Here is a 144,179-nt window from a genome sequence, read left to right on the forward strand (position 1 = left end):
TGCACCATTAACACTGTTTATAGTGGAGATGGGGTGCTGCTGACCTCAACTCGGGACGTTGTGGATCGGTAGGGAGAGTACTTCGAAGACCTCCTCAATTCCACCGACACGCCTTCCGCTGAGGAAGCAGAGCCTGGAGACTCTGAGGTGGGCTCTCCTATCTCTGGGGTTGAAGTCACCGAGGTAGTCAAAAAGCTCCTCGGTGGCAAAGCCCCGGGGGTGGATGAGATCCGCCCGGAGTTCATAAAGGCTCTGGATGTTGAGGGGCTGTCATGGTTGACACGTCTCTTCAGCATCGCGTGGACATCGGGGACAGTGCCTCTGGATTGGCAGACCGGGGTGGTGGTCCCCCTTTTTAAGAAGGGGGACCGGAGGGTGTGCTCCAATTACAGAGGGATCACACTCCTCAGCCTCCCCGGCAAGGTCTATTCAGGGGTGCTGGAGAGGAGGGTCCGTCGGAAGGTCGAATCCCGGATTCAGGAGGAGCAATGTGGTTTTCGTCCTGGCCGTGGAACAGTGGACCAGCTCTACACCCTCGGCAGGGTCCTCGAGGGTGCATGGGAGTTTGCCCAACCGGTCTACATGTGTTTTGTGGACTTGGAGAAGGCGTTCGACCGTGTCCCTCGGGGAGTTCTGTGGGGGGTGCTTCGGGAGTACGGGGTACCGAGCCCCCTGATAAGGGCTGTCCGGTCCCTGTACCACCGATGCCAGAGTCTGGTCCGAATTGCCGGCAGTAAGTCGGATTCGTTTCCTGTGGGGGTTGGACTCCGCCAAGGCTGCCCTTTGTCACCGATTCTGTTCATAACCTTTATGGACAGAATTTCTAGGCGCAGCCGAGGTGTCGAGGGGGTCCGGTTTGGTGGCCTCAGTATTGCATCTCTGCTTTTTGCAGATGATGTGGTACTGTTGGCTTCTTCAAGCCGCGATCTCCAACTCTCGCTGGAGCGGTTCGCAGCCGAGTGTGAAACGGTCGGAATGAAGATCAGCACCTCCAAATCTGAGACCATGGTCCTCAGTCGGAAAAGGGTGGCGTGCCCTCTCCGGGTCGGGGATGAGATTCTGCCCCAAGTGGAGGAGTTCAAGTATCTTGGGGTCTTGTTCACGAGTGAGGGTAAGATGGAACGGGAGATCGACAGGCGGATCGGTGCAGCGTCTGCTGTGATGCGGACCCTGTATCGGTCTGTCGTGGTGAAGAAGGAGCTTAGCCGAAAGGCGAAGCTCTCAATTTACCGGTCGATTTACGTTCCTACTCTCACCTATGGTCATGAGCTGTGGGTCATGACCGAAAGAACAAGATCTCGGATACAAGCGGCCGAAATGGGTTTCCTTCGCAGGGTGTCCGGGCTCTCCCTTAGAGATAGGGTGAGAAGTTCGGCCATCCGGGAGGGACTCAGAGTCGAGCCGCTGCTCCTCCGCATCGAGAGGAGCCAGTTGAGGTGGCTCGGGCATCTGATTAGGATGCCTCCTGGACGCCTCCCTGGTGAGGTGTTCCGGGCATGTCCCACCGGCAGGAGACCCCGAGGACGACCCAGAACACGCTGGAGAGACTATGTCTACCGGCTTGCCTGGGAACGCCTTGGGATCCTTCCGGAAGAGCTGGAGGATGTTGCTGGGGAGAGGGAAGTCTGGGCTTCCCTGCTGAAGCTGCTGCCTCCGCGACCCGACATCGGATAAGCGGGAGATAATGGATGGATGATGGATGGAGTTTGGAATTGGTTCCTCACGTGACTCCGGCCAAGGACAAGGATAGAACGGTAGGGGGCGCGGCCATTGTGCTCATTATCAAGGGGCGTTATTCCTGGAGTTACTTATTTCTTAATTCCTCCAAAATGAATGAATAAAATAGAAAATGGCAACTCTTTTCATTTTCCTGATAAAAAAATATATAAAATGAACGTGTTAGTGAAAACATGGTCATCGTCCCTTTAAGCTTGTGGCAATTTTGACGCTAAACACATTGACAGCATGCAGCAGGAAGTCCTCATTTATTGCAAACAACTCACTACCTGTTTCATAGCTTTGCAGTCATCACTCAGCCACCAATATTGAAGAAGCCATGCAGCCATTTGTCTCTTGAACTATGAACTACATTAGTCCTTTTGACAGAGTGATTCATATGGATTTTTCTCGCTGTTCAGAAATTAAAAAAGTTCACAAATGATTACTTTTCCTACTTCATGGTTTCCAATTTCCAAATTGATACATTTGGAGTAAGTGGATTTCAGAGTGAACAAGCTTGTACTGATCCGAGCAATCTCAACTGTGGGTCAGCTAAAAAGGACACTTTCTTTAGGTGAAGCATTGTAAAACTAGGCACAACAAAACAATATTAATGACATAATAGTGACATCTCTGGTACTCTGGTCTGTCAATACTACAAACACTCCACAAGAAGATGTGACAAAGGGACTAATACGGGTTTAAGATTCCTCTTAGTCCTTTTTTTATTACACAAAATTAACAGCAAATGCATCACTTTCATTTGTGATGAGGTCAAATACTTTGTCCTGATATGTTAACGTTCATTAGTACAAGTAGCAAAAAGGCTTTGTCCTTGTTCAGTAAATATCACTAGAGTAAATGATGCACAATATAAGTAACATCAGATACAATGCAACTTAAGCAATGAGATGAACGCAATAATGCCATTTGAAACATCAAATTTCAAACGGAAGTCAGAAAATGCTAATAACAAAACCAGCCTTTGGTGCAAAGTTATAAAAGGGAACTCATTTTATGAATACCAAAGAAATATATATTCAAGATATAATGCTTCAATATGTATTCAAGTCAGTGCTGAATTTAAAACAAAATTGTAGGTCACAGGCAAGGTACAGCACATGTAAGCAATATTATCCAAAACAGAAGTGACAATTTTATGCTGCCGATACACTATATCTGAATCGAACATGATTGTGCCATTGCATCTCTCTTTATGCCAAAACGCATCAAGATAAAACAAAACGGCATACAGTTCCATTTGATTATGAGCTTGCATCACCTTCAGTTGTAAATACAGTTTGTAGGATGAAGGTAAATAGTGACGTGTGGTTAGTAGATCTACAAGGCTTCTACAGGCAAGGCTAGAATATAGACCTGAGTGAAGTAAATCACAATGTTTTCAACACCCTCAGAAGCATATGAAATGCTTGGCAGGTGAGCATGTTGCAGCACAACTGAAATTATCTCGATACATCTTCTAATTAGTCAGGTTGGCTCCAGTAGGTTCATTTGGAAGCAGACTCACACCTAAATGTGTGCCAGAGGAGATCAGAGTTACTATGTACAACAGTGATGAAGATAAAAGCTCAGATTTAGAGTTAATCGCAAAAGGACTGCTGTTGCTCAGACAACGAGGTGAAGATCAAAAGTAGAGAGCCACCATGTGAAAGGTGTGCCAATCGGTAAAGTAGAAAAAGGTGTGTGTGTGTGTGTGTGTGGGGGGGGGTTCTTCAAACAGTGGTGGTACAAGGAGATGTAATAGCGGGAGAGGAGGAAGTGGGGGAGCGACTGGCCCATCGGGAAGGAGGACGTCGATTGGCTTGACGTGAAGGTTTCGAGAAGACATTCTGGGTGGAGGAATTGTGCGGCTCCACTTCATCCTGCGGGGAAACACATGAATTAACATTAAAGATGGGAACACCATTCTATCAACTATCAAATCAAGCTCTCAAGATACTTTACATGATGTCATGTTTTCCATCTGTTGTCTTCTTGGACCTGGGGAAAACAAGTAGTTTCAAACAGCATTAATACTTTCAGTTTTGTCCTGTGAAAACAATATGACAAAACAAAACAAGCAATGCCCATTTTAGGGAAATGCCAGTAAAATAAACCCTGGCTACGGAAGCTGGCTTTAGGGACATGGAATGTCACCTGTTGCTTGGGAAGGAGCCCGAGCAGCTGATCTGTGTTGAGAAGTTCCGATGAGATATACACGAGTGCGGTTCACCTCGATACACCTTCGGCTCTTGTATCAGTCCTCTCGAGACGGTTGGACTCCATTACAATCTGGAGTTGTCCTCAGGGAGAGGCGCCGAGCAGCTGTGGGCATACCAATTGCACCAATTGCTCTGTCTGTATATTTGGGTTTCCCCCGGCGGACGAGAGTGAAGCCTCCCTCCATCTTCGGAAGGGGTGCCTATGCAGCAAACTGCTGTTCAGAGTACCCACACTTTTTGGAGTCCTTGGAGGGGTGCTGGGGACTCCATCGTTCTACTGGAGGACTTCAGTGCTCACCTGGGCAATGACAGTGAAACCTGGAGGGGCATGATTGGCAGGAACGTCCCCCACAATCAGAAGCCGAGTGATATTCTGTTATCGACTTCTTTGCTCGTCATGGATTGTCCAGAACAAACAGCATGTTCAGATATGAGGGTGTCCACATGTGCACTTGGCACCAGGGCACCATAGGACACAGTTCGTTAATCGACTTTGTGGTTGTGTCATCGGACCTGCGGCCACATCTTGGACACTTGGGTGAAGAGAGCGGCAGAGCTGTCAATCGATCACCACCTGGTGGTGTGTTTTCTCCGATGGTGGGGAAGATGCCGGTCCAAATGAATTATGAAGTTCTGTTGGAACATCTGTCAGAATGAGTGACGAGTCAGAAGCAGTTTCAATTCCTCAACACCTTAAGTCCGAGTGGACCATGTTCTGCACCTCCATTGTTGAGGCGGCTAACCATAGCTGTAGCCGTAAATTGGTCAGTGCTAGCAGTGGGGGCAATCCCCGAACCAATTGGTGGACACCAGCGGTAAGGGATGCCGTCCAGCTGAAGGAGTCTATTGGACCATTCTTGCCTGCGGGACTCGCCTGTCCGATTAGAGCTGGACGATATGACGATATATATCGAGAAGAGTTTCTATTCTACCACTTGGAGGCTTGATTTGATGAGCACTTTTCCTTCTTGTGCTACACAGCTGCCACCAGGTTGCAGACTAATACATAGTCATCATACATTACAAAGTTAATACAATAATACAATACCATTTTATTCGGAAAGAGGCAGAAAATTTCAGGTCTGATCAAAAGCCAGAGAATAGAAATGTGTCTTCAACCGGGTTTTAAAAATAGACAGAGATGGGGCTTGCCTAACATCCAATGGGAAGGTCCTTTTATGCTTTGTCCTTTATGTCATATAGGCCTGATGTCTTACAGTATATAAGATCAAATAACTCAGTGACACAGTGGTCAGTATGTCAATATAATTACTTCGAATTGTCATAGATGCAAAGACTTTTACTTTTAAACTTCAATGTCATGTCTGCTTCTGGGTCCAAATTCCGCTCCTCACGTGACAAATAACTATTTACCAAAAAAAAAAGAACCTCAAGGCATGCTGGGTAGTGGCACTCCAAACTACACTAGGATCGCATAGAAGTTTTCGTTTAGAATCTGATCAAAACAGAAAAGAATAACAAAACTGAAAATCATAGATTTTTAAGTTTTTCCAATAATTGAACGGCGGAGACCGTCCCAAAAACCTTAACTGGACTGCTTATGTCAGGTAGTCGGCAGGTCGAAGCATGACTGTGGCCTTACGCCTCAGCATCTAGCTGACAACAAGATTTGGCTACTACTGCCTGCTAAACACGTTTTCACTCCAAAATCCGTAATCACACCCTCTGTTGGCGGAGAATAAGCTAACATCTTACACGTATTGTCCTCATGAAGGGATTGATTACAAGGAGTAATCAACAGAGGGGAAGACAGAGAAGCCATGCTAATTGCTAAGTTAACCTAATATTATTGTGAAAGACCGGAAGTGCTTTGGTGACTGGGTAGACTTCAGAGGTCTCGCTGGAGCCGTGTTAAAGCAGACTGAAGCCAACTCAGCGAAATAGCAGGCACTTTATACAATACAATACAATTCAATTTTATTTATATAGCGCATTTCACAACAGCTACAGCTGTATAACAAAGCACTTTACATACAACAACAAAATAGTCATAATACAACAATTGAAAGCAATAAATTAACACAAAACACGATAAACAATAAACATCCTCCCTTTTTACGATATATTCTGGTGTTCCGGAGAGGAGGATCCACCAGGAAGTTGAATCTCAGATACAGAGAGCAGTGTGGCTTTTGTTCTGGCCGTGGAACAGTGGACCAGCTATACACCCTCAGCAGGGCCCTCCAGGGTGCGTGGGAGTTAATCCAACTAGTCTACATGTGTTATATGGATTAAGAGAAGGTTTTTGTCCCACAAAAGGTTCTGTTGGGGGTGCTTCAGGAGTATGGAGTGCCTGATCCCCTGATATGGGCTGTTTGGTCCCAGCTGTTTGGCCGGTGTCAGAGTTTGGTCCACATTTCTGGCAGTAACAGCAGCAGTTTGTTTCTAGTGAGGTTTGGACTCAACCAAGGCTGCCCTTTGCCACCACTTTTGTTCATAATCCCCACACAGAATTTGTAGGTGCAGTCAAGACATTGAGGGGTTCCCATTTGGTGACCATAGCATTTCGTCTCTGCTTTCTGCAGAAGATGTGGTTCTTTTTTTCTTGACCAACCTGCAATCTCCAACTCTCATTGGAGCTGTTTACAACAGAGGTTGAAGCAGTTGGCATGAGAATCTGAGACTATGGTACTCAGTCTGAAAGAGTAGAGTTCCCTCTCCAGGTCAGAATTGAGATCATGCCCCAAGTAGAGGAGTTAAAGCATCTTGGGGTCTTGTTCACAAGTGAGGGAAGAACGGAGCGGGAGATTGACAAAGGAATCGGTGCACCATCTGGAAGTGTTGTCGGCTCTCTATTTGTCTGACGGGTGAAGAAGGAGTTCAGCCAAAAGGCAAAGGTCTTGATTTGCCAGTTGACCTATATTCCTACCCTTACCTATGGTCACAAGCTGTGCGTCAGAATTGAAAGAAGAACACAGATACAAGCGGCTAAAATGTGCTTCCTCTGCAGGGTGTCCGTGCTGTCCCCTAGAGATAGAGTGAGAGACTCAGAGTCGAGCCGCTGCTCCTCCGCATCGAGGAGACAGATGAGGTGGCTCGAGCATCTTAAATTCAGGGCACGTCCCACTAGCAGGAGGCCCAGGGGACGACCCAGGACATGCTGGAGAGACTATGTCTCCTGGTTTGCCTGGGAATGCCTCGGAATCCCCCTGGAAGAATTGGACAAACTGGCTGGGATGAGTAAAGTCTGGGCTTCACTGCTTAAGCTGCTGCCCCTGCAATTTGAACCCAGATAAGCAGAAGAGAATGGATGGATGAATGGATGCATAGATAGAAACAGAATTTCATGTGTGTTCAACGCATTCAGAAAAAACGCTTATTTTAACAAAAGGAATAGGTGCAGTAACAGTCAGACAGCTTCTCTCAGGTAAATCTCTTTCGCCACAAAAACACTTCCTTTGTGAGGCTAGGTGGAAGGACTTTACTCATGTGACAAATTATTAAAGGTGAATGTGTGACAGGGATTTTGTGAATAACATATTTACTGTATATGCTAAACCATGAGTGCTATTTGCAGGAAGCCTTTAAGAAAGGAAATGCCCCATATTATTATGGATACTTTGGCCTGTTTCTGTTCATGTAGCACATACTGTACCAGAAACAAACAACATTCCCTCCAGAGCCTACTGACTCCCTGAGTAATCATTTACGACACAGAACTTCATGCAATCATTTTTGTCAAAATGTTTTTGTCAAAACGAAATGTAGACTATTTTATCCTAAGCGAGTTTCTAAGTGTTAAAATATTAATTATCGGAGCTGGGCACTTGACCCTTTTTTGCCTGTCTGGCCGCGACTCTCCGCCCTTATTCATAAAACTTATAGCCCTCCAGCCCCGTTCCACCCCCGCCGCCCAAAAAAAAAAAATTTTAAAAAGCGTTCGTGCATGACGCCTCCGCGGGAAAGATGCTAACGGCATAGGTTTATTAAATGATCATTAGCTGGCTGATTTACTATCCAAACCCGCTGTGGATATGCTTCAAACACGCTTCGAACACGCCACTAGTAGTTACCCAACTGGGTGTACTTACGTCCATTGCGACCCCCGGCAGCAACAGATTCTTGTCAAGACAATTTTGGAGTGGACTTGGTCTTTTTGAAAAAGCCACGTAACATGAAAATTGAAGTGGCATCAAATAATTGCTTTCAAACTATTCTCCATGTGTTCACTGTATGCACTATACACACAGTCTTCACGCAGGGGAGTGGCGGCCACTTGATTGCGAAGTAGAAACCTTTTTGTTTTGACGGCTTGTCATTTATTAAGCAAAAGCTCCCCCACACCGATGTGCGCGAATGCAGCAGCATTCTGGTTTCAAATTTCCCGTGGTCAAACGCCAGCGCACCTTATTCTTTGTCTCATTCTTCTACCCCTCTGTGCGCTCGGATTCAGCTACTTACTTATTTATTTTCCACACTTCCTCTCTACTTATATTCCCGGCCTTCAAAATAAAGGCATAACAGCAAACCATTATACAGCAGGTTTGCAACGGCGTATTTCCGAAGCGAAGAAGAAAGAGAGAGAGATGTGAATTAGAGCGAGGTTCAACTTGAAATGAAATTTGGCCGCCTCGTGACAAGTCACATGCATGAGGGACGATTAGTAGGCCGGACTAAAATCCACTTCCGCCCTTGCTTAGTCGAGTCCTTTTTTTCAAACGTGTCACCCCCCGCCCTCGGCCCCAAAAATGGACATCCGGCTCTGCCGGAGGGTCTGACCGGTCCGGCCCCGGGAGGACTGCCCAGCTTTGTTAATTATGTTAATATCTGTATTAGCCTTGCCTGCAAGCTGAATTCTCGCTGTATTTCTAAGTTCACAAAACCCTGAGAATCCATCTTGTCCCCAGCTGGATCACTGTTGGTGAGGACCAATCACAAAGCAATAGTGTGTTTGCGGGCGGGATATGCTACTGTGCCAAAACATTTTTCAGTGGACAATCAGCTTGATTCAAAAATCATGTTATTTAAAACACCCTTTATCCGCATATTTACATTGCAAAAACGACAACTACCACTGTCATAATGTCATCTGTCCCAGTTATCGAGATAACATTACTGAGCTGGTCAAAACAAGGTGCATGCTGGTGACGACGTTTTCAGCCGTTGCCGGGATTGGTCAAAACAAAAGTTTGGTAGATGTGCACAAGTTGCAGCATTGTCCAATCGGCACAAATTATTGTACTTAATGTCCCGTCTTTCCCGAGCAGATCACATCGGAGCAGTCCCAGATTGATACTGTGGAGAACTCCTTTGAGTGATTCAAGTATCAATCTGGCTCTTCCCAGGTTATGTGTGCATATCGGAAAATTAAACTTGACCCACCTGCACTGGCTGCTGCATCTGTGCAACTCCAATGTCACTGTGGGTTCTGAGAGTGGTGCTTGACTCTATGAGTGATGGCTGTCGCAAAGGAGGACCTACGGGATGAGGATGCATGTCTTGCACGTTCAATCCGGTGCCATTATCTTGTTGAAGGCTGACGTTAGGACCCAAAGCTGTCTCATCATGTGGTTGTGACTGAGCTGCATTCTCATAGTGCTTGAGAATTCTTTCCAATGCTCCATAGTTGGACCGTGAACCTTCGGGGCGTGGATATGCAGCAAGAGTGTGGGGCTTCCAGGGATGGTCTTTCAGCTTTCGAAGTGCAGGTCTGGAGCAGTCCATCTGGCAGGGAGGCATAGATCCAAGTTTTGGAAGTGTAATTTGCCTCTGTTTACTCTGAGCTGAAGGCTCCAGGAGTGAAATGTCAACTCTAGCTGACTCTATCCTAGCTCCTGAGGGAGTGTTCCTCTTATCCACTACATCTTTCACATCTGGACTTGAATAGGTATTTGCAAACAATATAGGCTCAGAAAGGGGAGCGTCTGTGGGTGATCTGTTTTGCGTTTTTGTGGAAGGGATGCTTGCTGTTTGAACTTTTTGTTCTACCTCAGAAAGGTGTGCAGGACTCTGAGAAGTTAGTGTGTTGGCCTCCCAGGCATTGGATTGTTCAGATACATTAGCGGAAGATGTGCAATTCTTCATTTTAGCCTCTTGAACTTCATAACTACTTTGGTTCAGTTTGACTTCTGTGTTTTGAATGGGAAGATGTGAAGTGGGAGTGGATAATGCTACCTCAATATTTACGTCCATGACACCAGTGGTGTCATCAGGGCAATGCCTGGGAAGTAAAAGCTCATCCGGCACACAGTCTGCTCTCGGGGCTGGTTGGCAACCCACAGAATGGCCATGTGCTTCTGAAACACATTCTTCCTCCATTACCCCACGGCCCATCTCAGCTTGAAACAAAGTTCTGTTGAACTCTGCCGTTTTTTTTTCCAACATAATGTTTCTCCTGGAGCCCTGCAGGTTCGGACTGGTTGGTGATATTTCCAGGGAGGACAGTAGCAAATCTACAGGTAATTCCTGAACAACTGGAGGCATTTGTATTTGGTGGGTGTGCAAATTCCCAATGCCTGGGTTGTAAGGTGAGAGGTCTTTTCTTGAAGTCAATATGTTGGCTTCAGAGAAACTCTTCTGGACAGTTCCACATCTGGACAACTTACTGCTAGTGAACTTGGTTGCATCACAAGACCAACGGTTGTGGCAGCAGCCGATGTTACAGTTTGAATTTTTAGGAATGGAACATGATGCTACTGCACCGTCTATAAAAACCTTTCCTTCATTTTGCTGCAACATTGCTTCAAACTTTCTAACAATGGATGGACTGCCATACCTTTGGTCTATTGCAACACATGGGCTGTGGCACTTTGTCATTGTTGTTTTGGGGCACTCAGGGATGTGGAGTTCTATGTCTGTTTGGGAGGGGGAGCTCAGATTTCGGGAGAAACTGCGGGGAGGAACAGGGGGGGCTGCTGTATCCATATCAAAGAGTGGTACAGGGCTTGTCTGTACGTCTTTGCAGCTGTTAATAGAATTCTTTTCCCAGGAATCTTCTGACCCTCTTTTAGCCTGCCAGGCGTAATCTGGTGACAAAGTGATCCAGTTTTCCTTTTCCAATTCCTTAAGTTGATTGTAGATTTGGCTGAGATCATATGTTGGCTCATTCGACTTCAGTCCAGTGTTATCCATATTCTCTTCTGAGAGGTACAACGATTCGGATTGATTTCTGAAACAAAGTCAGCCATGTAACTGCTCTATTACTTTTGTATTGTATTATTTGTACATTTCTGATTAATATGTAAGAGAGATATGTTGAGATATGATTTACTAATGCCTCACTGTTCAACTGAGATTTGGTCACAGTTGATACAACACAACTACAATGCTTTACTACCTTTTATCCTCACTCTTTCCTTTTATCTCATCCTGGTAGCTACAGAGTTCCTCACTGACGCGAGTGATCTCCTTCAGAGCCTAAGAAAAAGAGAAAGATGTCTGAATATTTTACACTAATACTTTCAGCGTAGCATTTTGTATTCAGAGAAACCAAAGGATGTATAACATGCGAAGACAAGAGACCAAAAAATACATATATACAGGGTGACCCAACATAAACGGGCCCTGAAAGAATATTTGGAAATTTGAAATGAATTTCTGAAGAAGAAAAGGCCAATGAGTTTAATATTTTAATGTGATGTTCTAAACACAATAAACTACCGGTAGTTATACCTCAAGTTGCATTTGATTCCGTACATATTTAAGAAATTATGTCTATTGAAAGTTGGGGCCTGTGTTTTTGGGTCACCCTACCCTGGAATATAATATTAATAATAGTACTCAATTTATGGACAAAAATATCGAGCTCCTTTCAACTTTCCGAATTGCTTGCTTTTTAATTAGAAATATTTATTTTACCAAGACATTTGAAAATTTCTCCAAGCTTTATGGGAACTTTTTGGGGAAGGCCCTTTTCATTTTAAGCATGAATATGCCTCAGTGCAAAAGGCAAAATCCACAAAGGTATGGATGAGAATGGTGTGAAAGAGCCAGACCACCCCCGTCAGTAACCAGGACTTGTCAGTAACTTATGACCACATGTGTTTTTCTTGACGAAGGGACTCTGAAATTGACTTAAAGGACTTTACAGATGATTGCAAGCTGGTATTGCTGGAAAAGGGAAACCAACTTTAAATTATTTTCATTTTTCATTTGGTGTAAATGTAACTGCAAGCTTTCCCAACACCATTGCACATTTGGTATAAAATAATTTCAAGATGATTCAAGAAAAGTAACTTCTGATAACTCACAGCATTGAGAGCAGTTGTGCTTTTCTTCTTCTCACTGGCATTACTCAGCTCTACCAACAGTGGACTTTCATGAGTGCCACGATGAACTTGTTTTTCATTCCCTAGAGAGACATGTTTTGGTGTCTGTCCAACTCCAGTAGATTTATGGAAAATTGCTTCAGGCTCAGAAGTGTTCACATCTTTCTTATCAAGTATGGAGTCTCTAGTCCTTAATCCATGATGTGCACGTTCATTCTGAGTAAACTGACCACCTGCAATTAGTTCACCGAGTCTGTCTGGTTGACAATAGGTGGTTGAATGACTCGCACTCCTCCCGCCACTGATGATGTAGCGGTCAAAGGCAGGTAAGGGCTCAGGCTGACTGCAGCTGCTTTGTGTCTGTGACAAATCACTGAGCACACTGGAACCAGAGCTAAGTGAACGCACACTTAGCCGATGCATTTCTTCTTCATTCTGATGACCACAAGCTCCTTCTCGCTTGGCCCTCACCTCACAGTACAACTAGAAATGGTAAGAAGAAAATGTAAATACATGCTTTGTGATCATGTACATATTATATACATTGAAACAGTCCAAATTGAAGACAGGTAATCACAAAGCCAAGAAACAGCATTTGAATAAATCAGAAAATTAGATCAACAATAAAGTGGGAAAAAAACAACGTAAACGAATACATCTGGCCTGCTACCAAAGAATCCCAAAATAGCAAGTACTTCATGCTAACTTAGATGACCTTGCCTGCCCATCAAGCAATGTCTAGATGGTACAGCAGCCATTAATTTTTTATGTAGATGTAGGTTGGTGTGTATACACATGTGTATATACACATGTTACTGCGTATATCTACATAGGTTTGATTCTAAATGTTTGCCGTCAATGTTATACATTAATGGCCACATTATGCCGCCGCCCCTGTGTGACCTATATCTTTGCTACTGTAACAACGAAAATTTCCCCACTGTGGGATCAATAAAGGCATTCTTATCTTATCTTATCTTATCTTAAGCCTACATTGTTCCTGAGCTATTTTCTACTCTCATTTTCCAGTGACGGAAGGACAAAAGAGACCCATAATGCTTTTTGTTTGCTTCAAATCTGAGCACTCCCCCAGACCTTAAACAATTTTGTCTTTAACTGGATGCTTGGATCGGGATGGCCATGTTTTCAATAACAAGTTCATTTTATATATTTTTTGATCAGGAAAATGAAAAAAGTTGTCATTTTCTATTTTATCAATTCATTTTGGAGAAATTAGGAAATAAGTGACTTCATGAATAACACCTTTTAATGAGGAAAATGGACGCGCCACCTTCCGTTCTATCCATGTTCAGTCGGAGTCACTGGAGGGGCCGATTACAAACTCTCCATTGGAAATCATTGTACTTTCATTGCTTATAACATCCAAAAACGGTGATCAATTGGCACCAAAATTCATGTGGACATCACTACTAATGCCCACTTCAAATTACCAAAAGTATTAAGATTAACCTCTCCGTGTCTGATTTATTTGAGAGCTACATAGATTTATGCTGGGACGAGCGCACGCTGCTTCTTTGCTAAAACCCCCCCAAAAAAAACACTGCTTCTTTGCTGATCAAGGTTAGGGTTGGGCGAGGCATTAAACACCAGTCAGGATATTTACAGAGACTAAAGTGGGAATAAGTAGACGTGCGTCATTTTAGTACTGAGGTCATTTTTACATGAAAACCTATTATTCAAGTGCAAGTGTTAAGGTCATCCAAGTGTCCCTTTAAATATGAATGACAGTTTCTGGGGAACTACAGCTGCTGGAAAAGCTTCACGTTGTTTGCAGAGGGTGAAACGTGCACATTTTTGGAAAATTATTTGTTGTTGAAATCTTTTTTTTTCCTCAAAAAATAAAAATGACTCACTTCAGTTCAATCAAAACCATTGATTCCAAACTGCACATTAGTATGCTGTGGGACATTTCACATAACTGATCCAACCATAATATCTGCACTGCTTATCCTCATTAGTCACGTACAGCAGGGCCAGCCCTAGCAAATGGGGCGCCCTCGGCGAGATTTTATATGGCTTTATGGTTTTACATATGCTTACAAAATTATTGAATTTTTTTGCATTGCCTTTATTTTATAAGATAACGTTACACAATTTTAAAACATGAAATGGAACATTTTCTTAATTTCATGACTGTCAAACAAATAATGTGAGTGGCTACACCTAGTTGGACAAACCAAAAGGAGCAAACATTTGCCCTCTCATTCTCACATTTTCCCTCCTCATTTTTTTCTTTCCTCCTTTTTTTCATCCCTGTGCTCTGCATAATTTGGGTCATAAATTTGCCACTCCCCAGATAGAGTGAGCAATATACCAATCAGCCAGAGGTGGGAGTATTGTACTCGTGTTAATTGGGCATTGCTTTAAATTTCAATCTGTTAGCTGTTCCATGTTCAGGGTTAATTGTCAAGTTATTGTAAATATGAACAGCTTCCCCACAAGAAAAGTATATCTTTGATTTTATTCAAATGATCAAGCAATGTTTTTGCCTCTTTTTATTTTAATATTCAGTAGATTGACAGTTCATCAAGAAGTTGCAATCCTTACCTTAGTCACTGGCAATGAGGTGCATTAAGTGCATTGGCATTTGCATGTGAATTAGATTTAGGACTGTGAGAAAAATCTGCAAAAATAACATGAGAAAGTATCTATCCATCCAAACAAGAAAATCTAAATCTATCCGTTTTCCCAAAAGCTTATCCTCACAAGGATCGCGGGCGTGCTGGAGCCCATCCCAGCTGTCTTCAGGCAGTGGGCGGGATACACCCTAAATTGGTTACCAGCCAATCACAGGGCACATATAGACAAATCAGCTAACATTCACACCTATGGATGGATTTTGAAATGTGGGAGGAAAACGGAGTACCCAGAGAAAACCTACGTAGGCACGGGGAGAACATGCAAACTGCACAAAGGATGGCCGGAGCCCACAACCTCTGCCTTGTGAGGCAGATGTGCTAACCAGGCGCCCACCGTGCCGCCACAAGATGATATGTTATTTTGAATAAATTAAAGTAGTAATAGAAACATAATGGGCGGCACGGCGGTCAACTGGTTAGCACGTCCACCTCACAGTTCGGAGGTGGGTTCGATCCCGGGGTGGCCGGGGGCGAGTGGTAGTTTGTGCCCTAATCTCTACCCTGTTTCTTAGAAATGTTTTATTTATTTATAACTCTGAAATTCAATTTTTAATCAAAAGAGATTTTCTCACACAAGCATCCCTGTTACAGCTGCACACGTCACAAACAACATACTGAGTGAAAGAGTGGAATTATAGTGCCTTTCCTTCTCTGCTACATCCTTTCCTCACACTTTGCATCTGCACTGATCAGGAATATTGTTTTGACAGTGCCAGGCTAGGGAATAGAAGTGGTAATCATTATTACACTTGGAATAGAGTAAGTAAGTCATTGATTACACACAAACTTAGAAAAAAAAAACGCTGAGCTCCAATAAAACTAAATCACAGATCTTCTTGTACCCAAAGATGTATAACATCCTTCTAGTTCTAATGCTAATTTAGCAAATGTTTAACATACCTCTTCTATTTTCCTTTGCATATCTTTCAGTTGGCTCTCCCATTCAGTCCTTTCGACGTCAAATCTCTCTAGTAACTCGGCTTTCTCCTTCAACCAATTCTTCTCGTTATGCTCAAGGCGACATCGCAGCTCCATGGTGGTTGAGTGCGTGTCTGCCAGAAGTCTCCGCTGTTCCTCCTTGTCCTGACAGAGCGTTGACGTCTCGCTGTGCTTTTCACAACTAACTTGTCGAGCCACTGAGGAAGAACCTGAAGCACACTGGACACCTCCACTCGCTGATCCGTAACCACCTTTGGTTTCCAGCTGAAGAGAACCAAACACAGGCAGAGAAAGGAATGCAAAGGGACAGAGAAGGAAAGACAGTGGTAAGAGAGTGGTGAAAACAATCAGTTGTTTGGAATGGATTAAAGGAAAAGAAGGAAGAGAGCCAGATGGGAGACAGGAATTGTTAAAAAAAAAAAAGGAATGATGAGAATGAAGGAGTGGCAGGAAGGGAAAGTGGAAGAAGTGGGGAAGTAATGCACCATGGGATGAATGTTAGTGGGTTCAGAGAGGGGAAGAGTGAAAGACAGACATGTGAAAATATCCTGTGAGAACTCACACACACAGGGTTAGTGGGTTCAGAGGCCATGCGCCTCTTGTCTATAGTACTTCGCCAACACAGGATACAGTTCAGAACCACATGATCACAGTCAGAAAGCAAGTTTGACTTCAGAATCATATCAGCATGTCCTCTGCTAATTTGATAGTTGTTTTGATATTTCTTCAAAAATGTAATTCAGTCCAATTAGATTGATTTAATTAGACTACAGTATTACTAACTGTTGTACTGATTAAATGGTGCACCCCTCGTGATTTTTTTCTCAATGAAGGTCAAAGACATTATTGATGCTGAGTAGGCTGCCATCATTCATTTTGGTCTCTCTGGAGGCAGAAAATGTCATTATGTCAAAGTTCAAACTATGGCAGATCTGATCTGCACAATGACATAAAATAAATAAATAATATACTATGAAAGCTAACCTCAAATGTCTTATGTAAAACAGATATTAATGTAAGGCAATCCTCTTTCTAAAAAGTTAAGAAATACGACTATGCTGCAGAACATTCTGTAGTAAATTTGCAAATTATATTGTGCCAAGGCTGGAATACACCCACAAAAATATGTATGTACTCATAGGCGGTTTTACAGAGTGGCAGCTGCCACCCTTACCAAATGCCTTGCTTGACCCACAGTTGTCATCCCTGGCTGTTTGCAATTACTCTATTTGGGCTGGGCGATATAAGTGATTCGTATTGGTCGATATCGATACATATTGATTTGTTTTCTTGTTTTAACCATTGAAAATTATGACCTGGAGAAAAATGAATTTAGGTTATTTTATTTTAACATAATACTTAACCTTTAATAAGAGGTCAACGTAACTATGAAAAAGTGAAATAAACTGGTGACGATAAATATTAAATAAACTCTGTTTTAAACAATGTGCTTAGTAGGGCTGGGCAATATGTCTGAAAAACTGTCACAATCGAAGTATTTCATATCAGTGAGTAGTGATAGTACCGTATTTTCCGGACTATAAGTCGCTCCGGAGTACAAGTCGCACCAGCCATAAAATGCATAATAAAGAGGGAAAAAACATATATAAGTCGCACTGGAGTATAAGTCGCATTTTGGGAGGAAATTGTGCACTTAGTACACATCATTTCCACCGAGCTACGATGCTACATGTAGCATACAAGAAAGTTATAGTAAGATAACTTTAAACTCACCAAAACGGTTGTAGATCGATTAAATAAGTATTTTCTTTATCCTCGACCATGTAGAATGTTTCCAAGTCTCCAAAAGTATTTATGTATTCGGTCGTAATTATGTTTTCGTTTCCTTTGTGCTGAGTGTGCTCCTCCTTTCGTGTGTGGCTGCATGATGCAATACCCCAGTGAGAAGCAGGCATCTGCCGGTTTGTGGTTTATTCTTGTTCAACCATCGCCTGTAAGTAACTTAGACAATTGTGTGTAATGAGCATGCAACATTTATATAGGAGTTGAATTGTGGATGATTGTACTGTGTTGTTGACTGAACATACTAATCGCTATCGCTAATGCTAATCGAGGTTGCTAATCGATAGCATGTCAGCCTGTTTGTGGTTCATTCTTGTTTAATCGTCGTCTGAAACTAACTTATACAATTGTGTGTATTTATATACGAGCTGAATTGTGGATGATTGTAGGTTGTTGACTGAACATACTAATAAGTATCGCTAATGCTAATCGCTAAATGTTAGCATAGGCTCATCTTGTTCATGAGTTTCAAGTTTCTTTTGTTTCGACAATGACAATGATCTTCCTATTTTTTTGTGAAGAGAAAACTCTCTTACCGTGCTGACAGTTTCGGCTGTCACTTGCAGCCTTCCTCGGAGCCTGTCACTGCTTCCTAGTGATGGGTCATTCGCGAACGATACGTTCAAAAAGAACACATTTTTTCAGGGAACGTGAGTGAATGGATCACTTCCTGAAGTGATTCGTTCTTTTCTCAGTTCATTTGAGCTCAGCCACGCGCATGTTGTCAATCTTCGCGATCGACCAATCAGCAGCCAACGTCAGATGCAAGCGGGATTTACTGAACATACTGCCACGCTATTGGCCTTCACGAAGGAATCAGTGATGTAATTTCCCGTTCACCAACGATTCGGTGAGTAAACGGGTCACTGCGGGAATCAGTGATGTCATTTCCCGTTCACCAACGATTCACTGAGTGAACGTATCACTGCGGGAATCAGTGATGTCATTTCCCGTTCACCAACGATTCGGTGAGTGAACGTGTCGCTGTGGGCATCAGTGATGTCATTTCCCGTTCACAACTTAAAAGCCCCTCGCCAGATCATGATGAGGCGCCCCGGTCTGCAGCAGCTGGGAGATGACGTTGTTGTGGACATGGGACAACTTTATTTGAAAACATTTATTATAATTCACATATGTGCACTTAAATATTATTATCCTCTCTGTCTACTGCAACTATAATGTGGTGCGATCATTATAATGTTGGTTTGCCATTAAATTGTACTTTTATTTCAAATCTTGTTTGGTGCTCGAGTGTTTTATCAATTCTTGTTTTTATTTCAGCGCAACAGAACATTTAACCAGACATGTAGCCAGCCACTTCATTTGACAAGTCTGCACTTCGTAACACGTGAAAACAAAAATACACCGGGTGTGTGATGGCCATGTGTTATGTCCTCCAAAATAACAAATGTTTATATATGTAGGCATAGTGTCTACTGCGATTATTGTTGTTGTTAGTATTTATCACCGTTATTATAACCACAATTATAATGGTTATGGTAATGGTTTTAAATATTTGAGTGTTTTTTTTTTGTGGATTCCTTTGTGTTTTATTTATTTTTTATTTTTTTGAAAGTCCGGTGCATTACCACCAAACACGAATACGACTATTGCCTGATGTGATTACAGTACATCAATGCAAACGCATAGGTTTTTTGCAACGATAATCCAAACGCACCAATTATAATAAGTAGAACATTCGGTGTGGACAATTTTATATATATATATATAATTATTTATATATTTTTTTCTTTTTCGGGGGGGAAATCCACCCTGTCCGTGCCGGGGGTGGTGGGATGCGGGGCTGAATGATTCGGTGAACGATTCTTTTGAACGATTCTTTTGTACGATTCTTTTGAACGATTCTTTTGAACGATTCTTTTTGATGAACTGATTCTAATGATTCAGTTCACTTAAAAGAACTGTTATGCCCATCACTACTGCTTCCACATGACGTGTCTACAAACAGCTGACCGGGTCGGGGGAATCTTCAAAATAAGGCTCCCCGATCAAGGCTGCGCTCCAACCCCCCGCAAATGCGCTACATAAATAAAATTGTATTGTATTGTATTATTTTGCCCCGGACACGTCAAGTGGAAGCAATGACAGGCTCTGAGGAAGGCTGCAAGTGACAGTCGAAACTGTCAGCACGGTAAGAGAGTTTCTCTTCACAAAAAATAGCAAAATCATTGTCATTGTCGAAACAAAAGAAACTTGAAACTCATGAACAAGATGAGCCTCATTTAACGAATAAGAAGACAGGATGAACATTATAGGATCATCTTGTTCATGTCTATGAAAATACATGTGTATGTAATGCATAGATTGATAGTATTTTCTGTTTCTTGTGCAGTTTTACAATATAAACAGGCAACTTCGCTGCACACCTAGAGTCTGTGGAGTTTGTTTGTGAATGTTTAGCTGTTTGGATAAGCTGGCTTCCTCAACTAGCAAGGCCTTAACAGTCAAATTGTCTTTTGATCATACGGTACTATTTTAATTACTTTTAACAAAACATTAGACTTTAACCGTTTGAATTATTCATGCATTCTAATAGCTTTTAGGATGTATCTTATGTTTCTTTATGTGGGTTATGTGAAATGATATAGAAGTAATTGTCATGGCTTGTTAGTGCTGACTTGTATTTATGATGTTTTGCCTCCCTCTGCAGGCACTTTACCTGCAGAGGGAGACAAAACATCATAAATACAAGTCAGCACTAACAAGCCATGACAGTAATGTGTTCATAATTTCACATATAAATCGGAGTATAAGTCGCACCCCCGACTATGAAAAAAGCGACTTATAGTCCGGAAAATAATAATAATAATTGATTTTGTTTTAAACCTTTTGAAAAAAAAACAACAGTTCACTGTTTTTGTGTACAAAGTTATGCAGCGTAATGTCCAGTTTCTCCTCCATCAGTGCATTGTAAATGCTTATTTGCATTAGGTGCTACCCCAAAGCAGTATTTTTGATACACATAAATTAGCCTTCATTTAATTATCCATACAATGTAAGTGAACTAATACTCTCTTGCGGTGCATATATTATCGGTGACCAACCGTCTTAGGACTACTTATCTTTTTAGTGGACTCACTATTGCCATAGTCCATTTATATTTTACTTGCTTGATTTTAACTTGAGTACGATGCCGAAGATTGGATAAGGCTAACTGGCGCTAGCATGTCAGACACGCAACTCCTTTAGTTGTACACCACGTCTCAATCCGGAGGTGTTTAATAGGGTTATCACGCATTATATTTGAGAGAGTTGACTGGTCATTTATTCGAACAAAGTTACGCTTTTTTATATTATTTTTTTCTATTGAACATTTTATCGAAGCCATTTTCTATTGAGATCGATCACATAGCAATCACGATACATATTGATATTGAATTATCGGTGCAGCCCTAGAATCCACCAATACTAAATTCAGAACTTTATAATAACTGTTCCTTATATTGTCTCCACAGTGTGTAAAAAAAAATTACATGAATTTATCAATCAATCAATCACATTTTATTTATATAGCACTTTTCATACATAAGAATGCAACTCAAAGTGCTTTAAAACATTCAAAGCAAAACATAGAATTATCTTCAATCAAAAGAAAAGATATTACTTCCACTTCGACCCCTACCTAAGTAGTTGAATGTTATGCTTTTTTAATTTCTGACTTTTCAGAGATTATGACAGGTGGTCAAATAAATGTGTTTAGCACTGTTTAACTATTTGACTCATAATTCTTAAAAAAAAAAACACTGATCTAGTAAGGCATTCAGTTGCGATTTTAGTTTTTTATCAAATACAAAATAAATATTGATGTTTGGCGGGATTTTCGATTGATACAGGAATAAGCATAAAATTATGCATCTTCATTAAAATGCTGTGAACTAAAGTGGGCCGATCTGAGCCATGAAATTCCAGGGCTGAAATGGAGTCCCACTATGATTATGTTGCAGTACATTCTGTGTGTGTGTGTGTGTGAGTGTGTGTGTGTGTGTGCGTGCGCATTTGTGGGCGAGTTATAACCTCTGCCCTCGTCACTCTAGGTAAAACTGTCTAGAACCACCAGTGAATGTACTGCATGTACCTTTCTGTATGAAATGGAAAGCAGGAGGGAATGCTTGCTACTGAGCCTTAGTGTGTTATTTCTGTATTGAGTCGCAAAACTCTCTTACAAGCCTCAGTCACGATGCTATTTCTGCCTGTGGCCCGGGGTCAGGAAATTATAGTCTTGCAAAACAAGTCCTTTTCTTTCAGCTCTAGGCTGTTTGTAAAGTTACTGAATCTTGAAGTATAGACAGATGATGATGGGTACTGCCAACACTAGGGGTTACTTAAACATCCAAAGGTAAAGAATTAGTGTAAATATAAAAACAAAACGGTTAATTGTCCAAATAAAATGTCTCAGGCCGATATATTGCAAAGCAGCAGTGAAAGCAAACGTTCCTCAGAAAGGAAATCCTGAAGGAGCTGTGCAAGCAAACAAACGTGATTCAGCCAGATTTCAACTAGTTAAAAGAAAACAGAGTCATGAATGCACAAGCACCTTGATTTAGTGTTAAACTGCACTCTTTGACCATCATGCCGGTACGGCAGAGAATACATAACACTAACTGTCGCTACAGTGACACACTATAAATAGTCGACACTGTCACATTCCAAGGGGTGGTGGGGAGACTAGGTAAAGGCGGGGGTTGGGGTGTCTGGCTGCTAAGACACAGTGAGATGTCATCTAGCTGCCAGCAGTCTTCATAAATCAGCAGCACACAGTAAAATTTGCCTGGAAATATCTGGCCTAGGACCTCAGAATTGGAAACTTGTCCTTAATTTGGGCATTGAAACAGAATGCGGAATGCATAGCTCACTTATGACAATTGTGGAAGGAGTAAGCCAATTCACATCAGCCAAAATTAAGGCAGCATCTTGCCAAATGAGCTCTGTATTATTTGAAATTTAATTTATCAAGCAGAGATTACAGAAAACAGTTAATGCCAGGGAAAACATAAATGTTACCCGTATACAGGGCCATAATAGCCTCAGGCTCTTTTAAGTCATCCTCACTCTGCTGCTGCAACAGTTTAATGTTGCAAGCATATTTTAAACATGGCAAACAGGCAAGCGTGTGGAAGGATGTTACATTGGAACAACAGAGATAACCTCACCCAGTAGAGTTTCATGCCAAGTCATATTTCCTTTGGTGTTTGTGCAATCAATATGGGAAACAGTCTGAGAAGCTGTGCACTATCCGTTACAAATGACAAAAAATAGTTTAGTAAGATGCTAATATAATAACCACTTGTGCATCTCCTCGTCTATATAAAATTGTTGTGGTGTGTGTGTGTTTGTGTGTGTGTGTGTGTGGGGGGGGGGAGTGCATGCATTTGTTTCTGTATTACTTCAGTAAATTAAGTTGTTTAAAGAGAAAGTCAACCCAAATAAATTCTTTACAATAGTATGTTATATGCAACACCACTCGTCCAAACACAGCATTCTGATTGATATTGTGTTTGTGAAGTAGTAAAATTAACCCATTTCTGTCCATCTCAGGGGGGCGGCCGTTTTGTTACTTGCTGTCAACTGAAAATGACATCACAGTGCCTAAGGGCTCAGGTAACAACCAATCATGGCTTAGGCCCTGACTACACGTAGCCGGGGTTTTTAAAATGCCGGATATAAGCCTGCGGTTAGCCCTATCATCCACACATCCCCGGAGTTTTTTCAGTGAAAACGCAAAATTCCAGCCGCAGTGGAGATTTGCGGATATCTCCGGATCGCGTTTTGCTGTGGACGGTTACACCCGAAGATTTACGTCGTCACCGTGCGACAACAATGCTTTGACATCATTGCGCGACTTGTATTTTCATGCGAGTCAACATGGATTCTCGATGCTCTTTTTGCTTACTTATTTGTAAGTACCACTGCTTCTCATTGAAAGGTTTAAAAGCAATTCTGAACTCTTGTCGGTTCTCCCGAACAAGTTTGGCGCCGTGTTTTTGTAACCACGTAGAAGTGACGTCAAAGGACAAAAGTTCCTTCTGAATGGACAGTATTTGGCTAACTACTGCCACCCAGAGGCTTGGCATGCGTTTGAAAACGCACATCCGCGGTTTCATGTGGATGCGCTTTTTTTTAATGTGTATTCCAACGCAGGCGGGGGTACAGGGGGCGGGGATATGCGGTTGTTAAAAAACCCTGGCTACGTGTAGACAAGGCCTCAGCTTCAGAAAGCAGATGAGCCATGATTGGTTGTTACCTGAGCCCTGAGCAACTCTGATGGCAATTTCAGTCAACAGCAAGTGACAAAATGGTTGCCCCCTGAGCAGGCTAAAAACGGCTGGATTTTGCTGCTTAACTCATATTCCACAAACACAATATCAATCAGAATGCCGTGTTTTGACTAGTGGAGGCGCATATAACATATTATTGTAAAGTACATTTTTGGGTTGACTTCCTGTTTAAGGTTTTTGAGACACGAGTAAGGTGAGCTGATTGAATTAATCTATTAAGTCCGTACTTTTACTGACAAGGCTTTGCAAAACAAAGCAACAAATTAATGACAAACACATGTGTGAGCTGTGATCTCTTAAGACCATGTTACTGTGTTGTGTTCACATGTCATTGCTGGTGGCCAACCTATCTATCTCTGACTGTGTCTCTCTCATAGTGCTATCCTTGAAAAGACAGCGCATCGCCACATTCAGATGACTTCAGAGGATTGTATGTATGAGACCAAATGGAACTTGTTGAGTTTCGTAATTATTCCATCACATATATAAATAAAACAGATTGACACCAGCAACTATGCATGGACCTTCAAATTTACAGTTCAATTTCACACATGGAAATTGAACTGTAAAGTATTTTGCAGCCTAACAGTAGCTGTCACTAATAAAGGAGAACACTTTATCTGCTTCATCATGTAAGCAAGTTGGTTTTGGCAGGCACAGATGAAATAGCTTTGTTTGTCACTATCTGAGGGCAAGAATTGGATGAGCTCTCTGGTAATGTGTAACTTGTAACCATGAGTGGCAAATGACCAGACCAAATTTCAACATAACAAGATATGCCCAAACATAAGCGTATCAAGCAACATTGTAAGTTTGTTAGGTAATTGCACACGTATTCGCGCCGCCCGTCACCTGTGCAATGCGGCACTTGAGCTCCGCCCTCTCCAGCGACCAGGCACATCTGTCTCTAGTGTACTGCAGCTGCAGATCACTCCTCTTCTCCTCCTCTCGCTTCACCTCCACCTGCACTTCATCCAACACTGTCTTCAGGTCCAGCAAAATTCTCCGGTTCTCCCCTCCCTGCACACATACATCAACAAAACTTTCAGCCACATAATTTGCAAGATGAATGATATACACAAAATATTTAGCACTGTATCGATTCAGGCCCTATCAAGTATCGTAATTATTCATTAATTCATTTTACTACTTATGCTCACTGAGGTCACGGTGGAGTTGGAGCGACTTGAACCTGGAGCCTATCTGGGGAGAGGCGCAGTACACCCTGAACTGGTCCTCAGCCAATCGCAAGGCACAAACAAACAAATAACCATCCACACCCACATCTATATGGACAATTTAATTTCGAGTTTTAAATTAATTACACTAAAACGCTGCAAATACTTATAAAAGACTAAGGTGAGAGACAATATTGAGGCATAGAATTAGTGAACTACAAATGTTTTATGGGCTACGAGAATGTAGCCCACGGTTCTGTAGTTACTTGTAAGTCAGCCACTTCTCTCAGCAGCGACTCCTTGTCCCGCATCCATTCCTCTTTATCCTGCACATGCCGTTTTTTCAGATCCTCAAATTTCTTTTTTAGCCGCGTATGTTGCTGTTGCTGGGCTTCTGGTTCAAGCGGCATTTGTCCCTTGAGGAATTCGAGTTTTGTCCCTGCGCCACCTTCGCCTCCTTCCGGCAAGGCGTCGCGATGGAGTTCGTGCATGTGACTGAAAACGGTGGGCGGAGAGGAAATCCTCCTTAGTGGGCTGCGGTTTTTGCCTTTGCCTCTTTCAGTCCCATCGATTCTGGTGCACGGCACAAACTCCCATCCTTGAGACGGGACGTAGCCCCCGGCTGCACCGCCCCCACCGTGCAGCCCTGAACCATTAAGAAGCGCACTCCACATGGTGCCGCCACACCCGAATCAAACTTCGCTTCTCAAAAAACAACAACAAACTATTAAAAGTGCATAATCATGCTGAAAAAGACAATGTTCAAAAGCGTCTATTAACATTTACAACCAATGTGTTTTAGCGTAATCTAAATCGTCCAATTATCCAAACCCGGCCAAATCCCCTGAGGGCCAGGCAGCAGCTCGTCCAGCAATCCTCGTGCAGGATGTCATCGTCGCCTTCATGTCTTAACAGACACAAGTTTTAGTCCTCATCGTGGCTCTTGTGTGTTGCAATGGCGACACTGTGCGCGCCTTTTGCTTTGTAGTTTGCTTGAAATGAAGGCACGGGCGAGGACACGCGCCCAGTAACCGCTCCACTACTCCAATAGGAGAAGGTGCCAAAAATATCATGGAGCCCACTCATATAAGTATGGCAGAGCGGGAGTATTTTTACCCCTTGTAACTATGAGTTTACGTTCCAAACGCCAGACAGGTTTTTAGAGGAGACATCCACCATCAGTCAACGCCAAGGTACTCTTCCAAGCACCACCTGACGCTGTCTCCATTGCAACGAATCAATTTACACACGCGCTCTATTGATGGCTGATCGCTAAATTAGCTACATGCTAACAACATAGCAACAGTAAGCGGTCATAACGAAACGCAACACAAACACAAGCATACTATAACGCACCAGTGTTAACAAAGCATTTTCACCCAACAACTTGTAATTTGTCTCGTAACATGTTCCTCTGTTGTCAAACAATAGACCTCGAAAAGCATCAGAAATGCAACCAAACAGACTCTTACCTCGTCTCTAATGCAGTCTACATTTCAGGCACAGAAGTTAAAAGAATGTCGAATCTTGGTTAAAAACAACTGCAGAGGGACTTCCCACAGCTGGAATCATGTTGTCATTGACAGGAATAAACTCTCTCTCTCTCTCTCCCTCCACCTCGCTCTCTCTCTCTTTCTCTCTATCTCTCTCTTGATAATTTACAGCACTTTAGTAATGTACTGGTAGGCTACTTTCATCATCAGAAAGTAAACAAGCTGAAGGTGTAGGTTAAAGGTCCCCCTTTCTGTCTCTCCTCATTTTAGAAGCCTTTCTATCAGGTTTGAGTAAATTGAGTTCACATATTCATCCATCCGTCCATTTCTTGAACCACTTATCCTCACTTGGGTTGCGGGCATGCAGGAGCCTATCCCTATTGTCTTGGGGCAGTAGGCGGGGTACACCCTGAACTGGTCGCCAGACAATCGCAGGGCACACACTGACGAACAACCATTTACACTCATACATATACTGTTCCATGTTTGTTTTTGGAATTTGGGAGGAAACTGGAGTACCGGAGAAAACCCACACAGGCACGGGGAGAACATGCAAACTCCACGCAGGAAGGCGGAGGCCCAGATTCAAACGCATGACCTTAGCACTGTGAGGTGTATGTGCTAACCAGTTGGCCTCCATGCTGTCTGAGTCCTCATATGATAAAATTCTATTTAATCAACAATAATTTGATGCTTTCGGGGAAACTGATGTTTCTGTTTATAGACAGCACATGATTTAGTGGCTCACACATGTGCCTCACAGTCGAGAGGAAGTCTGTGTGGAGTTTGCATGTCCTCCGCTGGCTGACAGATTTTCTGTGAGTACTACAGCTTTCTCCCACATTCCAAAAATATACATGTCAGGTTAATTGAAGACTCTAAATCAGGGGTATCAAATGCATTTTGGTCACAGGCCACAGTGTAGCCTACTTATTGCTTCACTAGGGATATGATAACATTGATCGTTTCATTTTTTTCATATTCATTCACTGATTCAGACCATTCCATTTTCAACACACTCCAAAAATTCATGCTATTCAGTGCTACTATTTTTCTCATTCCAAAAATTCACATTTTTCAACCAAATTCAACATTTTTCAACCAAAAATTCACCATTTATTCCCACTGGTACATTCAACATTGCACTTTTACATACATTTGAAATTCAAAACATTCAGCTCAGTTTATTCGCCTTGGGAACAATTTTCAAAATCACAAAAATTACAAGAATTATTTGCCAATAATTCAATGTTTTCACAAAATATCCACCAAAAAAATCCCCTATTAATTCCCAATGTCACATTCTATTTAACAGGTTGAAATTGTTCCTATTTGAAAATTTAAATCATTCATCTCATTCATTTCACCTCGGGAATGATTTTCAACATGGCAAAAACTCCCACTTTTTTTCTCCTCCACGGGTGGATTTTGCTGCTTATCTCTTATTCCACAAACGCAATAATAATCAGAATGCCGTGTTTCAAATAGTGGGCCTTCATAGAACACATTCTTGAAAAAAATATGTTTGGGTTGACTTCCTTTATAAGCATGAACAGGAGAATATACCCCCATAAAGAGGCAAAGCAGGATGCATGGATGGATTTTGTGTAATTGAAGGTTTCATTGTTTTAAAGGGAAGTCAACCCAAATGTTTTTTTCAATGTACATATGTTATATGCAAACCCACTAGTTGAAACAAGGCATTCTGATACATTTTGCGTTTATGGAATAAGAGTTAATCCACCCGTTTTTAGCCACCTCTGGCGGCAGCTATTTTGTCACTTCTGTCGACAAAATGACATCACAACTGCTCAGGGCTCAGGAAACGACCAATCGCGGTTGACCTGTTTTCTGAAGCTGAGTCGTGATTGGTCGTTACCTGAGACCTGAGTAGTTGTTATGTAATTTCAGTCGACAGAAATGACAAAATGGTTGCCCGCTGAGATGGTTTAAAAGGGGTGGATTTTGCTTCTTAACTCATATTCCACAAACACAATATTAATCAGAATGCCGTGTTTCAACTAGTGGGCCTGCTTGGGAATATAATCCTTGAAAAAAATATGTTTGGGTTGATTTCCTCTAAAGCGTATTCCACAAATCATTAGTCCTCAAGTCTTTTGTTTAAACATTCACATTACTCTATACAGTACTTTTTGGATTAATCTCCAGATTTATGACATTTGATTTTAAATGAAGTGGCCACCGCATATACAGGACCTTTCATTGCTGATGCCTGTCAGAACCCAATAAATACTGTGCACAATTGAGTCATGAGTCATCAGAATTAAAGGCAGCACAACTTATAGTGGTACATTAGCAGTTCATTTCTTTCGTTAGGAGCCAATCTGCATCTTTGTTCCGCATACAAACATTATTATTTGATTCCAAAAACAGTACTGTAAATGTCTGTTCTTTTTCCAGTGAAAATAAGGTGTGTTCCCAAGATGTGAAGATAAAAAAGTTACACAGTACATTTGAGGGTATCACCCCATGCAGTACATGCCTACACCACCCAGAAAAGATCTCTAATTATTAGGGCTGTCAAACGATTAAAAATTTCGATAAAACCGATAAAATCGAGTTAATCACACCTTAAAAAAATAATTGATCGTAATTAATCGCAATTGGAACTATCTCCAAAATATGTCATATTTTTTCTGAAAATGGTTGCTGGAATGGAAAGATAAAAGACAAGACGGATATATACATTCTACATACTAATCATATGTAATTTTTTTTATTACAACAACAAATCCTCATGAGATGAAAATTAAAATGTTTAAATTCAAATTAATAACATTCTTTCTGTAGTAGACAATGGGCCGCAAAAGGGACTCAGAACAGTGACAGAAATATTTCAAATGTATGCAAACAAAGTGTGTGTGGGGGTGTGCGCGCGTGTGTGCATTGTAGATACACACTTATATGTGTAATATTCTTAGAGGTTATGATTTCCGAGTGGTCCCTGAAGTGTACACAAATTTGATTGGCTCATATAACGGGTGAGTTTTATGCTGTGCTGTGCTGTAGTTGGTATGAGCACGTCGTGTGTTCCTACTTTAAACTGACTTTATTACACAAAACAAGACAGCCCTCTTTCTCTACTCATCCTCAGTCGCTGAGGCAAACCAATTTATTCACATTTCTGATACAGTATTGCAAGCTGCTTCTCCCCGTGCCTGCATGGGTTTTCTCCGGGTACTCCGGTTTCCTCCCACATTCCAAAAAACATGCATGGTAAGTTGATTGGACACTCTAAATTGCCCCTAGGTGTGATTGTGTGTGTGGATGTTTGCCTCTGTGTGCCCTGTGATTGGATGGCAACCAATTCAGGGTGTCCCCCGCCTACTGCCCGAAGACAGCTGGGATAGGCTCCAGCACGCCCGCGACCCTTGTGAGGATAAGCGGTATTGATAATGGATGGATATTTCAAGCTGCCCTCTTCTTTCGAAATGCTTCTTTATACTCCCGCGGGCGACATACGTCCTCTCTGCTGCTCACTTCTGAGTGGGATTATGCATGGGCGGTCAGTCTGCGCATGCATTAAATGCGTCAAATATTTTGGCGCAATCAAATACAATATTTAAATACCGCCCGATAACGCGGTAAGTTTGACAGCACTACTAATTATACATCTTATACATTTCAATCATTTTCCATTTGGTGAAAATGTGTTGCATACTCACCTAGTTCTCCCCAAGGTGTTTAGTCTCCTATAGAAGTTGAAAGCATCTGAAGTGATAAATGGCTTGGGCCGTGCTTGTAAGGTGATAATGTCTTGTACCTTGAGTGACCTTGTATGCAATGTAACAGAATTAAAATAAAGCACTACATGAAAAAAAATTGACAAAGATGTAGCCTACAACATTCAATTGTGAGGCCTACAAAACAAAGAAAAGGGTAAAAAGAAACACAAGTTTAAAAATGGTGGCATAAGAGAGTGATGAAAACAGAACAAGAATGAGGATCAGCAAAATAATGGGCTGAAACATCTTGATGAGTGAAAAAAGGGGGGGAAAGGACAACATTGTCAAATAGTTAGCATAAAACATATATATTAAGTAAGAGATTAGTTTCAGTTCCATGCGAATGGCCATGTACGATGCTCTGATTTAAAAAAAAAATGTTTACTGCAATTATTTTGACATGGTAAAACTGTAAATAGTAAATAGTATGCGTTGCAATGACATTAGTTAGCTTTTTTTTTACACTTAGGTTTAAGAGGAAAAGGAAGGTTTCTGCTGTTGCTGAAGTGTGATGCGAGGTCAGGTACTTACTCAAGTCGTGGTAAGTTAATCATTTTTTGTCTTTGTATTTTTTGTTTGCCTATTTAAAGGGATTGTTGGGCTGGGATGGCAATGTTTTCACTAACAAGTTCATTTTATATATTTTTTGATCAGAAAAATGAAAAGAGTTGTCAGTAGTAGTTCTATTTTATCAATAAATTTGGTAGAAATTAGGAAATAAGTGACTCCGTGAATAACGCCTCTTTTTAATGAGGAAAATGGCCGTGCCTCCTACCGTTCTATACTTGTTCGGTTGGAGTCACGGGGATACCGATTACAAACTCTCCATTGGAAAACATTGTACTTTCATCGCTTATAACGTCCAAAAACGGTGATCAATTGGCACCAAACTCTATGTGGACATGCCTACTGATGACCACTACTTCAACATATCAAAAGGATTAACCTCTCCGTGGGTTATTTATATGAGAACGAGGAAGTGAGCAGAGCTACATAGCTTTATGCTGGGACGAGTGCACACTGCTTCTTTGCTTAAAAAAAAAAAATAAAAAACACTGCTCTTTGCTGATCATGGTTAGGATGGGTGAGGCATTAAACACCAGTCAGGATATTTACAGAAACTGAAGTGGGAATGAGTGGACGTGCACATTTATTTGGATGAGGAATGGCCCCTGTTTTTCTACCAAATTGTATTGTATTGTATTGTATTGTATTGTTCAACACGCCGTCCAATTTGGAACATAACTGCCAAAACGGTGCGTTCCAATGCGGCCACACTCTGCTGTCCAGTCAGCCTCCTCGTTGGAACTTTTTGTTCGCTGAACATTGACGCTTGTTCGATGAGGTCTTACCTCACTCTCACGCCACTTCACTCACGCCGAAGCTGGCGGCTGCAAGCCGTGCCGAATAACGCACGCGACTGCTTGGGAGGCAACATGAAGACGCAGGCTGGGTGGACAGTAAGGAGCTAATGTTGTTGTGCTAACGCCTTTTGTTTTAACGGCCTGAAGCTAGCTGTTGCTATTAGCCGTGCCGTTATCCTACTGTTAGCCGGGGAGGCAAGGGGGGAATAAAGATCCATGCTTGCCTGATTGCTTGCCCTCCCCCTGCAGTGGCTGTCTGCCTCCTGAGAGTTTTGTGCAGAACACTTTTATACTTTCACAGGTTGAAGTGGACAAGAGTAGTAATGTGAATTTGCATTTTGGTGGCAATCAGTCGCCGTTTTAGACAACAGAACTATTACCAAGCTTGCCTCCCAACTGTGACGTAGACCGTTGAGACCGAAAAAATAAGCCGAGCTCCAAAAGGGGGCGTGCCAATTTGTTGTAAATCTAATCACAAAAAAAGCCCTTAAATCACTACAGAGTCTTTTGGGGGGGAGGTATTTACCGTAGTACTGATGTCATTTTTACATGCAAATCTATTATTTAAATGCCAATGTTAAGGTCATCCAAGTGTCGCTTTAAGGCTCAAGTGTTTTTAATTGCCATTTCAGTCATATGTAAGGGTAAAAAGTGGGATAGTGTTTGTCCAGGGCAATGTGCCATAAAGATGGCGCTCTAATAAAGAGGCTGACTAATGATAAACCTCATGATAGCAGAAGACTTTTGCACAGCATTTGTGTACTGAATCGAGCTTACAGATAGAGGTTCCTCTGGTTGTTTGTCATCTTGTTTCGGAACATCCAAGCGGTCAATGAAGCCCTGCAGCTCCTTTCTGAAGGCTTTCATCTGCGCGTTGATACGATATAGCAGCTCATGTTCTCGAATCCTGCAAAGCAAGAGATGCATGTTCCATATTTGTAGTCCAAGGTATGGGAAAGTCTATGACCTCATATATCTCATACATACCTCCCCCCTTCATCTTCATCATCCAGCCTAGCAAACAGCTCACCATTGGTGACGTACACCCGAGCCTCAGCAATAATGGTGCTGGTGTCAGCAATGAGCCTGTCGATGGTCCGGCCCAGCCTTTCGGCCTCGATTCGGATGTCTATCATCTGCTGCCGGTCCTTCAGGCTTCTGGATAAAAAACGGCTCTCCACAGGTGAGTAGAGGGAGCGCGTTGGGGTAAGGCAGCGGATGTTCCTCACCTCATCCGAGTCACTCTCGCCTCCAATGGGGCCCTCCCGTTTACGGTGAGGTGGCAGGAGGCGAGGTGAAGAGGCTGAGGCTGAGGGGGTGTCATCGTCCCGCCCCCCGTCGCTCTCGGCATCACTGTCCCGTGGGCTGCCCCGTATGCCCAGGTGTGAAGCCAGGTCATAGCGCTGCATGTTAGATAGCAGCACGCGGTTCTCATATTGGAGCTGCATCACTTTGCCGCTCAGTTCATTGATCTGCAGACGGGCTGCCTTCAGTTCCTCCTGGACGGCCTCCATTTTAGCGGGGTCACTTCCTCCTGGGATGTCGAAACAAGCCAACAGTGAAAAGTGGGACACCTCTGCAAATGAGACTTTAATGTGTTCCGCCTGGAGGCCTTATGAAACACATTCTTCCTCAGACACACATTTATGGGCCTCTGTTCTGCTCTGCAGCTGCTTGTTGTCTTGCGAATGACTGAAAAAAGGCCAAACAAACCTCCTCCGTGTCTTGAGCCAGCTTCGTGGGATCCAGCCTTGTACTTGAGCTTGTTCAGTTCATTTGTCACCTAAACACAAAGCAGAAAAAAAAACGTTCCATGTTAGAAGACGCATAACCCACACTCTTAAAGTAGAAATCAACCCAAACACGTTTTTTTCAAGAATATGTTCCAAGCAGGCCCATTAGTGGAAACACTGCATTTTGATTAATATTGCGTTTGTGGAATATGAGTTAAGCAGCAAAAACCATCCCTTTTTAGCCATCTCTTGGGGCGGCCATTTTGTCACTTCTGTCGACTGAAAATGACATCACCACTGCTCAGGGCTCATGTAATGACCAATCACAGGTCAGCCGAGATTGGTCGTTACCTGAGCCCTGAGCATTTGTGATATCATTTTCAGTCGACAGAAGTAACAAAATGACCGCCCCCGGAGATGGCTAAAACGGGTGGATTAACTCTTACGTAATATTTATCAGAATGCATTGTTTTAACTAATGGGCTTGCATAGAATATATTCTTGAAAAAAATATGTTTGGGTTGACTTTCCATTAACTCTGATTTATTCTTTTTAGGGATAGACACTGATCGTTTACCTTTTTGTTTTCTTCCTCCACATCTGCTAAATTCCTGCGCAGGAGTTCTGCCTCATCCTCCACCAGCTGCAGCTGCTGCCTCAGCTCAGAGAGCGCTTCACTCTGCTCTCTGCACTGCTGACCTCCACGGTCATCGCCATCCAATCCTGCGGCCGCCAGACTAGAAGAGGACAATGAGCATTGGCATGTGTCCACGCACAGTCCCAATCAAGTATTACACCAGGGATCGGCAAAGTATGGGCCGGGCCAGCGGGGTACACCCTAAACTGTCCGCCAGCCAATTGCAGGGCAAATCTCAACAAATCCTAAATGAATGCATAATTAACGCTTACATGCATGTTTTAGGAATGTGGGAGGAAAACAGACATTCGAAAATATATAATTACCTGAAAATGTAACTTTTTACAAATACATTTGAAAATCGATTTTTCTTTTTTACCTATTCTATGAAGGACCTGGCTCTTCTGTGCATTTCAAAAATCAAATTTGGCCCTTCAGCACAAAAGTTAGTCTATCCCTGCTGTAGGCAATTGATTGATTTTCTGATGATTCATCACCTGTCCTCCCTCATGTCATCCAGCTCAGCCTTCAATCCCCTGTTTTCCACCTCCAACTCGACAATCTTCCTCCCCAGGATGTTGGCTTCCTCCTCAACCAGGCGCAAGCGGAGCTTCAGCTCAGATTCCCGTGTGGTGGGTGGACCCCCAGCTTCACCTTTGGGCAGTGGGCTGTCCACATCCCCATAGAAGGAGCGATACTTCTGCAGCTCCTGCTCCAGGCGATCCTTCTCCTTGTCTATCTTTGCCATCTTTTTTCTCATTAAGACAGCCTCCTCTTTGATGAAGGCCAGCTGGCACTTTAGGTCGTCATTTTCTTCCTATGTTTCAGAGGGAGATCATTTACTTTTAGGGATATACTGTACAAACGTGGAAAGAAACATATTTGGGGTTTTGTTTCATGGCAATGCTCTTTTTGGATACATACTACTAGGGCTGTTCGATTTTGCCCAACAAGAAAATCCTGATTATGTCATGTCATCTTCCAAACCGCTTATCCTATACAGGGTCGCGGGGAGTTGCTGGAGCCTATCCCAGCCGTCAATGGGCGAAGGCAGACTACACCCCGAACTGGTCGCCAGCCAGTCGCGGGGCACACATAGACACTGTCACTGAGCGGGAATCGATCCCACGCTGCCCGCACACAACTCAGGCGTGTGTACCACTACACTATCAGCGGACAAATCCTGATTATTTTCTCTCAAACCCGATTTTACAATTACCATTTCTTTGTAAAATAAAAAATAATGAAAAATGAAGTATTTTGAATGTCTTTTATTGAAACTTAATTTTTCTTTCTTTGAACTCAAAATGCCAGTCAATTTAACTTAATACACACAGAACAATCCATTGGGATTAACAACAGTTTACTTACACAAAAGATTTCAGATATGTTCTTAATTAAACCAATAATGAAAAAAGAAAGTGCATATACCATCTGAAACGAAATCATCAACATGAGAGACGTTAGACAGTCAAGTCTGTAAACTAAACAGTCTGTCAGCAAGTCATTTTGCCAACCAGCTAGTGACCAGCCTTTCACCTTTCTCCCTGGTCTTACTTAAACATAAATCAATGATTAGTGCAAAACTGTCACTCAATAATACAGTGCACTGTCAAGCTTAAGTACGGATGCATAGTCCGGCTGGACCAGAGGTCTGTTGTAGAGGAGAAAAAAAGGGACGCCTTTTAGACGTTGAGTTAATTGCTCACGGGTTGTATTGAACACTGCGGGGCACACACTACACTACAGATCTATATTTGCCCGATTTATTAACTAAACGCTCACTTGCCTGAGCAAATAGCAAAATCGCCATGGTAGCCATGGATGTTGTTGTTGTTGTTTCGGACTGTGCGCTCGTGGGAGGAAGGGGAATGCAGAGGAAACTACGGTGGCTTAGATACAACAAAAATAAAAAAATCGAACGTGCCGATTTGAACGTTTTTAAAATCGTTTTATCCAGAAATTCGGTTACGGTTCAAAATCGCTTAATCGAGCAGCTACATACTACAGTATATGTATGTTAGGAGCGAAGGACAAAATCTATACGGATGGCTATATATTAGTCAACAGGTTAACCAAAAATAAGAGGTCACTAATATATATTGCATATCTGATGTTGTTACAGTAGAACCTTCTAGAAGTTGAGCGTTCCAGTGATACAGTTTGAAGGTCAACAAAATGTTCTGAAAAAGAATCTGCCTCAAAAATCAAACACTTCTCACTTCTTTTACTTCTATTCAGTAAAATAGCTTTTCCTTCTGTTTAATGTTTTTATTTATTTTTTGTCAAGCCATCACAGAGGGTGTAATAGTGAAGATGACTATGGAACTGGCGGAAATTAAAACAGAAATTAAACTTGGGAAAGGGTTGGCTGCTCATTACATTATGAGCTATTATTGCATTTTGACTATGTGCTGTACAATGTCGTTTAACCAACAGAGTCTAACGTACAGGAAATAGTACCATGTAGCCAAAACTGACTGTCTCACCTCAGTTGGGGTCTGCTGAGCCTTCCTCTCTTTCTGGAGATCCTTACTTCCTTTTCTTTTCAGGGAAAGCTGAAGGGAAACAGCATCTATTATATCATCATCCTCATCATCATCATTATCATCATCTGCTGCTTCAGCTGCTAGCAGCTGTTTCTCTCACTTGGAGGACACACATCTTTTACAAGGAAAAAAATGATATCATTTGACAATAGTTCTCATTTATCATCACTATGGCTTATCCATAACGTGCTGGGCTGCACAGGCATTACAATTCTACAAATAGGATTACAGTAGAAGCAATATTAACTACATATATGCAGAGCTGGGCATTCCGTCTATGTGACCGGCTGGTCCATCTATCCGTCAATGATGGACGCCCGTTTTGCTGACGAATGACGGGAAGATTTTTTAAATAGACGGACTAAGCATAGTCGGAAGCCCATGTATTTAATCCATCTTTCGTCTGTAGTCCGTCTGTTGTCTATTTTTCGTGGCGAGGTGAGTTGTTGTTGCTTGGTGGACAGATTTCAGTGATGGACCAGGCTGTGAACACGTTTCCCTGGCGCAGTGAATCACTCTTTTTGTTCAAATATCGGCCAGCGAAGTGTGCAGTCGGAATCACTGAAGGAAGCATGTTTAAAATCAGAGGCAGACCGGCCTATAGGCGGGTACTATCCCCCCTCACCCCGAAAAAAGGTGAATGACGGACGACAGAAGGGTACCCACGCTCCAAATGAATGACAAATAACAGCCGCTCAATTTTTAGTAAAGTGCCCAGCTCTGTGTACATGTACTTTTAATGAAAATATATAGATTTATACATGAAGTACAAACTTTCCATTGTAAAGGGATGCTGTGCCGAGTATTTCATGAACACAACCTTTTAAACCCTTCATTTGTGTTCACCTAGGGCTGGGCCGATAATTCGATATCGATATGTATCGCGATTGACACGTGATCGATACCAATAGAAAATGCCTTTGATAAAACGTTCGATAGAAAAAAAGAAAAACAAACCCGATCGCAGCATAGTGCGTGATGTAGGCAGCGCGCTTCCGCCTCCAAACATGAAGAAGAAGCGTTTAAACCAAAGAATAAGCAGCTTTTAAACCAACGAGGAAGAAGCTGTTAACTCAACGGAGCATGCTCGCGGGGACGGCGGCCGTGCGCTACGCTCGCGTCTGGCGAGCGAGCGCTGTAACTTTGCTCAAAGAAATGACCACTCGACTCAGTACAACTCTTACAATTAAATTATATTATGCACGATAACCCTATTGAAAACCCGTGGATGGAGCCATGGTGTACAAGTAGAGGAGTTCTTGTCTTTGACAGGCTAGCAGTAGTTAGCCTTAACCGACACCGGCATCGCACTCAAGGTAAAATCAAGCAAGTAAAATATGAATGGACTATGGCAATAATGAGTCCGCTAAAAAGATAAAGACGGTTGGTCACTTACATTGGATGAACATTGAATGAAGGCTAATATATGTGTCAACAACTGCTTTGGGGTAGACCTAGATCTAATGCAAATAAGCATTTACAATGCACTGATGGAGGACAAACTGCACATTACACTACATACCGATGTACAAAAACCAGTTAACTGTTATTTAAAGAAAAGGTTTAAAACAAAATCAATAATTATCAATATTGACTGATATGAAATACTTAGATTGTGACAGTTTTCAAACATTTCTCAGCCCTTCTAAGCACATTATATTTTAAAATGGAGTTTATTTAATCTTTATATCAACCATTTATTTCACTCTTTCATAGTTACATTGACCTCTTATTAATTTAAAGGTTATGTACTATGTTAGAATAAAATAACCTAAATGTATTTTTCTTCGGGTCATTATTTTCAATAGTTGAAAAAAAAAAATCAATATATATATCGATATCGACCAATATGAAACACTTATATTGTGATGTACTTTTCAGTCATATCGCCCAGCCCTCAATAAGCACAAGTGATTTTGGGCTCCTCACCTCTTTAGCTTTCTCTAGCTCATTCTGAAGAGCTTGTTTGGTGACTTCCACTTCTATCAGTTGCTGCCTTAACTTCTCATTCTCTTCTTCGGTCCTTGTCCTTTTCTCCTCCACATTTTCCAGCTCATGGTGCAAACGCACAGATACATCCTTTGCCACCTGGTTAGAGGAAGAACATACAATCATGCGAGCTTGAGGCCAATGAACTGCATGGACCCTATGGAAAAGATTGATTGACAATTGAATCGGTGCATGTCAAAGTTACCTTCAGGTCTTGCTCAAGACTTCTGAGCATCTCTCCATCCACTTGGCCACTCTCTGTGAAGCGGATCCTTTTTCTCTCAGCCTTCTTCAGGCGATATTGAAGTATTCTGCAATTCTTGTTAGCTCTCTCCAACTCTCTGCGCATGTCATGCAGCTGGCAGGCGTCTTCCTCATAGAAGGTGTCCCGCATCTCATCCATCTCTGCTCGCATCTCCTCAATTTCAGTCTTGGAAACAATGGAAGAAATAGCCAGGCATCAGAATATGATTGAATAGGCTTTATATAAAGAACATTTCTCAGGTACCACCAATGTGTTATTTACGGTGGTCGCCAATCAAGGGGAGCAAGGCCTTCTGTGCTGGCCTAAACACAATCAGAAACACTCACCTACTGCACAATACCAACCTCAATTATAATATTTGTTGCATGAAATGGTATTACTTTACTCCTTACAGTCTATTATCATAATTTCCTAGCACTTCCTTTGACTGCACTGCTTTCACTACATGCACGTGTGTGTGGATGTCCAATGTTTTGTCCAATCAGATTTCAGCTTCTGGATCATTCCATGCCAAATCACTCAGTGGGTTTAACCAAGCGGATTTTGATTTTAATGAAACTTGCTGCACTTGTTGATAGCGATGACACTTTTTGCAACTAATATTCAATGAATATTCAACTTCCAATGAATATTCAATGAGTGTTTGGGGTATGTGTACTTTGACTCCTTATTGCTGCCAAATAAAAATTTTTACATCTCTTTTTTATATGTTTTAGAGAACTTGTGAGGAATTACATTTCATGAAGAAAAAAATGTTAAGGTCATTTCAAGGTCAAATTATTAATCTAAATGTCAAGTTACTAAAATATGCACCAATCTTTTAAATTGTTTCAGATTTGGATTCCTTGTTGAATTCCCCTTCCAACAATACATGTTTTGTGAAGATTGACCCAGTAGTTCCTGAGATAAAAGGGTTCAAGGAAGGCAGCCACGCCCCTTTTTGCCAAACTAATTGAAATTAGGTGGGCCGTAGCTCCCAAAGCCCTGCTCGGTTTACCTAAAATTTGAGATTTAGTGTTGTGCCACATCACTATTACCAAGTACAGCAAGTTTCATTCAAATAAAAATTCGCTTGGTTCCTTTTTTAAGATTTTTTGTGTGATTTGGAATGGAATGAACCTTCTCTGTGCTGCAATGTCAATCTTATATGCCCAAAACGGGTTTAATGTAGTGATAGAACGATTACGGCCGGGCTGATTATTGGTATGATATTTGGTATTTTGACGAATGTCGGCATCAGCTTTTTTTTTTTAAATCTGCCGGGTGATAAGTGATGAATTTTCTTTTTTTTTTTTGCATTTTTTTCCAAACTCCCCCATTGATGCATTCAATAATAAGCATCTCTGGTGAGTATGATACATTTTTAAAACCTTTTTGCTATGTTATTTAATAAATAGACAACTACTGTATGTCTGTGCTATCACGTCACAACTGTAGAAACCGACAAAACTCAACCAGAATGCAAAGTAACAGCAGGCAATCGTGCCATGCATCTGGAGCAGCTCAGAATCAATAGTCTCGGGTGCATTAAGTCGGGTGAGTCTCCACTTAAGGCCCAGGTACCAAATGAATGGCCCAGCAACGGTTACAATGCAGCAAATGGAAATACAACAAGTGTGACGCTAACGCTGCATGCTTGAGTTGTAAGGCGAGTGTAGAATTTACCTTAAGATCATCATTTTCATCCTCAAGCCGTTCCACCTCCTCCAGTATTGTCTGGTCCTGCTGGGGGGCTAGTTGTTGGGGCTCAGGCTCAGGGGACAGCTCCAAGGTTGGGGGAGATGCTGGTTTTGCCTGCATCTTTGTCCCATTCTTCCCTAACCTTTTATTCAGGTGAAACTGAATCAGCTCGGATTGTAAGCACCCCTCCTTCCAGAAGCCGGGTCCGCAGCCGACTGTGCTTTTGGAGCTTTTCTTACTCGTTGCTGAGACGTCCCCTCCTTTCTGGTTTTTACTCCTCAATTTGGGGGATTTGGATGAGCAGGGCTGGTCCGACACCACTCTGTTCGGATCGGCTCTGCAGGGGGAGGATGCATCGGGGCCCAGGCGCGGGGAGTCGTCGGATTTCTGGGTGGCGCCTCTGTCTGACGCAGCCCAGCTCAAGGTGGGGCTTTCAGAACCGGCGACCTGAACAGCGGCCGCGCCTTTGGATACGGGAGCGCCTCCGGCCTGTCGCTCCCTGCCCGATGAGACGGGAGAATGACCTCGGCTGCTTCGTCCTCCCCCTGCGCCCACTGCTTGCTTTGAGGCAAGATGCTTAGACGGGTTACTCCCTTTTTGCGCCGCTTTAGGGCCGGCGGGGGAGGAGGAGCGCGGCTGCTTCCGGCCGCTATTGTCCGCCTGCTTGGGCGAGTCGGCGGACGATGATGGCTGCATGATGGTGTCAGTGGCTCAGCTCATCCTCGACAACATCCATACCCCAACCTTGTAGCTGCAACAGAACACCACCCTTCAGCTTCACACCGAATGCATAGGTATACGCTCCGTTTTCAAGTCTTGAGCGCGGCGCATGCAGACAAATGGGGCGTTTTAGATGACGCCCAAGACAACTGACGGCCCATGTAGTCTCAGTTTGATGAGGTGTTTGTGGGATCAGCTGCAGCTCAGCCAATTAGACCCCAGTGTGCATGCGTCGGGGGTGGGGTTAGAGGGTGCGTGTATATAAAATTAAACAAAAAACAGACAAAGTCAAAGGCTATTAATGCTGGGCTAACCTTGACGACAAATAAATGTCAAATGGCAATTTTATTATCCGGAGGTGAGCTAAACGCCAGTATGTGTACAACCGTTTCCTGTCAGCCATCATCTCCTCTTTTCCAACAAGCACGATGACTCATTGTTAGTCAAGCGCTTGCGAGCTTCAGCTATAAAAGTATAGCACGTACTGGTTGACAACACGATACTTTCCTTCATTTACCTAGTTCAAACATTTTATTATAACCTGTTCAGCTATGAAAAATTTACTATTTTCCAAAATAATTTATTAAATTACACTCTCTTACTCCAAACAAATAAAATCAGCGTATAGTATAGTCTATGTCCTTACGATGATCTATTGTGAAAAGCAACAGTAAGTCAACGTTGGAGGCCAGACAATCTAAACATGTCGTCCACAGACAAATGGAGGCTTTTTGTAATAGTCACACCCTTGTTGTCACCCATCTGATCAAATAGGAGGACGAAGACCATCTCATGTTCTTTTCTTACCTTTTAGTGGGATGCTGAAGCTCAGTGGTGATGAAGGCAGATGGGATGCCGACTCCGGCGCCTCCCAACCACCAGCCAGTTAATTTGCATATTCATGACATTACATCATTGCTGGGCGGGCCTCTCTTATTGGTGGACTGTAACGATACGAGAAACATACCACTGTTTGACATACTATTTCCTGCCATTTCACATCCAATTGCTTAATACTAATAATGTTACTTTAAAGATCCATGATCATAAATGTTTTGGCCTTTTTGTATTTTAAATGATGTAACAGGTTGCGTGACAACAATTTTCCACAAGAATGCAAATAATGACTCTCCTATTTGTTTTCAAAACCATTTTCACAAATTTTCACTAATGATTATCCCTCACTGTAAATTCAAATTACACTAAGTGGGAGGGGAAAGTATGTGAAACATTTAGAATTCCTTACATTTCTGCACAGATTTGTCATAAAATGTAGTCTGATCATCCAAATCACAAGAATAAGCAGAGTCTGCTTAATCTAATACCACACAAACAATTTTATGTTTTCATATTTTTATAGTGCATAACATTAAACATTCACAGGACAGGAAGGAAACATTAAGAGAACCCTTGGATTTAATTTCTGGTTGAACCTCGATGGGCAGCAAGAACCACAACCAAACGTTTTCCTGTAGTTGCAGATCAGACGTGCACAACTATCAAGATGAATTTTGAGCCATTTTTACAAATTGGTCCAGTACAGCAAGATTCCTGGGATGTCTGGAGTGAATAACTCTCTTGAGGTCCTGCCATAGCATCTTTAGTTGGGTTGAGGTCAAGATTTTGACCGCCTCATTCCAGAACATATATTTTCTTCTTCTGAAGCCACTCTGTTGTTGATTTGCTTTTGGATCATTGTCTTGTTGCAACACCAGTGGCATAGCTGGGCTGTATTCCACATGGGTTTTGAGGTCAAAGGGGCCCGACATTGCACACGCGAATAGAGGACAGAAAAAAAGCCCAAAAAGTAAGGAATACGTAAGCTAGGAATATTGTTGTGTCTGAAAATATGAGGACACGACTTGTTCTGCCAACGGTCTTTATTCCAACTGCCGTAGCAGGTGTACCCTTAGCTTTACGACAATGCTGTAACGTGTCGTCCACGTTAAGGCCATATGCTACAAATAGACTATGACAGTGGTTAGAATTGCAATAGCTTGCCTTGTTTTACTGCCATCCATCGCCACCCTTTCCCCACACCCTATACAAAGTGGAAAATTAAATAAATAAATGACATACATGACCACCATAACATAAATAACAACGCGTAAATAACATTTTCCCAACACAACCCTGATAAAAATAAATAGACAAAATAAATGTACACATTCCCAAAACAATACACAAAATAAAAATTGACTCCAATAAACAACTCAAGGTGCCATTGCACAACAACACAAGAAAGCGCTGATGCAACTGAAATGTTGTGTTTGGAATTAAAGCTTGACTCTTACATAATGGTGTCTGGTGAGTAATATGAAAGAAGCCTTGTGGTTTTGCCTCCCTGCTACTTTCAACAATAATTTTCTTGATGTTCGGGAGCACAACATTTTAACATATTTGGAACACTTACAGAGAATTGTCAATTGTGTCTGGTAGAAGGCATAACTCTCTTTGAATTGCAGAACCTGACTATATTAATGTTGCTTTTAGATATTAGGCTTTTATGCACCTCATGATGATTGACACATTGTTTAAAAATATAATGCCAAAATAGGACAAAGAGGGAGATGCTCTCTTGCTTGCTATGTAATGTAGAACAAGCACTGTATTAGTGTCGTGAATCATCTTTTTTTGGCCACAGCTTTTAGCCTTAGCTGTGAGGACAATCGGTACACAGGATGGATGGATGCATGGATGGGTGGATGGATGGAGGGAAGGGATGAATTATAAGTATATGAAGTCTGCTCTTGGCTGCATTTGGTAAGTGAAAGTGCCATTGAGATATGTTTTGTGATTACATCTAGGGCAGGGGTCGGCAACCCGCGGCGCCGGAGCCGCCTGCGTCTCATTCACTCCTTAAGTTGCGGCTTTGCGTGGCTTGGGAATATAAATTATATATAATATAAGTGTCTGATTGAAGTGTATATTATCAAAAATGTGTATCATGTCTTCTTACTAAGGCAATATTTTTGGCCACTTTTATATGTGGTCCTAGATCGAATACATATCAGAATTTTTGCAATGCGACCGCAGTCTGAACCACTCCAGGTCGCATATATCCGACATTACTAATGTCATCAGAACCCAAAATGCGCCCCGCATCGGCGGAGGGGATAGCCGGGAGATCGAATTCGCAATGTTGTTTTGAATAATTTATGGTGATAGTAGTAATTCAGCCACGGCTCAGATAGGCTCATTAATTACACGCAGTTACGACGTGACGTTAGTGGTGGGCGATATGGCAAAAATATCATATCACGATTTTAAAAAAATAAAATCACAATCATGATTTTATCATGATTCTTTTTTTCCATCGTTTTTTTAGACTAATTTGCAAATTTTTTACCATTTTCCTCACGTTAAACATATAAAACATATTTAAAATTTATATAAAACCCTAAAAGAAAAAAAAAAGACATTTTAAGCTTTTCTGAACAGGTTTTAATTCGAATAGTAACAATTTTTAACAAAATGTGCAGTGAATGTAAACAACAAGGTAACATAACGTAAACAAAACACAGCTCGTAATGCGGGTCTAGTACTTTGCGGGTCTAGTACTTTGAAGGGTCTTTTAAAGCCCTTGTTTTCCACTGTTTTAATGGGAATCATGTCTTCAGCATGTCCGCTGTGCGGGCAGCGTGGGATCAATTCCCGCTCAGTGACAGTGTCTATGTGTGCCCTGCGACTGGCTGGCGACCAGTCCGGGGTGTAGTCTGCCTTCACCCGTTGACGGCTGGGATAGGCTCCAGCAACTCCCCGTGACCCTGTATAGGATAAGCGGTTTGGAAAATGACATGGCATGACATGTCTTCAGCAAGGTAATAAGTCACTGCCTCAGTTAATTCTTTATACTGCTTGCTTTTTTTTTCATATGGAGTGCCCTTGTTAAATGACGGTGTTACCATGGGTTGTATTAGCTTGGAGCTAGCGGCTGCCTCTGGCTACCATGTGTCTGATATTCGTTTGCTTTGGCCTTCGGCGTAGTTTTTTGGGTGCTGTCTCCGCAACTGATTAAACAGGTTTGTTGTGTTGCCATCTGACGTCCGAACCGGGTCTCTGCAAACTTTGCAAATAACTGGTTTGTGCTTTCTCCTCCGAGGAAAAGCCAAACCAAATCAACACTGTGGATGTGGAGTTTCTTTTCGGGACCAACTCTGCTTCGTGGTGACTCCACGCTATAGCTTCCCGCTAGGGCTGCTCGATTAACCGAAATTTCTGGATAAAACGATGTAAAAAAACGTTCAAATCGGCACGTTCGATTTTGTTATTTTTAGTGCATCTAAGTGTAGCCCATTTGTACTTTCTGTATTGTGTTCCGTTTGTACATTCTCTTCGTATTTGTACTTTCCGTTACTCTTATCTTCGTATTAAGATCTATGTTTTCCGGTGGTTACTTCCGTGTTTGTCATGCGGTCACGTGAGTAGCGCGTTCACTCCAATTGCTGAAATGCGGAAGCGATTGTCCGATGGCTGAGGAGAAAGTGACACGTGGAGGATTGTTTGCTGCAGGAGCCGACTATCTGAGCCGACTGCCGAGTGAGTGAGGAAGTGAAGTGGAGCGTATGCTCAACTGACGGAATTGGCCACGTCGATGGTGAGCTAGGAGCCCAGGATTGAAACTTGGAAATTGCCTGGAATAGAACTGAACCATCCTGAATCATCCCTGCTCTGGTCGGGCTGGTAGGAGGCTGCATTTTAGCCAGTCGATCCCCTTCATTGAACTTAAATTGACAGGCATTTTGAGTTCAAAGAAAGAAAAATTAAGTTTAAATAAAAGACATTAAAAATACTTAATTTTTCATTCTTTTTTATTTTACAAAGAAATCGTAATCGTAAAATCGGGTTTGAGAGAAAATATTGGGATTTTCTTATTAGGCAACATCGAACAGCCCTACTTCCCGCTATACACACAAACAGGGAGGCGGGGAGTGTCACGTACTGTGCAATGTGCGTGGTGTGATTGGTTGGTCTCGGGTATGCGTCGGCGGCTTTGAGCCGCCATAGAGCTAAACTGCATAGAATGTGCCCTGTAGACGATCAAACGATCTTTCGGCTTTATGAGATCGTCAACACGTTAAAGTCCTTAACGATCTAATATCGTCATATCGCTCACCCCTATGTGACATCAAGCGACGTCTCCATGAAATTAGATCGACAAGCCTCGCCCGATCATCTCCCCCAAATACCAATACCCCCACATCTACCTCCTCCTCCTCGCTTCACTGTAGAAATGCCCTCACACGCTGGACCTGTGGACCACATTTACATCCGTAAACGCTATGTCGTGATTAACATCGTCTCTTCTTCTGAGCATGCGGGTCACTTTGGGGACCCATTATGTTCACACATGAAAGAGACCGAGGTTGCATTTATACAGTAATGTAATATGAACGCTTACACATCAAGATCAGATTTTTTCATAAAAGACAGCAGCTTACAGTCCTGCGTAAAGATGAAAGTGTCTTCCTACAGCCCTGATTTGCAGATGATGTGCGCAGAGGTTCAGGAGCAGAAGTCCCATTAACCAGAGCTGGGCATTCCGTCCTAGGGAGGGGACGATCCACCCGTCCATCCCGGACAGAGTCCCATTTTGTGGATGGTCGGACGGAGGACGAGAACTCTTTTAAAAAGGTTGGACTAACCGGGTCAAGTACCGGCTTACGTGTTGTGTTGAGTTCTTTTAAAAAGCAAGGCTGTCTTGCTAAACCTGCACAACACTGGAGTACTCTTTTTCATGCGCGTTACCTCGCTGCAGTACTGTTCTCACAGGCATAGTCTGCCCTCTAGTGGACGCCCATTTCACAGACGAGGGAAAAAAAATACTAAAAGCTATGACCCGGAAGTAGAAGATGTTCGTTCTCCTCCTAGAATAACATTGCCTTATTTTGCAAGAATTATTTTTATTTCAAAATATCGCAATAAAAAGTGAAAACATTCAACAAAACCCAATAGTATTTGCTATTACGCAATCATAAATATTCTCGTTATGTCCCCTGGCTTGCTCCGCGTCATCATAAAAATCATCATCATCATCATCATCATCTTCATCATCACATCCGACGGTGGTTTCTGACAGCTCAAAAGCTGTCTTAGTTATACAGTTGTAAACAATTCAGATACTCCCAGATGGTAAGTGGATGTGAAATTAGCCAGATAATGATCCTGAAATAATGTCATGCACGGACACTTTTTTTTTCTGCAGGACCCTGGTGACGTTGTAGAGCTGGTCATCCACGGCCAGAATGAAAGCCACACTGCTCCTCCTGAATCTGAAATTCGACCTCCTGATGGACCCTCCTCTCCAGCACCTCTAAATACTGTAGACCTTACCAGGGACGCTGAGGAGTGTGATTCCCCTGTAGTTGGCACTGTCCCCCTTATTAAAAAGAAGGACCACCATCGCAGTCTGACAATCCAGAGGCACTGTCCCCGATGTCCACGCAATGTTGTAGATGCGTGTCAACCAGTACAGCCCTGCAACATCCAGAGCATTTGGGAACTCTCAAATCTCATCCACCCTCGGCTTTGTTGCTGAGGAGCTTTTTAACCACCTTGGTTACTTCAATCCGAGAGATAGGAGAGCCCACTTCAGAGTCTCCATGCTCTGCTTCCTCAATGGAAGGTGTATCTGTGGAATTGAGGAGGTCTTCGAAGTATTCTCCCCACTGACTCACGTCCGAAGTCGAGGTCAGTACACATCAGATGGTGGACCAGAATTTCCTCGAAGCCATCCGGAAGTCATTTTCCAAGGCCTCGCTGAACTCCTCCCACGCCCGAGTTTTTGCCTCAGTGACCGCTGAAGCTGCATTCTGCTTGGCCAGCCGGTAGCTGTCAGCTGCCTCCGGAGTCCCACGGGCCAAAAAGGCCTGATAAGTCTCTTTCTTCAGCTTGACAGCATCCCTTACCGCCAGTGTCCACCTTTGGAGATTGCCTTCACGAACAGTCACTGCCCACCTTACGGCCACAGCTCTAAACAATGGAGGCATGAAATATGATCCACTCGGACTCAATGTCCACTGCCTCTCCTTGGATGTGGGAAAAGTTCTACCTGAGGTTGAAACTCTTTCTGACAAGGGGATTCTGCCAGACGTTCCCAGCAAACCCTCACAACACGACAGCTGCGACCTTCTCTTCATCAGAGTGTCCAAAACATGCAGCCACAAACCCGATGACATGACTACAAAGTTGATTGTCGAACTGCGGCCTAGGGTGTCCTGGTGCCAAGTGCACATATGGACACCCTTATGTTTGAACATGGTGTTCATTATGGACAAACCGTGACGAGCACAGAAGTCCAGTAACAGAACACCACTCGTGTTCAGATCAGGTGGGGGGCGTTCCTCCCAATCATTCCCTTTTAGGTTTCACTGTCATTGTCCAAGTGAGCATTGAAGGCCCCCAGCAGAACGATGGAGCCCCCAGGGGAGTGCTCTCCAGCACACCCTCCAAGGACTCCAAAAAGGGTGGGTACTCTGAACTGCTGTTTTGTGCATAGGCACAAACAACAGTCAGGATCCGTCCCCCGACCCTAAGGCGGAGGGAGGCTACCCCTCTCATCAACCAGGGTGAACCCCAACTTACAGGCGCCAAGCCAGGAGGTAGTAAGTGTGCTCACACCTGCTCGGCGCCTCTCACCTTGGGCAATTCCAGAGTGAAAGCGTGTCCAAACCCCTCTCAAGTGGACTGGCCCATCCCTGAGTGATGATATTCCATATTTCCTTCGAGCTTGTTTCTGTAGCCAGGGATCGGACCGCCAAAGTCCCTGCCTTTTGCTACTGCCCAGCTCACAGGGCACCGGACCCCCTCCCTCTGGTGGTGAGCCCATGGAAAGGGACCCACGTTGCTTTTTCAGGCTGAGCCACCATGCCCTCGCCAGAGAGACCCACCTCCATGCCTGGCTACAGATGTTCGCCCCAGTGACCCGTGTCTGGGCAAAGGAAAACGGCATCGAATAATTTTACTGAACATTCGTCTCTGAGCCGTGCTTTGTCCGGCCTCGCACCTTGGACCAGTTTGCCATGGCTGATGCTGCCAGGGGCATACAGTAAAGCCCCAGACAATTTAGCTCCTAAACGAGATGGTTTTTTTCAAGTGTTTTTTGCAGAATTGAACAGGTATGCAGTTGAATAGCTTCGATGTTGCTTGTGACGAATCTGCAGAGAGGAAAAAAAAAAATCACTGGACTGGCATTGCCCGAATGACCACCGCTGGAATCGGGAGCCAGTTAATGTGGAAGCCAGTTGAACTGTAACACAAACTGGTCCATTTACGTGCCCTATTCTTATCTTTTGGCCACGCAAATATAACTGTTGGCCTAAATGTGAACAATGCATCGCCACACAGCGCCAAGGCATTTCACAGAAAAAGATGATAACAACGGCAAAGAGCAGTTAACGGGACAATCAACAGTGCAGTACAACGGGTGATTGGCGACTCGATCTCTTCAAATGACGTCACTCTCCGAAGATTACCGAGGAGTGCCGAACATTTTCATTTTCATTGTTAAGCGCGTTGCTATGGGTCTAATTATGAATCTGGGTGGGTTGCGTCATAAAACCTATGGAAGTATTCTTAAAATAGTTTTAGCTTTTAGTATTACTCAAAAGATGGTTGGCCAAATTTACTTCACACTTCGTCTATTTATTCAAATGTATTTGTCTTTTCACAGTCCAGCGATTCAATCCCAGGAATTTATTTATATTTTTTTCCAATTTTTTAAAAACGTTAGGGTAAAAGAGGGTCTGAAAATGTCTGGCAGTGAATGACTTAAAAGAAGAGAGAAGAAGAAAAAAAAACATCGAAGAAGAAGCCGCCGCCGCCAACGAAGAGGAAGGAGCAGCAACAACAGTGGAAGTATGCAGGTTAGCACGTCCGCCTCACATTGCAGTGGTTGTGCGTTCTGATCCGGCCCCGGCGTGGGTTTTCTCTGGGGACTCTGCATGCACCCCCATTACAAAAACATGCGTGGTAGGTTAGTTTAAACTTTATTTTAACTAATATAGTGCTTGAAGTTAGTGTTTCACCACTCATTTTAAGGTATTTCTCTCTTTTCAAAAGCCAATGTAATTTTTCTCATTTCAAGAAATCTTACTAAGTCTTACTGCACAAGCAGATCATTTCACTTGTTTTTCGTCTGAATCCTCTCAAAAAAAGTATTTATTTCTTAAATTTCGACAGTTAAATTTTGCAGTCACGGTGCATACTTTACAGCAGAACCGAGTGGACCTTTAGGCGTTTGTCCATTAGCCTCGCTCCACACCCAGACGGCTTCACTTGACTGCAGATATTCGCTTTTCCATTAGACTTTTTCTGATTGGCCGATAACGATGCACTAAGCAACTCCACCGCACACGCCTATTTTCTGGTTTGATCAGCCTATGAGATTGTATCGGGGTGTCATGAGATGTACAGAGAACTTTGGTCCAACTATTGTTTAGCCTACAATCTTATTTGATACTGTATATTTTACTGCTTGGTTTTCTTGACCACTTGACGGCACCATTGAGCTAATGAAGCACCATGAAGCTATGAACCATGTGCAAGCCAATTGGCTGGAAATCTTCAGTGGTTCTTGAAGCTTAATTTCGAGAATTTCCTGTATTATCCGCCTCAAAAACAATTTAGGTTATTTTATTTTATTTTAGCTCCAGGCATCTGGTAACTCTTTGGAGGAAAGGTACTAACCGTTAATGCATCATTGTTCAAAGGTATAGTTTTTTTAAAGATAATTTTTGAAGAGGGATGTTTGTTACTGACCTAATGAAGACTCTATTTTTATAGGAGCGTCCTATTGAGGGGATGACCATAGGGTGTCACTGTTTTTTTCCCATGGTCAGATTTATTTTATGGGCCTTTTAGTTCTTGTGTTCATTTTAGCTAATTGTAATTATTCATTTTTAATGAAGCTTATATGCTGATTTAAGGAGTCGGTTATTCAACGGGCAAAGTGCAATATTGGAGTTTGGCTCTATCTATCGCTACAGATTTGGTTCAGAGTATGTGAGCTGTGTTTACCTTTTAAGAAAAATGCTGTCAAGTTTATAACCAGTCATTTGCTAACCTTTTTATGCCAACATAGGTTTTAATTGATATTGCTACATTGCTCTGCATTTTTGCCCATTGTCTTGTTCCCTTTTTTTTTTATTTTTTACTTATTTTTTGGTGAATAAAGAATTTGTATACGTGTACATCAGACTCTCATTCATTCATTATCCATACCGCTTATCCTCACAAGGGTCGCGGGCATGCTGGAGCCTATCCCAGCTGTCTTCGGGCAGTAGGCGGGGGACACCCTGAATTGGTTGCCAGCCAATCGCAGGGCACACAGAGACAAACATCCGCACTCACAATCACACCTAGGGGAAATTTAGAGTGTCCAATAAACTTACCATGCATGTCTTTGAAATGTGGGAGGAAACCGGAGTACCCAGAGAAAACCCACGCAGGCACAGGGAGAACATGAGAACTCCACACAGGGAGGCGGGATCGAACCCATGAACCCTGAACTGTGAGGCGGACTAGCTAACCAGTCGACCACCGTCCCGCCCCTTGCACAAAACATTTACAGATAACAATGTTTAGGCTACAGTATTTCAATTTGCACCACCATTTGTAAGCATGTCAGGAATACTAATGCATGCTGTAAAGTTGAATCAAAGTTGAATGTACTCTCACCTTAATTGTCTTTAATATTCATTTGTACATACCTTAAAGGGATACTTGGGTCAGGATGGCGATGTTTTCACTAACAAGTCCATTTAATATATTTTTTGATCAGGAAAATGGAAAGAGTTGTCATTTTCTATTTTATCAATAAATTTTGGAGAAATTAGGAGATAAGTGACTACTTGAATCACGCCTCCTTTTAATGAGGAAAATGGCCGCGCCCCTTACCGTTCGCTGCATGTTCGGTCGGACTCACTGACTGGGCTGATTACAAACTCTCCATTGGAAATCATTGTACTTTCATTACTTATTGCATTTTGGTGGCGATCGGTCGCCGTTTTAGACAACAGAACTGACAACGCGAGCAATATTACCACGCTTGGCTCCCTCCCGTGACGTAGACCGCTGAGACAGAAAAAATAACAAGCCAGCTCCAAAAGGGGGCGGGCCAATTTGTCGTAAATTTAATCATAAAAAAATCCCTTAAATCACTACCGAGTCTTTTGTGGGGGGGGGGGGGGGGCGTTTTCTTACTGATGTCATTTTTACATGCAAACATATTATATAAGTGACAAATTAAGTTAATCCAAGTGTCCCTTTAAAGAATTCATATCTGTTGGATAATGATGGTGCTATAAGAGCACCTGCTTGCTGGAGCGATATACTGCGATTTACATGATACGATTAGTTGACTAATTGCAACTACTATCAGTGACTAGTCGACTAGCAGAATCGTTTGTGGCAGTCCTAGTTGAGAATTGTTATTGCATAGGCTGCACAAACTGGGTTAGTGCTCAACATTAAGGTGACATACAAAAAAACCTTCCTAGGGAATGCAGAAATTAGTTGGTCAAAATGAAAATGAATGATGAACTAAAATTATTTTATGATATGACACAATTTAATAAAGTAGCACAAAATATGTGAACTGTAAGTGCTTGTTTTTAACATTGTGACTTCCTCATTTCAAAATATTAATTAGTGTTTTAACATACACTGCACAAAACAATGCTTCATTGCACTGAGAAAACTGAGCTACCTTAGATGATAATGCATGACAATATTTTTTTGAACAGCAAATGAATAGAAATGATCTGGTTTATTTTCAATAATTTAAGTTACTATGACGCCCTCTAGAGTTTATTATTAAAAGGTTTCTGTCAATGTACGCCATACAGTGCCCAAGTAGTGCAGTTTTACGTTTTAGAGTTCAAATTACGTTCAAATACGTTTTAGAGTTCAAATGAAAAAAACTCTCGTTTGTCTTATCTTGGTAAATAAGTTAGTTAATATTGTGTTCACCACAGGATGCAATTCAATGGAAATCCAAAGTTTTATTTATTTATTTATTAGTTTTTTTTAACCAGCATTCAGTTTAATTTAAGAATTCAAATTTATATTGTACTTAAAAAACAAAACAAAAAACAGCACCAACACAAAAGCAAGGTGGCCAAATGTCCAAGCCAACAAACAAGCTGGGAGCAGAGTACAAAAGATCACAATGTAATATATACAACACAAATACACGGCAAGCATTCTCAGTGAGGTAATAAAAAAGATCATCAGTATGTACACGAAAACTGAAAAATACTGGACAAAGAAAATAAAACTGAAATGTATTGATGGATGAAAATTGGAAGATAATGCCAATTTACACTATATATATACTACAGGCACAGCAGATATTCTTTGTTAGTGGTTCATGTACAAAATCACTTAGAAGTTCACTGATCCTGCATAATACAATTGTCTAATTTTTGTTTGATGATTGTTTACATTCAAGTAAGCTGAAGACATGAACTAGGCCTGAAAATGTAAAACTTTTAATAAAACAAACAATTTGATAAAAAGACGAAAAGAGATTAAACTTAAGTCGTAAGGTCTTTCTTAAAACATAACGGCCCCCCTTTTGTGTACAACTTGTTTGACCAGCCTAAGAGACAAGCGATAAAATGATGATATAAATAGAAAGAAACAAGGGCAAACATCCATCAGGTCCACTTCATCACATTACACACAAATAGGGACATACAAAACATACAATGCATACAGAAATAGAATATTTTTCACTTTTATATCACTTTGAGACCTGCAGTGAACGACACCTTCATAAGTGATGGAAAGACCACATTCAACTTCAAAAGAATTGGAAAAAAACAAAAAGATCCTTCTCTCTTTTAATGTACCCACTGGATATCAACATAAAAAGATCCTTCTCTCTTTTAATGTACCACTGGATATCAACATAATGTAGTTTCCTCCACCTTTACTGCAGTATTTGGTGAATAATTGCAAAGACGTCTTTTGAAATGATCTACGAGATGATGAGTCATGCCACGTTAGAGTGACAGTTGCTCTAGCATTGTCATTCGCAACTCACCTATCGATGACTTTAGAACAATTGATCAGCTTTATACATGTGAAATAACTGTGAACAATTTAAACAGACATAATTATGTATGTTAATTGTTTTTTTTAAAAAAGCAGAGATTGTTAATTTCCCATCAGACCAAGGCTGCACGACTTGGGAAAGAGAAGAAACACTGGGATCTGACACGAGTGGATTTTGGCCTATTTGTGATAACAGTGGCCTTTGTATGACCTTCAGCATCTCTTACTAGCGAAACAATAATCCCTCAACACAAGCCAGTCTCATCATGTCTTGAAATGAACACATCACACGTTTACCCTCATCCATCATTCCCCAAATAAGGTCTTCTGCAGGCTGACACCATATAACTCAAAGCAGATCTAGCTGACCTCAGCCTCCTCCTCTAATCTCTTTTTGCTCTCCCTTTCCGCTTTCTCCTACTCGTGTTTTCCTGGGGTTTGTCGTCTTTGCTTGCCGCCGCCACGCCGTTGGCGGCCTTGCTGAGTCCATTGAGGGCCCCGTTCGAGATGGCCCTGCCTACTTTGGAGGAGGCGTCGCGCCTGGGCTGCTGACGGCGGTAGGTCTGGTAGTAGAAGTTGCCGAAAAGGACGATGAAGGTGATGGCGTAGCAGATGAGGGAGTAGTGCATCCAGTGGGGGAAATCACAGTCGACGTAGAGCGACAAAGCCGTGTGGCCGATGGTGATGTGGAACTGGATCTGAGGCATGAGAAGAACATCAGATCAGCATTACAGATTTGCAGATTAATGACTTAAATTTGAATTTATTTCGAACATGCAGTCAACTAAAAACATACAAAAACAGAACAAAAATCCACAATATGAATAGTCCCACAAAAAAAACACACAAAAAAAACATGTACTGCTAGTCCGAAAAGGAGAAGGAAAGAAGTCAAGCTTCAATTAATTATTCAATTATTATTTAAAAAATTAATAATAAAATTCCTTTATAATTAACATGAGATGAAAGGCCTTTGATAAGGAAAAAACAGTGTGAGGATGTATTGTATGTGTCTTTGTTTTGGGTTTACAGAAACTCTTCAAACCCTTTACTCCAACATTTTTAGTGGAACATTTCAATTAAATAGATAGATGAATACAGATCAATAAAGACTTTCGAACACAGCTATGGAAAACATTTAAAAATAAATAAAAAAGCTCCTGATTCCCAAAGTTTGTGCACACCAAAATTGATTTGGTTCTTGTTTGGACTTTAAAATGATTAGTTTTTGTGTTGTCTAATTACTAAACACAAAAACACTACCAAAAAGCTTTACAGTCATAGCCAGAAATTCCATCAGCTGTTCATGTTAATGTTTCATTAAATTAGGTTTGTGTAACACGTTGCTTCTAAATTGTTGTATAAATTATATTTTTTCTAAATTAAATTTCAAAAACTGAACAAATTACAGAAGGGTCAGTACACATAATTTCTGCAGGTATCAGCAAATTTAATTTTATGCTTCTTTATGTATATATATATATATATATATATATATACATATATATATATATACTATATTATATTAATATAGTATATTATATACATACATATATATATATATAATATATATATAGTATATAATATAATATATATGTTAATATATATATATATATATATATATATATATATATATATATATATATATATACACATATATATATATATATATATATATATATATATATATATATATATATATATATATATATACACACATATATATACTTTGTAATAATAATGATCTGAGTCTCGTAGCAATGAAGCATGTTACCATCTGGATAATGGTCAGGTACTTTTTCCACCACAGGTACTTTTGGATCTTAGGACCACAGGAAGCCAGGCCATAGTAGAGGTACATCAACACATGGATTGCTGCGTTCATGTGTGCACCAAAAAATGCTGAAAATATAACAAAGGTTCAAACAATTGATAAATTAGTCTCATTCGTATGTATTTTGATCATTTTTTTGAAGCACAAACGCTCATCACATACTGTGCTATGACATGGCTTATCCTCAACTTTATTTGCAATAATATGTCCTATGTGCCTTAACTCGTCTAAACATGGCATTCTGATTAATATTATGTTTGTGGAAAATGAGTTAAGCAGCAAAATCCACTCGTTTTTGGCCATCTCAGGGGGCAGCCATTTTGTCACTTCTGTCGACTGAAAATGACGGCTCACCTGTTAACTGAAGCTGAGCCATGATTGGTCGTTACCTGAGCCCTGAGCAACTGTGGTGGCATTTTCAGCTGACAGCAAGTGGCAAAATGGCTGCCCCCTGAGATGTACAAAATTGGGTGGATTTTACTGCTTAACTTATATTCCACAAACGCAATATTCTTGTAAAGAAAATGTTTGGGTTGACTTCTCCTTTAACTGAGAACGACTGCCATCCAGATTTGATATGGTGGTGAGGGACACAGAGCAAATAGCCCGCCATGTGTTGTTGTAACATGAGCCACTCACACTGTCCTCCTGCCACCCATTTGATGCCGATCCACCAGAGCGTGAACATGGTGCAGTGGTGGTAGACGTGCAGAAAGGTGACCTGGCTGAACTTTTTCCTCAGGATGAAAAACACAGTGTCCAGGTACTCGATGCCTTTGGAGATGAAATACCACCACAATGCCCCCGCCACCTGAGTGGTGTACAGAGAAAGACTCATAAATGCATGATTGGATGTGTTTGGTGTGGAAAAATTCAAGAGCCCTTACCTCAACCCCATAAAACACTTTTGACATGAACTAGAATAGAGATGTTTACGCCAGCAGGGCCTATCACACTTCTGTGTACTTGTGTACTTTATGTCATGTGTGCATTGTTCAACGTTGTTCTACAACCAGATCAGTTGAGCTTTGGTTTCTTTTGCTATTGCTACGTCATGGAGACAGATGACTGAAACCTCACACCCTCTGTGACCCTTTTTTTTGTTAGGGTATTTTTAGTATGTGGAGGACCTGTTTTTGAATAACCCTTCCATGAAATGGGTTCAATAAAAGAACAGGTTAAAAATAACGCTTTACAGCAATTGCATTATATACAATTCTGCACCAAAGTTGGGCATTCCGTCTAACCGACGGACCGGGCTGTCTATGACAGACGACGATATGTAGGCGATAAACGATAGACAGGGGGAAAAAAAAGGCGTAGGAAGTGCATTTTTCTCCATCAAATGTATCGCCTTTAAGATGACTCAGCGGCGCGGGGGCGCTGGCAGCAGCAGTCGAGGGCTACCGCAAAGTTACAGGAGGGGTACGAATTCTGGCAGGTGCTCGTCAGAATCTATATCCTCCAGTAACTTTACCTAGTTACTCAAAATGATCCCAGAAATACACAGGGTAAGTCACTTGATGGTTAGGGTTCACCTGTTTGGGTCACCTGAGAGGTTATTTACTCCCTGCCAAAATATGTATCCTCTCCGTTTGCCTGGAAAAAAGGATACCTGTTAAAATTCACTGCACTTCACATTCACTACTAGGTTATCAATAACGAATGTTTTGCTAAACGTTTTTGCTATATCAAGTGCAAATCTGTATAGCTTACATGTTAAATTATAATGAATAATTCGCTGAATAAAATACTGACTGCAAGCATTTTTTTGCCAAACCTTGTTCATAAAAATGCAAATCAAACACAAACATGAATATTCTTTATTACTTTGGATGAAACAGCCGTAGTCACTATTAGCTATATGGCGCACCGTGTTAGAAAGCCCACGTTGTTTAGAGATGTGTAGTTCATCGCTGTTTGATGCATTGAATGAGTAGAAGTGTTCAGATGTCCTACTGTGTGAGTGGCCATTGAACGCATCTCAACTCCAATGCAGAACGCGAGTGACATTATTTTGTTTTTCTTTTGCTTCTCTTGACGCAGTTATCAAAAAAATAAATAAATCAGTCAATTAGAATACAAGTTCTCAAAACGGTAGACGGAAGTGCTAACGGAAGCGCGTTTCAAATAATAGACGGACTGACCGATAGGCGATTACTATTTGGTCTGGCTTGACAAAAAGACAATTGGCAGAAGGGTAACCAGGCTGCAGACGGATGGTGATAAACAGACCGGCAAATTTTAGAACATGCCCAGCTCTGTTCTGCACATCCTCCTTGCACTCACCCTGACTTCATTGGGGTCGTCTGAGTAGTCCACCCGCTGACAAATGTAGCTGTAGCTCGCTGCCCGGGCTGCCATAAACAGCTAGCGGAACAAAATCACATATCATTTGAGTCCCTCCCAGTTGGGTGATTAAACAGAAAATCACAGACACTCAAGGAAGTGGAGGGAATGCATCCAAACAAAGACGGATATGCTTAAAGGGGGTTCATCTAAATCTGCGGGACAAATCTGTCTGTCATCGAGAAGGAAGCCGATGACTTCAATGCATGTTTTAAAAAAGGCACCTAAAACCTTTACCTCTTTGAAGATGAAGAAGTTGAGGAAGACCATACTGAAGTTGTAGACGATGAGTGTTTTGCGAAGCTGGAAGGGCTCCCTGTTCTTCATGTATTTGGGCCCCAGCCAGAGGAACAGCAGGTAGGATGCACTGATGGCTAATGTGAGCAGGGGGTTGTCCATTAGGGGCCATTTTTCCACTCGCTTGTCTGTAGGAAATATTTACACAATTGAACTGACCACTATACACACAGCTATGGTTTATTAAACTATGAGGCTGCTGAGGTTGCAAGGTGGGCTATTCCTTAAATATACATACAATAGTCAAAATGCCCCTGATGTTGTACATTCTATTACGTATCAACATTTTCAGGAAAAATATGCCTGTAAAGTTGTACATAACTTCGCACGTCTCAAACTTCAGAGAATCAAGAATCAAAGGATTAACCTGGAGTGAGTGCTCTGCTTTTTTTATTAAATATATGGAGCATTTCACATTTCGCATATTAAGTGAGTACCAGTTGAGAAAGTATCAGAAAAATGTGCTGTGCGTCAACTTTTTGGTTTTTTTCCCCAACACTCATTCAGAAAGACTAACTGCGTCATTGATAATGTCAAGCGAGAAAACACTCCAGTTCCTTTATGTTAAAGAAGGAACAGCGTCAACAGGAGATGAAAGTGTGAAGGGGAAAAACAAGAATAATACCAGAAGTTACAAGAACAAAAAAGATTGCGCATAAAAAAAAAATAGTGTTGTGTTTTTATGTATTAAACAGTGGTTACCGGTAACTTCTTTTTACACTTGTGTGGTAAGTAAAAATGTGAAAACATGATGCATTTGTGACACAAATGATCCATCTAGCCTTTTTCAACACTGCTTTTTCTCTTTTGGTTCACAGGTGAGCTAGAGCCTATCCCAGATGACTTCTGGTTGAGAGGCAAAATGTCACAGGAGTGTTCGCCAGTCAGTTGCATGGCACATACAGACAAACTATCCACATTCACTTCACACATATGGACAATTTGGAGCACAAGTGTCACACTCTGGTCCTTGAGGGCCACAATCCTGTATATTTTATATGATTCCCTCTTTCAACACACCTGGTTCAAATGATCAGGATCGTTATCAGGCTCCTGCAGAGCTTGCTGATTTTCGGGAATAGACAATCTTGTTAAATTATCACAATTTTTTTGTGGACTCAACAGATTTAAAATGTGATTCAATAGTGATTTTAACCCTTTCATGCAAAGTGGTCACTACAGTGGACAGCTATTTAAAAGTTGCTTTCGCCTATATTAATTAAACCCCCCCAAAAAATATATATATTTTAAATAATAACATTAAATCATACTTAATGTATGAAAGGGTTAAAATATTTGTAAACATTTAAATTAATTAATGCGTAGTTACCACTATGCATGAAAGGGTTAAATACAGAAAATTTGCATATTTTTTCTGTAAATTATTTTACGGTGAAATTGTATTTCTTCCAGATTTTTTGGGTATCCAAGCAGCTGAACAGTTCACATAAAATCAAGAGATCATTTTTTACAGTGTAGATGTGTCAACCCATTAGACCATTACCTGCTGAGCTTTATTCTTTAAAAAATTATAATTGTTTTGTCTCATATTTTAAATCTTAAGTTACTAACATTAGGAAAAATATTATTTCTTGTTCTACTGGTGCTAATGACTCAGTCTGGCTTTAAAGGGAACTATATCATATTTATATATTTTAAGCTTTCCACAGTTAACTATAAGCATGTATATGATGACTTTGGCACAATGGCGATCTAATTTCTTATGAAATATGAGTTATTTTGGTGGCTATTTTTCAAACCCAGAAGTAAGACGCCTGGCTCGCTCACCTCTCCATGTGTGGCTGCCACACCCCTTTCATTACGTCGTCCCAAAGCCAGCTAATGCGTGCACCGCCCATGTGCGTAAATAAGATAAAAAGATGGAAGAACATGTTGTGGAGCCTAACGTCTTCAATCATGATCAAAGTGGCAATATTTATACAGCAATTGATAAACTATTCATCCAAGCACATGGTAATGTGTTTCACAAGTAAGTTTGTTTTTTATACAACAAAATACATTTGACATAGCGTGCTTGACAAGGGAGCTAAAATTAGTGCATTAATGCTAATATTATGCCATCATTTAGCTAGCGGTTTTATTTACTTACAGCTCTGGCCTATCCATCACTAGTCGAAACATGGCATTCTGATTAATTAAAACAAAGCATTGCGGGGGCCCGAGGCGGGGATTTTTGCCCAGTGCTCTGAATGTCAAAGTGAAGAAATTAAATGAAGTGCGGGTAAACGGCAGAGTAACTATGACTCTCTTCATATTGAGTTTGTGGAATTCGAATTAAGCAGAATAATCAATTTGTTTTCACACAGCTCAGGGGGCAGCCATTTTGTCACTTGCTTTCGACTGAAAATGACACCACATTTGCTCAGGGCTCAGGTAACAACCAATCACGGCTCAGCTTCAGAGAACAGAAGGAACACGCCCGGCGGGTTGTGCAGAGTCTTTGCATTTTTTGTGGAAACTCCAGTAGGGGGATCCCGATTCGATACTGATATTCGATATCGGTCTGATACCAGACCCAAAAACGTGTATCGTATTATATCGGTCTACATCCAAAATCTCCGATAATAGCACTCATTTACAAGCAGGCCGTTCCAGACTCCGTTCCCACCTTATATCCATCCATCCATTATCTGTACCGCTTCTCCTCACAAGGGTCGCGGGGCGTGCTGGAGCCTATCCCAGCTGTCTTTGGGCAGTAGGCGGGGGACACCCTGAACTGGTTGCCAGCCAATCGCAGGGCACACAGAGACAAACATCCGCACTCACAATCACACCTAGGGGCAATTTAGAGTATCCAATCAACTTACCATGCATGTTTTTGGAATGTGGGAGGAAACCGGAGTGCCCGGAGAAAACCCACGCAGGCACGGGGAGAACATGCAAACTCCACACAGGGAGGCCGGAGCTGGGATCGAACCCACGACCTCTGAACTGTGAGGCGGACGTGCTAACCAGTCGACCACCGTGCCGCCTCCCACCTTATACTTAATCTAAAACATATATTCTGAATGCACTGATGTAAACTTGAATTGTTATTTTGCACTTCAAAGACTATATATTTTTTTCCATCTGTCCATTAATTTATTTTGTATTTATTTTATTTAAGTGCATTATTCTCATGTTTGAGGTTGAATTTATGTAACCCAAATGTTTGGAATAAATGGGTCATATGTTCTCATACCTACTGTTGCAGACTTCTAACATGTGTCATGTGTCATCTTCCAAACCGCTTATCCTATACAGGGTCGCGGGGAGGTGCTGGAGCCTATCCCAGCCGTCAACGGGCGAAGGCAGACTACACCCCGAACTGGTCGCCAGCCAGTCACAGGGCACACACAGACACCGTCACTGAGCGGGAATCGATCCCACGCTGCCCGCACACAACTCAGGCGTGTGTACCACAACACTATCAGTGACTACTCTCTTCTAACATTTCATATCAAAAAATAAATAAAAGCATGTATCATTCCTGCTGATATTTTACCGGATCAATATCCGGTACTCTAGCCTAGTACTCTAGGCTGCAATATCGGTATTGTATCAGAAGTAAAGTAGTTGTACCGGGACAACTTGTATTTTGGGTTGGGTCCTTGATGTCATCAGTCACAATGGTCCTTTACTTTGTCACCTTTATTTTTTCATATCCGATTCAGCATGGCCTGATCTCTTTCAGTATTTAAGATCAAGTCGCTCAGTGACACATTGTCAGAATATCAAGCTTTCTTCAGTGCTTTCTGCATCCTTCTGCATCCAGCCCTGCTCTCCGCTGTTACTTTGTGTTTTTGTATATAAAGAGTCTCTGTTTTTTCACTTCCGTCTGCTTCAGGGTCGAAATTCTATTGCTCACGTGACATCAAGTATTAAAAAAAGTACAACAAATCCACTCTTCTTAATTTTTATTAATAAGAGTTTAGAATATTAACGGTTCTTTAGAACGTGTGTTGTTGGTAACCTGGTCCTCTCTTGCATCTCCCTGGTACTTTGCATATTACTCAGCATGTCTAGTTGACTAATGATGTCTGATTTTTTTGAGCACCGCAACTTTCTCCGTGCATTGAAGACAGGACGGGTGCATCTGTGCTCAACAAAAAAAGATTCCTTCTCCTGTTTTGCTTGAAATTGGCTTTTCTCATCGCCTACCTTTCTCTTCAGAGCAGGTTTTGAAAAAGACATGATTGGTAATGGTTGACAGGATATCTTTTCCTTCCCCTTGGTGTCACGTCAGAATTGTATTATGATTATGATTATTATTATCCATCCATCCATTATCTATACCGCTTATCCTCACAAGGGTCGCAGGGAGCCTATCCCAGCAGTCTTCGGGCAGTAGGCGGGGGGACAATTTGAATTGGTTGCCAGCCAATCGCAGGGCACACAGAGCCAAACATCCGCACTCACAATCACACCTAGGGGCAATTTAGACTGTCCAATTAACTTACCAAGCATGTTTTTGGAATGTGGGAGGAAACTGGAGTACCCGGAGAAAACCCACGCAGGCACGGGGAGAACATGCAAACTCCACACAGGGAGGCCGGAGCTGGGATCAAACCCATGACCTCTGAGGCGGACGTGCTAACCAGTCGACCACCGTGCCGCTCCCTTTCCGCTATAGCTTCCCGCTATACAAACAAACGGAGGTGGGGAGTGCCACGTACGGCGCACTGTGCGTGCTGTGATTGGTTGGTCGGGTATACGCGTCAGCGGCTTTGCGCCGGCATAGAGTTAAACTGTTTAGAATGTGCCATGTAGACGATCAAACGATCTTTCGGCTTTATGGGATCGTGAACACGTTAAACCGATCTAATATCGTCATATCGCCCACCCCTAATTCAGTGCAAGACTTTTTCAGACCCATTGTGAAATGACATACATATGTCATTGGGATAGAATGAGCTAAAGGGGAAGTCAACCCCAAAATGTTCTTTCTATGCAGCCCCACTAGTCTAAACACGCCATTCTGATTGATTATGTGTTTGTGGAATATGAGTTAAAGTAGTATGATCCACCCGTTTTTGTCCATCTCAGGGGGCGGCCATTTTGTCAATTGTTGTCAACTGAAAATGACATCACAGTTGCTCAGGGCTCAGGTAACAACGAATCACAGCTCAGCTTCAGAAAACAGGTGAGCTGTGATTGGTCGTTAGCTGAGCCCTTGGAAATTGTGATGTCATTTTCACATCATCATTCAGTACCCGGAGAAAACCCACGCAGGCACGGGGGAGAACATGCAATCTCTACACAGGGAGGCTGTGACAGGGATCGAACCCACGACCTCTGAACTGTGAGGCAGACGTGCTAACCAGTCGACCACCGTGCCGCCGATTATTATTATTATTATTATTATTATCATTATTATTGGAAAACCATCAACACTTCTTAGTTTGCATCACAAAGCCCATCATGATTACCTGCGATGGTTAAGGTCCATTTGTAGAATTCTATGGTGTCATTAATTAGATGTGTGACAATCTCCATGTCTGATGACCTAAAATGAAGAAAACAGAGCTGAGTGGATTTTTAAACAGTAAAGCTATGCGGCATGAATCCTAAGCATATATGTCATTATATCAATACATTATGGTTCGGAAATCATGCTTGCTAACTGTGTGTCTGCTTGTTAATGTATTAGTGAGAAGACCACGCCACAGACGGGCCACAGGCCAACCACGATGGATGCTCTATAGGCTACTCGATAGGCTTGAATGCGCACAAAGGCAGTGAGCATGTGCCGGGACAGAGCATGTGTCAGCACATTTTTTCGGACAGAACACGACCACAGGCAGCAGACAGGAGGAGGAGATGGAGGAGGAGGAGTGGGGGTGGGGAGGTGGAAGGGAAGGTGGTGGAGGAGGAGAAGGAGAACGAGGAGGAGGAGGAGGAAGAGGAAGAGGAGAGGGAGCATAGTCAACATTGAAGATTCACTTGGCTTGATTTAATGGTCCTAAAAAAACAAAGGTGACACCCACCCCCAACCACCCCATCACCAACCCTCCAGGCAGCATCCTGCTGCAGCATCCGCCATCAGCCTCTTATTGGTTCAATTGTTACCAATAAACCCCAAATGAGCAGTGATTATAAAGCACATAGTTTAAATGATCGCAGAGATAATATGATTCCCCACATGACATTTGCATTCTGCGGCATGCACTCGGGCCTTCACTTCAGCAGGATGAACGGTTCTCTTAATTACTCGTATCGGTAAAGCTCTTTCCGGCTTCAAAATCAAAATGACTGTCGTTACAACCATAGTGTACAGTACGAAAAACACAAAATGTAATTCTATCTCGCCCTCGCCACCATGTAGGATACCCATTACCTCTTTGTGTTGTTTTTATCCGTCTATGGTGACATTCAATGCAAGGTCATGCAGCGTAAAAGCGGTCCTCCGCCCAATCAGCCGATGTGCGTTTTTACTTTCTTTCTTTCTGTTCCTATTTTATTTTATTTGAGTATCAGTTGCTCAGCATCCGCGGCGACTTAGATGGCGATGGCATGAACGTGCAGCTTACTGTAGCCAACCTCCGCCGTCCGTTTGCCTCACAATTCTCCTGAAGACTTCGCAGCAGCTCCGTCAAGTTACCTCCTCACACACTATTTATGCTGCTTTCATATGAGTATTTCAAAATAAACTAACATTCTGAGAGGCAAACACACAGAGCTATGTACACTGTAATGTTTTATTTTATTTTCACAAATCCTCCCTGATATCCGGTTTCCGTTTACTGTATCTGTTTATTATGTGGAGTTCAATTGAGCAGAGTGCGTGAGGCACGGACGTATATATACTGTACGTCCGTGGCGCGAGGACACGGATTTATATGAATGGACTATCATAGGCGCCTCACTGTTGCAGCCCTCTTACGTTGCTACTGTTACCAACAATTTCTGTTGTTTTTTCGCCGAAAACACTGTTATAAGTGCATATTTTAGGGTAGGATCCCTGTATGGCGTAATGAGAGCCTTTGAAAGAAACAACTTAAAGTAGAAGTCAACCCCCCAAAATTCTTTGCGATAATATTTAATGCGCCTTCACTATAGTCTAAACATGACATTCTCATTAATGTTGTGTTTAGAGAATATGAGTTAAGAATTAAATTCCACCCATTTTTAGCTATCTCAGGGGTCGGCCATTTAGTCACTTCTGTCGACTGAAAATGACATCACAGTTGCTCAGGCTCAGGTAACCCAATCAACTTTCTGATGCTGAGCCATGACTGGTCGTTACCTGAGCCCTGAGCAACTGTGATGTCATTTTCAGTCAACAGCAAGTGGCAAAATGGCCGCCCCCTGAGATGGACAAAAATGGATGGATTTTAACTCATATTCCACAAACACAATGCTATTCAGAATGTCATGTTTTGACTACTGAGCCTGCATAGAACTTACCTGTATTCTTGTAAATAATTTTTTTGGGGGTTGACTTCCACTTTAAGGTAAGGTTTACATTTCGCAGCACAAATTTTCATGATGGGCTTTTCTTTCCTTTCATTGTTGATGGTTCTGACAGCATGCTGCAGACGAATATAATAGCACTCAGAGAGACACTTTATAAGAGAAAATTTAAAATTGCATTCTTACCAGTAAAATATGCTTGTTGCGCTTCTCACAGATTTATTGGTATAACTGTATGCCATACATGGTGGCATTTTTGAGACAGAGACAGAAAATAACCTTAAATCGCCGGGGAGAAATCTGTGTATTCAAGTTAGGCGGGGTTTAGCGATTGGCAACGTAAAACGGCCGCTAGTGGCAAGGCAAGGCAAGGCAGTTTTATATAGCACATTTCATACACAAGGCAACTCAATGTGCTTCACACAAGCAAAGACACCTAAAAGCATTTACAAACACAACAGTTAACAGCATTTCAAAAGCAAAGTAGAAAAAAACAAAAGCAACCAACAAAACTACAACATTTAAGCACATTAGCAGAAAACTTTAAAAACATCTAAATATATATATCCATCCATCCATTATCTAAACCGCTTATCCTCACAAGGGTTGCGGGCGTGCTGGAGCCTGTCCCAGCTGTCTTCGGGCAGTAGGCGGGGGGACAATCTGAATTGACATCAACTTCCATCCATCCATCCATTATCTGTACCGCTTCTCCTCACAAGGGTCGCGGGGCGTGCTGGAGCCTATCCCAGCTGTCTTCGGGCAGTAGGCGGGGGGACAATCTGAATTGACATCAACTTATTTTACAAAATAATTGGTTGTGTAAATATAATTAATAACAAATAGTAACACAATTATTTGATTATCAAAATAAACTACAGGTATTTTACACATGCACATCACATCACAACTGTGAGCAGTGTTGGGAAAGTTACTTCCAAAGTGTAATACATTACATATTACTAGTTACTTGCATGTGAAAGTAATACGTTTCTTTACAATATTACTCTATTTGTAGAGTAATGTGTTACTCAAGTTTAAGTTACTTTTAAGTTACTTTTTTAAAAATCGGGGATTAATTTATTTAATAATGATTTCAAGACCTTAAAAGGAAAATGCAAAATTTGCTGCCATACTCTAGCTGGTAAAGTTAACTTATGAGCATATTCAACTATATAGTGTGGTTTATAATATTAAATGTTTCGTGTGGTGGGACATCACTACCTTTGATCAATATTTGTATCAATAAGATTTATTTTTTAAATATAAATATTGGAAATGATATTTTGTCCAGTAAATAAATAACCACTGTAAACCACAAATGAAATGATCATTATTCTCAAATTAATTTACACACTGGGGGCGGTATAGCTCAGTGGCAGAGTGGTCCTTTCCCAACCGGCAGGTTGTGGGTTCAATCCCCGGCTATTGGAACCATGTTGAAATATCCTTGAGCAAGATACTGAACCCCCAGGTGCTCCCGATGCTGCGTCATCAGGAGGTAGATGAGGTACAGTGTGAAGCGCTTTGAGTACCAAAGGTAGAAAAGCGCTATAAAAGTGAAAGTTCATTTACCATTTACACACAAATAATAGTGATGCATTGCATATAATTGATAATTGGTCTAACAAGATAGATGGATAGATAGAAACACACAGACAGGGCATGTGTAATAAAAGCAAAAATATGTATTGATCAAGGCAAAACTGACCTGACTAAAAGTATTTTCCTTTTTCATTATTATTTTTTCTATTTATAATAATTGAAAATTCAGTTAGTTCTAATTTTCTTTTACTACATGGAGACAAAGTTTCGAGGTGATCTGAAAAAAAAAGGTAAATAAGTAACGAGCGCATCAGACTCTAATAATTGCGGTTATCGTAGTTCGTCCGATTGAATGTGACGTCATTTGTCACCGGCAGATGATTTGCATTTTTGATTGCGAACAGCCAATCAGAATCACTACGTTTTACATATGGCAATTGATGGCACTAAGTTCATTAAATCATATCTAAAAAGCACAGTAACTTATTTTTTTGCAGTTTATTCGCTTTGTTTTACTTAGGTTTCTTTCTGCTTGTATTTTGTGTCTATGATTTGCATTTTATTTTATGAAACCGTGACACTGATTATTGTCACAAACAATAACTTCTCAGCCCTCTTCATTGTTATCAATGGTATAAAGACATTTGATATGCTTCGTAAAGAGTTGACCTGTATACTTACATTATAGCGTGAAGCTTCGAATGCAACAAGAACTATTTATCTGAGTGTTGCTGGAAGTAAAGCTTACAATTAAGTGATGTTAAGAACTCCCTCACTTGCTAAATGATGCCAACATATATATTATAGTCCTGAGATATGTGACGTGTTACCAGCGCTACATTATGTCGTTACTGCCTAAATGTAATGTATTACTGTACTTTGTTACGCGTTACCCCCAACACTGACTGTGAGGTAGGCATGCAAACCACTGGCACTGGGTCACTGTCAGTGCTCCCCAAGGTTTAAGTTATTGCATTTAAATTTTTCATTCTAATATAAATTTTGTTGCTGTAAAATTCACTACATCATCCTACGACCAGCATTATCATCAGATGGTTCTCATTCCAAAATGTATTGGGCCTATAGGACGTTTTATTTTGAAAATCCCAACGTGACTGAAACATGTAGTTCAGGCTGACTTTACGTTTGATGGCGACAACGCTGGGCCGGTGCGGCATTGCTCCTCGTTTTCCTGCTCCTCATCGTAACACCTTCCCTGCCTCCTGCTCCAGTCTCTCGGGGAACAGGATGATCCGTTGGCAAGTGTTTCTTCTTCACCTTTGATGCTCGGAGGCGAACGAGCATCTGGACGCACACAACTGATGGTGGTGGTCCCATGCAGGGCCCAGCTTACTTACTTATAGCGAGATATGGTCTGCTGAACCCCGTCAGGCCATAGAGGGTATTCTGAAGAGACAAGGTCACTCTTGTTGAAAATATGAAGATTTGGAGCACAGAGCATGCTTTCAGGTACAGTTTTTGTTTGATTGTTTTTTTTTTTTTAAATGAAGCATTCCTCATAAAACGGAGACAGCTCACTGCTATAAGCTATAAGCTTTGTGAGCGTTGAGATTCACATGAATAATTGTAAACAAACGTATATGATCATACAATACAACATTAAACTGTAAGTCAACTTAAACATATTTTTTTCAAGAATATGTTCTATGCAGGCCCACCAGTTGAAACAAGGCATTCTGATAAACATTAAGTTTGTGGAATAAGAGTTATTCCACCCGTTTTTAACCATCTCTGGGGGCGGCCATTTTGTCACTTCTGTCGGCTGAAAATGACATCACAGTTGCTCAAGGCTCAGGAAACGACCAATCAATTTCCTCAAGCTGAGCCGTGATTGGTCGTTACCTGAGCATTTCTGATGTAATTTTCAGTCGACAGAAGTGACAAAATGGCCGCCGCCCGAGATGGCTAAAAAGGGGTGGATTTAGCTGCTTAACTCATATTCCACAAACGCAATATTAATCAGAATGCTGTGTTTCAACTAGTGGGCCTGCATAGAACATATTCTTGAAAAAATTATGTTTGTGTTGATTACCACTTTAAGTAAAGGACAACGTGACTCAGATTTATTGGAATTGATTTTACAGGAAACTCAGTGGCCACAGCTATATAGGTACCACACAGTCTGTGGTGATTATAGTTAAATGTGCTGAACTTAAATGTTTATCATTAGAGCCGTTACGGTGTACTGGAACAGTATAAAAATTAGCACTTTTGCTTCACAGTTCTGAGATTTAGGTTTGAATCGCTACTTAGGTGCTCCTGTGTGGAATTTGCATGTTCTTCCCATACTTGTGCAGGTTTTCTCACGTAATCCAGTTTCCTGTGCACATTCCAAAAATTATGCATGTTGTTAGGTTTATCAAAGACTCCAAATTGTCCAAAGGTGTGAGCATGAATTGTTGTTTCATCTGTTTGTGTTTTGAACTGTCCATGGATGTGAATGTGAGTTTGAATGTTTGTTTATCTATACTGTAAATGCCCTTTGATTGGCTGTTCAGGGTGAACCCCACAGCTGGGACTCGCTCCAGCTCATTTGTTTTAGAAAATGGCTGGCTGGATGGATAGATGGATAGTTGGATGCATTGTTTTCTGTGGTATGGAAAGTGCACCGCAACACGCTAAGAGCTATATTTCCAATATTCTGCCCTTATAATGCGGTTTGATAACGTCGCCAAAATATTAGAAACAGCCCAACAACCTACAACCACAATAGTAAGATTATGTCAAACAAATACTTCTCTGGTGCTGTCAGTTCATTTTCTTTAGGTGCAGGTCCTAAAGTGGCCCGTGCGTTTAAAGTAGGTTTGAGGAAAGATTCCGGACTCGACAGTGTGCCCAATATGCTCGCAAATGCTGACTTTTCAGGGTCTGCTGGTAATGATTTCATCCGGTCCAGCCTCCTGCAGGAGGTATCACTTTACCCTTTTTTCCATCCTGTGTACCCTTCTGTCATCGTCCCTCCGTCTTTATTCATAAAAATAATCATCCTCTGACCCCGTCCGTCCTCGTCCTTTTAAAGTACTTCCCTCCTTACATTCCATCAGTTCAGCTGCCCCAAGGGGGAAAAAAAAGTGTCCATGCACTTACAGTATAAACATTATTTAAAGCTCATTAGCTGGCTAATTTCCTATGCAAACCCACTTACGAGTATCGTGAGTGGATTGAATTGTTTACAACTGTTTAACCAAGATTGCATTTAGCTGCCAAAATAAACACCGTCAATCACAACAGCCCAGAGCCCGCCATGGGACATCACGAGAATATTTAAGATTGCTTTATAATGTTATTGTGTTTTATTGCCAAACGTTTGCATTATAACACAATACGTTTTCAGTTTTTATTGGTTATTTTAGGAGGAAACAAAAGACTTCCCTTTCCGGGACATTTAAATGTATGTTGGCGCTGGCAGAGATTTTTACAGTCTAAAGATGTCCCACACAAGCACATACTTCACAGGCAAAGAGATAAGGTACTAAATGTTAACAGTTAGTTAACAAAACAAAATTGCTATCCACCTTTTTCCTACGCCCAATACATACTTTATCCCGATTACACAAGACAGGCTGGGCGTGTTTCTGTCAGTCAGTGAAATGGGGTCCTGTGGCATAACACATGGTGTTACATGTGTTGAACCACTAGAGGGCAGACTATGCCTGTGTAATGTTATTGCGGGGAACACACATGAATAGTGCTGTGCAGGCAGTTGATCAAGTCGGCTCCATGGTATCGCAGAAGAGAACAGTCGTCTTGCGTCGTTTTAAAGAACCCAACACAACACATAAGTCGGTACTTGAGCCAGTTAGGGACGATTAAAGGGACGGATGAAAATCCACTTTCATCCTTGCTTTGTTCATCCTTTATAAAAGACTTCTTGTCCTCTGTCCGTCCCTCCGCAAAATGGGCATTCCATTCCGTCCCTCGGACAGAATGCCCATCTCTGGTAATTATCAATTACTAAGCCTATGATAATACAAGAAATTCATGTTGATTGACGTGATTGAACATATTTTTTTTGCATATTATTGGAATTATTAGTGGGTTTTTAAAATGAATGAACAATGAAAAATCTAAACATTCTACACACTGTCCCTTAAATAACTACAAATATCTAAATAATACAAGTAAAATGAATTTTAAATTGTTTAGCTTTAGGCTCTTATTTTTCTGTTTTTACTAAACGTTTTACTGGGCGGGGTATCATTTCCATTTTGTCTTCTTTTAGAATTATATAAAATAACTGACCTGTTTTGTCAGCTGCTGCCCATTGCAAACAAAGTTCTTTTTACAGCAACATATTTTGCAAATATATCGTGTCACTCTTTACATCATACAAAACTATGGTTTGCCAAATAAGATGACTATACATCAGCAAATATGGTCATGCTGTACCTCCCCAAAAGAGGATGCAACCAAATCCTGCCCAGTGTGACCAAATTTAAAAGTTGGTACCAGCCGTGCTACCAGTGCAAAAGTTAGTGTTGAGCCCTGAAGGTTATTTGTTGACATGCTGAACTTGTTTGTGTGAAGTTACCCATGGGAGACAGTGATCAAGGCTGCAATGAGGAAGTACCCTAACCCGATGAATCCGCACGTGGTGGGTGTGGACGTGCTTGACCGTCGCCTAGACGCAGAAGGACGCCTGCACAGCCACAGACTACTCAGCACTGAGTGGGGCCTGCCGGCAATCGTACGAGCGGTCAGTGGTCACGCTAGCCATGCTCTGTTCACACTAGCTGCTTTGAGAAGTCTGCTTATTGTCATTTGGTGTCATTTCTTGCTTTTGTTTCTGTAGATACTGGGAACCAACCACCTGCAAACATACGTGAAAGAGCACTCCATAGTCGACCCTGAGGAGAAAAAAATGGAGCTGTGCTCGACAAATGTAAGATCGTCGACGTTGTTGAAATGTTCTGAAGGAAGTTTCACCTGTTCCTTTTATCCTGAATGCTTGCAATATTGTACTAACAGTACCAGAAGACGGCATGTTCGTAGTTGAACTATTTCATGAATGCCAGGGAGATCGAGACATTGTCGTGGAGCCTTTTTCTGCCCGACGTGGAAGAAGGTCTAATCTGTCCAAAATGGTTCCTATTCTTCTACGCCCTGAGCCGTCCCCACAGGCTCTGCCTATCCCCATCTGACAATTTGCGACTCCACAACTGGTTTCAACTCGACTTGTGCGCAAGGATGTAGATAGATAGGAAGATGCTAAGCAGGAGAAAAGGTCACAGCGGCACAACAGCCTCAATGAAGTCACCAAAGGCCAAAGCTAACACTGTGAAGATTTCAACCCTTTTGTGGGCAAGGAACCATTTCCTCAAATTCCCAACCTTTACTGACATATAGTCAGGTGCTGTTTTCTCAATTTACTCACAAATTTAATTTCTCTGTCTGAAAATCTTGGCCTCTTTAGGTGAACAAAAAGCGATTGTTATTATTATTATTCAGTAGTGTGACCGGCCATGATGGAACTCAAGTTATTTGACCCTTCTGCCGTCAATGTGGGAGGAGCATTTTAATGTCAATCACTATATTGTAAATAGATTAGCATTTTTGGACCTATTATGTGAAATTGGATTACTTCCCACATTTTGCTGGGATTTACTGCTCTAATATGTCAGTCAGTTGAACCAACCCCCAGCCTAGGGGTGGGCGATGTGGGCAAAAAAAAAAAAAAAAAAATCTTGATATTTTTTCAAAAAACTCGATAACGATAGTTTGACGATATTCTACAAAAAATATTTTAAATCTGCACTTGCTTCACAGACCAATTGTGGATAGACAGCGTTTGTGAACAACATCTCTTTTATATTGCTAAATGCAGCTTCTGCAAAACATAATTATATTCTACGACAATATTTAACAATAAAGAACAAAAAATTATGTATAGACTTACATTGATTTTTGGGAATATTTATGTCATTTAAATGTCTCTGCTGTTATTCCATAATGATGTGACATTTTGATCTGCAGTAAGTACGGGTGTACCGCTGCCAACTACTAGAGCAATCAGAATGATTAAAAATGTATTTGATATGTGACATGTGACGAAATGTCACCCAGCAAGAGAAAAAAAAGACGTCGTCATGACAACACCCATTCTCATACATTGGCCACAGTATTCAGAATAAAGTTGAATAGCAAAATTGCAATTTACCGAAAAGTGCATTTTCCCACTCATTGTGACTTTTTTCATGTTTGGGTGTATACTGACACCACATTAATAAGCTGTTGTAGTTTGTGCAACATGCCTCGGGAATACAGGCTAGTTAGGAATGATGCGGACTAAAAGCGTGTAAACTGAATGTTAATCGATCATCCAGAATGTCACATTTGATTTATTCGCTAAAGTACTGTGTGTGTGTGTGTGGGTGTGTGTGTGTGTGTGTGTGTGTGTGTGCGATTTGTTAGTTCAACTCGACGACTGTTTTCTGAGTGTGTGTGTTTAAGCCTTTGATTAGCGTGCTTGCGCGGTCGCCAAGTTTTCCTCTTAATCCATATGGCTCATGGTGCAACAGAATTGCTCTTCAGGGTAACCGTTTTGGCATATCTAACAATGTTATTACCACCGACGTCAGTCTTCTCAACCCCAAACCATTTACAGACTAATCCCCGCTCGACACTCCTCCATGCTTGAAACAGCTCGGCTGCAGTGCGGACAGAGTCACGTGACCGGGTCCTGCCCGCGAATGATTATCACTTCCTCCTCCTCTGCCATCACTGCACCCTGATTTTCAGCATTTCCTCATACTTCGCGTCAGTCGACTGACTCGAGTCGTTATGCTTTTAGTATTAATACTCGATAATGTAAAATTACACATCCTAAAAGCAAGATTGACGATGATATCAATGACGATATATATCGCCCACCTCTACCCAAGCAAATTAAAAAATAATTATATTAAATAAATATGTCATTTTGATGCAGTAAAACAATAAATCATAAGAAAGACACAGTTGTTAGCAATATTTGCTAGTGTTCCAGTCCATTCTAAGTTTTAGCGAGATCAGTTCCTGCAAGTGGGTCACTGATAGTGTAGTGGTACACACGCCTGAGTTGTGTGTGGGCAGCGTGGGATCGATTCCCGCTCAGTGATGGTGTCTGTGTGTGCCCTGCGACTCGTTGGCGACCAGTTCGGGGTGTAGTCTGCCTCCGCCCGTTGACGGCTGGGATAGGCTCCAGCACCTCCACGTGACCCTGTATAGGATAAGCGGTTTGGAAGATGACACATGACACAGTTCCTGCAAATCTATATTGTTGGGTAAATATTCTTTATTCATTTCTGCCTTAATTGTGTGTATTTTTCAAATAAGTTAGCTTTGCGCATTGCAGTGTTTCCCAACCTGTACTGAGCCAAGGCTCATAGTCTGTAAATTTGAAAATTTCTTGGCATACATTCATCCATCCAACTTGTGAACCGCTTATTCTCACTAGCGTCGCAGGCATGCTGGAGTCTATCCTAGTTGTCTTCGGGCTGTAGGCGGGGTACACCCTGAACTGGTCCCCAGCCAATCGCAGGGCACACATACACAACCATTCACACTCACAGTCACACCAATGGACAATTTTGAGTGCTCAGTTAACCTACCGTGTATGTTTTTGGAATGTGGGAGGAAAGCGGAATACCTGCAGAAAACCCAGACAGGCACAAGGAGAACATGCACACTCTACACAGGGAGGCCGGAAACCGGATTCAATCCCACAACCTCTGCACTGTGAAGCGGATGTGCTAACCAGTCGGCCACTGTGCACCCTCATGGCATACAAATAAACAAACAAAGATGTCACAAAAAGTATATACTTTAGACAGTATAACAATATTACATCCATTCAATTTTTCCTCCTCACCCACAGATCGTGCTTGATTAATTTGGATTATTTTCTTTAAGTAAAGCAAAGAAAAACGTCAACATTTTGGGGTATATATATGTCTTATGGTTTCCAAACATTCTGAAAACGTCTGTTGGGTTCTGCTTTGTGGTAAAGCTTGTATTTGAGATGCAGTTCTTATTTGTTCTAATGGACATGGCACCCGGCAAGTAATTGGGGCATGATGTCTATTATGCAGTAGAGTGCAGGCCCGTATTGGAGGAAATACTGCCATTTAAATGATTCCATGTATTGAAATTTCAGTGAGTGTTGCTTTGTCCCGCAGATTACTCTTACCAACCTGATCTCAGTGGATGAGAAGCTCCTTTACGCACCTCACCCAGACAACCCTGAGGTGTACGTTTATTTCTGTCATTTCCATCTAGTTACGAAGCACTTTTTAAAGTCTATATTTTGCCTTACCTTTGTTGTGCTCCACAGCACCATCTTGACTCAGGAGGCCATCATTACAGTGAAGGGAGCCAGTTTGAGTAGCTACCTGGAAGGCATGATGGCAAGGAGAATGTCTGCTAATGCCAGGAAGGTAACACACACACACACACATCATTGCATGAAATGTCCTTGGTAACCTCATGTAAACGTCTTCTTGCTTTACTTCATCTGATGCTTTACCACGTATGCCGTTCGTCTGTCCTTTAATCTTTCTTTTCTCGCTGTGGCTCTCTAGGGATGGGATGCTATTGAGTGGATTATTCAGAACTCTGAAAGAGAAAATATTACTCTTTGACATTTACTACCTCTGGTAACCCTAAGCAAATATCTCCTCCTTTGATAAAACAGATGTAATTCAGCATTACTTGTTTATGGATCACCTAATTCTTAACACTTGACATTTGCAGGAGCGCCCCACCATAACTTGAGCAAGTGCTTCGGGCAGATACATGGAGAACTCTTTGTGGACTTCCCACACGGCATGCGGGCTTACCTGTGCACAGAGAGTGACACTGGTGGAGTTGCGGTTCCAATAGGAGCAACTGCATGACCAACTTGTGCTCCAATAGAAAAGGACTTTGTGTGCAACACAATTAATGACTGAAACTGGCACTCCTGTTATTTGTATAACACTTGATGAGGATGATCATACAGATGTGATATGTACTCAATCATCAATAATTAGTAGCCGTAAAACTCTTGCAGGTGATAAGAGTCCTCATAAAAAGGTGCTTTTGATGTTTTTAAATATATACTGTACATATATTTTGCACGATAGAATTATGAGTAGCATGGTAGTTAGGGTTTAATTCAGCTTTTGGTTTTGTTCACATTACAACAGAACACCAGCTCATTTTTGATGCATCGTCAGGCGGTGCTACCTCAAAATTCTTTGCAACAGAGATCATGGGTGAGGAAGGGTGAAGTTTGGAAAAAATGGTTGGCCTCATAATGCTGCCTGTGTGCAATCACTGCACCCTCATGTCTCTGAAATGCGTGGAGATATATTACAGCCCAACCAAGTGATTGGTGGAAGAATAAGATTCACAATGTTACAGAACTGAACATGCTTAATAATACTGAATAAGTATCAACATTTTTTAAATGGGTACAGCCAGTGAATTGTGTCATTATTTGCATCCTCTGCTAATGAGTTAAATTTATTTGTAATGTCAACTATTGCCACATATTGTTTGGTATAACATTTGCTATCATAACTACATGAACAGTAGATTGTCACCTGTTTTCTGTTGCAGCCATCTTTTCATTATTTTCTGTCAAACGAAACTTTCATGCTGATGTACTGCAGATGCAGTGCGTGTATAATGTGCACTCTCTCCATGTTAGCTAGATTTCAAAATTTAGACATTGACTCTTGCAGTTCTAAATTCACCCAGAAGAGAGCGCTACTCACCTTTGCTTACGACCTACAAACGGGGGCAACCCAAAGTCAAATCACTTGTTTGCTAAATAAATACAAAGTGCTTCTGAAAGTTACGTTTATTTACATAACCAGGGCATTTATAGAATACATTGCAAAGTATGTACATCGATTGGTTGAGCGGTGCCAAGAGAAAGTCTGGATACAACGTCTTGCAGTTCTTTCAGACGCCATTTAAACAAGCGGAACTATCAACCAGAATTTTAATAAATACGCTGCATGGTTCTTTGTCGTGCAGGAGTTTTAGAAAAAAGACAAGATATTCCATACACTTTGGTATCCAAGATTATATACATTATTGTGTTTATAATCATGAAACAGAATCAGGATCTGGAAAAATGACCACTGTCATCACTGTACCATTTTCAAGTTTTGCAATATAAGGCACACCAAGTTGTACATATCTCAGTCAGAAATAATTGCAATAGCAGTCACAGCAGAAAATGAACACGACATTAAAAAGGTATCAAATCTTTATAAAAGTGAAAAAGTACATTTTAAAAAAACATGGTGCGCTGGCACCCAGTTGCTTACATTTGACTTCAATGTTCAGTACCGAAGCCACAAGTAATAGCAGTGCCAAACCAAACAATAACCTCTGAGCTTTAAACACCGTACCCTCAATGTGATCAGCTTTAGCAATACCAAATCAGAATTTTACAGATTTACTCCTATACGAACAACCTTCCAAATTCCTGTGTCGAAATAAACTATAACCGACAAATTAATCTGTTGCATTTCCTCACTTCTACTGCTCCCACTTTTTGCACAAGGATTATTGTTCAACATGCCTTAGCTCTCTTTCACTCAATTCACAGTGACATCATCTTACCTTTAAGTAAACAATCTGAAATCTCAATTGCATATTTGTCCCACTGCCTGATCACCATTGAGTCATATCATCTGAATATACACAGATTAAATGAAACATAGGCCTTTATGTACAGTATGTACACTCTGTTCATATGTTTTTCAGGGAGTTTGGTGGGGCCTTCAGAATTTAAAAAGGTTGATGAAGTCTTGAGGGGACAGGGCCATGGTGCAGCTTTCTGGGTTGTTGGCAGTGCAGGGATGATTTGTGTCCTGTGGTGGCAAACAAAAACGCTTGAAAAAACTTGATAGACGATAGGCAGGTAGAATATAAAAAACACAAATGTGTATACCTTCCAGAAAAGGATGTGACAGTGTGAACAGAAGTGCAGAGTGTCGCTGTACTGCTCTCGGCGAGGATAACAGCGGCTCAGCTTGAAGTACATCTTCTTCCATTCCAGGTGACCTTTGTCTGACACCATCAGACGCTTTCGGATCTAATGGAGGGAAAACACTTTTTAAGACATGAATTGGGGAAAAAAGAAAACCCAACAGCACTTCACTTTAGTTTAGGTGTTTTTTGCACTTCAATCACAACATTGTTTTAGTTTTTACCAAACTCTGTAACCCACAAGTGCATTTGTGTGAGCAAGGTGCAGTACACACACGCGCACCTTCTTCCACTGAACGAAGCCTGCTTTACCGCTACTTGGATATAAAAGGGCTAATTACAATTTAAAGATTTTTTTGGTAGTGTTTGCATTGCATTATATTTAACATACAGCAAAAGAGAAGCAGCAGAAACACCTCATAATGATGCATTGCAGTGCTAGATCACTGAAAACTCTCAATGTTGCTCTTTACGGGCAAGCCCCATGTAACCTTTCAGAAAACACAGCGATGTCCAAACTCTGATAAAACAGACGTATCAGTGCAAGTGGGAGGCTGCAGAGTGTGTGCAGCGGCACTGCAATCACTTCGCACTACACGTACAAGCACTTGATAAACACCAAACCACAACCATAATAAAAAAAACACAATTCAAATATTACTTAAAAACGAAATGATATTATTCCGTATTTGTAAATGCAGAATATCTGACATTTTGTACCTAACACAGTACAATGTCTAGTGAATGAATTTTCATGATTGGGATGAAATTCCCAGCCCACTGAAGTACCGGTAGTATGTTTACACATGCGCTGAAATGGCCACATACCTGTCTATCTGTGAAGTGGTACTGGCAGAGTCTCTTCCAGAGCAGGCGGTCATCAGCAAGGCCCCCCAATTCTGGACAGACTTGGCCCAGGCAGACCAAATCCCTGCCATCCGACAGACGCTGCATGATGTTCAGCTGCAGGCTGGCAGGTAGCTCCATTAGCGTCATGCCCGTTGCTGTTGGCTGGAAGCGCCACAAAAAAATTTGACACTTCCATTTTTTTTTTTTACTTACCGGTACATAAACAATACTGTGAATATTAACCCATGCCTCATTTTTCCTTTCTCACCCTGTTGATCTGGATGTTGTTGAGCTGCTGCTGCCATTGCAAGATATTGTCCATGCGGTGCACCCACATGTTGATGTTCCCCACCAGCACAGACTTGCCCATGTCCTGCACCAGACCGCACAGCGATAGATAGAGCGTTTGGAGCAGCTCCTTGATGGGACGCACGTTCTGCTGGTCATCGAGCACTGCGGCAGGAGGGATGAGAGTGATTAGAGAGAGATTTCTCATGCAGGACAAATTAAACATTTGCTCAGCACCACAGAAAGTATACCCAGAATTAAATTCATACAAGCATGGAGTGGCGGTAAAGTAATTTTGTGCTGTGAAGTTTAGCCAGGCGGCTTCATAACAGTGCCTAAAGAATTTCAATAAAAGTTCAAACTGCAACAGCATTTGGTATACACTGTGATCGGCACAGCAGACGTTAACGTTATCACCAACAAAACAATAACTACAATGTACGTTTCTGCATTCGTGACTTCACTTATTCACAGGCTAAGGCCAAAGCAATCACACTATTGCTTTGGTGCTATCTGGTGGCATCAAGGTAGTATGTTGAAGTGTTGTTTCATTTGGACATAAGTAGTGCTTTGTCACCGTTTGGGGAATTACAAAGCTTTTGGAGGGGGAAGTGTCAATCACTCGCCAACTTCCTCCATCAGCGGCAGAGCTAAGTTCCCATCGCTGGAAAATTGGGGGGGTTTCACTGTACAAAGGACTCCTGCTATTGATATGGGGACTGAGGGCCCACAAAGAGCGCAAAAAAACCCTAATATTGGACACCAATTACAACTGCCTTGAAAAAAAACACGCACACACAAATATACCGTATTTTCCAGACTATAAGCCGCTACTTTTTTCCTAGGTTTTGAACCATGCGGGAGGCTATTATGCAGATTTTTCGTCCACCACTAGGGGCGCTCTAACCAAAATTAGAATCAAAACTAAGAAAAAAAAAAAATCAATGCAAAGAAGCATACGCTACTTTTTCTTTGGCAGATAGAACACAGACGACAAATTCCAAACAAAAGTAGAATGTACAAATCCACCCCTTTTTAGCCATCGCAGGGGGCGGCCATTTTGTCACCTCTGTCGACTGAAAATGACACCACAGTTGCTCAGGGCTCATATAACAACCAACCATGACTCAGCTTCAGAAAACAGGTGAGCCTTCATTTTCAGTGGACAGAAAGTGACAAAATGGCCGCCCCCTGAGATGGATAAAAATGGGTGGATTTTGCTTCTTAACTCATACTCGACAAATGTGTTTAGATTAGTGGGGGCGCAAACAACATATTACAAAGAACATTTTGAGGTTGACTTCCCCTTAAAGAATAATATTCAGACCGAGTAGCTGTTTTACTTTGTCTTTTTATTCAGTCGTCTGAGCTTTAATGAGAAACTTGAGCTGACTCATGGCTGTGCCTTGAGTTCTTGTCTCCCCAGGGAAACAAGTTGCAGCATATATACCATTTTATTGACAGGCTTATGAAAATATTTACTTGGAAATAAATCAGTAAATGTTTTCACATACCCCCTGCCATGTGCTTTCCCTTAGTTGGGAAACACTGCTTTAATGTATTTAACACGTCCCTGCTGGGAATATTACTGAAGTAACAAAACGTCATTGCTTGCCAATAAAACCCTTAAATTAAGAGTTACTGTATGTGAAATGACTTTGATGAGAAGTGTTACAAGTCTCACCTTTCTGCACCACTCTCTCCAGAATATTCATGTAGTTCTTCTGAGCCACGCCGCTGAGTGAAGGGAGCTGAGACTTGGCGATAAGCTCCAGCAGCTTGAACAGAAAAAAAGACAGGGAGAGGGAGAAGGGGGTATGAACTGAATGTTCCACTCATTTGGTACTTAAGGGGTTTGTACTGTTTGCCGAGTTCTTAAGTATAGATATACACACCTACACATTCTTATATATGCACACGCTGCTGATAAAAACAGTCTGGTTGCAGTCCGCCTCGTCTGAAACTAATTGATGAGTGTTTTCAGGGGTGAGAAGCTGCCGGGAAGCATTTGGCCCACAGCCTAGGGAGCCAGAAAGCTTTGCAAAACAAGCTTTAATCACTTGCCTGCTGATCCTGTCAACTGAATTATTTATCTGTGTGCGTGCGTGTGCAGTTATCATCATTAGCCTACGTAGTAGGCTGGCACAGCACACATGCTGTGACGTCATGGAAGAACATGTTTGACCTTGGACGTCACAAGAGAGAACCAAAACTGTATATAAAGTACTGTATTGAGAGTGCTGTATTCATCGTCACTCCTTGTGCCCACTCCTTACTTTGTTTGCTCGCGCCTTATTCCTTCTTCCATTCCTTCCAGCTACATTCCTTCAGCCTAATCCTATGACCTTCGTTTTTTAGCGGCTCATCAAGTGCCCCGCGCTTTGTAGAGCAGCCGGGCAGAACAACGGGCATTTCCGTATCTACTTTTAGCACCTGTAGCTCACGAAACTGCACTTCATTGCCTGCTGCTCATCTCACATTTTTCCACAAACTTAGATGGTATTAGGAAGACCGCTTGCTATTATATAACGGCTTTAGGGATACACCTTAATGTTTCTCTCTCTATGAAGTTACCTCTATTTGTCTCTCTTGACATAAGAGGAGACCCACTGAATGTCGCTCAGCAAAGAACTTGATCTGTGAAAGTGAGTCGGACTGAAATGAAGTAATCAGACGCAGACAGTGGAAAACGGTGACCCAGAATGCTGTGTTCAGACTGGACAATCACAGGCAGACATCTTGTTGTGTCGGTCTGTCGGATTATTGCACTGAAATCTAAGTGTTAGCTCTGGAGACTCCATTAAAAGGTCATTCCAAAACACATGACCCCCTATCTGCAGAAAGCTCCATTTAATGACTGGGAGTCGAAATAGCAAGTAGAGTACTTGTGACTATTGTAATGATATATTGCAAAATAATGTATTTTATTTTTTTTACAGAGAAAATATAGTGAATGTTGAATGCACAGAGTGTGTGATTCACCAGATGCACATGTCTGGCAGTTAGGGTGGATGAGAGTCACAATCACCTGACTACCACCAGGTCTAGTTTCATGAGGCCTGTAAGGAGGGGTCTTGCCTCACTGCGCAGTAAAAGCCCTCCCACACTAGCTCACGTGGGTTCACATGTGGAAATGTTTCTCATCAGTGAGGTGAAGCTTTGTGGGGAACAAAAGGTTATCTGGTACTATTTTACAATAAGGGTGTGAAGGTTTCTATGTAATCTAGTGTTTTCAAGTCGCTATTAACTTATTCAGTGTAGGGGTGGGCGATCTGACAAAAATATCTTATCACGATTTTTAAAAAATAATATCACGATCACGATTTTATCTTGATTCTTTTTTTACATCGTTTTTTTAAGACTAATTTGCACATTTCTGACAATTTTCCTCATGTTAAACATATAAAATATAATTAAAATGTACATAAAACTCTAAAGGAAAAAAAAAGACATTTTAAGCCAGCTATGCTTTCTTAACAGGTTTTAATTTGAATAGTGACAATTTTTATCAAAATGTGCAGTGAATGTAAACATAAAAGGTAACATTACGTGAATATAAAAACACAGCTCGTAACGCAGGTTTAGTACTTTGAAGAGTCTTTTAAACCCCTCGTTTTCCACTGTTTTAATGGGAATCATGTCTTCAGCAAGGTTCTTTACACCGCTTGCTTGTTTTATCATATGGAGTGCCCTTGTTAAATGACTGTGTTACCGTGGGTTGCGTTAGCTTGGAGCTAGCGGCTGCCTCTGGCTACCATGTGTCTGATCTCCGTTTGCTTTGGCTGTCGGCGCTGACGTCCGAACCAAGTCTCTGCAAACTTTGCAAATAACTGGTTTGCACTTTCTCCTCAGAGGAAAAGCCAAACCAAATCAACACTGTGGATGTGGAGTTTCTTTTCGGGACCAACTCTGCTTTGTGGTGGGTGGCTTTCCGCTATATCCATCCATCCATTATCGATACCGCTTATCCCCACAAGGGTCGCGGGGCGTGCTGGAGCCTATCCCAGCTGTTTTCGGGCAGTGGGCGGTGGACACCCTGAATTGGTTGCCAGCCAATCGCAGGGCACACAAAGACAAACATCCGCACTCACAATCACACCTAGGGGCAATTTAGAGTGTCCAATCAATTTACCATGCATGTTTTTGAAATGTGTCACGTGCGGCGCACTGTGCGTGCTGTGATTGGTTGGTCAGGTATACGCGTCAGCGGCTTTGCGCCGGCATAGAGTTAAACTGTTTAGAATGTGCCATGTAGACGATCAAACGATCTTTCGGCTTTATGAGATCGTGAACACGTTAAACCGATCTAATATCGTCATATCGCCCACCCCTAATTCAGTGCAAGACTTTTTCAGACCCATTGTGAAATGACATACATATGTCATTGGGATAGAATGAGCTAAAGGGAAGTCAACCCCAAAATGTTCTTTCTATGCAGCCCTACTAGTCTAAACATGCCATTCTGATTGATTTTGTGTTTGTGTAATATGAGTTAAAGTAGTAAAATTCACCCGTTTTTGTCCATCTCAAGGGGCGGCCATTTTGTCAATTGCTGTACACTGAAAATAATATCACAGTTGCTCAGGGCTCAGGTAACAACGAATCACAGCTCAGCTTCAGAAAACAGGTGAGCTGTGATTGGTCGTTACCTGATTCCTTTGGAAATTGTGATGTCATTTTGAGCTGCTCAGTCAGCTTTTGTGAGCAAGTGACAAAATGGCAGCCCCTACTTAACTCATATTCCACTAATGCAATATTAATCAGAATACCGTGTTTTGACTAGTGAAGGCACATTGTATATATGAAAATGTTGGGGTAGACTTCTCTTTTAAGGATTAACTAAGTTGATTAAATGTTAGAAGCCATTAGATAAGAGCAGCTCATTATTAATTAGTAATAATATAAATAAGCCTTCATAACATGGCACCATTTTGCCAGTAATCAATAATAGCAAGTCGTACTGATTGCAAAATCAATATAATACAAATAAAGTATGGCAGTAGTTTTAACTTCAGGGTTTATATTGTTAAAATGATCCTATTTACAAAACATTTATACAGACTTTCTAAAACTATTGTTGGAAAGTGGCACCAAATATTTTGGCAGCTTTCTCTTATGATATCCTGCTTTGGGAAGATGTAATTTCAACCCCCCAACCATCAATCTATACTCCATTAGAATGAAGTTCTTTAACTCATACACGCAAACATGCACCAGCTTGGTCAAAATCCTCTCTGCAGAGCATTGATAAGAGTCACACACCCTTTAAGGAGTGTCACCCCCTCAGAGTGGCTAAACCAAACACATCAACAAACAATTTAGACGACAGAGTGAGATTAGAAGACTGAGGAAGAAAGAAAAAAGGACTCACTCTGACGACATAATTGAACCTCCTCGTGTCCTTGATAGCGCTGCAGAAATCCAAGCGGTTGAAGGCTTCCCCCAGGGTACAATAGCCATGGCGCTGGGAAAATTTTATTAACAAGGTATTAGTTTACAATCATCCACAGCACGAATGAGATTGTCTCTCAACATGTTGACACAAGCAATGACAAAATGTTTTGGTAGCTAAGGTTATCCGTTACCTCCTTGGTGCTTCCTTTATGAACATAAATCCACTTTTCCCTGTGGAAATCTGTGAGAAAGCACAGTGTTTGTATTAGTGGCCTGAAATAGATTTTGGGACATTGAGGGAAATTAATCCCCCAAAACCTTTTGAGCATCTCATGCCAATCTATGACTGGAAGCTATGTTGGAGTTTTTAATTACATCATTAATAAATCCACACCCAACAACAACAGACACTGGATGGTGGTGGTGAGTGACTCACATGTGACCTTGGTGTTGTTGTTCATGAGGTCTTTTTTCCTCTTCTTGGCAGCCATGTCATAGCCAAGAGAAAGCAGCAAGTTCTCCTTGTTGAAACACTCCTGCTCGGCTTCACAGAAGCTACAAAAGCGCAAAGAATGCATGTTCATTAGTCCAGTGATTCCCAACAAGTGCTCCCTGAGAGATCATCAGGTGTGGGGCAAGAAATTACCCGATTTCACTTGATTGGTCAGAAAACTATTTATTTCTTACAATTGTTGTCTTTGATTACCTACCAGTGACTTATGCTGAAAAGCAGAACAATTTGATGCTTAGTGACAGAAGGTGAATAATTAACCTGTGTACGCATCCTCTTGTTCTGCTCCTCTTGCCTGCGTTTACAAGTAGCAGTTTCGTGTGCCTTGGCTCTATAAAAGTTGCTTAACACCCCAGCTGGGCAGTCCGTCCCTGGGCCGGACCGGTCGGACCCTTCAGCCCGGCCGGGTGCCCATTTTTGGGGCAGAGGGGTGACAAATTTAAAAAATGGCTGGACTAAGCATGGCCGGAAGTTGATTTTAGTCCAGCCCACTAATCGGCCCTCATGCGTGTGAGGTGCTTGTGAGGCGGCCAAAAATCATCTCAGCCTACAGCCTAAAAGGCTTCTTTTTAGGCTTCTTTCTACTCCCGTGTCGGGGCGAGCGACAACTGCTGTTATAGGGATTGTGGTATTGTCCCCGCCCCCTCTTGTAATGGTATGCCCCAGTTGCAGGTGGGAGGTGCGGGTTACGTGATGTGACAATGAGGAAATACAAACACGCTTGGGCGCACATTGCTGTCTCACATGTTGCGATGACATACAGTTTCCTACACGGAGACAGATGAGCCACGCAGCTCGTTGCTGCTGCTGCAAAGTCCCATCACTCAAAGTAAACAAGCTACTCACCCACGTTCCCCCTTGGCCGCTACCTCCCAGATCGTTTTCGCAATAAAATTAAATGCATCGTCTAGTCATCCCTTTATGGTTGTAGCAGGCACAATATGCATTGCTGTCGCTGCGACCCCCCCCCCCCCAATTGTTTCAAAACAATTTGTGTCCACGAGTATATTCAGACACTAGCACATCAAGGTGGAGTTCATGCACTTTTTCTGGCGTTCACTACTTCCGGAAATACGCCATAGCAAACCTGCAGTGTATAGTGGTTTGCTGGTATGCTTTTATTTTGAAGGCCGGGAAGGAGGGGAAGTGTGCAAAATAAATAAGTAACTTGACTACAACTTCTGCGACTTCTTCTTCTACGACTCTTCTCTATAATTACTGGACCCAAATAATTATACAATACGACAATTCCAACCCCGGGGCTCGCAATACAAGGAAGCACGCAGTTGGGTAAATACTACTGGCGTATTTGAAGCGTGTCCACTGCGGGTTCGAATATTAAATTAGCCAGCTAATGATCCTTAAAAAGCCTCTGCTGTTAGCGTCTCTTTCGCAGCGACACAAAAAACACAAATTCTTAACTCAGACATAGAAAAACGTCTGCATCGCGTTCTGTTGTCACGTTGAAGACAAATTGCACGTGGCAAAAAGTCAAGTTGGTTTTAAAGTTCCTCACCCGCTTATTTGTGGGGTTATATGTATGGGGTTCCATTTGTGCCAAAAATATGTTATGTGTTGATGATACGTGTCTATGTTAGACGTCCATGATACGTGTCTATGTTATGTGTCTGTTATATGTCGATGTATGTGTGTATGTTAGACGTCCATGATACATGTCTATGTGTTGTTAGACGTCCATGTTAAGTGTTTGTGAGACGATCATGTTAAGTGTTTGTTAAACGTCCATGTTAATTGTTTGTCAAACGTCCATGTTAATTGTTTGTTAAACGTCCAAGGTAATTGTTTGTTAGACGTACATGTTAAGTGTTTGTTAAAAAAAAGGAAAATGAACCAAACAATAGCCTAAAGTATGAAGTTTGCTAAACTTGAGTACTGCTTACATTAATGAAAAAGACGAGATTCATTACATCAAATATTGCACATTTAGAACAAATTTAGGTTAATTGCTATTAGTGTATTGTGCAGTGAGGGTGCAGACAGATTGCGCTGTCTACCGTGAAATAAAAAAAAAACTTCACATTGACGTCTAACAAACACTTATCGACACATTACAAAGACACGTATCATGGACGTCTAACAAACACTTAACATGGACGTCTAACAACACATTCACACGTATCATAGACGTCTAACATAGACACATACATCGACACATAACAGACACGAATCATCGACATAACATAGACACGTATCATAGACGTCTAACATATACACATACATCGACACAAAACAGACACGTACATGGACGTATAACATAGACACGTATCATCGACACATAACATATAACATAGACACGTATCATCGACACATAACATATTTTTGGCACAAATGGAACCCCATAATTTTTTATACAAATGGAACCCCATACATATGAACGATTAGGGGGGAAAAGGTGAAGAATGGGAACAAAAGGATCAGCTAGGTTTTTCTTGTGAGTCGTGTTCACTTTATTCAAAATGTCACCTCTGACGTCTTGCTCATGCAGATTAATGACAAACCTCTCCACGGAGATGTTGTTGTTTTTGTCGTCCCCTGTTGTCTTCTTCCATCCTTCCTCGGTTTTAACCCAACATTGTCCCGGCGACCTCCAGTCCTGTCCGAGGAAAGGCATCCTTCACTTGTTTGGGATGGAGTAAATACGCTAAAACAAACAAACAAACAAACAAACGAGCAAACAAAACACTGGACACGTTAATACAGCTCCCTCTTTGTTAAACACTTGCTCTTCAACATGTTGTTGTTCCTACGGTGTTGTCATTGCGCAGTTTCTTATATGCTCCCGGAAGCAAGATGGCCCCGCCCACCTCGGAAACTTCCCTGCAGCACGTGGCTTTGTTTATCTACTCGAGCGTTGCAAAACGTCGCGGAAAAGAAACACACACGGAAACACAACATCACACACGAGCGCTTTGATGACATGACACGCGCGTATTCATAAATAGTAGTTGGAAAGACACTAGAACGAATGTTTTTTGTACTTTTGTTCTGCTTTCAGAGACCATTACGCAACCGTCTCCAGCAGCTGGGAACAGAAGCGAGCAATTATTATTTAACCTCGAAGATCCTCCATTAAAAACGTACTTACTTACTCACATATATGAATTTTTTAATGCACGGTTTCTTTGAAAAAACTCCTTGAGTTATTTACAACTGGGTTTGATACATTATGAACACTGGGCCATGTGTTTTGAGTTGTTGCTGATGATCGGGAGACAGCGTTCCAAAGAAACACGTGCTTATAGTTCATGTGGTACAAACAGAGCCATATCCCTCAGCCCTGGCAAAATGGGATTTTGGGGCCATCCATTTCTTCTCTAATAATGATAGCTGTTCGATCATTGTTGAATTCCCTCATGAAGGACTATATTCAGTGTTGTAAATGTAAAAAATTATTTGATTAAAAAAAGACAAAACACAACAAGAGGCGACGGGATGATTTAAAGTGGAAGTCAACCCAATTTTTTTTTTTCAAGAATATGTTCTATGCAGGCCCACTAGTTGAAACGAGGCTATTCCGTTTCATAATGTGTTTGTGAAATATGAGTTGAACAGCAAAATCAACACAATCACAGCCATCTCAGGGGGTGGACATTTTGTCATTTCTGCCGACTGAAAATGACAGCACAGTTGCTCAGGGCTCAGATAACCACCAATCATGGCTCCGCTTCAGAACAGGTGAGCTGTGAGCAAAGTGGGGTATTGGATATCATATGAGGACCAAGCAGGTTCGCAATTCAACTCACCTGTATTTATAAAGCACTTTAAGACAACCACCGCTGTTTACAAAGTGCTGTACATGGAGCAAAAGTAAGTCAATGAAGACACTAAAAAGCACAAAAACAGTAAAACCAAAACCAAATCTCATGCTAAGTCAAAAGCCAAAGAATAAAAATTAGTTTAAAGATGGGAAGCAAGGGGCAGAGCTGGGCATTTTACTAAAATTTCCCGGTCCGTTTATCACGCTCTGTCTGCAGCCTGGTTACCCTTCAACCATCCATCTCTGCATCTTTTTTTTCCGGCCGGAAAAAATTGTAATTGCCTATAGGTCATAGTCCGCCTATCATTTCAAACAGGCTTCTGTTAGCGTTTCCGTCGACCAACTTCCATCAACTACGACCAGCACCTTCCCAACCCGCTGAGCGAAATCTAAATGCTTCTCCCTTTAGGACCCAGAAGCTGTCATAAAGCCTCGGCCGCGGGCAACAGGAAACTGAAGCCATCCATCCATTATCCATACCGCTTATCCTCACTAGGGTCGCGGGCGTGCTGGAGCCTATCCCAGCTGTCTTCGGGCGGTAGGCGAGGTACACCCTGAATTGGTTGCCAGCCAATCGCAGGGCACACAGAGACAAACAAACATTCACTCTCACAATCACACCTAGGGGCAATTTAGAGTGTCCAATCAACTTACCATGCATGTTTTTGGAATGTGGGAGGAAACCGGAGGCACGGGGAGAACATGCAAACTCCACACAGGGAGGCACACTGGGATCGAACCCATTACCTTTGAAGTGTGAGGTGGACGTGCTAACCAGTCGACCACCACGCCGCCCGGAAACTAAAGTCTCACCGCGAAAATAGATAATAGACGATTACATAGACTATTACTCCGCCTATGCTCAGTCCATCTATTTATGTTTACCGTCTATCGTTTATCACCTACAATATGGGAGTCCGTCGTCGGCGGATAGACTGACTGGTCCATCAGATTGGTGGAAAGCCCAGCTCTGGTGAGGGTTTATCGGCAGGTCATTCCGAAGAGAGGGGCCGGTAACAGAAAAATGCTCGATCCCTCTGAGCCTTTGCTTAGTTCTTGGTACCTCTAATAGCGTATCAGTCCGCATACCTGAGACACCGGGCAAGGTGCATATGGGTGGAGGAGCTCAGCGAGGTAAATTGGGGCGATCCCATTTAAAAGTTTGAAAACAAATAATAGAATCTTAACAAGAATTCTAAAATGTACAAGGAGCCAGTGAATGGACGCCAAAGTAGGAGTTATGTGCTCCCTCTTACGAGTACCAGTCTCCAAGCGAGCAGCAGCATTTTGGACCAACTGGAGATGCTTGATGGAGGATTGGCTGACTCCAACATAAAGTGCATTACCGTAATCCAGCCGAGATGTAACCAAGGCATGGATTACTGTTTCAAAGTGCTGTTGAGAAATAACCAGTTTACTGATTATGCATCCATTATCGATACCGCTTATCCTCACAAGGGTCCCGGGGCGTGCTGGAGCCTATCCCAGCTGTCTTCGGGCAGTAGGCAGGGGACACCCTGAATTGGTTGCCAGCCAATCGCAGGGCACACAGAGACAAACATCCACACTCACAATCACACCTAGGGGCAATTTAGAGAGTCCAATCAACTTACCATGCATGTTTTTGGAATGTGGGAGGAAACCGGAGTACCCGGAGAAAACCCACGCAGGCACGAGGAGAACATTCAAACTCCACACAGGGAGGCCAGGGCCGGGATCGAACCTACGACCTCTGAACTTTGAGGCGAACGTGCTAACCTTGCCATTAATATTATTATAAAAAAAAACATTGCACAAATAATACATTATTATTCTATATAATGAGAATAAAATGATACAGTTTGACAATAATTACAAATGATTACATTTTATATTTTGTCACCATATGCTGGAATTAATATTGAGTTTGATAATCTTGCTTACATTGTGAACAAACAAACCAGTCTTTATAGAAATGATTTATTCCTCTCAATAATAGATCAAAACGTTCAGAAATGTAACAAGGAAGCACAGCAGTGTAGGTCCCATGATCCTTAGTCACTCCTGGTAATATAAATAGATCAAGTTGTCCTTTCGCATGGCTATTGAGTTACATTGTGTATTGTGTGGCGTTGTTTATCTGGTAAGGAGTTAAGGGACTGTTCCATTGTATTTCAATTTTACTAAAGCAACGCCAACGGATACTAATGAGGACAGACTCAAAGTTTGTCCACACTAAGTAAAGATGTCTGCAGAACTAGCTCAGCCCTCATTACCTTCAGTCCACAAACTCTGATTAGTGATACCACGTGTATGTCTGCTCATGTATAGTTGACTTCCTTCATGTCATGCAGCATGATAAACATTGAGCATTCATTCAGTGGAGGGGCTACGGCTACACTTATAGTGTGTGAGTCCATGTGCTTGAGGGTAAAGGAGTGTTTTCTTACATGCATGACTGTATTGCGAGAAGGGCATTTTCAGTGTCTTCATAATTCATAACACTATACAATCCGTCCAAACGTGACAAGAAGCAGCACATGGTGTGCAACACTGTCTTCTTCTTGGAAGAAGATCATCTCATGTTTGTGAGGGCAGTGTTTTTCTGCCCTGGCTTTTCGATTGATACACATTCGTCAACGGAAGATTTCTGAAAATGTTGTGGCAAAGGCAGAAAATATGTGTGAAAATGGCTTGTTTTGCTTATTTGATGCTCAATGATTGACTGACTGTTTATTACTAATCCCATGCTGTTTTGGGATTGGTTGCTTCTACATCTTCATGTTTGTGGAAATAATGCAACACCGTGATGTAGGTAAAAGGTCACATGCATGCTTGATTTCTAGTATTCAACAGCACATGCAGGCAGTAACTGTCATTTATTTAGCACTGATTGCAGCAATTGCCACCAAGTTGCCAGCCACTAGGAAATAGCTGTGGCTAACAAGACTGCGTCATGTGTTGAAATAGTGGAGCTTCATGACTGCATGCATGCTATGGTGTGAACTGGAGGGGGTGAATTATCCTCTGATGTGCAATTCTATTTCTGTAGGAGACAAAATGACAAGATGGCACAGAAAGTCCCAACAAGATTTCAGTCCGCTGGTAACCAAAGGAAAGACCTGGCTTGTTTTGAATTTGTATTTGTTCAATAAAGAATTTTTAAAATGATGCAAAGAATCCATCCATCCATTTTCTTCCGCTTTTCTAGACAATTAGATACTTGCTGCTGCTGCTGCTGCTGCTGCTACCTACTGGTATGGAAGAGTACTACAATGTAGTAACTACATGATTATGCTGCCAAGCACTAGACCGCACAGGCACACAAATTAGATAATTTCCCACGGCACACCTGACAATATCTCGCGGCACACACAGAGTTTGAAAAACACTGCTCTAGATGACATGCTTTGGAAAGATTCAGCTCTTCAAAGGCAGATGTGTTGAAAATAACAGAATTTGGACATCATTTGATTCCACACCAGTGTGCCGCGCCACGGAGTTTGAAAAACACTGCACTATTCCACTGCCAGGACAAAAACCACACCGCTCCTCTTGAAGCTGAGATTCGACTTCCAATCGGACACTCCTCTCCAGCATGCATGAATAGACCTTAAAAAGGAGGATGAGGGGTGTGATCCTCCGTGTTGTTGAAAAACACTATCTGATATCGACTCTGATTTGGTATCGATATTATCGATATTTGCATCGATCCACTCTTCCAGTAATGTACAGGCAAACCAGGTTACACCACTGCAACCATCGACCAGACCTTGATAACTATTAAACAGACACATATGTGATTTTGGTGGAGATCTCTGAATGCTCCTGGATGTTTGGAAACCTTTATAGTGGCTCTCTCCTCACTCTGTTCAGTCCATCATCTCTGTTTTTGTTGAGATGTTGTGAGCAGACGAGACAGCTGCTCCATCCTGACCGCCCCTCCACATGCACAACACCTGTCGCTGTTGCTCCCGGATGGGTTTCATCACTCGCTCACATTCTCTCTTGTGAAACCTCGACTGCTGGTTTTCCCCACCTCTCACATCTGCCAGCCAACATGACTCACGTGGTGTCGCAGTTGCCCTCTTGTTTGTGCCTCAAAATAACACCGGCTCACCTATAGTTTTCCAACACCCCTGATGCACACACACACACACACACCCACTCACTCACGCACACTCTCTCTCTCTCTCTCTCTCCACCCACACTCCCCTGAACTTCATTTGCTGGCAGCCTTCAACTGCACCATCTGACCCAATGACTTTCAATGAAACACACCCCAATGTAATACCTGCTGGTCACATTGCATTCACTTAACAGCTGAAATGGCTTTCTATAAATGTCATCTGATTAACTGATGCTTACGAGGCAAAATAACTGAAGATGTTTACATAATTTTGGGTTTATAATTCAGCTGTTGCGATTCAATTAAATTCTCATGAAATTTAAATCAAACAGTGGGCCTCTAATCAGAAAATTAGATTATTATTGCTTCAAAAAAAAATGCATTCTCAGTCAAGTAAGTCAGACTTGGACTCTCTAGCTTCATGTGTCTCCCATTACATGTACAGTGAAATAAAATTTAAAAAAAACTCTCATTTTACGTGTCAGTCAAACCCAAGCTTTAGTTCTGAAAGTGATTAAGAGATGTTCTTTGTGAAATGATGTTTTTTTTCGAGGTGAGCTTCTGTCTCTCCTTCTGTCATTGCCAAGAATCTATCTGGTCCAAGTAAACGTTCATTCTGTGTGAGCAATATCAGATATGTTGAGACATGCAAGACTCATGCACAACTCACGTTGTACTTATTGGCAACAAACCAGTCACTATGGAGACAAACTGTGTAGAAAAATTTAAAGAAAAGCTGTTAGGTGTGCTGCTTCAGCACCCTGAGGTGTCTGTGTGTATGTGTGTGTGTGTGTGTGTGTGTGTGTGTGTGTGTGTGTGTGTGTGTGTGTGTTTTGGAGGCTTAGCAGGTTCCGTGTGTTGGAGTTGTCGGCATCTGAGTCCAATCTCCCTAATCATTGCCACTACTTAAGGTGCTCCAACACGCTTTACAATGAAATTTGTAGCTATATAGCGCCTAGTACTGAACTCTACCCTGTGTATACAAGTGTATATTTAGTTGTCTTTGCTCTGACCACAGTTTAGTCATTTCCATCATCATTATCGTGAACCTTTATTGCCTGCCTGCTTGAGCCCCACACCTGTGGCCCGCTTGCCACCTCGCCGGAACTCTTCACACTGGACATTAAAATAAACGTTTTTGACCGCTAACCTGCCTTTCCCGTTTCTGCATTTGGGTCCCCTACTCCCACCCCTGAACCCTGACAAAATCCATCTATTATTGAACATTTTACTGAAGTTAAAAACAAAAAACAAAGCTATTGTACAGCTATTACAAAAGGTAAAAATCGCTGGTGGTTCAAGGCAGTTTTCTGGGGTGGCGAGGGAGTGGCAGGAGTTTGAGTTGGGAGGATGGATGTTATAACAATCTGTGTATCAGTCGTTCATTTGTTTTTCAAAACAAAACGGGAAGTTAAAAAAAAACAAAAAACAATGACTTGTTTGCCCCTCCATGAGCGATGGCAAGGCGCTCATGGTACCTTTCCATGGTTGAGGGGTTTACGTGTCCCAATGATCCTAGGAGCTAAGTTGTCTGGGGCTCTATGCCCCTGGCACAGTCACCCATGGCAAACTAGGTGAGGGACCAGACCGAGCACGGCTCAAAAGACCCCTATGCTTGTGGGGTGATATCGAGCATTGCAAAGCGGAAATGGTAGCCCTCAGGTATGAAAGGCAGACTACTCTTCATTGACCATTTGTTTGAGGCCAGCATTCACTAGCCTAAATTACGTTATCTATAGCAGTCATTAGACTTTGTTGTTCACAAACACAGCCTGGCAAAAAAAATAAATTGAAGAAACAAAAAGCTAAAAATGGCGGCACGGTGGTCGACAGGTTAGCACGTCCGCCTCACAGTTCAGAGGTCGTGGGTTAGATCCCGGCTCCGGCCTCCCTGTGTGGAGTTTGCATGTTCTCCTCGTGCCTGCGTGGGTTTTCTCCGGGTACTCCGGTTTCCTCCCACATTCCAAAAACATGCATGGTAAGTTGATTGGACTCTCTAAATTGCCCCTAGGTGTGATTGTGAGTGCGGATGTTTGTCTCTGTGTGCCCTGCAATTGGCGGGCAACCAGTTCAGGGTGTCCCCGCCTACTGCCCGAAGACTGCTGGGATAGGCTCCAGCATGCCCCGCGGCCCTTGTGAGGATAAGCGGTATCGATAATGGATGGATGGAAAAAGCTAAAAATGACTTCAGCCATGTCGACACCTCTTGTATTTTTTTTTTGTTTTAATTTGGCACAATAATAGTAAGTCACTGATGGTGTAGTGGTACACACGCCAGAGTTGTGTGCGGGCAGCGTGGAATCGGTTCCCACTCAGTGACAGTGTCTTTGTGTGCCCTGCTACAGGTTGGTGACCAGTTCAGGGTGTAGTCTGCCTTTCGCCCATTGTCTGCTGGGATAGGCTCCAGCACCTCCCCGCGACCCTGTACAGGATAAGCGGTGTGGAAGACGACATGACATGACAACAATAGAAAACTACAACACTTCATTTTGTCAGTGGTAGCCATGATTGAGTAGCCTAAAGACCATATCTCAGTTGTCACATTCAACAGTCGCCAAAAGCCCTCATGTACGGTATGTTGCAGGTCTTATTCAGTTTTTTTTATCTTATCTGATTCCTTAGGTGTTTTCAACCACTGGTCAGTCACACACTCTTCTAGTTCATCAATATCAACAAAAAGAAAAAAGAAACGTGTGTTCATTTCATCTCAGTTACTCAGACCCTGATTGCTTCATCATCCTCACTGGAGATTTTAAACAAACTGATCTCAAGACTGTCCTACCAAAACTTCAACATGTACATTTTCCAACTCAACAGCACCCCAGCTCTACTCTGAAGACATCCAAAGCCTGCCCCATCCCCCACATTAGAATGTCAGACCACATCATTGTTATGCTAATGCCAACATGCAGACAGAGTGAGAATGTTGCCAAACCAGTTTTGAAGCAGACAATTTGGCCTGAGAGGACCTCCACTGCGCCTCAACACTGGTTTGATTCAACAGATTGTGAAATGTTCAAGTATGCAGCAATAATAACTACAATAAAAGCAGGCAGCAATAATAACCACAATAATAATAATAATAATAATACAATTACTGTTGGAATGTTTTGTCATTATAGATTTAGATCTTTCATTACTTTCATTCATTAATTAATTAATTTCATTTCATTAATAATGAATACACAGACACTGTGACCACCTAAACACCAAGTACATTTATGATGTGACCCAGATAAAAAGCATCACCACTCCCCGGGCTGAACAGACCTCCATTGGATGTTGGGGAAAGCCAACATTGACTAGCCTAAATAAAGTTATCTTACCTGTCTTTAGACTTTGTTGTTCACAAACACATAGCTTGGCAAAAACAATAAAAATAAGTTGAAGAAATGAAAAGCTAAACATGACCTCAGCCATGTCCACACGTCTTGTTTTTTGTTTTTTTAAATCTAGTGCAAAAATAGTTACCGGTAACTACAACACTCCGTTGAGCATTTTTGTCAGCGGTAGCTATGATTGAGTAGCCTAAAGACCACATCTCAAATTGTCATCTACCTGTCTTTTGACTTTGTTGCTCACAAACACATAGCAAAACTTGGCAAAAAATAACAAAAGTAAGGTGAAGAAATTAAAAGCTAAAACCGACCCCGCCCAAAAAATGAAAACCCAAAAATTACTTTAGCCATGTCCACGTCTAGTTGTTATTGTTTTTATTTTTTATTTTTTTTATCTGGCGCAATAATAGTAAACTACAATATTTGATTTAACTTTTTTAGTCAGCGGTAGCCGTGATTGAGTAGCCTAAAGGGCATATCTCATTGAACGGCATGTGCTTGCATCTTAGAAAATGTTGGGCTTCATCAGGGCTTGAAAAGCATTGCAAACATATCTGCAAATTGCTATGCAGCTTTTGCATAGAGCCCTCAGCCGGCAAGAACAAGTTAGCACACTTGTACAATTGTTCTGAGATGCAAACAGCGGGTGTTATGGTGCTTTGTATAAAAAAGTGTACTTCTTGCAAACAAGTACAAAAGTAGCTATTGCATATGGCAGGCCATCCAGGCCATCATCACACATCTATGAGAGCAATACCTCTCTGCTCAACATTGTGTTTTACATATATTGTACTATTTTTTTTATACATGTAGTATATTTTGTATAATTGATAGGATTCTGGTACTTGTAATTTTGTTCTTGGTGTATTCCTAAAAAGAAACAAAATTGTGATTGAATTGACTTCAAGTTCAATTTCTGTGTACATACTGTATCTGTCAGACAGTTAAACACAATTTTAGCTAATCAATAAATATAAACAAGAACCGAAAAAACGTGTTGATTTCATCTAAGTCTCTCAGTGGCAATTCATGTAGTAACTCATTCAAAGACAAAGTGACTGCGCAACTAAACTTGACTCCAAATGGGCTGGCGTAACCCCCCACCTCCTCCGTGTGCCAGTAATTGCCTTGTTTCCACAACAAAAGCGCCTGTTCACACCTTGATGTGGGATATTAGCTAAAAGCTTGGTGTAAAACTGACCTGTTTTAGGGCACTGTAGGTAGAAGTGTTAAGTGTCCGCCTTCTGGGTTTTCTAGTATTAAAGCTGTTCTGTCCTTACGTCCGTCCCCACCGACCAAAAAAAGAAAAAAAAGAGAAAGCGTCCGTGCATGACGCGCCCCGGGAGAGATGCTAATGGCAGAGGTTTATTTAAAGCTCATCATCTGGCTAATTTACTATTCAAACCCGCTGTGGACACGCTTCAAACACAATTAGTAGTTACCCATCTGTGCATACATTTTTGGGTGTTTCGATGTGCGCAAAAGAAGTGGCTGCGGCATTCAGGTTTCAAATTTCCTGCGGTCAAACGCCAGCGCTCCTTCTTGTTCTTCTTCTTCATCTCATTCTTCTGATCCTTCCTTTTCTTCTCCCCACCGTGCAGACCGAACATGCGCAGTGCACAGCGTTCCCGCCGGGGCTCCGAATGCAAGTGTAACATGATTTAGTTGCCAATTGATATTTTACATTTTTGAATATCAATTTTGGGATTGCATATATTATTTTGTATTTATTATTTTTCTAATATGCTGCAATATTGTGTTCCTGCTTAAGTATTTGTTCCTTTTTGAGTTGGGTTGCTATGGCGCATTTCCGGAGCCAAGAAGAAAGAGAGAGAAGTGAATCAGAGCGAGGTTGTTCAATAAAGACGCAACGAAACACTGTCCTGCCGTGTCGGTTGTTTTAGTAGGGAAAATGTCAGAAGAAGTGCATGAACTTGACCTTGAATTGTAACCCGCCATACCACGGCCTCCGGAAAAGGTAGAACAACTTACAAACAAGTACATACACGCAGTTGGGTAATTAGTTCTGCATTTGAAGCGTTCGGAGGCAATTTTTGTCGTTTCCCCATTTCAGGCTCTTTTATACTCCCGCGGGTGACATCCGCGAGCACGTAACTGCGGCAGTGCTAAGAGGCAGTTTGCCTTTCTACTCGTACACAACCCACACGCGTTGTTTTGAAAATATGTTGCAGTTTCATTCCAAGTCGGGGGGCGTCACTATGGCTACTGACAAGGACACGGCTGGGCGCAATTTCCTCTGCCTTTTAAGGCCAATTCCAGTCTGCGTTTTTACTGTCGAGCAACAATCAAAAAGACAGGGGATCTGGTGCCTGCGACAACAAAGGGACATAGATGACTAGACAGTGAATTTAATTGTATTGCGAAAACGATCCGGACGGTGCCGGCAAAGGTGATACGTACGTGCGCAGCTTCTTTACACACGTATACGTGACATAACACCCACGTCGCTGCCAAACTAGTTTGCTTTGCAGAAGCAAAAAGCTGCGTGGTGGATCCTCTCCTCCGTAGCAACAAATAAATTGCCGGGCCGAGCCGAGGGAAACTGTATGTTATCGCAACCTGTGACATAATGGACTGATCACTAGAGAGAATACGCGCAGCTACGCAGCAACAATTTCTGATATGTGCGCGGCATGTGTGGCAGATCTGTTGCCAACATGTCTCACAGCACAATGCGTCAGTCACGTGATGCAATGTGGCAGTTGTCATCCACGCCGAAGCTGGAGTACAAAGAAGCCTAAAGAAGCTTTTCGCTGAGTAGGTTAAGATGAACTTTGGCCGCTTCGCGACCACGTCACACGCTTGAGGGACAATTAGTGGGCAGCAGAGGTGGGTAATCCAGGTCCAGAAAGTAAAAATCCTGCCACAGTTTGGCTTTAGCCACAGGCGCTTCTACTCAACTGGCAGGTAAACCAGCTCAGTTGGTTTTTACTTTCTGGACCTGGATTACCCACCCCTGGTGGGCAGGACTAAAATCCACCTCTACCCTTGTTTAGTCCGCCCCTTATTGTAAAACGTGTCATCACCCGTCCTCCACCCCAAAAATTGAGCTGTCAACTGATCACCACCTGGTGTTGTGTTGGCTCCGATGGTTGGGGAAGATGCCGTTCCAACCTGGCAGACCCAAACGTATTGTGAGGGTTTGCTGGGAACGTCTTGCAGAAACCCCTGTCAGAAGGAGTTTCAATTGCCACCTCCGGCAGAACTTTGCCAAAATCCCGGGTGAGGCAGAGGACATTAAGTCTGAGTGGGCCATGTTTTGTGCCACCATTGTTGAGGCAGCTAATTGGAGCTGTGGCCTTAAGGTGGTCGGTGCCTGTCGTGATGGAAATCCCCGAACCCACTGGTGGACACCGGTGGTGAGGGATGCTGTCAAGCAGAAGAAAGAGTCCTATCGGGCCTTTTTGGCCTGTGGTACTCCGGAGGCAGCTGAGTTCCTAAAGGCTCTGGACGTTGTGGGGCAGTCATGGTTGACCCGCCTATACAACATCGCATGGACATCAGAGACAGTGCCTCTGGATTGGCAGACCGGTGGTCTCCCTTTTTAAGAAGGGGGGCCGGAGGGTGTGTTCCAATTGCAGAAGAATCACACTCTTCAGCCTCCCTGGTAAGGTATATTCAGTAGTGCTGGGGAGGAGGGTCCGTCTGGATGTCGAATCTCGGATTCAGGAGGAGCAGTGTGGTTTTTGTCCTGGCCATGGAACAGTGCATGGGAGTTCGCCCAACCAGTCTACATGTGTTTTGTGGACTTGGAGAAGGCGTTTGACCATGTCCCTCGGGGAGTTCTGTGCGGGGTGCCTCGGGGGGATGACGATGACACTCTGGAGAGATTGTGTCTCCCAGTTGGCCTGGGAATGCCTTGGGATCCCTCCGGAAGAGATGGAAGACGTGGCTGGGGAGAGGGAAGTCTGGGCTTACCTGCTGAAGCTGCTGCCTCTGCGACCCAACCTCGGCAGATAATGGATGGATGGATGATTTGTTTTGTCAATATTTGTTCCAAACACGAAAATGAAAAAACGGATAACGATTCCTTTTATGATTTACCATTTTAGTCAAAAATGGAAAATGCAAAAAACAGATAACGGGTGATTTGGGTGTTTCATATACTGCGGATATTGACAGGTTTCCATGCCCTGGAAGTAAAGCTCAACCAGAAGAGAGCTTTCACCTTCACTAATTTCTTTTGAGACGTGGTCATGATGAAACTTTAAAATATTATAACTTGCTACAGTTTTAAGTGATCTTCATGTAGTTTGTTTATTTTGAAAACATCAGACATTGTATTGTACTAGATTGTATTAGATATTGTACTGAATCTCCTGCCTTTCCCGAGCAGATCACATTGGAGCAGTCCCAGATGGATACTGTGGATAACTCCTTTGAGTGATTGACCTATGAATCTGTATTTTTCCAGGTTCCAAACAATGACAAAACAAGTCATCTTTTTGTTTTTCTACTTCCCGTTTTGTTTTGAAAAACAAATGAATTTATAACCCTACCACACGCACACAAATGCACACTCACGCACTCCCCCCCGCACACCCTCACACATATTCTAATTCAGGTTTTAATTCCTCCATTCTCTGGCAAGTTTTATGCATGTCACATGAATAAAATAGCTTATTGTAGAGCACTAACCCAGTTTGTGTAGGCTATGCAAAACAATTCTCAACTAGGACTGCCACAAACGGTTATTTTGCTAGTCGACCAGTCACCGATAGTAGTTGCAATTAGTCAACTAATCGGATCATACAAATCGCAGCATATAGCACCAGCAAGCAGGTGCTCTTATAAAACAGTCATAATTTTACAGCCTGAATTATTTATAGTATGTTGCGTGACTATCAAAATACTAAATTAGTCACTGAGATGGGAAAAGCAGGGTTCTGTCTGACACACTGAATCCAAGATAGAAGCCTGAAGCTATTACTGAAGTTTGTTGGTGTTTATTTGACTCTTCACTAAATTATGCTTCCAACTGTACAATGAATAAAAACAAAGTTTTGCACTGCAGGACAAAAGGATGGTAAAACTAGCGGTCAACAGAAATATCTGCACCCTGCCTTCTCTCTTCCTGGACCGAGCAAACAAACATTTTCAGGTAGACACAGGTAGTAGGCTATTATGCAATCACTCCACCCCAGTGACACACCCCGACACACTTAGCTCTGCCCATACACACAAACACACGAACACACAAACACACACACACACACACACAAACACACAAAAAGAAAAATACACTTCTTATCCATCGCAACATACAAGAAACATCCCTGCCTCTACAAGTATGTACAATAAGAACAATTAAAATTATAGGTCATGCAACTTTGATTACATTTTGCAGCCTGTAAAAGCATTCCTGACATTTATATTTTCAAACGATGGTGCAACTTAAATTGAAAGCAATACTGTGGTCTTAACATTTTTTGTTGTAAATGTTTAGTGCATTTTAATATGGAACCAACAGCTACTGAATACATATCTACTGTATGCATATCTACAAATACAAAAATAAATGTAAACATATTTCACTCTTCTCAGGTATCAAGCATTTTTTAATGGAGAAAATTGTATTTGTTTTTTTTGTTAAAGCACTGTAACAACAGTATATTGTCATGTACTGGGCTAAAGAGAGAGAGCGAGAGAGTGCATGCGTGCAACGTTCCTGTCTCGGAGTGTCACTTAAATTCGTCCATAGAGTATGTGCTTTGTTGCAAATAAACATGAGTTTCCTGCCATAATGTTTTCCGTTAACCTTGGAAGCCGTTACAATGTTTTTTTCTCCCCAAAAATATTTATATTGCAAACAATATGATACAATAACAGTGATACATAAATTGAATTTTTTGGGAACATGTGAATATGCAAAATACACAGTTATACATTTGGTAAATTAAATGTACAAATATACAAATATGTACAAATATGCACAAAACAGTTATAATAAAATAATATAATAAAAAAATAACTATTTTGGGGTTAAATTTGACCCAATTGTTGTGTTAAAAAAGGACCGACCCAGACTTGGGTCAATTTGAACCAATAAATTGGGTTATTCAGTTTTGACCCAACTTTAAGGGTTAAATGAACACAACAAATTGGGTCAAAACAATTAAAATAATTGGGTTATTCCAATATTTATTTATTCATTTTATTTCTAATGCTTAGGATACTGCCCCGTCCCCAAATATATATTAATAATGACAAGTGAAAGTTTGAATAAACTGGTCAGACACCCATTTTTAGGTGTGACACATTTGAAAAACAGAGCTCAATTAAGCAGGCAGAAGCAGATTTTAGTGAGGCCCACTAACTGGTCCTCATGCTTGTGACATGGTCACAAGGCAGCCAAATTTTGTTTCAGCCTATTCAATGATATACTTATGTGAACGTGGCATAGAGGTCATTGTTTGTTGTGTGGTCCTCAGTCACGGTTTCATTAAGTAGAATGCATACGTGTTCAGAATTTAGTTCAGCACATTCATGGTGGAAATGAGAACAAATCTAAATGAAAAAGTAGTGTTTAGAATTATGGCAGTCATATATTTTGTGACATGGTGCTATATGAATTAAATGAATAAGACACCAATGGCAGTCTGCAAAGTGGTGTCAGTGACAATCACTCCGATTGGCTGTCAGACAGGAAATGCAAATCAGTGCATGAGATAGATAAATTTGTAAAATATTTCAGTTCTTTAAACCAAGCATTGCTTCCTTGCGGTCATCACCAGACAACTGCCTCACAATTTCACACGGGCTGTGATGAGTTGTGGGTCCATCTTGAAAAGTGTGTTGAGATATATTGACCTTTTGAAGAGAGTTGCGCACAACAGTTTTCAATCTCCAAGCAAGGTAACCAGAACCACTCTGGTAATCATAGAAATGTTCCTGTGGATTACAGTAAACACATAAAGTTAATATGGAACATTATATGGGGAACGCATAGTTCTTGTGAAGTATCACATCCTACAATGGCAGCAGACTAATGCCTTTTTTTTTGTCTTTTTTGCGATTCCAGCACACACCCTGTCCAACACACACGCTCAGTTACAAGCAACTCGTTTTCAAAATGTGTGAAGTACTTACCAAAACAGTGTGATAAATGAAGAAATCCAAATGTCAAATACAATACAATACATCCATCCATTATCGATACCGCTTATCCTCACAAGGGTCGCGGGACGTGCTGGAGCCTATCCCAGCTGTCTTCGAGCAGTAGGCGAGGGACACCCTGAATTGGTTGCCAGTCAATCGCAGGGCACACAAAGACAAACATCCTCACTCACAATCACACCTAGGGGCAAATTTAAAGAGCAATACAATACAATGTATGTGTATCAATCAATCACAATCAATCACATTTTATTTATATAGCACTTTTCATACATAAAAATGCAACTCAAAGTGCTTTAAAACATTCAAAGCAAAACATAGAATTATCTTCAATCAAAAGAAAAGATAAATTATTTAAAAGTTGTTGAAAGCCAAACTAAAAAGGTGTGTCTTGAGCTTCCTCTTAAAAATATCAACAGTCTCTGCAGACCTGACATCCTCTGGCAGGCTATTCCAAAGGTGAGGACCAAAATGGCTGAATGCAGCCTCGCCATGCATTTTGGTCCTCACCCTTGGAATAAATAAAAGGCCGGCGCCAGAGGACCTCAGGATCCGCGAGGGCTGGTATGATAAAAGCAAATCAGATAAATAAGATGGCCCAAGACCATTAACACATTTATAAACTAATAAAAGTACTTTAAAATCGATCCTGAAACACACAGGGAGCCAATGCAGCAATTTCAAAACTGGCGTAATGTGCTCCTGCCCTCTGGTTCTCGTCAGCACCCGAGCGGCTGAATTCTGCAGTAGTTGCAGTGGTGAAATGCTCTTTTTCGGGAGGCCAGAGAGCAGGGCATTACAGTAATCTAAACGACAGGAAATAAAGGCATGCATCAGCACTTCCGTGTTAGCCTGAGAGAGAAACGGGCGCACTCTGGCGATATTCTTAAGGTGATAAAAACCAATCTTGGTTACATTTTTAATATGAGGAATAAAACTGAGCTCAGAGTCAAAAATGACGCCAAGGTTCTTCACACAGTGTGAGGGATTAAAAATGTGTAGTTTTGGTAAAAGCTTCTCTCTCTGACCTTCGGGACCGATAACTAAAACCTCAGTCTTGTCCTCATTGAGCTGTAGGAAATTATCTGCCATCCATGACTTGATATCTAAAATGCAATTTAAAAGGGTATCAATGGGTCCTGTGTCATCAGGAGACACGGCAATATACAGCTGCGTGTCATCAGCATAGCTGTGAAAGCTGATGCCATGTCCCCTGATGACATCCCCGAGGGGAAGCATATAAAGATTAAAAAGTAAGGGGCCTAAAATCGAACCTTGAGGAACCCCACATTTAATTTCATGAGTTTTAGAGGAACAAGTATCCATACTTACAAAGAAATATCGGTCTGTGAGATAGGAATAAAACCAGTCAAAAACAGTACCAGAGATGCCCACTAGATTTTTAAGTCTATTTAATAAAATTTGGTGATCTACTGTATCAAAAGCAGCGCTTAGATCCAGTAGCACCAAGACTGTGAGTTTTCTCACGTCTGCAGTGCACCTAATATCATTTAAGATCCTTAAAAGAGCAGTCTCCGTACTGTGGTTCATCCTAAAACCAGATTGATATTTCTCCAAAATATTATTTGTATTTAAAAAATGATTCAACTGGATGAAAACCAGTTTTTCTAAAATCTTACTTAAAAACGGTAAGTTGGATACGGGTCTGTAGTTATTAAAAACGCTCGGGTCAGAACCGCTCTTCTTCAGAAGGGGCTTCACCACCGCCGTTTTAAAGGCAGCGGGGAAGACGCCTGTCTGAAGAGAGCAATTGACTATATTTAAAATTTGTTCTTCAAAAAATCCATAAAATGTCTTAAAAAGAAATGTGGGAATTGGATCCAAAAGGCAGGTTGTTGGGTTTACCTGGGAGAAAACTCGAACAAGTGTCCTTGCATCAACCAGGGCAAAACTTTCCAGTGTTTCCTCATGTACATATGATTGTCCGGGTTTATTAAAACTTGTGTTTTGACGGGCTAAAAGACTGGATCTTATGTCATCGATTTTACTTCTGAAGTGGTCTGCAAAGTCCTCACAGAGAGCATCTGTTGGTCTCTGTGGGGACTTATTAAAATCAGAACTAGTTAAAAGTTCAAAGGTGGAGAAGAGAACCCTGGGGTTGTTTTTATTGACTGTAATGAGGTTTGAGAAATAGGAAGATCTTGCCAGTTTTACTGTTTTATTGTAAGATTTCAGTTGTTCGCATAAAATTTCATAGTGTACTGTAAGTTTACTTTTTCTCCACCTCCTCTCTGCACTCCTGCATTTTCTCTTTGATATTTTGATAGCATTGTTTCTCCACGGGGGTACAGTCTTTGTTTTTGTTGTTTTAATTAAAAGTGGAGCTACTGAATCTAATGATGATTTAAGATGTAGGTTAAAATTGTCAACAATAAGATCACAGGGTGCAGGTAAAATGTCAGCAGGAGTGTTTTTTAAGATCTCAATAAAATTTGCTGCCACCTCAGAAGATAGGTAGCGTTTCTTCACTGTTCTGACCGGGACTGCTAGATGGTTAAAACTGGCGATGTTAAAATAGACACAGTAGTGGTCTGACACTGCCAAGTCAACAACAGAGGACACACCAGCAGACAAGCCATAGGTTATAACCAAATCCAGGGTGTGTCCTCTGTTGTGAGTTGGCTGCAAGACGTGCTGTTTAAAATCCAAGCAGTTTAAAAGGTTTGAAAAATCTCTGGATAGTGGGTCCGAGATGTTGTCCATGTGTATATTAAAATCGCCAGTTATTAATATCCTGTTATAACTGGAATATAAAATGGATAAGAATTCTGAAAATTCTGTAATAAAAGAAGTGGAATGATGGGGAGGTCTATAGACGGTAATGCAGAGAATAGGGGGACTGCTAAAAACAAAGGCATGGTGTTCAAACGATAAATAGCTGCTAAAAATGATCTCCTTTGATAAAAGAGTATTAATAAAAATTGATGCAGTCCCGCCTCCTCTTTTGCCATCCCTTGTAGAAAATAAAAAGTTAAAATTCGGTGGGCAAGCCTCGTTGAGAGCAACTGGAGCATCTGTACCAAGCCATGTCTCAGACAAAAGTATACCATGTAAATTATTGTCTAAAATCAGGTCGTTTATGATAAAAGTTTTGTTTAAAAGGGAGCGCACGTTCAGCACGGCCAGATTAATTATTGTGCTGGACGTGCGCTCATGGTGGTACGAATGAGCAGTATTAACATATACTAGATTACCACTGTTAAAACCACGTTGTTTGTGTGTGCAAGGGAAGCGTCTGCCGGTGATGGTTTCAATGGGAAAATTGTCCGATAGTGGTAATGATAATGAGGGCCTGCAGGGGGAGCTAGTGAGGGTGGTGGTACTGTGAGCAGCTGGTATTGGCCTGTAAGTGATGGTAGTGACATTGTCATTGCAGCGTTTATGAGTAGAAGAAGAAATATGATTGGTAAACAAGAGTCAGCTGGGAGTGGAATTGGTTACGACATGGTGTATGGGCCTGTAAGGTTGATTTTTGACCCAACATAAAACATTACTGGCATATAACCCAATATATAGTTAATTTGAACCAACAATTGAGTTAATTTATAAGAAATAACCCAGAATTTCGACTCAACACAAACAATCCAATTGGGTTAATGAAATAACCCAACTGTTTTTAGAGTGTGCCTAAACCTATCCTTCCCTAGTCTGCCTTGGTGGTAAAGAAGGACTACAATTTATTGTTTTCAAAATCTCATTTAGTATAGCCAGGCACAACGTCTCGATGTAAGATAGATAACACTGCTGCACTGTCAATAAACGTCCAATTATCTTAAAATACTAATGCAAACTACAATTTCACATACGTTTTCACACTTGACAGACCATTTGAACATATTAAACATAGTCTACAGCAACTACAAATATAGCTTACCCGACTGTGGTCCGCCGGGGATGGTCAAGTTAAAATGCTTTTGACTTTTTCTTTAATTGGTGGCGCCAGTAGGATGCAACCATTTTTTCTTGAAAGAAGGCAGGGTCAGAGTAGGAAAAAATTCTAAACCCACTTTTTATACACACTGTGGAGATAATATAAGGAACATTTATTTGAGACACCTAATGGTGCCCCTGGACACATCATCAGTGATGTAACCTGGGATCACAGGGGGTTTCGGGTCTTTCAACTATACTACCCCCTGCCCTAGGCGACTCATCCGGGGTTGATCAGGCCCCAGCTCGTGCTAAGGTAGCGCTTCTCTCCTCGCCATACCTCTCTCTCCTGACCCACAGCCACCTTGATGCCACCTCTGCTGCGTGGTGGCCAACCTGCTGGCCCTTTGCTGGTTGGCTCCTGTGTTGGCTTGCAGAGAGGGCGAAGTGGGAGTAAATTCTAAACACACTTTTATACACTCTGTGGAGACGATATAAGTTACATTTGTAATATTTTTTTTAATTTTGTATTGATAGAGTCATTGCAACAGCCAGGGTGGCAACTGGGGGTAAAGGCATTTCAAGAGTGGCTGCTGCCATACCCTTACCACACTGTAAAATCGCCTCGAGTAGAAATTAAGTACAAAAACAACTTTATACAGAGGAACACATGCAAACCCTAAACAGGAAATAATGGAAGGTTCACATGACAAAATTATTTCTCCCACGATAAGGAAAAGCAGTTCTCTCAAATATATGTTGAAATTACCTACTGAAATTAAGTGAAATGCCATTAATCCATGCCAGACCCCCCCAAAAAACAACTTTTTATCACATGTTTTTAATAAACAAAAACAACACTGTACTGTATAAAAACACGAAAACATACAATAAAAGTGAATACAACAAAAATAATATGGCTTTATGAAGTGTAACTACGATAATACTCGGGTCTGTGTGCTTTTTAAAGAGCGTGGACCAGCGAGTTATGACATGAGCTCGAGCAGGCTGCACTCTAATCTGCATGTTAGCATCTGATGATGATTTGGCTCCTGAAAGCAGCTCCTTGTGAGTGTTCTCATTTTGTATGTGTGCTTGATAGTTTGACCTGTTCAATAAATGGCTGAAAATGCATCGGCTACTGTGGCTCAACTTGTGAGGTCATTTGAGTACCTCAAATGCTATGAAGAAAAAAAGGGGACTTAATCCAAAGAACAATTCACATCCTTTTAAAATTTTGTCAGTTATTTCTACATAAAGGCAGCGTTTATCAATATTATAAATCACTCTCTCAGCTATGAGTTAGTCCATGTCTGTGAAACACACGTCAGCGTAAGAGAGCCATGGTCGAAGAGTTTATAGGGCAGACTCCCTTTGGTTGTCCAAGCATCTGTCTTTGGGTCGTAGCACTCAAAATTGTCAGAGTCCTCAATAACATCATGGCTGTTGATGTAGCGTCCGCCGGTGATGTACAGTTTGTTATTGAGCACTGTAGCTGAATGATGCATCCTCCTCTCTTTCAAGTTGGCACACTTAAGGAAGTGGTTGGCCTTAGTGTCATATGCGATCACCCTCCTGGTGTATCCTGGGACAGGGAAGAGATTCATTTGAGACTGAGGTCTCAAAAGGGAGCCATCAACAAATTGTACAATGAGAACAAAAACATTGAGACACTCCTTTGTATTCTTCATTTCATGAAAGCAATTTGAAAAACTATGTTTCTAACATTAAGAAGGCTTGAAATAACTTTTTTTCCTTGAAGAGTAATTTTGCTAAACAAGGGCTTCATTTGGAGAAGCAAATTATTCATATTAAGGAGAATTTTTTGGGATGGTTAATCCCAGGGACGCAAGGGTTTAATTAATCAATAAAAATATGACAATATAATAGAGCTGTTGAGCGTAGGGCTCCAACTATCAAATATTTCAGTATTCAAGTATCCTACTGAAAATTCTATAGAATAATCGTGGATTCAGGTAATGGTTATTTATCAAAAACATTAAAAGCTCATCAGTGATATAGACAATACGCTTGTGGACTTTGAACCAGTAGAACCAGTCAAACATGATATAAGATATATGTTTGCAGACGATTATATCGATGGCTTTGTAACAGAATAGGGGATGGTAATTACCACTCAATTTAAAAATAAATTAAAAATAGTGCTTCTCTTGCACTGACACTTTTTTTACATCTTTGATTGAAACAGTCCATCCATCCATTATCCAATCAGCTCACAAGGGTCGCAGGTGTGCTGGAGCCTATCCCAGCTGTCTTCGGGCTGTAGGCTGGGGACACCCTGAATTGTTTGCCAGCCAATTGCAGGGCACACAGACACGAACAAACATTCGCACTCACAGTCACACCTTGGGGCAATTTAGAGTGTCCAATTAAACTACCAAGCATGTTTTTGGAATGTGGGAAGAAACCGGAGAAAACACGGAGAAACCCACGCAGGCACGGGGAGAACATGCAAACTCCACACAGGAAGGCCGGGGCCGGATTCAAACCCACAACCTCTGCACTGTGAGGCGGATGTGCTAGCCAGTCGACCACCGTACCACCGATTGAAACTGTAAAGTTTAATAAACTCGGGCCTGTGTGAAAGTCACGTCTAAGGTCTTCCAAAAGGAATGATGTTTCTATCTGATACATTGAGATTTAGGCCTTAATGGGTTAAAGTGGAAGTCAACCCAAACATTTTTTTTTTCAAGAATATGTTCTATGCAGGCCCACTAGTTGAAACAAGGCATTCTGATAAATGTTTCATTTGTGGAATAAGAGTTAATCCACCCGTGCCTGCGTGGGTTTTCTCCGGGTACTCCGGTTTCCTCCCACATTCCAAAAACATGCATGGTAAGGTGATTGGACCCTCTAAATTGCCCCTAGGTGTGATTGTGAGTGCGGATGTTTGTGTCTGTGTGCCCTGCGATTGGCTGGCAACCAATTCAGGGTGTACCCCGCCTACTGCCCGAAGACAGCTGGGATAGGCTCCAGCACGCCCCGCGACCCTTGTGAGGATAAGCGGTATAGATAATGGATGGATGGATGAGTTAATCCACCCGTTTTTAGCCATCTCTGGGGGCGGCCTTTTTGTCACTTGTTGTCGACTGAAACAACATCACAGTTGCTCAGGGCTCAGGTAACGACCAATCACAGCTCACCTGTTTTCTGAAGCTGAGCCATGATTGGTCATTATCTGAGCACTGAGCAGTTGTGATGTCATTTTCAGTTGACAGAAGTGACAAAATGGCCGCACCAATATGCCTCCAACCGCCCTCAGCCTGCTGACCACCCCCACACCCTTCGTGTAAGCTCTATCTTTTCTTCCACGTTTCTCTCACCTGTGACATCTACTTGTCCTAGTTTTTCACATCCCCCTTCTAGTTTAACACCGGATGTTTTGTTTTTAGACTCAGATTTTTCTGACCGTGAAGACGGCCACGATTTGGTTAATCTACTTTCTGACTCTGATTCAGATTTTGACGTTGATTTTGGTTTTCCCAGTCCTTGCCCAGTGATTATTCAAGTCCTTGTCAGTTTTTGTCACGTTTTTCTGATGATGATCCCTTAGTTTCCAATTCAGATTTTGACACTGATTTTGGTTTCCCGGGCCCTTCGCCAGTCATTATTCAAGCCCTTGTCAGTTGTTCTGATGATGATCCCTTAGTGTCCACTACAGAACCTATCCCACCAGACCCATGCTTGGGTGCCTGGTTGGCCATTTACACAGGACCCCCGTGGGATGGCCAACGTAGGCGCCCGAGTAGGGGTTCTGGTTCCTCCCGTAAGTCCGCTTTTTCCAAGTCGCGTCATTCTGAACCTGAACCCTTAATGTCCACCACTGAAGCCTTCCCTTCAGACCCTTATTTGGGAGCCCGGTTGGCGATTTACACGGGACCCCCGCGGGGTGGCCAACGTAGGCGCCCGAGTATAAATTCTGGTTTCTCCCATAATTCAGCCTTTTCCAAGTCACGTCATTTCAAAACTATACCCCAGCCACTTCATCACTCCCCGCCTTTTTCGGCACCTCGTTCACTGCATACTTCTTCACCTAGTCCCATTCATCAATTCTTCTAGTTTAGCTTCCTCACTTTCTGTACTCCAACACCTCGTGTCTCTTGTGCTTCCCAATTCCTAGGTGGCAAGCTGATGAGGCAGAGCAACATGCCAGCATCTCGGCAACTGCAGGCCTCGATGCCAGCTCCTCTGCAGTGCCAGGCCCCCTTCCCGGCACCTCAGCAATTGCAGGCCCCCATGCCGGCTTTTCCACAGTACCAGACCCCTTCCCGTCACCTCAGCAAATGCAGGCCCCCGTCCCAGCTCATCGTCACCACCAGGCTCCAACCCTGCTCCGGCGGCGCAAGGCCTTCGGCTGCCCTCTGACTCTGCCCCAGCGCCTCAAGCTCTGCAGCTTCCCTCGGATTTTGCGGAGGCTGCGAAAGCTCTGCGCCCTCCCTCTGATTCTGCTACGACTGCGCAAGGCCTTCGGCTGCCCTCTGACTCTTATCCGGCGACGCAAGCTCTGCGGCCTCCTTCCGATTCTGCTATGGTGGCGCTAGGTCTTAGGCTGCCCTCACCTCCGGTGTGCCTCTGGACGGCCATCGCATAGGCCCCGTCAAGAACCTCTCGTCTGGCCTTTGGGACAGCCACCGGATTAGCCCCGCCAAGAACCTCTCATCTGGCCCACCAGACTGGTTCCACCAGCAACCTCTTGTCTGGCCTTCTCCGATCTGTTATTGATTTAGTTTTTGAATGTTGTTTTGGAATTTAGTTTCATGTTTTCCACGTGATTCTTTTGTATGTGTATGTCTCGTTGGGTTATTGTGCCGATCTGTGCTCGGTTACCAGATCCTTTGAGTTACTCAGTCAAGTTTATTGTGTCCACCTGTGGTTGGTTACCAGATCCCTTGAGTTGCTCAATCAGTTTCCTCCAACACTTTGTATCTTGTCGAGGTGTTCCTCGTCTCATCAGTTTGCATTTAGTTCCTTGCTTTCCTTCAGTCTTTGTTGGTTAATTGTTTTTGTTGCGTGTTTGTTTGTTGTCTTATTCCAAGTCAAGCGGGTTTGGTCCAACTTTGCTCGTTTGCCCGATCCCTTGTGTTACCCAGTCAACCACCTCTATACACTTTGTGTCTTGTCCAGTGTTGCTCGTTGTCTCATCTGTTTGTAGTTGGTTCATTGTTTTATTTCTGTCTTAGTTGGTTCATCGTCTTTGTCTCGCCTAACTGCTGTTTGTTTGCTGTATTAATCCAATCCAATCAGGTACTGTTATGACTGGTCGTTACGTGATGTATCAGTTGCTATGCAGTTGCTATGGTCGTTTTATGCTTTGTCTTATACTATGTCATATAGGCCTGATGTCTTAACAGTTTATAAGATTGAGTTTCATCAGGCATGGTGTGATAGCTTACTAATATATAAAGAAGCACTCGCCTTAGCCAAAACGAATTACTTTTCCAGATGAATTGTTCTAAATAAAAACAATCCTAAATACCGGTATTTAACGCAACAGCTGCCGACCTCCATTAGCTCCTCTCATTCAGCCCATGACTTCATGCAATTCTTTACGCAGAAGATTGAGCGCATTCGGGACGAGAGTAAGGACACCGCTCCTAAAACCTTGTTGAATTCCGTGAATATTGATGCTAGTAGGGATATTATGGCTGATAATTGTCTGACAACCCTATCTCTTTTTAAAATAGTATCTTTTAAAAGCCTAGCAAAATTAGTTGGTGCGGCAAAACAGACAACTTGCGTGCTCGACCCGCTTCCTGGTAAACTCATCAAAGAATTGTTTACAACCTTAGGACCTTCCGTCTTAAATATCATTAACTTATCACTCACCTTGGGCACTGTAGCAGCTGCTTTTAAAACTGCTGTAATTCGACCTCTACTTAAGCGGCCAAACCTTGATCCAGAGAATCTCCCGTTTATTGCGAAAATTCTCGAAAAAGTTGTAGCGCAACATCTTAGTGACTATATGGCCGATAATAATCAATTTGAAATTCTTCAGTCAGGATTTAAAGCCCATCACTCTACTGAGTCGGCTCTTGCTAAAGTGACTAATGATCTTCTCTGAGCTATGGACTCCGACACCTCATCAATACTACTCTTACTCAATCTTAGTGCTGCTTTTGACACCGCCGATCATAACATACTATTAGAATGCCTTGAAGGATGTGTTGGTATCTCAGGCTCAGCACTTTCTTTGTTTAATTCTTACCTCTCAGAAAGGACGCACCGTGTAATTCATGGCAATGAGACTTCTGAGTTTTGTAAAGCTACATGTGGAGTCCCGCAGGGATCCGTACTAGGACCCCTATTGTTTAGCATCTACATGCTTCCGCTTGGTGATATTATACGTAAATATAACATTAGTTTTCATTGTTATGCTAACGATACCCAATTATATATGCCGCTCGAGATAACAAACCCGGCTAATTGCTGTAATTTAGAGGCGTGCCTTGCCGAGATTAAACAATGGATGTCTCTCAATTTTTTGCTTTTAACTCCAATAAAACCGAGACGTTGATCACTGGTCCTGCTCGTCATCGGCACCTATTTATGAACACCACTCTGAGGCTCGATAAATGTACTATTACCCAAAGTGATTCAACAAAAAATCTTGGTGTTATATTCGACCCAACTCTGTCTTTTCAAATGCACATTAAGAATATTACTAGAACCGCATTTATCCATCTCCGTAATATTGCTAAAATTCATCCAATTCTGTCGAATAGTGATGCAGAAATTTTAATCCACGCGTTTGTTACGTCTCGCCTCGACTACTGTAACCTTTTGCTCTCTGGTTTTCCCATGTCTGGTATTAAAAGTCTGCAGTTAGTCCAAAATGCCGCCGCAAGACTCTTGACAAGGACAAGAAAGTTCGATAATATTACTCCGATATTAGCCAATTTGCATTGGCTCCCAGTCCACTTGATTTGCGATTTCAAGGTTTTGCTACTTACCTACAAAATACCGCATGCCTTAGCACCTTCCTATCTGGTCGACTTACTGATGCCATATGTTCCAATACGAAACCTTCTGTCACAAAATGCCGGAGTTTTAGTGATCCCGAGAGCCAAAAAGAAGTTTGCAGGCTCTAGAGCAGGGGTGTCAAAGTCAAATGGACAGAGGGCCAAATAAAAAATTTTGCAACAAGCCGAGGGCCGGACTGATAGAATGTTCATTGAAATTTTTCTAAATGTCCAGATTGGATCGGGTCCTTCGTGCCTGCTGATGATGTCACGCTTCATATATCTGTAATATATTTCTTAGCCTCTATGTTTGTCACCCCCCTCGCTGTTGTGTTTTTATCTTCGGAGTTACTAAATAAAAAATAAAATAAAGTACATTACTGCTACTTTTGCAAGGCAGCTCGCACGTCACTTCCGTTTGCGTTTCTCCTACCAAACTGGAAACAATTTTCTGGTTGACTCGGGCTGCAGGTTTATATGAATTGTACATAATGTGAAGTAAAACGGAGAGAATCATATGATTGGTATGACGTCTCCAGCTGACCCTATTTTAGAGTGGCAAGGTATGGATGTGGGTGCTCCTGTCAGAGAACACAGGCCCGTATTCCACTTGACACGTCTATTTAATGTGGTCTGCAACAACACGGACAAGGAATAACCTAGCAACATCATACAATGCATATCCATTTGTTAACAATATGCCTAAACATTACAATTCACTGTATTAAGAAATTAATCAGCCAAACAATACATACAATACACATTCACACGTTTCATCACTAGAATAGTTAGCATATGAGCCAAATAACTAACTAGTGTTCATCAACGTGGCATCACTCACGAGAACATATCTAGGCTATTATGTACAGCAGTTACCTGACACGAACTTAATTTATTAAACTCATCTTTTAACATTTACACAGAACAACAAACGTGGTGAAACACGGGAAATCTGCAACTACTGAGTTTGATGGCACAAACAAACTACGAACTTCGTCGAAGGAGGAAAGAGAAAAAAAAAAGTCACTCACTATCAACACTTAGCGCTCGAATAGCATTCAATGCCTGCTCACAGTGTGGGACATCTCAGCACTACGTCGAAACTCAATGAATTTATCAAATGCCAACAATTACTAATAATAAAACGTGAGATTTCTAACATGAAGTATTTGTAATAAAGTGTGTTTTACTCCAAATAACTTTTCACCACAATCCGATTCTGAAAGCCACGAAAAGTGACGTGAAGTCTTCAGTCAGCATGTAGAACAGCCATGGGGTGGCAATATATTGATGCAAAGAAATATATTACAGAAATAGTGTAACGAATTGGGTTACCTGTGTTGTGGTCGAATTTGTGTCTTGCCAAGTTGCGTTGTTTCCGAGGTTAATGAATGCATCGCGCGGCTCGCTGGATGGGCGGGGCATGCGAGCGAGAGTAGCGGAGGACAAACAGGAGAGAGGTTGCTCTTTTTTGACTGAACGGTTGTCGTACTGTATTGGCGTCGGCTGCGGCCCTTATTAGCCGGTTGGACTAATAAAAACATGATAATTAAACTACGTCTGACGGCGTAGTGTTCTTTGAAGTCGCTACAATATATTTTCGTCTTTGGCAGGCGCGAAGGACCCGATCAGATCTGCTACCCACACCGGCCTGCTGCGGGCCGGATCTAATAAGAAAGCATGGGATGACCAGGGGCCGTAGCAAACCTTCTAGCGGGCCGGATGTGGCCCGCAGGCCTTGACTTTGACATATGTGCTCTAAAGCATTTTCTATTCGGGCACCGATGCTTTGGAATGCCCTACCCGCGGATATTAGAGGCACTAACTCAGTAGAAATGTTTAAAATACGACTTAAGACTTATTTGTATGATTCTGCGTTTAGTTGAACTGTTTGTTTTGACCTCTTTACTGCCGCTTCTATTCTTTTTCTGCCCCCTTTTCCCAGGCTTGGGAATGAGGTGATGACGACCGAATTGGAGTTTGCTGTTTCGATCCAACAGCAACTGACTGCTACAAGATTGGAGGCTGACCACATCCTCGGAGACGCTGTTATGGAGATCTCTACATTGACGACCATTGGGCCCCTGCTCACTTCGTCAATGTCATCTTCCTGCAGCACTTCATTTGATTAACTTTTACATCACTTTAACAAACACTGTATAGTACTATAATGTGTGTTCAATGTTGCCCACTTGGCATCCATTGCAGCCTGATCATCCCCCATCTGTGGTCCCTTCTCATGGTTTTTCACATTTCCCCAGATGGGGTTTTTTGAGTTTTTCCTTGCCCTCCCGGGGGTTAAGATCAGGGGATGTCGTGTATATGATCTGTTCCATATGTGAAGCCCTTTGAGACTTTCCTGTGATTAAGGGCTATATAAACAAATTTGACTTGACTTGACTAGTTACTCAGTGACACGTTGTCAGTACGTCAAACTTCTTTGAGTGAGCATGCAAATTCTCATTTTAAAGTAGTAAAAAAGACATTTTACTCTACAACTTCTGTGTCATGTCTGTGTATGTGTCCAAATAACAATCCTCACTTGACAGTGACATCATCTTTTGTAGACATCTCCATTAAAGCTGCACTCTGCAGGATTTTGCCCCAAAATCTCTTAACAATAACCTTTTCATTTGACCATTTATGACATCTTGTAAACAGAGCTGGGCATTTTACAAAATTTCCCGGTCCGTTTATCATCCTCCGTCTCCAGCCTGGTTACCATTCCGCCGTCCGTCTGTCCATCTTTTTCTCAGGCCGGACCAAATAGTAATCGCCTATAGGCCTGTGCACCTCTCATTTTAAGCGGGCTTTCGTTAGCATTCCCGTCGACAGACTTCGACCAACTTTATATGGACCTCCTCCCGCATCGCTACTCTGGCGATGATTGAATGAGCCCGTACACATACATTTACTTCCGTAAACACTGTGCCATGTGATGTGTTTTTTTGGGGGGAAGGCACTTCACATCGTACTTTTTGTGCATGCGTCTCACATCATGGACATGTTTTGTGTTTGTTTTTGTAATATAAATGAGTACATAAAAAGATCGCATTTAGCAAGAAAACTGAGCATCACATCCTGCAGTGTGAATGTAGCCTGAGACTGCACTTTGCACTAGACTTGCACTCGGAATGAAAAGGGCCCAAATCTCCAGTGCCATTTGCCAGGAGCATATAATTAAAAACTCAAAGCAGGGCTGACTCTGTGCTATTCAACTTATCTTATCTTAAACCCTGACTGAAAAACCTCCACAACATTAATATCATCCAAGAAAGATTTTAACTGCGTGTGCACCACTTTTTCTAGATTTAGAAAATGAAATAAAACCCAGCTTGGCAACAAGTCTAAAATTAAGACACCACACCTTGATGAAGGCCAGGTTTCTTTAAGCACTGGTTGCACTACAACATGTTTAAAATGTGGGGGACTACACCAGAAGACAGACTGCCGTGGATAATGGTCAAAAACGATTTACCAATACCAATACTTGGGAGACCCTCAGATAGATAGATAGATAGATGGATGGATGGATAGATGGATGGATAGATAGATAGATAGAACTGAAAACACCTTTTTTCCATAAAAAAATAACATTTACATAGTTAACATTAAGAAATTCATTTATTCTATTATTTTAAATAAAAACTTGGACCAGTACCTCCGACAATGTAGATTTTTTCATCCATCACAACAGCAGGAGCAGACACATTCTTCACTGTTCTGTTCTCCATCTTGCACCACATGTTCCTGGCAATGTGATACACCTGCAGAGGTGGAAGTGGATGAAAGGAAACCGACAAAATGAATCAAAATCCAAACAATAACTATCGGTTCTTGGGAGTTTGCATGTTCTCCCTGCCTGTGCTTCTGTGTTTTTTTTTTGTTTGTTTCCCTTCCTTTCACATTCCAAAAACACTGGCATGATCTGTATTTGGAATTTTGTTTTGAATACATTTAATTTTGTTATACACTATGTCTTATTTTCTTGTGGTTTGTGTTGGCCCGTTTTGCTTGTTAGGGTTTTTGGTTTCCACTTTTGCTAGTCAGTCTGTCCATGGTATCGACCAATCAGCTCCCTCAGTCACTCATGTGTTCAGGTGCTCCTCGTCCCTCGCCAGTTTGCTTGCATTTGGGGGCATATTTTGCCATGTGCTTAAGTCAGAAAAGGCTCACTTCTGTGCACTTCCTTGGCTGCGACTTAAGTGTGCCACTTAGCACTTTCATGAAATTTACACACTCTGGATGGGGTGACCTTGAAATCGGGATGTTCCCCTCTCAACATTATATTATATCATATCATATCATATTAATTTGTTGAAAAAAAGAATCAGCGCCACCAGACTTTTTTCTTCACATGTGAGGAGTCTTTCCACATGTTGATGTCTTGGAGTTTTGAAGTGCCAATCACAAATAACTATACAGTAGTTATATATTTTTTGAGGGGGCGGTGTTTATGTGTGTTTGGGGTTATTTGATGTGCAACGCACTTAGCGCTTGACACCCCGGTCAACACTCAATGCGGCAGAGGTAGGAAAGCCCGCTTCAGAGACCCCAGACTCTGCTTCCTCATGGGAAGGCATGTCGGTGGAATTGAGGAGCTCTTCGAAGTATTCTCCCCACCGATTCACAAGGTGAGCAGCAACCCACTGAGTCATTTTAATGAGTCAATTTGCTCCAGAAATTAAAAAAAAAAAGTTCTTTCGAGCCTTGCAGCCAACGTTACCTGAGTGAGTCGGACTGGGTTCTGCATGGCATCCTCCCCTCCAAACATGTAGATCCTCTGGTTGGTGGCAGCCACAGCAGGGTGCAGCACAGCCTCAGGCATGGGGGCCATAGACTCCCATTGGTTGAACATGCTGTTGTACCTGAAAGCATTGCAAAAAGTCATGACATTATGAACGACTGCTTCAACTATTTAAAGGGGTTAATCAACCCAAATACATTTTTTTCAAGAATGTTTCCAGCAGGCCCACTAGTTGAAACACGGCATTCTGATTAATATTGCGTTTGTGGACTTGACCTGTTTTCTGAAACTGAGCCGTGATTGGTCGTCACCTGAGCCCTGATCAGTTGTGATGTCATTTTCAGTCGACATAAGTGACAAAATGTCCGCCCCCTGAGATGGCTAAAAAGGGGTGTATTTTGCTGCTTAACTCATACTCCACAAACGCAATATTAATCAGAATGCCTTGTTTGAACTAGTGGGCTTGCATAGAACATATTCTTGAAAAAAATATGTTTGGGTTGACTTCCGCTTTAATGCGACGAAATTCTCCAGTCTCACGTTACCTTTCCACGCTGTCTGTCAGCCGCCTATCGGATCCGAGCCCCCCCAGGACGAAGATAAAATGCAGGTAGGAGACACTATGGTGGGTGAAGCGAGGCTCCAGCATGGGCTGGGCTACCCGCCACTCGTTAGTCTTGAGTGAAAGGGTGTAGACAGTTGTACAGATTTCGCAGTATTCTGTGTTGGTGCTCAGGCCTCCAATAACATACACCACACTTTGGATTGCCACATAGGAAGCTTTGTACAATCTGATAGGAAGTTTGGCCAGATGCTTCCACTCCTGGCACTTCTCATCAAACACCAAAGCTTCTCTTGAGGTTTGCTCATTGTTTTTCCTTCCTCCTACCACAACCAGATTGTCACGGTTGGTGCTGCGCCTTGGTGCAACCCACACAGGCTTGAAGTCGCCTGTCAAGTCCCCCAAATATTTGACGCTGACAGAAAACAGGAGGCGTCGCACCGATTCGATAAGTTGGACGCAGATGGCGGAGGACTCGATCAGAGGGTCACTGGCGATGAACTGGAACAGGTAGGTGGGGTGAACATGGCGAAGGCGCACTTTCTTAAAAAGGTCACTGATGGCGCCACGCCGAGATAAAGGGTCATGGTGGATCCAAGCAACAAGCGTCTCAAAGACTTGTTCCTCTTCTGCGCAAAGCCTATCATCCTCCAGGTAGCCCATCAGCTCTGGTAAGGACAGCTCGCACAGATCCTCCGAATGAAACACGTCGTAGAAGCTCTTTCTTGCCATATCCTTTGCCTTTTCTCTCAGAGTGTTACAGTTCATGATCTCTGAAAGCCTTATCATGCTTAAGCAGTTGTCAGGGCTCAGCTGATCCTGAAGAAAACGGGAGCAGGCCTCGAAAAGACGAACATACTGCAGCATCGATGTGGCCTGCATGAGAGGCAGCACGTTCTCCATGCTTATATGTGCCAGGCCGGTGTAAACATAGTCAATGATAGTGTTCAAGATGGCTGACGTTAGGCCCAGCAGGTTGATCCTGGTCTGCCGCCTCTCTATGAAGTTGTTACAGAACATGGCTCGGAAGTAGGGGCTGCTGGAGACCAGGACATTGCGGTGGCAGGGGATCTCTGTGTTGTCGGAACACAGTAAAACATCGGTGAGAAGTTTCTCTTGTCTGAGGCTATTGAGCTGGAGGAGCAAGCTGGATGACTGCTCTTTATCTTTGTAGTGGAACACCTCCATTGCTGGTCGGTCCATTCTGAGGAGATACACATGAAAATTCTCATTTGTCGGGGAGCAAGTTTGCAGCTTAAGATAGTCTGTGTATTACACTTTATTTATACCAGGCCACATTTTATTGAAGGGGTTTTATTCTGTACCATTGATGGTGCATGCAGCAAATTCAAAAATTCATTCACCTGACTTCAGCATGAGTTCACTTCTTAGTGATGGTGTGAATGGATGATGTGAATGGCTGTCTGTGTCTATATGTGCCTTGACTGACTGGTGACCGGTCCTAGGTGTAGACAGCCTTTCACTCGAAGTCATCTGGGATAAGTGAGAACTTAGCCGTGACCCTGGAGAGGATAAGCGGTATAGAAAATAGCTGGATGAATGGATGGACTTTTCCATTGTTTTAATGCAGTCATATAGGCTAGGTCAGCATCAAGCATTATTCACAATGTCCACAAATCATTAATTCCATTCAACGACACAATAATGTACAAACAAGGTTTATGAATTAGCAATAGTCCTGATATCTTTAGGAAAAAGGTGCCTCACTAACAAATACTGCAGATTCTAAATGTTCAGTGTCACTGTTTGTACCCGTCTAATCTTTTGGCTGACTACTTGTCTGAACATTCAATCACCTGAGGACTATTTTTGTCATGTGGCCTCTATTATCTGACAGTGTTTCTTGTATCTCTTGTTTTATTTCTGTCCTCTCTTTGGCCATCACATCAGGAACACCTACACATCGTTAGATACGATTATAAGAGGTGTATAAAATAATATCAACCTTTATAACAATAATAATTTGTTGTTTGGAGGCCAGTGATTGACTGGCCACCATCCAGGGTGCACCCTACCTCTCGCCCATGAATGAGGACAATCCGAATTTAAAATGGATGGATGGATGTCCAGAGGTATTTTTTCAGTATTGTGATCGTTATTGTTGTTGTCTCTCCTTTCTCTCATAAATTTGGTGCAAAATATAAGATGTTGGTGGAAGCTACTATGAGAAACATATTGTTCATTTGATCAATTAGTCTGTCAAATTTTGGGGTGGCGGGTGGGGGGGGGGGGGGGTGGGGGTCATCTAAATGTAATGTACATGAATTCCTAATGAACTGTGCACATGTACCAACATTGCATGCTGAGATCAGAACAGACAGGGACTTCAAATGCAAAGCTACATAGCAACTGTGCTTTTTTATTTCATTCAATTAAATAATAATCAAATCTAAGTATCTATTTCCCAAACCCATTGTAGAGCAGTCTCAGATTTATCCAATGACAAGGCTTACCTTCTTGCCCCTATATAAGGCTTCTGCAGGGATCTTCGATGTATTTGCAGCAATCACTCAGCAGAAAAACTGACGCCTTGCCATTTTCTTGTACTTTCTCCTGCTTTACTCTTGTGTTGCTGCTGTGTGACTCTATGATCCAGACGGGGCTGTCTCTTTGTAGGAGTGTGCCACATGCTGCTTGTTATTATGATCCCCTTCCACAAGGCCTCTGTGTACATTCCTGTGCTAAATATAGGGCCTGTTTGGCAACAACGTCGCAAACTCACATGTGACGAGGGAGAGCTTTCTCAGTAGCCACCAGACTCTATCACTGTGTGATTTGATTTCAGCAACATGGTTGTAGCGAGGATCATCGATAACACTGACTTTGTTGACATCATGTGCTGCTGAAACACAAACACAAAGGAAGGAAAAGGAACAACCAGTCCTGGCGCTAACTACTCATGTCACATAAATCATCATGGGCCCTTTCAAAGATTTACATGGGCAAGAAGTTTGGTTTTGTTGGCTCAGAGTAATGCAAAATCATCTCTAACTGAACTGGACACAAGAGGTAGACATTGCAGTTCCATAACTGTTACTTTAATTTCAATGTAGTTTGGGTCATACTCTCCGCACAGAGCACATGGAGTGTGACTCTTTCACAACTCGTGGCTACCTCAACAGAAAAGCTAATAATCGTTTCAATTTCGCTCATTACATCATCTTGAAGTCAAGAGCTATTTGAGCCATGCAACACATTTCTCTATTTGACTCTTTAATTCCATATCCACCTCAAATGAAAAATGAAGGTCTCTGCTTCACCAAAACAAATCAATAGAAATTTTGGTCAAGGTGAACTAAAACTTGAAGACAAATTTGCAGAGTGAGGTCATGCCTGCTAGGACACGAGTCACACAGTGCCATCTAGTGCTAGAAAGCGTAAACAATTAATAAAGCTTATAACCCTGTCCAAATTTTGAGGAAAAAAAGATGAATGATTTAATGAATTAGTTTATTTTGGCAAGATACACAATATACATGAAAAATATCCACCATTTAACAGTAAAGTCTTTTTTCAACAACTATTCTGATGTATTGTATTGTATTGTATTCCTTCTTGAACAATCTGAAGCATGTTAGTTAATAGTGTGAAGAGTGGTTATTTCTTTCTTCTCTGTTTTTCCACCACTTTTTTGTGCAATTGCCATCTTAAACAAAACCAAAACTTCAACTCAAAACTTGGTCACAGACTGTGTATAAATATAATTATTGGCTTAAAGTCAAACACAAGCATATTTTTTTCAATAATATGTTCTATGCAAGCCCACTAGTTGAAAAAGGCATTCTGATAAATATTGTGCATAGGATAAGAATTAATCCACCCGTTTTTGGCCATCTCCAGGGGCGGCCATTTTGTCACTTCTGTCGACTGAAAATGACATCACAACTGCTCAGGGCTCAGGTAACGATCAATCACCGCTGACCTCTTTTCTGAAGCTGAGCTGTGATTGTTTTGATTTTCAGTCAACAGAAGTGACAAAATTGCCGCCCCCTGAGATGGCTAAAAGGGGGTGGATTTTGCTGCTTAAATCATATTCCACAAACACAATATTAATCAGAATGCCGTGTTTCAACTAGTGGGCCTGCTGGGAACGTATTATGACAAAAAATGTGTTTGGGTTGATTTCCACTTTAACACTAAATACAGACACAAAAAAAAGAAAACCTCACGCATACACACGCGCACACGTTTGGACGCACACACATATAACCACTCGAGAGAACTGCTATTGCCACCATGTATTTTTGCAGGGCGTCCAATTTTAAAATAGTCATTTATTTGTATATTGAACATTAAAAATATTACAAAGAATGTTCCAATACATTATACTGTATTCTGTTTTACAACCTTTAAATCTGTTTGAATACATGCAAAAGGTTTATCACAGAACCAAAAAAAGCAATAGATTAACAAGCACTTTGCTTTGGATTTAAATCCTACTAATTCAGCTTCAGAACAAAAAGAAGCTGCACTCGCACATTAGAAGCTCATCTTATGGGCCTTGCGACCGCTTAAGTCATTTACGAGTCGTTTTCCTTGTTTTTTCTCTCCGGGGAATGGTCCGGTGGGCCTACAGTACACGAGTCAGTTGCTATTATATAGCTTTTCACATTGGCATCAGGGGGTCGCTGATGGTGTAGTGGTTCACTCGCCTGAGTTGTGTGCGGGCAGCGTGGGATCGGTTCCCACTCAGTGACTGTATCTGTGTGTGTGCCCTGCGACTGGCTGGCGACCAGTTCAGGGTGTAGTCTGCCTTTCGCCCATTGTCAGCTGGGATAGGCTCCAGCACCTCCCCGCGGCCCTGTACAGGATAAGCGGTGTGGAAGTCGACACATGACACGTGACACATTGTCATCAGGGGGTAGAATACAATCATATCGTCCTTAATGTGTTGACAGAATTGTTCCTGGCTGCAACAGGTGCACAGGTGGGCACAGCCAAAACCGCCAAATTTGTCCTTTGAGGCTCCGGTGGCAGGGAAGTCTTCTTTGAACTGATGGAGCTAGTTGGCAAGCTACCGCTCGACTCCGGCGGGATGCTAGCTTTTGCCTGGCTTAGATTAAAAATACAAGTCCGAGTCATTTTAATGTTAACTACATCAAGTTAATTTTTGTCCTTTCTGTTTTGCGCGCTCCAAGGTGTTGTCATCGAGATTTTTCTCTCACCCTTCACTAAAATGGCTTACTTAGAGGTACTTTTATACCTTCTTTTAAACTTGGAATTCTTTTTCTACACTGTTAATGGAATCATTTGTCACCAGCACAATATAGTATCGATCATAATGTTATGTTTTGATGTGCATGGGTGTATGCTGAGGAAAATTCAAATTAATTAAAATTAATAAGTATTGTATGCTATTTGAGCCTTTTATATAGTTTCAATCTTTACAATTAAACTGTCCACAACTTACAAATTTGACCCGTTTTGATCTAAAATATACAGTAATTCCTCACCACTTCACGGTTCACGTTCACTGCCTCACGGTTTCACGGTTCAAGTTTCACGGTTTTCAAAAAGTATTGAACAAAAATAGAAATGAAAAATAGAGCCAGCCATATTGCAGAAAGACGCATTGTTTCAAATAGATGAGTTGACGCGGAGGCTGGGTCGCTGATGTTGTAGTGGTACACACGCCTGGGTTGTGTGCGGGCAGCGTGGGATCGGTTCCCACTCAGTGACGGTGTCTGTTTGTGCCCTGCGACTGGCTGGCGACCAGTTCGGGGTGTAGTCTGCCTTTCGCCCATTGTCAGCTGGGATAGGCTCCAGCACCTCCTCGCGACCCTGTACAGGATAAGCGGTTTGGAAGATGACACACATAACTCGGATGCTTTGTACATACCCGTTGGCACTCATTGGTCGCCAGATCAACCAATGAGAGCGCGAGTGGATTTATCCTGTGACCTGATTGGCTGCGCATCATCGCAGCCTCTCGCTAGTCTCGTCCACGCTAACAAACAAACAGTACTTTTGAACAACGTTCTGTTCGGAAACTCACGTCAGAGTCAAGCCGGATAAGCGGATTGTAAACAGTTGTGTTCATACGTTGTGAGAAGGACGATGAAACATCCACAAATAAAATGTTAAAGTGTTTGTCAAAGTTTGTCTTAAAACATCTTACCTTAAAGTGACACTTGGATGAGCTTAACATTGGCACTTATATAAAAGGTCTGCATGTAAAAATGATATCAGTGCTAACGCCTCAAGCTTCAGGCCAAACATGATCTTTTGACAACAAGTAAAGTGGAAGCTAAACTGTTGAGGACTAGGACGTGCTACTTTGAGAAGGGGGATAAAGCTGGTAGTCTTCTTGCCCGTCAAGCTAGAGCCACGGCCCTCTCGAGGCTGATTCCAAGGATAAGGTCTACAAATGGAGCAGTGATTTCTGACCCTAAATTTATCAATGAAACCTTCTTGGACTTCTACTCAAACCTGTATAAATCTGAGTGCTCGCTGGGAGATTGGGAGGGTTGCAACCCTCTAGAAAATCTTGTCTAACTTGTCTACCCAACAGTTGACACTGAGGTGGCCAAAAAGATGGGTGCTCCGATTATGTTGTCGGAGGTATGTGAAGTGATTGGACAGCTACAAACTGGTAAATCACCTGGCCCAGACGGTTATGGAGTGGAGTTTTATAAATCCCATGTGAAACTGTTAGGGCCACACTTGGTTAATGTTTATAACGAGGCATTCTCCATCGGAGAGCTTCCTCCGACCCTCTCTGGGGCTGACATTTGCCTTCTACTTAAAAAAGACAAAAGGATCCTCTGGACTGTGGTAGCTATAGGCCCATCAGTCTTTTGAATGTAGACCAGAAGACTCTGGCAAAAGTCTTGGCCATGAGATTGCAGCAGTCACTGTCTCAACTGATCTCTACCGACCAGACTGGGTTCATGGCTGGCAGGAACTCATCATTCAACACTAGGCGTCTTTTCAACATTATTGGCTCCTCTGGAGATGAAGTGACTGAGGTGATAATCTCTTTGGATGCGGAGAAGGCGTTCGATAGAGTTGAATGGAGATATTTATTTTATGTCCTTGGAAAATTTGGCTTTGGTCCTGACTTCATTGCGTGGATTGGTTTGCTTTATAATTGTCCGACGGCACACATCATTACAAATAGCATGAAATCTGCCTCCTTTGCCCTGCATTGTGGTACCAGGCAGGGTTATACCCTCTCTCCCCTTCTTTTTGCTTTGGCCGTTGGCCATTTGGCTTCGAGCTGAGGAAAGGGCATTGCAAGATATAGCATTACTCATAAGCTGTCCCTCTACGCGGACGATTTGCTGCTCTATTTATCCAACCCTTCATCGTCTGTCCCCGCAGTAATAGAAATCTTGTCTCAATTTGGCAAGTATTCCGGTTACAAATTAAATTTCGGTAAAAGTGAACTTTTCCCGATAAAGCAATTATTTAGGATGTCATTAACACACTCCTTCCCCTTTAAAACTACACCAAGGGGGTTTCGGTACCCAGGTGTGTTTGTTACTCTTTCCTTCGACAATCTTTTCAATATGAATTTTCGCCCGTTATTGAATAAGTGTAAACAGGACTTGGCTCGCTGGTCCGCTCTTCCGCTGTCACTGTCCGGCAGGGTTAACTTGGTGAAAATGGTAATGCTGCCCAAGTTTCTCTACTTGTTCCAACATATTCCGGTTTTCATTAAGAAATCTTTTTTTTGCCAACTGGATCGCTTGATCTCTTCATTCTTATGGTTGACCAAGCCTCCCCGTATCAAGAAGGCCATTCTACAGTTACCTAAGCATAAAGGCGGCGTGGCATTGCCTAGTTTTATCAGGTACTATTGGGCGTGTAATAATGGAAAAGTTAATCATTGGTTGAATGGAAACCCGGAACGTGCCCCTAATGGGCTCAAATTGAGTTAAAGTCCTCAAAGCTTTCGCTTCATTCTCTTCTTACCGCAGGACTGCCCCTTAAGGTGCACAATATGTCCCAGAACTCTGTCGTCCTTAGTAGTATAAAAATCTGGGTTCAGTTTCGTAAAGCCTATGGATTAATCGAACTATCAGTTTGTGCCCCTGTTGCCAAGAATCACTTTTTTACGCCATCCAATTCCGACCCTTCTTTTGCAGATTGGTGTGACAGGGTTTTAACACAGATTAGGGACCTATACATGGATGATCACTTTGTCGATTTCAAGGAACTTGTAGGCCGCTTTGAGCTGCTTAAAACACACTTTTTTCGCTTTTTGCAAATTAGACATTTTATTCAGGCTACCTATTCTAACTTCCCTAACCGGCCACCCGAATCTTTGATTGATTTGGTGCTCAGTCTAGACCCTGCTCAAAGGCGTTTTATAACAGCCATTTAAAATTTCTTGGGATCCCATGACCCTCAATTGCTCCTTTCTGCGAAACGGAACTGGGAGGAAGAGACTGGAATAACGATACTTGACCAAGGACATACTTTAGACTTTGTCCTTTCTTATGGTCTATCGGTCTCAAATTTGAAAGTTTTGGACGATGTGATCTCTGATCTGTGCTCTTTAATGTAATGTTTTCCAGTGCTGTCAGAACTAATGCTAGCGAGCGCAAGGCCCGGGTTTTTAACCACCTCACTGCTAGTCAGTTCTCTGATGCCTTTGATCAGCTTTGTGTTCCCACTTCAAACACAGAGGAGCTCAGCAATTGGTTCTATTCATCTTGCCTTAATATTTTGGACTCCGTGGCTCCATTAAAAATCAGGCGGCAAAAAATTAGACCGGAACCATGGTTTAATAAGAGCACCCGCACAGCTAAACAAGAATGCCGCAGAGCTGAACACAGGTGGAAAAAAGACAGGCTGCAGGTCTCTTATCAAATCCTAAAGGACGGCTGGCGTCATTACCAGAGAAAGGTGAAGGGGTCCAAGAAACACCATTTGTCATGTCTGATTCAGGCAAATCGCCAAAATCCACGTGCCCTATTTAAAACAATGGACTCTGTACTCAAGCCCCGTCAACCGACTTGCATGGACTCATTCCCTGAAATGTGCGACAAGGTGGCTACAGCTAGCTCTTGTTTCGAACGCCACATTTGACCCCTCTGTCAAAGTTCCTTGTTCAGCAGTGTTCGATTCGTTTGAGACAGTTTCTTTGATATTTTTGGAGGAAGTGGTTTGCCATATGAAGCCACCATGACTCTATTCATCCACACTTCTTTAAAGAGATTGTCCCAACAATTGGTAAATCGGTTTTGGCCATTATCAACAGCAGCCTGTCTTCTAGTGTGGTCCCCCAACATTTTAAGCATGCTGTAGTACAACCCCTGCTGAAAACAACTGGCCTTGATCAAGCTGTGCTATCAAATTTTAGACCCATTTCCAAGCTGTCTTTTATGTCTAAAATTCTGGAAAAAGTGGTGCACTCACAGCTAAGATCAAACTTGGATAAACACAATGTCATGGAAGTTTTCCAGTCAGGCTTCAAGAAGATGCATAGCACAGAGTCAGCCCTGCTACGTGTTTTCAATGACATCCTCCTGGCAAATGACACTGGAGACCACGTATGTCTCGTTTTGTTGGATGTGACTGCAGCTTTTGATACGCTGGACGGTAGACCACAGTATTCTTTTGACTCGCTTGCAACACCAAGCGGGCATTAGTAGATGTGCTCTTGAGTGGTTTAGATCCTATTTAGGTGGCAGGACTTTTTCTGTTAGCCTAGGTTCCTCTGAGTCCCGCTCTGCCCCTCTATTGTATGGTGTTCCACAGGGTTCTATTTTGGGGCCATTGCTGTTCTCACTGTATTTTCTGCCCCTGGGTTTCATCCTTAGAAAGCACAGCATTTTCTTCCACTGCTATGCGGACGACTGTCAAATCTATATCCCGCTAAGCAAAAAAGAGGCTTCCTACTTAAGACCGCTTTTGTCCTGCCTAGAGGACATCAAAGATTGGATGTCACTAAATTTCCTAAATTTCAACGAAAACAAAACAGAAGTTATGGTGTTCGGTCCCAGCAGCTCGTCTTCATCCCGCCCTGTTGTCCTGGGCCCCCTGGCTTCATATCTAAAGCCAAAAGTCTCAAACTTGGGTTTTAAAATGGACTTAGATCTTAAATTGGACCAGCAAGTCGATTGTAAAGTCGAGCTTCTTTCACCTTAGACAGCTGGCTAAGGCAAAGCCCCTCCTTTCTCATCAGCACTTAGATACAGTCATCCATGCCTTTGTTCCATCTCGGCTAGATTACTGCAATGCACTTTATTTCGGAGTCAGCCAGTCCTCCCTCGCACGTCTCCAGTTGGTCCAAAATTCTGCTGCCCGCCTATTAATTGGAGCTCGGGGGATGGAGCACATAACACCAATTCTGGCCGCCCTTCACTGGCTCCCAGTGCATTTTAGGGTTCAATTTAAGATTCTCTTATTTGTCTATAAGTCATTAAATGGCCTGGCCCCGGCGTACCTCTCTGAGCTCCTTCACTCTTACGCACCTTCCCGCAGCCTCAGATCTGCAGACCAGGCGCTGCTCAATGTGCTGAGGACCAAGAGGAGCCTCAGAGGGCATCGGGCCTTTTCAACTGCTGGTCCTTCCCTCTGGAATGACCTCCCATTGGTTGTTAGGCAAGCCCTCTCTCTGTCCATTTTTAAAATCCGGTTGAAGACACATTTCTTTTCTCGGGCTTTTGATCAGACCTGAAATTTTCGTCTCTTTTCCGGTGTCAATTGTATATAGTGTTTTATGTCAATTTATTGTCTTCATTATTTATATTTTATTTATATTTATATATTATTTATGTCTATATTTATTAATACATGTACCACAGCCTTTTATTGTTTTTGTTCTATTTATTGTATTGTTTATAAAGTGCTTTGTTACAGCTCTAGCTGTTATGAAATGCGCTGTATAAATAAAATTGTATCGTATTGTATTGTACCCCAATGTTGATGACAGTTGCAATAGGTATAAACAATCACCAGCTAATCACAGCCACATGTTTTGGTCATGTTAATCTAGTTAATTTTTGGCATCAGATTTTTGACACATTGTCAGTGGTGTTCAAAATCAAACTTGATTTCAATCTATGCACTGCCCTCTTTGGTTGCCCTCCCCTTTCGACACCAGATCTCCCGGCAGCTAAACGTCATGTACTGGCCTTCACGACGCTTTTGGTGAGACGTTTAATTCTAATTAAATGGAAGCATGTTCTCTGTTCTCATGTTCTTCGAGAGGTTCTTACCCACATCAAATTGGAAAAGATGAGTTCTTCGCTCTCCGGAACTGGCTGTGTCCTTATTAAAACCTGGCAGCCCTTCAGGGAATATTTAGATAATGTTGTGATCTGCCCTGACAGCGAATAGACGCCCCCACCCCCACCCCATCCCATAACGTTTTATTATCTGTGTTATTTTTTCATTTATACTATTTATTTTTATTGTTTATTTATTCATTTAATTAATTTTGTTTTGTTTTTTGATTTAAACATTTTGGGTTTGTGAAAATGTGTAAATGTGAGCGTTTGGTTAGTAAGAGTCTGAAACTGTCAGCTCCTCCTCTCTGGAGACAGAGCTTTCCTGTTAACCCTACGATGACACAATTGGTTGTAAAGTACCCTGTCTTTACGTATCCTTTAAAAGAATAAAAAAAACCTATACAAAAAAAAAAAAAAAAGAAGAATTTGATAGTGAAAACAGGGCCATCCCGACCCAACCATCCCTTTCACTAGAATCCCGTGTTGCATTTGTCATTCATTTTGCATTGTTAGTTAAATTTGTTGTGTAACAACTATTTACAAGGGTGGGAACCATATCAGGGGGGGGGGGGGTTGGTCCGGGGGGATGGAGCTTCGCAACGGCCTAATAGAGGCGTAAATCCCCCCAAATTAAAACTTTAAAATAAATATAATATAAAATTAAAAAATATAATAATAACAATACTTCAACCTCTACTTTGCGTTTTTTCACCTATCGTGGGGGTTCTGGTCCCCATCACCGCGATTAACGAGGGATTAATGTCATTCACCATGAAATTTGAGGACTCTTGCCGAAGTGACTAAAAGTACACAAAAATTTAAAATATAGTATTTAAAAGATGTCATTTTTTGTATAGGAGCTACAAAGTACCCACGGGCTGCTCCGAGTCCCCATGTGCTCCGGCTCTTTTCTCTGAAATATTGACTAAGGATCTATATCTTTAAAAACAATATAATGTAATGTAAAATATAACATAATAAACCAATATCAAAGTGAGTCATAGAGAGTGATACCATTGTGCATGGTTGTTGGTGGTGGTAGTGAACATCGCTGCTTTCCAAAAGACGTAATCTCATCTCCAAATTCCCCATTCTTGCTGAATGTGAAATGCAGGAGTTTGTCACTCTGTCATGACTGTTCAAATGTCTTCTTCCCACAGTAGGCCACCAATTCTATATGCATGACATGGTTTGTTGACTCTTACAGCTCTGACAAGTCTTACTACCGACACAGAATCGGTCCAACACTCTTGAGGGTTTGTAAATCATGCATTAGGGTTTTTTTTTTCATGAAAAATACATACTGTCACTTTCTTGACAATGACAGTGAAATATAAAATCACACAATTAATTTATAGTTGAGTGCAGTTGCAAATGTCACAATCAAACGTGAGTGTCACATAAATGCTTTGTATATTTTCTTGAAGATACTTGACATCTGACTTGTTAATGGCACTGTTGAATAGAAGAACAGAGCTCGTTGTTTCGTTTATCAATAGCTTGTTTGTTTTCAGGGCAATATTTTGTTGCTATCCACTAGGTGTCAGAAAAAGGTCATAAAAATTCAGCTCTCTTGTGACTGTGGTTGAGGAGACTAAACTCAAGGGTCATATGCACACAACAGATGAAGTAGTCAAGTAAACATACAGTCACATCTTCCACACTGTCACATAATTCCAATAGAAATTGACTGTAGAGAGAGGTTGTCACCCATCTGAGATTCCAAAGAAAGAAAGAAATTAGGGACCATAACCACTGCATGTTGAGCAACATAGAAATTATATCAAAATTTACTGAGTATCCAAAAAGCATCATCTTCAACTGAAAATGTCCAATATTGTACTTAGTCATTTGTGAAAGACAAAATTGATAACTTGCCTGTTCTGAATAGCACAGGTTGATTTTGTTCAATGACCTGGGGAACGAGACTGCAATAATGTAGGCTTAAAAATGATCAATATTACAAGCAAATTATCAAGAAACAATAGTGTGAATACAACCCTGTAAAATTTTAGTGGCTAAATTGCAATTGTATGTGCGACTGCTTTTCAAGTTTTCACAGCAGTACACGTGTTCCTCAGCATTCACAAACTCACTCTATTTGCACTATTGGATGAGTTTTCTTTGAAGATTTGTGGCTGCTGCGATTGGCTGGCAAGTTGGCAACCAGTTCAATGTATACCCTGCCTACTGCCCGAAGACAGCCGAGATGGTCACGATCAATGTTGGCTGCTTGAAGTAAAAAAAATTCCATGCACAATAGTTTGTTTGTTTGTTTGTTTATTGTTAAGTGTCTTGTCTCAAGCACAATGCACTGTATATATACAGCAAGCTGGGCAGTCCGTCCCTGGGCTGGACCGCTCGGACACTCGGCCGGATGCCTATTTTTGGGGCGGAGGCGTGGGGGGTGACAGATTTTTAAAAATGGCTGGACCAAGCATGGCCAGAAGTGGATTTCAGTCCGGCCCAATAATCGGCCCTCATGCGTGTGACCTGCTGACGAGGCGGCCAAATTTCATCTCAGCCTACTCGGTGAAAGGCTTCTTTTTAGGCTTTTTTCAAAACAACTTGTGTCTGGGAGTATATTCAAGCTGCGTGCAGCATTCAAGTATGGCACATCATGCACTTTCCTACTTCCGGAAATACGCCGTAGCAAAACCGCTGTGTACTGGTTTGCTGGCATGCTTTTATTTTGAAGGCCAGGAAGTGTGAAGGAGGAGAAGTGTGGAAAATAAATAAGTAACTTGTTGAATGCTTGCACAGTTGTCGTCGGTTGGACCCAAATAATTATACAATACAACAAAACCAACCTCAGGGCTCGCAATGGAAGTAAGTACACGCAGCTGGATAAGTACCCCCGGGGGGCCGACAATGTTTATGAATATGGCCGGGGGGTCGCGGCCGGAAGGGTACCCAGGTCAAGGGTGGAGGGTCATGGCTGGATGGGCAAAAAAGGGTCAAGTGCCCAGCTCTAATATACAGTATATATACAGTACATATTAGGCCTGCACGATGTGTCTTTTGAATATCGCAATTGCAATGTGCACATGCGCGATAGTGTCATCGTAGGACGTGCGATGTTTCAATCTTAGAACACGCAAACCTTTGTTTTGCTACAAATAAGCAGCAAGCTATTCCGTGCTATACAGCCTGTCTTGCTCACCCCCTCTTTCCTGCCAATCAGTCATCGGCTCCTCCCCCTCCACTCTCATAGGGACTGCTGTCTGCCATGAAAAGTTAAAACACTCCTGGAGGAGACGACAGCGGCAAAAGCGGCAGTGGATTTAGTCCCCAAAAGAAAGTCAATATCCAAAATATGAAAGTATTTCGGCTATAAAAAGGAAGATTCAGAACAACAAAACATCCTTTGCCAACAGTGCCTCGACGTTGTTGCTGCAATCGCCGTCACAAGCCCCTGTATGAGCAGTGCAAACTAGGAAGTGGGACCCGAGGTGAAACTTCGACTCAAAAAACAATTACAGACGCCTTCGCCAGCATAACTCCTTATGATAAGAAGTCCAAAAAGCACCGACAAATCACGGATGCAATATGTTTTATAGACCGTTTTAGTTATTGTTATATTTTTGTGAACTACTCAGTGGACTAATGCACCTGCTCTTTAAGTTTTAATATTTTTGTTCTAATTTGTTTACAACTTTGCTGTAGTTTCACAAAGGTTTTCTTTATCTTAATGTTATATTTTTGTAAACAACTCAATTTTATGTTTTAGTTTAAAGGTGTTTATAACTCTGCTGCTGCTTTAGAGGTTTTTATTTTCTTCTATTTTTTGAAACCATTCAAGGGTCTAGTGCACCTGCTCTTTTTATTTTTTTGTTTAAAATATGTTTAATATTTTGCTGCTGTTTACATTGAAATGTTCAATACAATGTCATGTCATGTCATGTCATGTTCCAAGCCGCTTATCCTATACAGGGTCGCGGGGAGTTGCTGGAGCCTATCCCAGCCGTCAATGGGCGAAGGCAGACTACACCCCGAACTGGTCGCCAGCCAGTCGCAGGGCACACATAGACACTGTCACTGAGCGGGAATCGATCCCACGCTGCCCGCACACAACTCAGGCGTGTGTACCACTACACTACCAGTGACCCGCTGCTCAATACAATGTTAAATAATCTATTATGTTAAGGCCCTGACACACCAAACCGACGTCGGAGGTCGTTAAGCGTTGTTGCGTCTTCAAGCGCCGTCTGATTAGTGGAGTGGCCACCGTCGTAGTGTCATAACCCGTCTGTAAGCGTCTTGGGGGCGTTTACGTTTGTTGAATTGGCATCGCCAGTCATGACATTTGGTCACTCTGATTGGCTGTTAGTTAGCGAATCAGGGCACGGAGCACCAAGGTGAAGTGACAAAGGTGAAAAACAGTGAGCACGCCTCCGCAGTACAAGAATGAGGGTTGACAATGTAAGTATTTCACAACACCGTGTCAAGAACGTGATGGTTTGCGTCGCGTGGGAGTTCATCGTGAGCGAAGAATAGCGCTGAATGCATTGTTTACGTAGTTATAATCAGTCCCCGGCCAACATCTTTCCGGTTGGAGTTTTCTAACTATGAGAAATGGTGACTACCGCCGCCGATGGTATGGAAGGGTATTACATCTTATGCATGTGCGGAAGGTACTTTGTCAGCGTCGCTGTCTGTCGTTGCGGTGTGCTTTGCCAGCGTGACGTGCCTACAGCCGGCCGGACGCCACGGGGGGTAAGCGTCTGTCACTGTTGGTGAACGTCGTTTTGGTGTATCAGGGCCTTTACAGAGACGTGACCTCTGTGATCCCTTTTATATACAGCAATCATCATTCACAGATGAAGCCCCTTAGTCTGGATTAACGATAAAGATATTATATGAATACAATGGTGATGGTGAGTTAACCAAAGTATTCCCAAACAAATCTATTCAAGTCATCTGGTGAAAATTCTATTTTCAACATTGCAATATATATTGCAATATATCGCAACCCCCCCAAAAATCGCAATGTCATTTTTTTCCAACATCGTGCAGCCTTAATACATACATACATCTCTCTCTCTCTCTCTCTCTCTCTCTCTCTCTCTCTCTCTCTCTCTCTCTCTCTCTCTCTCTCTCTCTCTCTCTCTCTCTCTCTCTCTCTCTCTCTCTCTCTCTCTCTCTATATATATATATATATATATATATATATATATATATATATATATATATATATAAGGGGCGGCACGATGGACGACTGGTTAGCACGCCCGACTCACAGTTCAGAGGTTGTGGGTTCTATCCCGGCTCCGGCCTCCCTGTGTGGAGCTTGCATGTTCTCCCCGTGCCTGCGTGGGTTTTCTCCGGGTACTCCGGTTTCCTCCCTCATTCCAAAAACATGCATGGTAAGTTGATTGGACTCTCTAAATTGCCCCTAGGTGTGATTGTGAGTGCGGATGTTTGTCTTTGTGTGCCCTGCGATTGGCTGGCAACCAATTCGGGGTGTCCCCCGCCTACTGCCCGAAGACAGCTGGGATAGGCTCCAGCACTCCCCGCGACCCTTGTGAGGTCGACCATATTCATAAACGTTGTCGGCCCCCGCCCCATTCCGTCCTCCGACCAAAAAAAAAAAAAAAAAAGCATCCATGATTGACGTCGCCGCGGGAGAGGCCTATTGAAGATCATTAGGTAGCTAATTTACAATTTGAACCCGATGTGGACACGCTTCAAATGCGCCAGTAGCACTTAGTCAACGTGCGTGTGCTTACTTACGAGCCCCGGGCTGGATTTGTCGTATTGTATAATTATTTGGGACCAACAGACAGCCAGAAGTCCAGCTTCGCTTAGTCGTATGCATTTCACTCTCTCTTCCACGGTATTACCGTTCTTCTTTGTTTGGATGCAATGATTTACAGACGAAAATATAAATGAATACATTTTAGATCTTTCGCAATTTCAGTAAAACGCATGCCAAAGAAGTAACTTACATGTCGCCGTTTTGGATCCGATGATGGCGGAGCAGTCAAAGTTTTTCCGTAGTATAGAGCGGGACTGCTCGAGTTTGCGCTACTGCGGGCTTCGCTAAAGGTTCCGGGTTTCGGATACATTACCGGAACGTCCGTTGTAAGGAATTGATCGTTAATGTAATATAGTAGTAGAAAATTTAATGCATAATTTTTTTTTTCCGAGTAAGGGAATTTTTATTTGATCCGATGATGGCGGAGCGGTCAAAGTTTTTCCGTAGTATAGAGCGGGAACTGCTTGAGTTTGCGCTACTGCGGGCTTCGCAATAGGTTCCGGGTTCCGGATACCAGAACTTCTGTTGTAAGGAATCGATAGTTAATGTAATATAGTGGAAGAAAATTTAATGCATACGTTTTTTTCCGGGTGAGGTAATTTCCGTTTGACAGAGGTCCGTAGGTGGGAATACTTACTGTGTGTATGTATATATTGGATACATATATACAATGAGTGTATATGTTAGGTGCATATGTATATATATATATATATATATATATATATATATATATATATATATATATATATATATATATATATATATATATATATAATGTTTGTATGTATATATATATATATATATATATATATATATATATATATATATACTAGTCTAAAATTTTATTTGCAACTAGTTGACTAGTCTAAAATCAAGAAATTTAATACATATTGAATTCAAAGTTTAAAATGCAAATGTTTTGTGTATTTACAGTCGGGGCTATTTCAGCCCAAACATTAAGGACAGTTTGTTAATTTAAATACTGTTTATGTAACAACAACTGACTGAATAAAAGTGAACAATTGGAAGAGAAATAAATTTCTGATACATTTGCCAATGCAATGCATGGAATTTATTATGAATAATGCAATGAGTAATGGTACCGACTCCCAGTCCAGCAGGGTCTCATTCGCCATATGTTAGGTGCATTATCATGCACACAGGCGACTGCTTTATTTTCTAGTGCCCACGTACCCATCACACTCCGCAGGAGAGCAGCCAAGTTTTCAGCTGTGTCTTTCCTCCAAGGCGTATGACGCACACAGCTGCGGAGATGTCCTTCGTCCACGTACGTTATACACGTCATAGTCATGTAAGATTCGGTGGCTATGGACGTCCATCCGTCTGTAGTTAAGGCATTGGCCACATAGCTGACCCGCTCAAACGCTCGTAGTATCTCCTCTTTCATTTGGTTATGGCTACTCTCGAGTTGGGGCGTTATTGTTTTGTGACTTGGCACCACGTACTCAGACTCAATATACAGCATTAATTTTTTGAACCGTCTGCCCTCAACAAAAGAAAGCGGCAGCATATCGCGTCATTTTACAAATTAGTTGGGTAATCTTTCCTGTGCGGTGAGCATCGCAGCGCCTGGCTGGAACAAACGCTCTCATGCTCGTCTGACTGGCTCCGCCGCCATCGACCTGCAGATTCACATCGAGATTTACTTTGGATGTGGTTTCTTGTCGCTCCGGGAGAGTGGTTGTAAGCGAGTTTATGCTTACAGGGCCTACAGACGACCTTGTTGTCATCTGCTGCATCAAAATACTCCCAAACGGTGCCGTTGTTTTTTGTGGTAGCTTCGACATCTTCAGAATTTACTTTTCTTCCTCAAACTTAGTGTCCCTGCCCCCTACTATGTGTGCGTGCGTGCGGGCGGGGTGGCGGGGCGGAGCAATTCTCTCTCTCGGTGCTCAGCTTGTTGACAGAGGCAGAGGCGTGAGGAACAAGATGTGTGATTCTTAATACAGCGTTTAACCGACTAGTAAAATACTAAACGTTCCATAAATCGTAGACGGTTAAACGGTTAAACGACTAGTCGCGCACATCCCTAATATATGTACATATATATGTGTATATATATATATATATAAATATATATATATATATATATATATATATATATATATATATATATATATATATATATATATATATGTATATACATGTATATATATGTGTATATGTATGTATGTACATACAGATTTTTGCTAAATTTTGAATATTAAAAAATACCTAATGTCATTTTTTCAGTTTTCAAAATGTTTTTTATCGAAAAGACTGCAAGAAAATTAATCATCTAGCTCTAAAGTGCAAATGCAAACAGGAGTCACTTTCATTACATGTTCTCAAATATTGCTGCAATAACAGCTAAAACTGAGATCTTTCCTCTTACTGAATACTTTGACAAAATCCAACTGTGCTCGTAACTCAATTGTATCTAGTGTTATATGTTAATTTATTGGCTTTATTTATTTATATTTTTAATTACACTTGATATATTTGTTAATATTTATTGATAAATTTATTAATAGATGTATCACTGCCTCTTATTGTTTTTAAAGTGCTTTGTTACAGCTCTAGCTGTTATGAAATGCACTATATAAATACAATTGTGTTGTATTGTAGAGTTCAACTTGTTTCTCAGTCGATCTTCAACAAAAGGGATGTCACTGCGTCTGTGTCAGGATTTCTGCAACTCGTCGTAGTTCTGGGCTCTTCAGAGCTGCAGATACAGCACCCCGCTGCTCTCGCAAGCCATCATGTCCAAAGAGTTGTTCTAGCGAGTGATTACATCCAAAATTAGTTTGTGCGCGGGCAGCTCGAGCTGCCTTTATTTAGACGTCAAAAGTGCTGCTGCTGTTGAGCATCGGTGAAAAAAAGAAACTATATGCTTGACACGTCCAAACAGACATGATACGCGGCCAACATTCGACCAGCTGCACTAGCGTTGCGTTCATTGCCTGCACGATAAGCACTTAATGTGCGGCTCAAAGCCTGCCTCACGTATCGCCACATCCATGTTGTGAGCATTGTCGGTCAAAACAGCGACTCCGTGATTTTGCCTCGGAAGTTGCCATGTGGTGACAGCTCCTTTTAGGACATCTGCTATATTCACCCTGACTCCAAAACACCGTCAAAAGAAAATAGATCTCGTTCTGTGCAGGGACGAGAAATCTCATGGCATTCAAATCCCGCAAGATCTTGTAGCACGAGATCTCGTCCCATCCCTAGTATATATATATATATATATATATATATAAATATATACAGTATACGACGTTCATGACCTACGTTGTTTCGACTTCATGAAGCCCGTGCCTCCTCCTCCATTTTGTCCCCAGCACCATAGTGACTGCGTTTACATTCAGTCAATATTTAGATTAAAATCAAAATTCCACTTTCTGAAACATTCTCAATATCCTGTTTACATGAATGAGCGGACAGAGTTGCTCCAGCATTTGAACAAGCTACTGTGACGTCGACGCGCGGCGTCGTGACTCAAATGGACGTAATTTACGCGTGTTACTTTCAACTGTCAATAAAACACTTGATATTCATGTCACTCACCACATGAAGGCAGCCGGTTTCCTCCTCGCTCCAAAAATGTGCTTTTGTGCTGCGTCTCTGAGCTTGTTTACCTCTGCTTGGGTATTTGCAGTTGTTGCGTGCCAATCACCGCACTTCCGTATACAAGCACTTCCTGTACTACAAAGACCAGTATTCCTTGCGGTTGTGCATGCGCAGAGTGTCTCAATTGTGTCTGCGTGCGCCGGCAGTATCTTTGCCTTTTTCCCTCCTCTCCTCCTTTTACATCCACCTCTCAGCAGTAATGATAAGTACAGCATCTCATGTTTTTATTTTAATGCATTTTTGTTTTTTATACCAAGCCTCCGATGTAAATTTTGATGTAAATTTCGACTTTAACAGTGAAATCCGACATACGCCAAAATTCAGATTACATCGCCAGTGTAGGAACAGAACCCGTTCGTAAATTGAGGACTGCATTTATATACACACACACACACACACCCACACACACACACCCACATACACGCAGCCCCCCACACACACACACGCACACAAACACACATTCCGAAGGAGAAAAATTCCACTAACATCAGCCAGTTCAGGCCGATTGCCCTGCTGGACGTGGAGGGGAAAACCATTTTTTCAGTCCTGTTCAGAAGGATGGTCAGGTTCCTCAGCAAAAACTGCTACATCGACACAAGTTGTCAAAAGGTGGGCTGCCAGGCTTTCCGGGCTATGTCTAGCACGCATCCGTGATATGGGAGCAGATACAGCGTGCAAAAAGGGAGAAGAGTGATCTACATGTCAGATGGCTCAACCTGGAAAATGCCAAAAACTCAGTACCGCAAAAGTTAGTGGAGTTTGCCCTGGATTTTTTTTGCATCAGAGACATTCTCGGCAAGTATTTCGACAACTTCACATGTGCTTCACAGCACATGACATTGTGACGTGTTGGCAGCGTCTGGAGGTTGGAATCGCCATGGGCTGCTCCATGTTGCCCATTCTCTTCATGCCAGCGTTTGAAGTGTTACTCTTCAGAGCAAGGCTGATGGCCAGAGCCTGAAATCCCCATCAGGAGGAAGACTCCTTACCCTCAGAGGGTACATGGACGATGTCACAAGCATATTACAAACTGCCCCAGGCACATGCACAGCACGACTCCTTCAGCGCTTTGACAAACTGATAAGTTGGGCAAGGATGAAGATCAAGGCAAGTCCAGGAGCCTTTCTATGAAGAAAGGGGCGAGGGATGACTGGACTGTCTTCAAAGTAAAGGGAGAGAAGATCCCACTTCTAATTGAGCAGCCCATCTGAAGCCTTGAGAGGGAATACACATCAGAGGTCTCGGATAGGCAGATAAAGAAGTTGGTGCAGTGACAACTGCGAGAGGGCCTTGCCAAGACAGACAGCAGCCAACTTCCTGGGAAGTTGAAGGTGTGGTGTTACCAGCTCACATTTTTCCACCGGGTGATGTGGCCACTGAAAGTGGGAGAAATCCCATATTCCACGAGCAGTAAGATGGACGATATCGAATAGTTACATCAGGAAGTGTTTGGGCCTGCCCCACTGTTTCTCAGACACTGGATTCTTTGACAAGCTCCGCAACTCCCTCTGAAAGTCCATCAGCACAGGATATAGGATGGAAAAGACTCGCCTCATCATCGAGCTGAGGCAGTCCAGAGACGAAGCAGTGAAGAGTGCAGCGGTGACCATCCGTACCAGGTGGAAGTGGATGGCCCAGGATGAAGTGGACCAAACCATCTCCAGGCTGCAACACAAGGAGATCTTGGGAAGAGTTCAAGTCAGCCAGGCAGGGCTAAGCTGGAGGCAACCAGTCCATTTGTGGTCCAAAGCCACAAGGGAGCAAATGAAGACCATGGTTGTGGAAGAATTGTCGAAAGTGGTGTGGGACCATTACCTCATCAAGGCTGGAAGCAAGGAGCTTGGACTCGCTGGGAGGATACCATCCACAGAGTCATAACATGGGCCGACATCTGGCGAACCCTTCAGTCACGGCTCAGTTTCTTCCTGAGGGCAGCGCACAACACCATTACATGCCCTTGGAACCTCGCCCAATGGTTCGGAAACGAGGGCAAGTGTCCTCTGTGCAGCAAAGAAAATGCAGGTTTCCAGCACATCCTCTCAAGCTGCAACGTTGCTTTGCCGCAGGGGCGTTTCCGTTGGAGGCACAATCAGGTGATGATGAAGTTGGCAGAGCTGTTAGAGAGGTGCAGGGTCGGTGTGAACAACTCGTCAGATCTCCAGTGGCCAAATATTGACTTCATCAAGTCAGGAGAAGAAGGGCAGAAGACAGATGCGGGAAAATCAGCACATCTGCTTAGCCCCGGAAAGAGCTGGGAAATGCGCGTCGACCTGGACAAAAAGCTCATCTTCCCAACAGAGATCACAAAGACTGGACATTGTGATGTGATCCACAGCTGCCAAGAAAGTCCTCATCATTGAACTGACTGTGCCCTGGGAGGAGGGAATACCAGGAGCACATAAGTTCAAGCGGTCCAAGTACAGCGACCTGGCACAGGAAAGCAAAGGCGGAGGCTGGTCCCCATAGAGGTTGGATGCAGGGGCTTGGTGGTGAGGTCGGCAGTCCGACTCCTCCGCCCTGCGGGAATGACCGGAGCAAGCCTGAAGAGGGCAACAAAGGATCTGGCGGAAGAGGTTGAGAAAGTGATTTTCTGGATATGGCTACAGAGGCGGCGGCACGGTGGTCGACTGGTTAGCACGTCCGCCTCACAGTTCAGAGGTCGTGGGCTCGATCCCGGCTCCGGCCTCCCTGTGTGGAGTTTGCATGTTCTCCCCGTGCCTGCGTGGGTTTTCTCCGGGTACTCCGGTTTCCTCCCACATTCCAAAACCATGCATGGTAAGTTGATTGGATTCTCTAAATTGCCCCTAGGTGTGATTGTGAGTGCGGATGTTTGTCTCTGTGTGCCCTGCGATTGGCTGGCAACCAATTCAGGGTGTCCCCCGCCTACTGTCCAAAGACAGCTGGGATAGGCTCCAGCACGCCCTGCGACCCTTGTGAGGATAAGCGGTACAGATAATGGATGGATGGATGGGCTACGGAGGAAGGATAACAGTTGGGGCTCAACACCCCAATGAGGTCCGTTGCAGGGAGTGGCATCCGGTGGGAAGACATCCCCAAAAACCACACACATATATATATATATATATATATATATATATATATATATATATATATATATATATATATATATATATATTAGGGGTGTCAATTAAACACATTATTATCGACTTTAATCCAACCCCCTTTTGACGCCGTCAATTTTTTTAGCGTGTGATTAAGATTTCCAGAGAAAAAATATACATGTATATTTTAAAAAAAGCCTTAGAGTAGGGGAGGTGTTACATCTGCTTCAAAATA

At 42.2% G+C, this 144,179-nt stretch overlaps 6 protein-coding genes across 16 annotated transcripts; 1 reads left to right on the top strand and 5 right to left on the bottom strand.

Annotated features, from left to right (window-relative positions):
• Positions 1–2,419: 2,419 nt before the first annotated feature.
• mtcl3a (MTCL family member 3a) lies at positions 2,420–26,427 on the bottom strand. Of its 4 annotated transcripts, none has more exons than XR_015087953.1 (9): positions 25,312–26,427; positions 24,720–24,887; positions 15,730–16,032; positions 12,152–12,652; positions 11,239–11,318; positions 9,285–11,070; positions 3,877–4,586; positions 3,685–3,720; positions 3,494–3,602 (listed from the first exon to the last, which is right to left on the bottom strand). XR_015087953.1 is itself a non-coding variant. In XM_086039036.1 (8 exons), the coding sequence occupies exons 1-7, from the start codon at positions 25,717–25,719 to the stop codon at positions 3,691–3,693; spliced, it is 3,276 nt and encodes a 1,091-aa protein (XP_085895162.1). In that variant the 5' UTR covers positions 25,720–26,425; the 3' UTR covers positions 3,454–3,602; positions 3,685–3,690. The 4 variants fall into 4 exon arrangements, 2 of the variants coding, with proteins under 2 accessions (XP_085895161.1, XP_085895162.1); XR_015087954.1 differs by having other exon boundaries at positions 3,877–7,177; positions 25,312–26,426; XM_086039036.1 differs by lacking the exon at positions 3,877–4,586 and having other exon boundaries at positions 3,454–3,602; positions 25,312–26,425.
• Positions 26,428–28,482: 2,055 nt separating this feature from the next.
• On the bottom strand, positions 28,483–46,926 carry mtcl3 (MTCL family member 3). Of its 4 annotated transcripts, XM_086039040.1 has the most exons (13): positions 46,663–46,926; positions 42,029–42,165; positions 40,487–41,252; positions 38,762–38,986; positions 38,497–38,655; positions 36,508–36,576; positions 34,516–34,835; positions 33,959–34,118; positions 33,362–33,431; positions 32,636–33,182; positions 32,426–32,555; positions 30,225–30,332; positions 28,483–30,070 (listed from the first exon to the last, which is right to left on the bottom strand). In XM_086039040.1, exons 3-12 carry the CDS (start codon positions 41,195–41,197, stop codon positions 30,252–30,254), a joined length of 2,472 nt encoding a protein of 823 aa, XP_085895166.1. In that variant the 5' UTR covers positions 41,198–41,252; positions 42,029–42,165; positions 46,663–46,926; the 3' UTR covers positions 28,483–30,070; positions 30,225–30,251. The 4 variants fall into 4 exon arrangements, 3 of the variants coding, with proteins under 3 accessions (XP_085895166.1, XP_085895163.1, XP_085895164.1); XM_086039037.1 differs by lacking the exon at positions 28,483–30,070 and having other exon boundaries at positions 30,225–30,530; XR_015087955.1 differs by lacking the exons at positions 28,483–30,070; positions 30,225–30,332 and having other exon boundaries at positions 32,429–32,555; positions 32,636–32,806; positions 32,878–33,182.
• A 6,277-nt stretch (positions 46,927–53,203) lies between these two features.
• On the bottom strand, positions 53,204–65,349 carry elovl4a (ELOVL fatty acid elongase 4a). Its single transcript, XM_086039041.1, has 7 exons — positions 65,098–65,349; positions 64,190–64,266; positions 58,701–58,888; positions 58,404–58,484; positions 56,754–56,925; positions 56,055–56,182; positions 53,204–54,978 (listed from the first exon to the last, which is right to left on the bottom strand). Exons 2-7 carry the CDS (start codon positions 64,254–64,256, stop codon positions 54,664–54,666), a joined length of 951 nt encoding a protein of 316 aa, XP_085895167.1. The 5' UTR covers positions 64,257–64,266; positions 65,098–65,349; the 3' UTR covers positions 53,204–54,663.
• A 3,496-nt stretch (positions 65,350–68,845) lies between these two features.
• On the top strand, positions 68,846–78,231 carry prelid3a (PRELI domain containing 3A). Of its 3 annotated transcripts, XM_086038217.1 has the most exons (8): positions 68,846–68,977; positions 69,061–69,188; positions 72,267–72,435; positions 72,532–72,621; positions 75,896–75,966; positions 76,051–76,153; positions 76,298–76,372; positions 76,470–78,231. In XM_086038217.1, exons 2-7 carry the CDS (start codon positions 69,157–69,159, stop codon positions 76,355–76,357), a joined length of 525 nt encoding a protein of 174 aa, XP_085894343.1. In that variant the 5' UTR covers positions 68,846–68,977; positions 69,061–69,156; the 3' UTR covers positions 76,358–76,372; positions 76,470–78,231. The 3 variants fall into 3 exon arrangements, with proteins under 3 accessions (XP_085894343.1, XP_085894342.1, XP_085894344.1); XM_086038216.1 differs by having other exon boundaries at positions 68,854–69,188; XM_086038218.1 differs by lacking the exon at positions 76,298–76,372 and having other exon boundaries at positions 68,854–69,188.
• fbxo32 (F-box protein 32) lies at positions 77,548–88,619 on the bottom strand. Of its 2 annotated transcripts, XM_086038215.1 has the most exons (10): positions 88,515–88,619; positions 88,266–88,408; positions 85,672–85,790; positions 85,427–85,476; positions 85,213–85,305; positions 81,526–81,619; positions 79,822–80,006; positions 79,533–79,715; positions 78,667–78,810; positions 77,548–78,586 (listed from the first exon to the last, which is right to left on the bottom strand). In XM_086038215.1, the coding sequence occupies exons 2-10, from the start codon at positions 88,376–88,378 to the stop codon at positions 78,497–78,499; spliced, it is 1,071 nt and encodes a 356-aa protein (XP_085894341.1). In that variant the 5' UTR covers positions 88,379–88,408; positions 88,515–88,619; the 3' UTR covers positions 77,548–78,496. The 2 variants fall into 2 exon arrangements, with proteins under 2 accessions (XP_085894341.1, XP_085894340.1); XM_086038214.1 differs by lacking the exon at positions 88,515–88,619 and having other exon boundaries at positions 88,266–88,508.
• A 19,856-nt stretch (positions 88,620–108,475) lies between these two features.
• Positions 108,476–123,125, bottom strand: klhl38b (kelch-like family member 38b). 2 transcript variants are annotated; one of them, XM_086038087.1, is made up of 6 exons: positions 122,762–123,125; positions 121,652–121,810; positions 120,271–121,491; positions 119,705–119,846; positions 118,640–118,745; positions 108,477–109,583 (listed from the first exon to the last, which is right to left on the bottom strand). In XM_086038087.1, the coding sequence occupies exons 3-6, from the start codon at positions 121,488–121,490 to the stop codon at positions 109,294–109,296; spliced, it is 1,758 nt and encodes a 585-aa protein (XP_085894213.1). In that variant the 5' UTR covers position 121,491; positions 121,652–121,810; positions 122,762–123,125; the 3' UTR covers positions 108,477–109,293. The 2 variants fall into 2 exon arrangements, with proteins under 2 accessions (XP_085894214.1, XP_085894213.1); XM_086038088.1 differs by lacking the exon at positions 121,652–121,810 and having other exon boundaries at positions 108,476–109,583.
• Positions 123,126–144,179: the final 21,054 nt, after the last annotated feature.

Source organism: Filicampus tigris, chromosome 8 (genome assembly GCF_054856515.1).
Source record: "Filicampus tigris isolate MCC_2025a chromosome 8, RoL_Ftig_1.0, whole genome shotgun sequence".
NCBI classification, from domain to species: Eukaryota; Metazoa; Chordata; class Actinopteri; order Syngnathiformes; family Syngnathidae; genus Filicampus; species Filicampus tigris.

Excerpts from the sequence above, each read along its gene's own strand:
- mtcl3a (XM_086039035.1), bottom strand. The coding sequence starts at position 25,719 with ATGTGGAGTGCGCTTCTTAATGGTTCAGGGCTGCACGGTGGGGGCGGT. Across the intron at positions 11,071-11,238 it reads GGAAAGAGTGAGGATAAAAG|AAATCAATCCGAATCGTTGT; the intron begins GTAGTAAAGCAT and ends ACTTTGTTTCAG. Across the intron at positions 3,603-9,284 it reads AGATGCAGCAGCCAGTGCAG|GATGAAGTGGAGCCGCACAA; the intron begins GTGGGTCAAGTT and ends GTTTCCCCGCAG.
- mtcl3 (XM_086039037.1), bottom strand. The coding sequence starts at position 41,197 with ATGCAGCCATCATCGTCCGCCGACTCGCCCAAGCAGGCGGACAATAGC. Across the intron at positions 33,183-33,361 it reads TGGCTCAAGACACGGAGGAG|GAGGAAGTGACCCCGCTAAA; the intron begins GTTTGTTTGGCC and ends TCGACATCCCAG. Across the intron at positions 32,556-32,635 it reads GATGAAGATGAAGGGGGGAG|GATTCGAGAACATGAGCTGC; the intron begins GTATGTATGAGA and ends CTTGCTTTGCAG.
- elovl4a (XM_086039041.1), bottom strand. The coding sequence starts at position 64,256 with ATGGAGATTGTCACACATCTAATTAATGACACCATAGAATTCTACAAA. Across the intron at positions 56,926-58,403 it reads ACGACCCCAATGAAGTCAGG|GTGGCGGGGGCATTGTGGTG; the intron begins GTGAGTGCAAGG and ends TACACCACTCAG. Across the intron at positions 54,979-56,054 it reads ACCTGACCATTATCCAGATG|ATCCAGTTCCACATCACCAT; the intron begins GTAACATGCTTC and ends CTCATGCCTCAG.
- prelid3a (XM_086038217.1), top strand. The coding sequence starts at position 69,157 with ATGAAGATTTGGAGCACAGAGCATGCTTTCAG. Across the intron at positions 69,189-72,266 it reads AGCACAGAGCATGCTTTCAG|TTACCCATGGGAGACAGTGA; the intron begins GTACAGTTTTTG and ends GTTTGTGTGAAG. Across the intron at positions 72,436-72,531 it reads TGCCGGCAATCGTACGAGCG|ATACTGGGAACCAACCACCT; the intron begins GTCAGTGGTCAC and ends TTGTTTCTGTAG.
- fbxo32 (XM_086038215.1), bottom strand. The coding sequence starts at position 88,378 with ATGCCTTTCCTCGGACAGGACTGGAGGTCGCCGGGACAATGTTGGGTT. Across the intron at positions 85,791-88,265 it reads AACAACATCTCCGTGGAGAG|CTTCTGTGAAGCCGAGCAGG; the intron begins GTTTGTCATTAA and ends GCGCTTTTGTAG. Across the intron at positions 85,477-85,671 it reads CAACAACACCAAGGTCACAT|ATTTCCACAGGGAAAAGTGG; the intron begins GTGAGTCACTCA and ends GCTTTCTCACAG.
- klhl38b (XM_086038088.1), bottom strand. The coding sequence starts at position 121,490 with ATGGACCGACCAGCAATGGAGGTGTTCCACTACAAAGATAAAGAGCAG. Across the intron at positions 119,847-120,270 it reads CTGACAGACAGCGTGGAAAG|GTACAACAGCATGTTCAACC; the intron begins GTAACGTGAGAC and ends CAATGCTTTCAG. Across the intron at positions 118,746-119,704 it reads ACCCAGTCCGACTCACTCAG|GTGTATCACATTGCCAGGAA; the intron begins GTAACGTTGGCT and ends CCACCTCTGCAG.